Source organism: Bos indicus, chromosome 16 (assembly GCF_029378745.1).
Source record: "Bos indicus isolate NIAB-ARS_2022 breed Sahiwal x Tharparkar chromosome 16, NIAB-ARS_B.indTharparkar_mat_pri_1.0, whole genome shotgun sequence".
Lineage (NCBI taxonomy): Eukaryota > Metazoa > Chordata > Mammalia > Artiodactyla > Bovidae > Bos > Bos indicus.
In genome coordinates, this window is record NC_091775.1 from 45,144,806 (window position 1) to 45,271,739 (window position 126,934).

The 126,934-nt window shown below is 47.8% G+C and overlaps 2 protein-coding genes, 4 long non-coding RNA genes and 1 other non-coding gene across 10 annotated transcripts; 5 read left to right on the top strand and 2 right to left on the bottom strand.

The window, feature by feature from the left end:
- The first annotated feature begins 231 nt into the window (after nt 1–231).
- LOC139176399 (uncharacterized) lies at nt 232–9,822 on the top strand. The gene is made up of 2 exons (XR_011560824.1): nt 232–6,358; nt 7,171–9,822. It is a non-coding gene; the product is annotated as an uncharacterized lncRNA (long non-coding RNA).
- A 3,422-nt stretch (nt 9,823–13,244) lies between these two features.
- On the bottom strand, nt 13,245–30,016 carry LOC109570536 (uncharacterized). Of its 2 annotated transcripts, XR_011560825.1 has the most exons (4): nt 29,053–30,016; nt 19,741–19,863; nt 14,519–14,710; nt 13,245–13,950 (listed from the first exon to the last, which is right to left on the bottom strand). It is a non-coding gene; the product is annotated as an uncharacterized lncRNA (long non-coding RNA). The 2 variants fall into 2 exon arrangements; XR_002182486.2 differs by lacking the exon at nt 19,741–19,863 and having other exon boundaries at nt 29,053–30,001.
- On the top strand, nt 19,939–20,101 carry LOC139176572 (U1 spliceosomal RNA). The gene has a single exon (XR_011561033.1). It is a non-coding gene; the product is annotated as a U1 spliceosomal RNA (small nuclear RNA).
- Nucleotides 27,822–52,436, top strand: GPR157 (G protein-coupled receptor 157). Its single transcript, XM_019976565.2, has 4 exons — nt 27,822–28,290; nt 45,274–45,487; nt 49,083–49,277; nt 49,718–52,436. Exons 1-4 carry the CDS (start codon nt 27,908–27,910, stop codon nt 49,907–49,909), a joined length of 984 nt encoding a protein of 327 aa, XP_019832124.1. The 5' UTR covers nt 27,822–27,907; the 3' UTR covers nt 49,910–52,436.
- A 4,115-nt stretch (nt 52,437–56,551) lies between these two features.
- LOC139176400 (uncharacterized) lies at nt 56,552–62,927 on the top strand. Its single transcript, XR_011560826.1, has 3 exons — nt 56,552–56,647; nt 59,484–59,736; nt 62,314–62,927. It is a non-coding gene; the product is annotated as an uncharacterized lncRNA (long non-coding RNA).
- LOC109570232 (uncharacterized) lies at nt 60,880–64,817 on the bottom strand. The gene is made up of 3 exons (XR_002182431.2): nt 64,644–64,817; nt 64,108–64,417; nt 60,880–61,385 (listed from the first exon to the last, which is right to left on the bottom strand). It is a non-coding gene; the product is annotated as an uncharacterized lncRNA (long non-coding RNA).
- Nucleotides 64,818–75,484: 10,667 nt separating this feature from the next.
- LOC109570752 (solute carrier family 2, facilitated glucose transporter member 5) lies at nt 75,485–104,317 on the top strand. Of its 3 annotated transcripts, none has more exons than XM_019976930.2 (13): nt 75,485–75,540; nt 77,008–77,098; nt 85,411–85,509; nt 86,150–86,310; nt 93,286–93,410; nt 97,836–97,988; nt 101,129–101,254; nt 101,367–101,554; nt 101,671–101,781; nt 102,413–102,514; nt 102,801–102,876; nt 103,342–103,469; nt 103,561–104,317. In XM_019976930.2, the coding sequence occupies exons 2-13, from the start codon at nt 77,066–77,068 to the stop codon at nt 103,762–103,764; spliced, it is 1,506 nt and encodes a 501-aa protein (XP_019832489.2). In that variant the 5' UTR covers nt 75,485–75,540; nt 77,008–77,065; the 3' UTR covers nt 103,765–104,317. The 3 variants fall into 3 exon arrangements, with proteins under 3 accessions (XP_019832489.2, XP_070624369.1, XP_070624370.1); XM_070768268.1 differs by lacking the exon at nt 75,485–75,540 and adding an exon at nt 75,624–75,642; XM_070768269.1 differs by lacking the exon at nt 75,485–75,540 and having other exon boundaries at nt 76,863–77,098; nt 86,110–86,310.
- The last annotated feature ends 22,617 nt before the right edge of the window (nt 104,318–126,934 follow it).

The window sequence follows — 126,934 nt, forward strand, 5'->3', positions numbered from 1 at the left end:
CTGGTCCCACCTGGCTCCACCTCTACCCATCACCGGGGCACTGTTGGCGGGTGTGGGGGCTGGGTTTTTCCTCTCTCCTCCTCCCTTCTTCCTCTCCCCTTTTGTCTTTTTCTCCACCAGCTGTAGATTTAGGATCCAGGTGACTCAGGAGGGATGTTCCAGTGCTTGAGAGACTGGGCGGGTGGAGGGGGTAGGTCACACGGTGGGGGCAGAGAGGGGAGGGGACCCCGGGTGCCAGCACCTCTCCTCAGGTGAATGCACACCTAAGGCAGGGCCTGGGCACTGGCAGTGAGCCCAGGCCCAGAGGTGGAGGCGAGCCCGGCAGGTCGGACAGGTGGAGCAAGTCCAGTGGCTTCGGGGCCACAGCTGAGGGTCCCATCCCTGGTCCTCCCTCAGCCCACAAACCAGGTAATCCATCTTTTTATCTTTTCTGCTGGTTTAGTTCACTGTCAACTTCAGGCAACACTTATGCCTTGGGGGAAAAGAAAGCCTTTGAGATTTTCAAGGGAAATCATAAGTTTCTTTGGAGAGTACTTGCCGTGTTCGTATGTAGGAAACTTGGCCTTGGCCTCAGAAAAGCACATCTGATTGTCTGGTCCTTGGTTCTGAAAAGCAGGTTTCTTACGGAGCCTAGATTGTTGTTGTTGCTGTTGTTCAGTCGCTCAGTCATGTCTGACTCTGCAACCCCATGGACTATTCTGTCCATGAGATTTCCCGACCCAGGGATAGAATCCGTGGTGGATTATTTACCTCTTAGCCACCACAGGAGCCCTTAAATCCTCCTTATGGAAAAGGAAAACAGCCCACCTAACCACAACAAAGCCTTCCTTCCACAGGCTCCTCATTCACAGTTACAAAAACAATCTCTCGTTTGTGGACCTTGCCCTCCTGATTTGCCATTCCGCATCCAGGCTCCTTGGGCGTCCCAGGTGGCTCACAGTAAAGAATCCGCCTGCCAATGCAGGATATGTGGGTTCAGTCCTTGGATTGGGAAGATCCCCTAGAGAAGGAAATGGCAACCCACTCCAGTATTCTTGCTTGGGAAATCTCGTGGACAGAGGAGCCTGGCGGGCTATAGTTCATGGGGTCACAAAGAGTTGGACACAGTTACTGACTAAACAACAACAAGTGGATTTGGGCTGAGCTGCCTCACGCCGAGTCTCAGCTCAGAAGCATGAAGGGTGCTGGGCTCCTTCCAAAACTCAAACTTACATTACAGCCCTTGGGCAGAGTTTTATTTTGAAATTGTTTGAAGTTTCACGTCACCCTCTCCTGCTAAGGTGGAGTAGACTTGTGAGAGCCAGTGTCCAGGTTTTCACCCACATTTTATTTAGCCCGGAAGTTGTCCCCTTAGTCTTTGGGGTGGGAGCGGGGAGTGGTTCTGGCTTGAGGGCAGGCAGGGAAAAGCACAGATCTGAAGAACAAAGCCAGGACTCTCAGCCGGAAATGGGGACTGATTTTGTCCTGTCTGGCATCATTAAACTTACACATTGCTTCCTCTCTGCGGTCCATGCCCTCCTCTATCTGCCAACATCCGGGAACATCACCCAGGTGCTCAGAGCAGATGCCACGTTTGTCTCAAATTGCCCTTGCACTTTGCAGGGAGAGGACACAGAAGCTGCTTCTGCTGTTGAACCTTTTGTAACATACACATTTTTTGTGAAGTGGTTTGCCCTTTTTTTTTTTCATTTTTAATTCCAAGGTAATTTGTGGTGTTCAAATTGCTTAGATTATGGGATATATCAGTTAGGATTCCTTCTTCTGTAAGTAGGAGAAAACACTACTCAAAATAACAAATGATCAGAACATTAAAATTTTTATAAAACCTAAGTGCAGAGATAGAGGAGTTTTGTGATGGGTTATGTATCCAGGACTCAACAAGGTCAAGGAGTTAAGACTTTGTCCCTATTTCTGCTCTGCCATCCTCCACATACTGACTTGTGTCCCACCAGCTCACCTCCTGCCTAACTCTTCCTGGGGTCTCTTATTGTAAGTGAGGAAACTTTTCCCAATGCCCCGTCCAGCCCCAGCCAATCAGTGGCAAGGAGGAGGGGGTTACTGTGATGGAGTTCTTGAGGCCCATGTGACCAGGAGAGGAGGGTAGATAAACTGCATCAAACCAGTCTATGAGTAGGTGGAGAGAGGGTGTGAATTTGGGGCCGTATTGCCACATCAAAAATTTATGTTTATTCAGATCTGTGACTGATTTGGGGGCAGTAACTCTTGCTCCTAAAACACATGTATTTTTTTCAATACGCAGTTCTTAATGCAAGAGCAATTTAGGTAATCATGGTATCCACGCTTAGCCTTTCACTTCCTAGGAGGCCCTCTTCCTTAAACATCTGGGCCAGTGGTTTTTAAGAGTTCGAGCTTTTCTCCTTTTAAAATATATATATATATATTTATTTATTTTTGACTGTGCTAGGTCTCCGTGGCTGCTTGGGCTCTTCTATAGCTGTGAGCAGGGGCTATTCTCTAGCTGCGGTATGTGGACTTCTCACTGTGGTAGCTTCTCTCGTTGTGGGGCACAGGCTCTGGGGCACAGGCTCAGTAGTTGTGGTGTGCAGGCCTAGTTGCTCCAAGGCATGTGGAATCTTCCCTGACCAGGGATCAAATCTGTCTCCTGCATTGGCAGGGCGATTCTTAACCACTGGACCACTAGGGAAATCCTTCCTCCCACTTTTGACATCACTTTGAAATGCAAGAGGACACTTATGGTTGGTATGAAATGTCTTGGATTCCTTGCAAAGCTTTGCAGAGGCGCGCATGATGCAAAGCCGTGACTCTTTGAGTACCTTGCTTGTGCCACCAGGCCGGGCTCTTACAAAGCACTTGTTCCTGTGGTTCAGCACTGCTCACAGTTATGATTTTGCACATCTGTGATTTCCTCCCCATATCTCTCTCTCTTACCAGGAGTCTCCCAAGACCTAGGACATCCTCCCCATTGAGTCTTCAGCACCCAGTGAAAGTTAATATGTTATGGGTTCATGAAGGGGACATTCATGCTTTCTGAAAGATGCACTGTGGAATTAGGAAGGTTTCCTGAGTGAATTTCCACATCTCCGTGGATGGAGAACAGGTCTTGCTTTCCCAGGAATGGTGACATTCAAGAGCCTTGTTCTCAGAATCCACTTTTTCTTTAATGCTTAAAATTTAAGTGCCAGGAACTTAAAACGCCCCTGGTGAAGATGACTTCTGGTTTTCTTGTATTCTGGTTCCCTGTATTTTCTTGTATTCCTGGTTCCCTGGGCCGGCAGCTCTAGCTCTATAGCGAGATGTATCGGGCTTGGGGCTCAAAAGGGCCCCTGTAAGAAAAGCAGGGCTTCCCAGGTGGCACTAGTGGCGAAGAACCCGCCTGCCAAGGCAGGAGATGTGGATTTGATCCTGGGGTTGGGAAGACCCCCTGGAGGAGGGGATGGCAACCCACTCCAGTATTCTTGCCTGGAGAATCCCATGGACAGAGGAGAGGAGCCTGGTGGGCTACAGTCCATAGGGGTCACAAAGAGCAGGATACGACTGAAGCGACTTAGCACACACGCAAGGAAAAGAGTAGCATCATCACAGCTCTGAGCGGAACTCCGGGCCTTTTGAACATCTTGTGTTAATGCAGCAGAAGCTTGCCTGGCAAGTGGACCAAAGCGTTTCAGTAGAAAGGAAAGTACATTGAAAAAGTATGTTCACATGGGTCGTGACTTTCCAGTAAAGTCTGATTCCATGAAAGACTGCTAACTTGGTGTGTTTTGTAAATATCATGGAATGCAGTCAGATTTGAGGCACTGACTGATTATTCACGCTAGCCTCCTGTCTCTGATGGGAAAGATTGTTCCTCAGGTCCTGGCCTCCTCTGTCTGGAAGATTGTCCTCTCCATCTGAAAGCCCTGACTGATCAGCTGTGGTGCCTGGGGTGGGGACGGAAGGAGGGGAGTGAGGCAGCCTCCCTAGGTAGACCTCTTCATCAAAGTTGCTGCCTAGATTCAGAAAATGGGGTTCCGCATGGAAATTAGGGGGCGGGGCTGGCTTGGATACCCCCAGCCCCCCATCTTGCTTTTTGGAGCCATCTTTCTTTTGGAGGGTTTTTGCCCTGAGCTGCTTGTAGGGTCTTAGTGCCCCTCCAACGAGGAATCTAACCCAGACCTGAAATCTCTAAGTCCCAACTACAGGACCACCACGGAAGTCATTGAGGCATCTTTTCTTCCAGACTGTTTCTGAGCCTGAGAGTGGGCTGGACCCGGATCTGACAGGCCCCTCGTCTCCATCCTTCCCACACCCTGTGACACCTGCTCTAGACCTGTGCCAGAGATGAAGACATGCCCTGTCCCCGTGAAATGCACAGCCCTCCCACCCTCGGTAATGGCAGAGCCACACTCGGGACTGCAGCCAGAGAGTGCCCACACTGGCCAGGCGTGCCACTGCCCCTTGGTCTGCACGTAGTCATCTTCACAGTGGGAAGCCTGCCTCTGCTTCCAGTTTCCAGGGTCCTCTGCCTGGGCCGGCCTAGGCTGGGGGTCCAGGGAGTGGGAGACTCAGACCCCTCTTGTCCCTGTGCTCACGGGAGGGTATGGTCGCTGCAGGAAGTGCTTTTGGCCCCTTCCCAGACCTGCTGGATCAGAAGCTCCACTGTGGGGCTGGGAATCTGCCCCTTTCCAAGCTCCCAGGCAACTCAGGAAAACCGATGCTTAAACACAGGAAAACTGGTGCTCTAACCTGATGAATGTGTTCTGCCAGGACTTACTTTTGGGGTAAAACTGGACACATTTGGGGCATTTTCCCGCACTAAAAGATAACGCCTGGCTTGCTTTTATTTTACTGTTTTTAAATCTTCATTTCTTTGGCTGCACTGGGTCTTAGTTGTGGCACGCGGGGTCTTTGATCTTCACTGTAGCACGTGGCATCTTTGGTTGTGGCATGTGGGGTCTAATTCCCTGACCAGGGATCAAACCTGGGCCCCCTGCATCGGGAGCAAAGAGTCTTAGCCAGTGGACCACCAGAAGTCCCCTGCCTTGCTTTGTTAGAATACAGACGTGTTCACCTGTTTGGGGGCAGAAGACTGAGGTAAGCAGTCATTCCCTCAGCCCCACTGGACATTTTGTAGCCAAGAAAGGATAAGCCTGTGTGCCCTCCTCCTGCAGCGTGTGTGTAGGACACCCTCCCAGGGGCTTTCTCCTCTCGGGCAGAGAGATTCCTCTGGCTGGGGAGCTGCCTTCCTCTGTACCCCCTTGCCTGGAACACAGGTTTCTGGGACTTCCCTTGCTGGGGTAGAGAACACCCGCTGCTTGTCCCCCCACACGCACCTTGGGTGGTCTGCATCCAAAGCCGTGAGTCACGCTATCTTCAGGCTGCCTCTCTGTGATGGTCAGTTTGAGGCGTCTGCGTGAGCAGGCTGTGGGACCCAGGAACCCAGCCAGACCCTAGGTGCTGCTGTGACGTTTTGCAGGTGGGTCGTCATCCACCATCAGTTGACTCTGAGTGAAGATCATCCAGGAGAGTTGGTGGGCCTCATCTAGTCAGTTGAAGGCCTTAAGAGTCCAGCTGGGACCCAAGAGGAAGAAATTCTGTGGTTGGATGGCAGTGTCTGCTCTGGCCCAGGAGTCTCCAGCTTGCTAGGCTGCCCTGCAGACTTCAGCCTGGCCTAACAGCCCCTGTGAGCACATGAGCCCACTCCTTGACATAAATCTTCATCTGTATCTCCTTTGTCAGAACTCTGATGGATCCACTCTAGACTGTGCCTGGGATCTGGGAGCAGTCACTGCTGCTTTATTTTGTTGCTTGCTTTTTTTTTTTTTTTTGGCTGCCCTGGGTCTTTGTTGCAGGACAAGGACTTCTCTTATTGGAGCGTTTGGGCTTAGCTGCCCCCCAAGTCATGTGGGATCTTAGTTCCCTGCCCCCGCGAATCAAACCCACATCCCCTGGGATGCAAGGTGGAGTCTCAACCACTGGGCCACCAGGAAAGTCCCCATGAATTTTAAACTACTGTCATTTTCTAACTTCTCATCCAGGGAAGCGCTGGCTTGTTTTTCCTTCTGATCAGTGTGGGTCGTGGGCCAGCCCTGCTGGGATCTTTGCGATCTCAGCTTTCTCCTCCATCCTCTTTCCTCCCCTCCCCATTTCTTTCTCCGCAGGTTTCAAGCAGAAGCAGGACAGGCCTGCCCTCTGTCATCGGCGGGGCCAGCTGTGAGTGTTTCTTTGGCAGTGTCTTAGCTGGTTGTTGTGAGTAATAATGCAGGAAGCAATCAGCAAGTATACTGCCCTAGAAGTGCTGCACGTTGTGGGCCCAGGAGGGAAGAAAGGGGCAAGACACTCGAACCATCATGGGATGCTGGGACAGGATGTTGGAGGCTTTGCCCTGCCGTGGCAGCTGGTAAGGGCTGCTGGGGAAGCAAGCTCTTGGGCCCCTGGAGCTGCCTGCTTATAACTGTTGCGGGGAAAAGGTGCACAGGCTGGGCCATGGATGGTTCCTGGCTGGGAGGAATTTGCACATAGGAATGATAATTGCCAATGTTTATGGAGCACTTACTATGTATGAAGCCCTGCATCCTAGGGCTTAGGTATTATCTCAGGAGCAAGAATCTGTTGTTACCCTGCCTTTCAGAGAAGAAACAGAAGTACCAAGAGCAAAAGTAACACAGGATGGGACTTCCCTGGTGGTACAGTGGTTAGGGCTCTGTGATTCCACTGCAGGGGGCACAGGTTTAATCCCTGGCTGGGCAACTAAGATCCCACAAGCCACATAGTGTAGCTGAAAGCAACAATAATAATAAATTTTAAAAGTAACAAAGGATGCAGTTGATAGAAATGGGAGCCAAGCAATCTGGCTCTGAACTCTGTACTCCTAACTGCAGGCTCGTGTCCTTAGAGATGAGCCTGGGATGGTGTCACTGACCTGTGGGGACCCCCTTTGCCGAGTGATTTGAATGTGAACACCCTCTACTCTCTCTCTCTCCCTGCATGAAGCAAATTTCAAATGCAATCATATGCTTTGGAGAAGGTACCTGTGTGGGCATTAGGAGATGTGTCTGCCTTGGGGAGAGTTTTTCTTTTCATCTGAAGCCAGGCCCAGGAAGTTGATGGGGAGGAGAAGCTGGTGGTGTTTTCTGCGCTAGTGGCTGATAAGAAGGGTTGCTCCAAGGGAGCTCAGCTGAGATGAGAGTGTGGTTCTCTGGGTCCCACCAGTTCCACCTACCGATGCCAGCTTTGGGTCCAGCGAGCTGTGAGGCCTGCCAGATTACCATGGCAACAGGAACTGGATCCAAGCCACCAAAGGATGGAGAGCCAAGACAGCAGTGGCTTTTCCAAGTCTTGGATCACCAGGCACACCCCATGGCCTCCAGCAAGCCTGGGATAACCCAACAGCAATACAGGCCCTGTGTGTCCCCAGAGCCTGCCAAACCAGCTTGGGGTCCTTGCCTTCCTGCCGTTGGTATCTACTTGCTGACACTGAGTGGTGAGTTCCCCAGTTCACTGTCCCGCTGATTTTCCCCATTGTTCTCCAATATAGTGCTTATAGGTATTCACCCGAATCCCAGAGGCAAAGCCATGTGCCAGTGGCTGACTCCTCTGACCCCAGTGACTAAAGTAAGACAAGCTTCCAGGGTCTATGAAGCGATGGGTACTGTTGATGCAGTCTGAGGACAGCACCTACTGTGACCGGCCCTCCTGCAACCTCTGCGTGTCATCTGCTGCTCCCCTTCCAGCCACTGCCCAGGGCCCCTCCCCTGCTCATGCCCACCCAACTGGATCCCATCTCTTAGCTCCGTCTTGTCTTTGTGCTTCTAAACTCTGGAAGGGAGAGGAGACTATTTCCATTCTGACCACTTTGTAAGAGTCAGAAGAGCCTTAGGGTTTTCTGGGATTTGAAATTGAACCTTGGCCTTGACTCACTCTGCCTGATAGCCCCTCCTCCAGGCTAAGCCAGTCCCCTTTTTCTGATTGCTGGAAAGCAAAGCAGGCAGCCAGATCTGTTCCCGTGGGAATGGTCCGGTCCTCCTCTGCTCAGCGGGCTGGCTTCAGAGAGGATCCCTTTGTCATGCACACTGCACTGGCCATGCCTGTGGCCGCCTGGCCGCAGTTCCTCTCTGCTCCCCAGAGCCTGTGTGGGCTGCAGCAGGGTCACTGCGTGCCTGGGATGCTGGCTGCAGTGACAGAGCCAGCCCAGAGCCCTCACGGGAGTTCTGACCAAGACAGCATTTGGGATCGATTATAAGCCGAAGTCTTTACATTTTTTCCCCCAGTTTTAGGCTGAAGTAAAGAATGCCTCTGCCTTCTCCAACCACCAACTGATTTGGGGGCTTGAACTTCTCAAATAAAGGGACCAGACTCCTCTGTCCATGGAATTCTCCAGGCACGATTACTGGAGTGGGTTGCATTCCCTTCTCCAGGGGATCTTCCCGACCTAAGGATCGAACCAAGGTCTCCTGCGTTGCAGATGGATTCTTACCGTGTGAGCCACCAAGGAAGCCCAAAGGGACCACAGGTTTGGATTATGATTTAACTAGACTGTTAATTTGAGTTCAGGTAAAATCATTTGCAAAGTAGCCTTTTCCTGTCTAGCTTTGCTTTTAGTTATGCCGGCAAGGAGCATCCTTGGTGGCCCAATGGTAATGAATCCGCAGAAAGTATAGGATACCTGGGTTTGATCCCTGGGTCGGGAAGATCCCCTGGAGAAGGGAATCAGGCAACCTACTCCAGTATTCTTGCCTGAAGAATTCCACAGACAGGGGAGCTTGGCGGGCTACAGTCCATGGGGTCACAAAGAGTCAGTCGGACACGACTTAGCGACTAAAACATGCACAGTTATGTCAGCACAGAAACATGATCTGTTTCTCACATAGAGGTCACTTATCTGTGACCTGTCTCAGATAGAGGTCACCTGTAGACATCCCTGGATGATCATTCAGGAAACAAAGATCAGGTTGTCTCTGGTTCCGTTTGGGTCTCGGATAAAACTGATATCTTCATGGCAGTTGAATTTACTCCTGCAGTCTTTAGAACGGATGGATAGAATATTTCTGTCATCTTTATATCTGATGGTGACAGAAGACATGTACTTGGATATTCATCTAGCTCTTTATCTCCTCTCCTGTGGAGACGTGAGGGGGTGGTGTTGGCTTCACAGGAGTGAGTTTAAAATAGACTGGTAAAGAGGGCTACTTCCCTGTCTCTGTCTGTCTCTCTCACCCATACTAACATACCTGCGTGCACGCACACACACATGCACGCATGCACATTGGCCTTGAATTTGGGGAGTTCAGGGTCCTTAAGTTGAGCATGTCCGGCCCTGGGGCAGAGTGCACTTCTTCTTTGGGAATGAATGGGCAAATCCTAGTTTGTAGCTGGTGGGTTGGAGAGAGGGACCAAGAACTTCATGACTGGACTTAAGTTTGGAGGCAGGTAGAGTTAAATGCAAGTTTTATGTTTTTTGGGGAAAGTATCTGTTCTTCTTGACTGAGGCAAAGTAGAGGTTAAAACATATATTTGGTTAAAATGTATAGGCAGGTATTTCTCTGGTGGTCCAGTGGCTAAGACTCCGTGCTTCTAAGGCTGGAGGTGCAGGTTTGATCATGGTCAGGGAACTCGGATCCCGCGTGACATGACGTGAGGCCAAAAAAACAAAAAACCAAAAAAATCACTTAAAAAAAAAAATATATGTCAGCCTGTATATTTAATAAGCTCTGTGGATCAGTGATATCCATTTCCTAGTTTCAGTATTGTCCTACAGTTACTGAGAGAAACTGACTCAAAAGTACATAGGATGTCTCTGTATTTTTTTTTTTTTGCAATATTCTGTAAATCTATGGTTATTTCAAAATAAAAAGTTACAACATATATTTGACTAAATGCTGTGTGGTGTCCTCGATTGGATCCTGGAATAGAAGAAAGACATGAGTACAGAAACTGGTGAAACCCTAGAAAGATCTTTTAACATTTACCAATGTTAATTTCTAAGTTTTGATAATGGTTGTGTAAAATGTTAACATTTAGAGGAAACTGAGTGAAGGGTATGAGGGAATTCTCTTTGCAACTTTTCAGTAAATCTAAAATTATTCCAAAATTTAAAGTTTATTGAAAACAAAAACGTGTGTATGTATATATATATATGTATGCATGCACACATATGTATTACATTTATATTTAAACACATCCACAAAACCAGTGCCCTTAAAAATACACTTTCTTTAGGTGAAGCATCAGATGGTGCCTCTGAGGTGAGGCAATAATTAAGGGTCCTTTCAACAAATGAACTGCAAGGTCATTTTGTTCCCTAATTTGTCTGTATGACCACAGGGACCCTACACAGCTCTTAAAACCCAATAGGAACCTGAATTGTCCCCTCTCTGAATCATATGTTAGGGAAAGTTCATTGTAGTACAATCTCATTTTCCAGATCAGAAACTGAGGCCCAGATAAGAACTGATGTAATTATGTAATTCCAGATTTCCTGGAATATTTAAAACTGAATTTCTTACTTTTTCTGTCTGACCAGCCTGCACTTGGACATGTACAAAATAATCTATAAACTGTAGCCTTTATACATTTAAGGGAGGGGGGCAGGTGGGAGGGAAATAATCTTTGCCACTCTTTTCTGGGGCTCTCTCCCCCCAGGATCAGTGGTTAAAATTGGTGGGTGTGGTGAGGAATCTGGTCAAAATGAAAGCTTTAATTCAGCACCTAGTCCATGCCCTACACCAGACAGGGTGCTAGTAGGGATGCCCAAGGACTAGGGGGGATTGGGGGAGTTTTGCTCCCCAGAGGCCTTTTCTAGCAGCAGCTGCTGGATCCTTGGGAAAACCTCTCACCCCACTAGATGCAGTCAGGGGCTCCCCTGATCAGTGTGAGTCGTGCGCTCAGGGTGCAGATGAGATGCACTTGCAGTTTGCTGGTCCCAGTACACACAAAGGGGGATGCTGTGACTCTGGCCCCCTGGATCCCCCAGCTCCCTGGTCCCATCCTGCCTAAGTGCCTGCCATCCTAGGAGCTGCCTTGTTTTCATTAGACATGAGTTCGCCAGAGCCCCATTTATTGTTTGAAACACACAAATAAATGATATGCCTACACAGAGGAAGGAGGGGTTCCCTCACTCTTCATCTCCTGCATGTCTCTCTGGACATTACCTGGAGCCACTATGGACAAATCCATCCTTTGCTGGAACTGGAATTGCCAAAGTAAACAGCCAAATACATAGGCCCTTGGACTCTTTAACTAAGAGGTGCCCTGTGCCCCTTTGGTGTTTCTGTAGTAATTGTTCAGGCTGGTACCTCCTCACTCCATCCCCAGGATCCCGAGGCATCATTCCAGAACAGAGCACCAGGCCTTAGTCTAATTTCCATAATGCACAGATATCACAGATTATCCTGTCTCTAAATGACAAACTTTAAGGATTGTCTTTTTCCATTTGAAGTCACTGCTAAAACATGGAATCCAGATAGGAGAGAAGAGATGAAACTATTAACTTTTAATATAGAAGCCATCTCCCCCAGGTCATGGTCTGGAAGCTTCCACGAGGCTCAGATCTGAAGGGGCAGGTGGCTGATTCTTGGTGCTGGTGACAAGCAGTGACTCCTGGTGAGGTTGCAGTGCCCTGGACGCTGGCCTCGCTCCTCCCTTTGCTGTTCCCTAAGAGCCAAGGTGGCTTGAGGGGATGCAGTCTGTGCAGGCATCACAGGACCCTGTGCTTAGCAGGACCTGCCCCTGGGCTGTCACCAGTGGAACTTGGTAACGACTTTGGAACAAGGACCTGCAATTTCACTGTGCACCTGGCCCATGAATTGTGTAGCCACTTTTGTCTAACACCTGCCATAAGCCTTCAGGCTGGAGGTCATGAGGACTCTGTTGTCCCAGGTCAAACTCATGACCCGGTTTGGGATCAGGACTTGGTGACCACTTCCTGAGACAGCCTGGCACAGAGCAGGTGCTGCAGCAAAAGATGGTGACCGACCCACCCAGAGAGTCGGGGCGAGGGAGACTGGGTGGAACCAGAATTCTCCTTCTGGCTGAACCCAGGGCCTCTCAGGGGATACACACAAATACAGAACCTGGGTCCGGTGCTTGGGGCTGCCTCTGACAGTCATAAGAAACTGGTTCATCAGAACTCAGGAATGTTTCTTGTTTTGTGACTTGTTTCTGCTTGGGGGTTGTGTTACTCTGCTAGGGCTGCACTAACAAAGAACCACAGAAAATATGTCTTCTCACAGTTGCAGAGGCTGGAAGTCCAAGATCAAGGTGTCGGCAGGGCTGGTCCCATCTGAGGCCTGTCTCCTTGGTTCATGGATGGCCCTCCTCTCCCTGTGTTTTCACATGATCTGTGCCTGTCTGTGACCACACCTCCCCTTTTTATGAGAATGCCCGTCATACTGGATTACAACCCACCCTGATGACCTCTAACCTGATTACCTCATTAAAGAAACTATATCCAGGGACTTACCTGGTGGTGCAGTGGGGTCCCAAGTTCAGTCCCTAGTTAGGAAACTAGATCCCACATGTCACAACTAAGATCGAAGATGCTGGTGCCACAGCTAAGACCCAGTGCAGTCACAGATAAATGGGGGGGGGGGGGGGGCCTGGAAACCCAGTCTCCAAATTCAGTCACATTCTGAAATCCTGAGGGTCAGGACTTCAACTATGGGTTTGCAGAGTGGGGGCGGGGTGGTGGTGACACAGTTCAGCTCATCACTGAGATTTTACTGAACACTTCACAGTCAAGTTTTAATAGCTTAGCAGTATCTTTCCAGTCTAGAAATGGTGGACTCGGGGGCCTGTTCTCTGTCCATAGGAAGAGGCAGCGAAAGACCCAGGAGCCAACAGAACGTAGCTGCCAGAGATTGCTCAAGGGTGTGAGGTGTGGTCACTTAGTACTGGCTCTCAGATAGATGCAGAAGAGCGACCATACAAAGGGCAGGGACCAGCTGTGCCGGAGTCCTGTGGGGCCTGAGCGAGAGGGGTGATGGGAGCCACAGGACTTGGGTCAGAGATGGGAGAAGGCCCGCAAGCTCGGGCTGGGGGCTGGGGGGCAGAGCCGGCATCCCAGAGGCGGGGCCAAGTTTGTGAAAGTGGTTCCCAAAGGGCGGCCTGGGAGCTTCCTAAGCCCTAAGACTCTGACTCCCCCATCTTGGGTGGGACCTGGGTATCTACATACTTAGAAAGTTCCCCAGGTAGGAGGTAGGTGAAACAAGATTGGTCATGAGGCGATAATTGTTGAAGTTGACTCATGGCATCCGGGGGGTTCGCATATACTTTTGTACATTTTGAAATTTTCCGTTATAGAAAGTTTTATTTTAAGAGAGAGTGGATGGGGGAGAGAAAGAGAAGGGCGTGGGGGAGCGGAGAATGAGAACAGGAAAAAAGTTGCCAGGAGGTTCCGTTAACCAGCCCTGATTAGGACAAAGATGGAGGGAGGAAGCCCTGTATCTGCCCCTGGGCTTCCTCTGACACGGAGGAAGCAGCGCCTCCTGGTGGCGAGAGGTGCCCTCACAGCCGGGTCAGGACGTGGAGTCTGGGTGTGAATCTGGATCCAGTACCCGTGTGTCCCAGGGATGAAGGCAGAGGGGGAATGGAGACAAGCCCTGGGAGCAGCCTTTTGACTGTGGTTATATCGTGACCCCTTTGCTCATCTACCAGTGCCTATAGACCCAAAGATGGAAAAAATACATGGATTATATAGCAAATATAGTGTAACATGGGCTTCCCTGGTAGCTCAGCTGGTAAGGAATCCGCCTGCAATGCAGGAGACCCGGTTCAATTCCTGGGTCAGGAAGTTGCCCTGGAGAAGGGATAGGTTACCCACGCCAGTATTCTTGGGCTTCCCAGGTGGCTCAGATGATGAAGAATCCGCCTGCAATGCGGGAGACCTGGTTCGATCCTGGGTTGAGAAGATCCCCTGGAGGAGGGCATGGCAACCCACTCCAGTATTCTTGCCTGGAGAATCCTCATGGGCAGGGGAGCCTGGCGGGCTACAGTCTATAGGGTCGCAAAGAGACACGACTGAGCGACTAAACACAGCACATGGTGTAACATAATTATCAAAATAGTTGATAAAACCAAATTTGTTAGAGTAATACATGTGCCCCTGGGCTTCCCTTGTGGCTGAGACAGTAAAGAATCTGCCTGAAATGTAGGAGACCCGGGTTTGATCCCTGGGTCTGGAAGATCCCCTAGAGAAGGGAATGGTTACCCACACCGGTATTCTTGCCTGGAGAACTCCATGGACAGAGGGTCCTGAAAGGCTACAGCCCATGGGGTCCCAAAAGGTTGGATATGACTGAGTGACTAATACACAAACATATGTGCCTCTATTAGCACATTAAATATGATCCAGCAGCAGCTGGCCAAGTAATGACCATAATTTAAAAGCAGTGATGAGCATGAGTGGTATTTTGAGAAACCTGCAACATGATAGGACATCTGTGATTTCTGTTGTTGGCGCTGCTCAAACAAACAAAACACCGAACTCCTGGGCCTTGTCTTCCACGGTGGTAAGGAAAGGATTTGCTCGATTCCTGTGGGAAGTTGATGAAAACAGACTTACCTGGTCCCCTTCCAGGTTACTGCCCACAGGTAAGATCCTTGTCCCTTGCCAAGGGGCCACTGTGTGTCCCTTGCGACTCCAGCAACTGTCATCTGGCTGCTCCGTTTGTCCCACAGACATTGACTGAGGACCTGTTGTGTGACAGACACCACGCACAAGGCCAGCCAGGTCCCTCTTTATCGAGTGTGTGTTCTGTGGAGAAACAGGTGTTGAACAAGACATAGCATAGCTTGTACATGCTCCACATTTAGGTCCCATGTTCCTATTGAGTATATGTGTAATATATTTCCTGTCTAATTGAGATTTAATGCGTATGGATAATTTTCTTTTAATCCCATTTGTTTTAAAGCTGTTTTCAATCAGTTTAGCCCATAGTCCTCTTTTATAGAGCCAAATAAAACCCCTGGAAGACTGTGAAGGGCTTCTGGGAAGGAGACATGCTCATAGCTTTTATTTCTTCCCCAAGCCCACATTAAGAGTCACTGCTTATTCACAGCAGCATTATTCACAGTAGCCAAGAGGCAGAAACAACCCAGGTGTTCATCAACAAGTGAATGGATAAGCATCATTCATCCAATGGGATACTACTTGGCATAAAAGGAAATAAAGTGCCATTACGTGATACAACATGAGTAAACCTTGAAGACATTATAGTAAATGAAAGAAACATATAGAAATAACCACATGTTGTCTGAGCCCATTGATGTGAAAGGTCCAGAAATGGGAACTCCTTAGAGACAGAAAGTAGATATTGCCAGGGCTGGAGGGAAGAGACAATGGGGAGTTATTGCTTAAGGGGTACAAAGTTTCTGTTTTGGGTGATGAAAAAGTTTTGGAAATAGTGGTGATGGTTACAGAGTCCTATGAAGGTCATCAATGCCACTGAATCACATACTTCAACATAGTGAAAATTATAATTTTTATGACATATCAAAAAAATTTTAATTTTGCCACAATAAAACAATCACAGCTGAAAGACATCTTTCTGGTTCCACTGACTCATCCTCCCACTTCTAGTTTGTAGTGCCCAGGGCTCCCTCTGCAGATGTTGGTCTCATGGCTTAAACACCGTCTTTATGCTGACTGCCTCCAGATTTCTGTTTCCAAGTAGGACCTTCCCCAAGTAGGACTGCTTGGCTTGTCCAGTAGGAATCAAAGGCATCCAGAACTGAGCTCCTTCTGTTGCCTCCCCATACCTGCCCCTCTAGGCAAGAGCAACTCTGCCCTTTCATCTTGGAACTCTAGAATCTTCCTTGACTCCTCATTTGCTCACACTCACACCCGACCCCTCCACATATCCTATCATCTCTGCATCTGGAACTACGCATCCTTGATTTCTGCCTCCATCACCCCTCACCTCAATGACACAGTAGCCCCTAAGCCAGGCTTTACTCTGTACATGGAGTTCAGAGCACCCCACTGCTCAGCTCTCCAATTGCTCCTCCTGTTCTTAGTCTAGACTTAGTCTTTCCCAGCATCAGGATCTTTTCCAATGAGTTGCTTCTTTTCATCAGGTGGCCAAAGTATTGGAGCTTCAGCATCAGTCCTTCCAGGGAATATTCAAGGTTGATTTCCTTTATGATTGAGTGGTTTGATCTCCTTGCAGTCCAAGAGACTCTCAGAGTCTTCTCCAGCATCAATTTGGTGGCTTATAAAACAGCCAGTTATTATCTCATAGACCTTTCAGGTCAGAAGTCTGTCATGGTTCAACTGGGTATTCCATTCAGGGTCCCACAGTCCAGCGTTAATGGCTGTATTCTCAGCTTGTTCAAGGATTGGCTGAGTTCAGGTCTCTTTCATCCCTAGTAGCATTTCACAGGCCCTCTCATAAGAGAAGACTCTTGAGAGTCCCTTGGACAGCAAGGAGATTCAACCAGTCAATCCTAAAGGATATCAACCCTGAATATGCATTGGAAGGACTGATGCTTAAGCTCCAATACTTTGGCCACCTGATGGGAAGAGCTGACTCATTGGAAAAGACTGTGATGCTGTGGAAAGATTGAAGGCAGGAGAAGGGGGTGACAGAGAATGAGATGGTTGAATGGCATCATCCACTCAATGGATATGAGTTTGAGCAAGCACTGGGAGATAGTGAAGGACAGAGCCTGGCGTGCTGCAGTCCATGGGGTCACAAAGAGTTGGACACGACTGAGTGACTGAACAGCAACTCACACCATCACTGCTGGCAGCTGGGTCCTCACGCCAAATCTCCCTCTGATGGAATCTCCCTCACTCTTCAATGCTCTCTGACTTCTTCCTCTACTCCTGGCCAAAGAAAACTTTCTGCCTGTAAAGGGTTCAGGCCAACCTGGATCATCTTTGTATCTTAAGGGGCCACCTGACTTAGCTCAGGCGGCTATAACAAGATGCTGCAGACTGAGTGGCTTAAACAGTAGACATTTGTTTTTCAGGGTTCTAGAGGCTGGGAGTCCAAGATCAAGCTGCCAACAGATTCGGTTCCTGGGGAAAACCTGCTTCTTGGCTTGTAGACAGCTGCTTTCTTGCTATATCCTCACACAGCGGACAGAGGAAGCTCTGGTGTTTCTTCCTCTTCTTCCAGAGACACCAGTCCCATCATAGGGGCTCCATCCTCACGTTACATCTAAAACTAATCACCTCCCAAAGGCCCCGCCTTCTAATATCACAGTCAGGTTTAGGGTTTCAGTATATAAATTTGGTGAGGCGTGGAAGTGCGAGGGAGTGTAAACACTCAGATCATAACAAACCTTTAATTCCATCTTCAAAATCTCCTCAGAGGAATACGTAGATTGGTGTTTTATGAGATGACCAGGGCTCAGGAATCAAGTGGGAGCATTTTTAGAATTCTGCCCACCAACATGGCCAGGACCGAGCAGCAGGACTAGAACCTGGGTCTTCCACTAGGAGAGAGAGACCTCACTCCTGGTGCCAGCAATGTACTTTCAGCCACTCCCACCTGCAAAGTGAGTCCCCAGGCAGAGGTATAAAGGAAAGTGGGCTTTCCCTTTAGTGATTTATCTATTGTTTTAAGGTGTTTTTTTTTTTTTTGTAGACCATTTTAAAAGTCTTAACTGAATTTATTACACTATTGTTTCTGCTTTATGTTCTGGCTTTTTGACTGCAAGGCATGTGGGATCTTAGCTTCCCGACCAGGGATTGAACCTGCAGCCCCTGCAATGGAAGGCAAAGTCTTAACCACTGGGCCGCCAGGGAAGTGCCCCCACTATTCTTTAATTTGGCCCAGGCAGCTGGGAACCACAGTAGTGGTCACCCTGGGAGCTGCTGCAGTATAAGAGCTTGGCAGAGGCAGGGTCTTCAGGGCTTCCACAGGCAGGAGGGCCTGGTGCACGGCAAGCTGGCAGCAACAGCTTTTAGACTTTGGGGTAAGGAGAGGAAGGTTCAAGGTAATGGGGACGGAGGGGTGAGGGTTTAAACACATCTTCCTGAGCCCTGAGGGTCTCTCTGGTAGGAAAATACACCCACCAGCCATGCTCCTTGAAGAAGAGGCCCCTGACTGTGAGACAGGCTGGGACCTGGGAGACTTCGCTGCAGTGTTTGCACCTGGACAAACTTTTCCTCCAACAACAAAATACAAGGAAACTATAAGAGACTAAAAATAACTATGCATCCAGTTATAAACAAGAAGATATAAAAACTCAACTGCCAAGTCTGAAGAGCCAGGGAGCAAAAGCAGGCTGGTGTACTGTACATGCCCCCTGCATGTAACACCACCAAAGGGGTGGGAAAACCACCTAAGCCACCCCTTTGGCCTCCGTCGCCCCATATAAGGAACACACCCTCCCCTCACCCCATATAAGGAACCCTCCCTTCACCCCATATAAGGAACCAGCTTGCCTCTTCTGTACCCCGCACAGAGAGCGAGCAAGCAAGGGAAACTGTTGCTTGTTATCCATCCCTCCTGCTACACCAGACACTCCAATAAAGTTTTGCCTGAATTTCTTGTCTGGCCTCTTAACAACTTCTATTGATCAAGGAGGCCAAGAACCCTGGTCAGTTACAACTGCACAACTGTGGCTGGTCAGCTTGCCCTGGTTTTCCATCTGTGTGGCTCAGTGGTCACGTGAGCATGTCAGGGTTTGCACTACCTCCTTTGAGGATGCCGGGAGGGGGAGAGTAGGGAGAGGAACCCACGTGAACCAGGTTTCTCTTCCACAACTGTTGCTTACCATGTTACCTACATAGAAAAGGGCAAAATGAGCCATATTCACCTTCAAAGAGGGAAATGAGAATGCTAGCCAGCCCATATTTCTACCAACAGCATGACGAAAAGTCCCTCTTCTGTTCTAGTGTTAAAAATCAAATACATAGATTACTGCTTAGGTTGGAGTTGAGCTCAGAAAATCATTTAGGGTTCCTTCATTTGAGAGACTTCAGATTGCCATCCCCTTTGCGGTTGACAGGGGAGAAGAACCTTGTGCCATTTCTGGGGTGGGAGGACAAGGGAGAAGCAAACCCAAGCCAATCTGTTCCTGGGCTGCTGGCCATGGCTGTGGGGCCTTTCGGGGTCTGGGCCCCTAGTTCTGCAGCCAGACAACTGCAGGGCAAGGAGGGCTGTCATGATGTGCCAGGACCTTTAGACATGACCCCTTTGGACATGGGCGCAGCAGACAACTGCCAGCTGGCTTGGCGGAGATGCTAGAGAGATGACGCAGGGTCAAATGAAGATTCCATCTGGATTTTTACCAATTCTTCTAAGGAGGGAGAGGGAGGGGGAGGACTGAGAGGACAGGCCTCTTAAAACATGGCTGATGGGACCCTGCATTCCATGTGGGTAGGAGCTGTCAGCAGAAGCTTGGAGCCAGGAGTTTCTCTGGGTTTGCTGTCTGGGTCACACCTCCTTGGAGGACCACCATTTCCTGGGATGGAGATGGGAGAAGCAGAACCCAGCACCTGTGTTGAGAGGCAAGGTGTCCAGAGTCCTTGGCTCCTTTTCGCAGAGACCACATTAGGCAGCTTAAGATCACCCAGCAACTTGGGAGTCATGATTCCCACACTTCTGCTTAGTCCCCGGACCCATCTGGGCAATATCAGTGCCATCAGACTGGAAAATTGGCCTCAAGCTTAAATCTAAGTGATTTGAAGCTATTTCATTACATGTCTTCCCCATTTTTTTACCCCTGTAATGAGAAGTATGAATGTTGTTTGAATGTCTTCCAGTGCAGAGAATGCCAAGGGTTCTCTTGCTCAAAACTGCATGTAAAATAACCAACCGCTATACTTACCTGAAGGGCTTCCCAGGTGGTGCAGCGGTAAAGAATCTGCCTGCAATACAGGAGACCTGGGTTCCATCTGGCCTGGGAAGATCCCGTGGAGAAGGGGATGGCAACCCACTCCAGTCTTCTTGCCTGGAAAATCCATGGACAGAGGAACCTGGCAAGCTATAGTCCATGGCGTTGCAAAGACTTGGACAGACTGAGCACATGCTTACCTGGCTGGAGAAATACCATGATCTCAAAAATGGTTTTCCCAGGACAAGGTTTATCCATTGCACTTCAGATGTGCTGACCCCTGCAATTTCCCCAAATGAAGGAAACTTTACTGCAAATTGTGGTAGTGGGGGAGGGGCACTTGTGCTTTTCCCTAAAAACATGAAGTATAATAAAAGCCTGGGGAGGTGGGTGAAGGGTTTTCATGTCAATAAATGGGGAAAGGTCTAGTCGATTTGATCTGTGACAGAGATGCTCGCCAGAAGATGTCTTCTGTCCTCCCTTGTCCTTCAAAGACCTTCTGAAGGATTAAATGACTATGATCCGGGGAGAGTCCATTCCGGGCTCTTGCGTGGCCATGTGCCAAAGCCAAGGCTGGTTGCACAATCCAAGCTTAGAACTATTCACACCAGTAAAAAGCCGAGCAGCTTCATTGACAGCCTGGGGTTGTTCATGATCTTGGGCCCTCTCAGAAGGAGGTCAAGGCCTTCCTAAGTGACTCAGAAGGAAAGCAGCTGCTCTTTGACCTCTGCAGAGCAAAGTTCATGAATATGCTGTTCCAGCTGCTGAGAATTGTTCTTAGTAAACTTTTTTCCTGATTAAAAAAAGAATGTATGCTTATTCCAGCATTGCTTATCCAACAATCCAACATGTCCCAAAACAGTAGATGGGATAGATATTTTATTTATACGATGGAATACTGTATGGCAGGCAATGAAATTGAAAGAATTGCGGCTTCACTGAGAACATAGATGAATCTCACAAAAATAAATTCAGCAAAAAAACAAGAGAAAATGACACAAGTGAACTTATTTACAAAACAGAAATAGACTCACAGACACAGAAAACAAACTTATGGTTACCAAAGGGGATCGGGGTGGGAGGGGTAAGATAGGTATTTGGGATTAAAATATATACACTCCTATATATAAAAGAATCACGATGGTGTGATCACTCACCTAGAGCCAGGCATCCTGGAATGTGAAGTCAAGTGGGCCTTAGAAAGCATCACTACGAACAAAGCTAGTGGAGGTGATGGAATTCCAGTTGAGCTATTTCAAATCCTGAAAGATGATGCTGTGAAAGTGCTACACTCAATATGCCAGCAAATTTGGAAAACTCAGCAGTGGCCACAGGACTGGAAAAGGTCAGATTTCATTCCAATCCCAAAGAAAGGCAATGCCAAAGAATGCTCAAACTACTGCACAATTACACCCATCTCACACGCTAGTAAAGTAATGCTCAAAATTCTCCAAGCCAGGCTTCAACAATACATGAACCGCGAACTTCCAGATGGTCAAGCTGGTTTTAGAAGAGGCAGAGGAACCAGAGATCACATTGGCAACATCTGCTGAATCATGGAAAAAGCAAGAGAGTTCCAGAAAAACATCTATTTCTGCTTTATTGACTATGCCAAAGCCTTTGACTATGAGGATCACAATCAACTGGAAAATTCTTCAAGAGATGGGAATACCAGACCACCTGCCCTGCCTCTTAAGAAACCTATATGCAGGTCAGGAAGCAACAGTTAGAACTGGACATGGAACAACAGACTGGTTCCAAAGAGGAAAAGGAGTACGTCAAGGCTGTATATTGTTACCCTACTTATTTAACTTATATGCAGAGTACATCATGAGAAACGCTGGGCTGGAAGAAGCACAAGCTGGAATCAAGATTGCTGGCAGAAATATAAAAAACCTCAGCTATGCAGATGACACCACCCTTATGGCAGAAAGTGAAGAGGAACTAAAAAGCCTCTTGATGAAGGTGAAAGGGGAGAGTGAAAAAGTTGGCTTAAAGCTCAACATTCAGTAAACTAAGATCATAGCATCTGGTCCCATCACTTCATGGGAAATGGATGGGGAAACAGTGGAAACAGTGGCTGACTTTATTTTGGGGGGCTCCAAAATCACTGCAGATGGTGATTGCAGCCATGAAATTAAAAGACGCTTACTCCTTGGAAGGAAAGTTATGACTAACCTAGATAGCATATTCAAAAGCAGAGACATTACTTTGCCAACAAAGGTCCGTCTAGTCAAGGCTATGGTTTTTCCTGTGGTCATGTATGGATGTGAGAGTTGGACTGTGAAGAAAGCTGAGCGCCAAAGAATTGATGCTTTTGAACTGTGGTATTGGAGAAGACTCTTGAGAGTCCCTTGGACTGCAAGGAGATCCAACCAGTCCATCCTAAAGGAGATCAGTCCTGGGTGTTCATTGGAAGGACTGATGCTGAAGCTGAAACTCCAGTACTTTGGTCACCTCATGCGAAGAGTTGACTCATTGGAAAACCCTGATGCTGGGAGGGATTGGGGGCAGGAGAAGGGGACGACAGAGGATGAGATGGCTGGATGGCATCACTGACTCGATGGACATGAGTTTGAGTGAACTCTGGGAGTTGGTGATGGACAGGGAGGCCTGGCGTGCTGTGATTCATGGGGTCACAAAGAGTCGGACACAAGTGAGCGATTGAACTGAACTAAACTGATATATAAAATAGATAACTAACAAGGACCTACTGTATAGCACAGAAAGTCAAAGTGAAAGTCATAGTCGCTCAGTCATGTCCGACTCTGCGACCTCATGGACTGTAGCCCACCAGGCTCCTCTGTCCGTGGGATTTTCCAGGCAAGAATATTGGAGTGGGTTGCCCTTCCCTTCTCCAGGGGATCTTCCTGACCCAGGGATCAAACCTGAGTCTCCTGTACTGCAGGCAGATTCTTTACCATCTGAGCCTATTCTCGATATCTTAACAATAAACTGTAGTGGAAGAGAATGTAAATAAAGAATATATATGTGTATGTGAATCACTTTGCAGTACACCTTAAACTAACACAACATTGTAAATCAACTCTATTTCAATTAAAATTTTAAAAACACTTTAAAAAATAGAAGACACAAAAAGGATCATAGGGTGTGATTCCACTTATATAAAGTTCAGGGAGGTCCCTGAAGGTTCAACACTTTCACTGCTGAGGGCCTGTGTTCAACCCCTGGACAGAGAACTGAGAATCCACAAGCCACATGGTGTGGCCAAAAAAAAAAAAAATTAGATGACAGGCAAACTATACTACTATGTTTAGGGACGTATACTTGAACAGTTTTTAAAAAGCAAGAAAATGACCAAGGAGGAAGAAATAGGCCTGGGAGCTTTCTGGTGTGCTGATAATGTATTTCTTGGTGGGTATTTGCTTTATAATTATTTATCAGATTGTATATCTGTGTTGTAACTGCTTGTCAGTATGCATAGTTCATAACACAATGTTTTTAAAAGTTAGATGCAAAAAAGATAATCTATCCAGATGATAATCTCCTTTTATGAGTTACTTGCAAAATCAAATCTAATGTAAACTGAAAACTATAAAACATCATTGATGGAAATTAAAGATGACCTAAATAAAAGGAAAGACGTCCCCTGGTCATAGATAAGAACATTTAATATTATTAAGACGGCATCAGTCCCCTGAAATTTTCATACAGATTCAATGCAATCCCTATTTTTTTTCCAGAAATGGAAAAACTAATTCTCAAATTGATACTGAATTGCAAGGGACACCAAAGAGCTAAAATAATAGTGAAAAGGAAAACACTGTGGCAGGACTCACACTTCCTCATTTCAAAACTTACTGCAAAGCTACAGTAACCAATGCTGTGTTACACTGGGAAGAAGAGAGCATAGGTGTAAATCTTTCTGAACTTGGATTAGGCACTGGCTTCTTAAATATGACACCAAAGATGGTAAACCAAAAGCATAACAGCCAGAGGGAGAAAAAAGAGGTAAACTGGACATTGTCAAAATAAAAACTTTTGTATTTCCTTGTATACTATCAAGAGATTGAAAAGACAACCCACAGAATGGGAGAAAATTTTTGTAAATCATGTATCTGATAGGTCTAATATCCAGAACATATAAAGAACTCTTACCACTCAATAACAAAAACACAACTTATTTAAAAAAAGCAAGGGATTTGAACAGACATTTCCCCAAAGAGGAAATGCAGGTGGTCAATAAGCATAGGAAAAGATGCTCCATATAATTATTAATTAGAGAAATGTAAATCAAAACTCTGGGAGATGGTGAGGGACAGGGAGGCCTGGCGTGCTGCAGTCCATGGGGTCACAAAGAGTTGAACACTGAGCAACAACAAATCAAAACCACAATGAAACACCAACCATTCTAGGATGGCTAGAATCAAAGAGTTAGGAGACTGTGGAGAAATTAGAGCCTTCATACATTGCTACTGCTGCTGTTAAGTCACTTCAGTCGTGTCCAACTCTGTGCGACCCCATAGACGGAAGCCCACCAGGCTCCCCCATCCCTGGGATTCTCCAGGCAAGAACACTGGAGTGGGTTGCCATTTCCTTCTCCAATGCATGAAAGTGAAAAGTGAAAGTGAAGTCGCTCAGTCGTGTCCGACTCTTCGAGACCCCACGGACTGCAGCCTACCAGGCTCCTCCATCCATGGGATTTTCCAGGCAGGAGTACTGGAGTGGGGTGCCATTGCCTTCTCCTCATACATTGCTGCAGGAATATAAAATGGTGCCACTTTGGGGAAAAGTCTAATAGTTCCTCAAAAAGTTAAAAAGGTAGTAACCATATGACCCAGAGAAGACAGAGGAACCAGAGATCAAATTGTCAACATCTGTTGGATCATAGAAAAAGCAAAAGAATTCCAGAAAAATATCTACTTTTGCTTCATTGACTACACTGAAGCCTTTGACTATGTGGATCACAACAAACTGTGCAAAATTCTTCAAGAGATGAGACTTTACCTTAGGAAAGACCAGCTTACCTGCCTCCTGAGAAATTTGTATGCAGGTCAAGAAGCAACAGTTAGAACCGGACATGGAACAACAGACTGGTTTCAAATTGGGAGAGGAGTATGTCAAGGCTGTATATTGTCACCCTGCTTATTTAACTTATATGCAGAGTACATCATACGAAATGCCAGATTGGATGAAACACAAGCTGGAATCAAGATTGCAGGGAGAAATATCAATAACCTCAGATATGCAGATGACACCACCTTTATGGCAGAAAGTGAAGAGGAACTGAAGAGCCTCTTGATGAAAGTGAAATAGGAGAGTGAAAAAGCTGGCTTAAAACTCAACATTCAAAAAGCAAAGATCATGGCATCTGGTCCCATCACTTCATGGCAAATAGATGGAGAAACAATAGAAACAATGAGAGACTTATTCTCTTGGGCTCCAAAATCACGGCAGATAGTGACTGCAGCCATGAAATTAAAATACGCTTGCTCCTGGGAAGAAAAGCTATGACCAACCTAGGCAGCATATTAAAAAGAAGAGACATTACTGTGCCAACAAAGGTCTATCTAGTCAAAGCTATGGTTTTTCCAGTAGTCATGTATGAATGGAAGAGTTGGACTAGGATGCTTTTGAACTGTGGTGTTGGACTCTTGAAATTTCCTTGGACTGCAAGGAGATCAAACCAGTCAATCCTAAAGGAAATCAACCCTGAGTACGCATTGGAAGGACTGATGCTAAAGCTGAAGCTCCAATACCTTGGCCACCTGATTCAAAGAACTGACTCATTGGAAAAGACCCTGATGCTGGGAAAGATTGAAGGCAGGAGAAGGGAATGACAGAGGATGAGATGGTTGGATGGTATCACCGACTTGATGGACATAAGTTTGAGCAAGCTCCGGTAGTTGGTGATGGACAGGGAAGCCTGGTGTGCTGAAGTCCATGGGGTCACAAAGAGTCGGATGCAACTGATCTGTACTGAATTGAACTGAAATGACCCAGGAATTCCACTCCTGGGTATATACCCAAAAAACTGAAAATAAACGTTCACACACAAACTTGTAAATAAATGTTGACAGCAGCATTGTTTATAATAGCCTATTGATAAAATAGAAAAACAAATAAGGGACACCCATACAATGGAATATTATTCAGCCATAAATGAAATACTGATATATGCCACAATGTGGATGAATTTTGAAAATAAGCTAAGTGAAAGAAGCCAGTCACAAAAAACCACCTACTATTTGATTCCATCTCTGTGAAATGTCCAGAATAGGCAAACCCATAGACACAGAAGGTGGATTAATAGTTGCCAGGAGCTGGGGAGAGCGAGAAAACGGGGAGTGACTACTGTTATAAAACACAGTTCCATTGAGTAAGTGGTAAAGATCTTCCTGGCTTTATTCACTCATGAATCATGTAGCAGCCCGTCTAGCAAACAGAAAGGAGCTCTGAAGAACCGGACAAAATAGAAGACTTTTACAGGCAGAAAGAGGTGGGACAAGGAAATTAGTCAGCAAAGAGCTGATTATGTCAGCTGAGGTGGCCTTCCTTTGGGGGATTGCAGGGGTCTATCAATGAATTACTTCACTACTGCAGAGCAGGAAATTCCAGACTGACTGATTAAGACTGCATTCCTATAATACAATTATGTAAAGTTTAAAAAAAAAAAAAAAAAAAGACTGCATTCCTAGAAGAGGTTGAAACCACAGTCAGGTTAGGTATGAAGTCCTGTTTTTGTCCCTTGAGCTTAGCATGTGATCCCATTTGGGACTTCTTACCTCTCTTTTGACCCTGTGGGATATGCTCAGTCGTGTCTGACTCTCTGCAGCCCTATGGACTGCAGCTGGCCAGGCTCCCCTGTCCATCAAGTTTCTCAGGCAGGAGTACTGGAGTGGGTTGCCATTTCCTTCTCCAGGGATCTTCCCTACCCAGGGATCAAACCTGCATCTCCTGTATCTCCCGCACTGCAGGTGGATTCTTTACCTGCTGAACCATCGGTGTTTCTTTTTGAGGTGATGAAAATGTTGTGGAATTTGACAGGGAGGATGCTTGCACAAACTTGTGTATACACTATAAATCACTGTACATGTGTTTAGGTGTCAAGTTGTGACTGCGTGGACTATAGTCCGCCAAGCTGCTCTGTCCATGGTATTCTCCAGGCAAGAATACTGGAGTGGTTGCCATTTCCTTCTCCAGGGGCTCCTTCCAGCCCACGGATTGAACCTGCCTCTCCTGCATTGGCAAGTGGGTTCTTTTAACACTGAGCCACCAGGCAAGCCAACTGTACGCTTACAAGGGCCAATTTTATGGTACACGAATGGTACCCCAATTTTTTAATGGAATTTTCAGGGGAAAAAACACTAATAAATTAGAAATTGTTTCCTTTCTGTAAGACTTCACCCACTAAACTTAATTAAAAAAAAAAACCATATCAGTGATCGTGCTCATTGTAAGAAAAATTGGAAGCATTCCCCTCGGGAACCACCACCCACTTCCAAACTCCCACCTCTGTTATCATTGCTTAAAGAACGAATCACTTCGAGTGTTGCTTTTGTTACCAGTGGAAAGAATGCCTCCACCCCTCCCTCCAGCATACCACTGCCCCCTCACCAACCCCCCTCCCCCATACACAGGCTGGCAGTAAAAAAAGGAAGGAAATATTAGCCCTAAAAAAATTGCCGATACATCCCTCCCCAGGACGTCCCGCAGACCTGCGGCCTGCAGGATGGATCATGCAGGGTACCATGAGTGTGGTGTGAGCAGAGCGGCGGGGACTTGGGGAGCGTGCCGCGGAGCTGTTGGGCAGCCTTAGGGGCACGCGCGCCGGGGCCAGGGTGGGGCTCGTGAGACAGTCTAGGCGCCGACGCGGGTCCGCCGTCCGGACTTGGGGGCCATGGGGCGGGGCTTGAGGACGAAGGGGTGTGGCGTCAGGACGGGGGCGGGGCGCACCCGCTGTCTGGACCTGGGGGCTAAGGAGCGGAGCGTGGAGGGCGGGGGGGCGTGGTAGGGGAGGGGCGTGGCCTGGGGCAGGGGCGGGGCGTGGGCCGCGGGCCCCGAGGGCTCTGGAGGGCTGGACGCGGGCGGGGCGGGTTCTGGGACGCTAGCAGCTCGCGGGTCTGTGCCCAGACAGCTGCGGCGGCGGCGGCGGCGGCCACACGCGGATCCCCGATCCCAACCCTCTCCGCGCTGGGCCATGCCACTTCCCGTGCCGCCCACCGAGCTGGTGCCGTCGGAGCGCGCCGTGGTGCTTCTGTCGTGCGTGCTCTCCGCGCTGGGCTCGGGCCTGCTGATGGCCACGCACGCCCTGTGGCCCGACCTGCGCAGCCAGGCGCGGCGCCTGCTGCTCTTCCTGTCTCTGGCCGACCTGCTCTCGGCCGCCTCTTACTTCTACGGGGTCCTACAGGACTTCAAGGACTCCTCGTGGGACTGCGTGCTGCAGGGCGCGCTCTCCACTTTCGCCAACACCAGCTCCTTCTTCTGGACGGTGGCCATCGCCCTCTACCTGTATCTCAGCATCGTGCGCACGGCGCATGGGTCCGAGACTGGCCGCCTGCTCTGGGCTTTCCATGTTATCAGGTGGGTGACGGCGACGCCGCTTTCCTTCAGGTTCCCTGATCCCTGCCCGGATCCAGTGTGCTGTCCCTGTGGCCCTCGCCACTCTCAGGGCCACGCGTCTTGGTCGGACCTTTGGCCGGTCACCCAGCCGGCAGTGTCTGCTCATGTCCCGGGATAGCCCTGGGCCAGCGGAATGATGGTCTTGATGAACTAGTTCTATATATTGCCGCAGGGGTCGTCCCTTTGAGGTGGCCCCAGCTCGAAGCTCCCAGGGAGGTGGGCGCCTCAGCGAAGGCCCTGGAGCGTGGGGGACTAGAGCTCACCCTCAGAGCCAGACCCTAGTAACTTGGAAGCACCTGGAGAACTGGTGAGGCCACTCTGGACCTTTGGCCACCTGTTTCACTGCCTTCTGGCCATTCTGCTGCCCTTGGGCATAGGGACAGGCACCTGAGAGATGAGTTAGGTGCCCCAGGATGGAAAAGTACATGTAATTCATCTGGCCACTCTCAGGCTGCCCTTCACCCAACCCTCTGCCTCAACGCTAAAATTTAGGAAGGACAGTCTTGTTTATTTTATCTTTACTCATCTCTAAACCTCAGGCACCAATCTCTTGTTATCTATGTTCTAAATAATCTTTCTTTCCAGAGTTCAGCAGCTCTGAAATTGAGGTCAGAGGCAGAGGCTGGTCTGGAAGACAGCTGCCAGCTGCCTGGAGTCTCTGGGTAGCGAGAACCAAGGCCTTGTCCTGCCCTGGCATTGTAGTGTCTCATCCAGGTAACTCACCTGTGAACCAAGGTTGGCCCCTTCCCAGTGTAATCTCAGGATGCAAACATCTGGTGAGGTCCTGTGCTGAACCCAAGGCAGGAATTTTATAGAGCTTCTTTCCTCTTCTCCCTCCTCCAAATAAGAGCACCAAATGCTGCCCTAATTATAGGTCCTCTCTGTTAAATACTTGAGTTCTTTCCAAGGGACAGAGGATGGTCAGCACTTTTGTAGAGACAAGTCACCTGGGTGTCACAACAGTAAGGTCACAAGCCTGCAAGAGTCACTTGACCTCAAGGTCTCACGGCTGTTGGAGGGAGGCCAGCTGGTCCCTGGGAAATTAAATGGTCTGCTTCTCAGCTGTTCAAGTCAAAATGTTTGCAGTGAGCCATTCAGACAGGGTCAGGTGCTACAGAGACCCACAGAGAAGGGGCAGCCTTTCCTTTCTCTCTGTCCCACTGGATCTCTGCATCCATTTCTGGGACCCTGTTCTTGGGAGCCTGGTTGGGTGTGGGCAGCGTAAAGCTCACGTGTACCTGGGAAGGAGCCCAAGACTTCCTTTGCAAAGTTCTCTTCTCTTTTCCCCCCTCTTTTGAAAAGTACTGAATGCAATGTATTTTTTAAGTGATAAAGAGAACCTGTGCAGCTTCTATAGAAAAGACACATTTCCTAAGAACCTTTCTTTTCACTTCTAGGGACGTTTTCTGTGATGCTTAGGGAAAGCCTTCTAAGAAAGCCCGTGTGTCCTTCTCTGGCTGTAAGGAACCAGATGGTTCCTCTTGTCTGTTGTATGTGATCCACCTACTTTATATATATATGGCTACATTGGGTCTAAAGTTGCAGCGCACAGGCTCAATAGTTGTGGTAGTTTAGTTACCTCACCAGGGTTCAAACCCAAGTCTCCTGCATTGGAAGACAGATTCTTAACTACTGGACCACCAGAGATGTCCCTATCCACTTGCTTCTTAAAAGAAAAAAGACATTTTTCCTGTCAAAGGGACTTTGACAATTTTTTCTCTTCCAGAAATTAGCACTCCCTTTGCTAGTCTAAAACTTGGTAAAAACCTGTCCAGCAGGTTCATATATTGACCTGGATCCTCCCAGATGATATTGCTAAGGATTCTTCATTGTCTTTCTTTGAAGGATTAGTTTATGGCTGCTGAATGACCTCTTCAGTTCAGTTCAGTTCAGTCACTCAGTCATGTCCAACTCTTTGCAACCCATGGACTGCAGCATGCCAGGCTTCTTTGTCCATCACCAACTCCCGGAGCTCACTCAAACTCATGTCCATGGAGTCAGTGATGCCATCCAACCATCTCATCCTCTGTCGTCCCCTCTCCTCCTGCCTTCAATCTTTCCCAGCATCAGGGTATTTTCCAGTGAGTTAGTTCTTAGCCTCAGGTGGCCAAAGTATTGGAATTTCAGCTTCAGCATCAGTCCTTCCAGTGAATATTCAGGACTGATTTCCTTTAGGATGGACTGGTTTGATCTCCTTGCTGTCCAAGGGACTCTTTAGAGTCTTCTCCAGTACCACACTTCAAAAGCATCAATTCTTTGGCGCTCAGCTTTCTTTATAGTCCAACTCTCCCATCCATACATGACTACTTGAAAAACCATATCTTTGATTATATGGACCTTTGTAGGCAAAGTAATGTCTCTGCTTTTTAATATGCTGCCCAGGTTAGTCATAGCTTTTTTTCCCAGGAGCAAGCGTATTTTAATTTCATGGCTGCAGTCACTATCTGCCGTGATTTTGGAACCCAATAAAATAAAGTCTGTCACTGTTTCCATTGTTTCTCCATCTATTTGTCATGAAGTGATGGGACCGGATGCCATGATCTTTGTTTTTTGAATGCTGAGTTTTAAGCCAGCTTTTTTACTCTCCTATTTCACTTTCATCAAGAGGCTCTTCAGTTCCTCTTCGCTTTCTGCCATAAAGGTGGTGTCATCTGCATATCTGAGGTTATTGATATTTCTCCCGGCAATCTTGATTCCAGCTTGTGCTTCATCCAGTCTGGCATTTTGTATGATGTACTCTGCATATAAGTTAAATAAGCAGGGTGACAATATACAGCCTTGACGTACTCCTCTCCCAGTCTGTTGTTCCATGTCCAGTTCTAACTGTTGCTTCTTGACCTGCACACAGATTTCTCAGCAGGCAGGTAAGGTGGTCTGGCATTCCCATCTCTTGAAGAATTTTGCACAGTTTGTTGTGATCCACATAGTCAAAGGCTTCAGTGTAGCCAATGAAGCAGAAGTAGATATTTTTCTGGAATTCTCTTGCTTTTTCGATGATCCAGTGTATGTTGGCAATTTGATTTCTGGTTCTTCTGTGTTTTCTAAATCCAGCTTGAACATCTGGAAGTTCTTGGTTCACATACTGTTGAAGCCTCGCTTGGAGAATTTTGAGCATTGCTTTGCTAGTGTGTGAGATGAGTACAATTGTGTGGTAGTTTAAAGAGTCTTTGGCGTTGCCTTTCTTTGGGATTGGAATGAACACTGACCTTTTCTAGTTCTGTTGCCACTGCTGAGTTTTCCAAATTTGCTGGCATATTGAGTGCAGCACTTTCACAGCATCATCTTTAGGATTTGAAATAGCTCAACATGAATTCCATTACCTCCACTAGCAAGGACCTCTTGGCAGTGGGAAGTCTCATCTTCAGACTCAGGCTACACAGTGACCCAGTCATTAACCATGTCAAATGACTGGAAATCAGTGCTCTTCTTCAGACCTTCCAGTCTCCAAAAATATTTTAAAATATGAATACACAAAAGGTCAATCTCTATTCTCTAAAGAGTTCTTATGAGTTGATTTTTTTTTTAAAGAAAACTGACAAATATCTTCAGAAATGGACAGAGGACATTCTGACAAAGTAGTAAAAGCATGAATACTCAAACAAGCAATAGCAAAGAAGTATCATTTTCTCTTTAAATTAGAAGGAAAAAAGTAGTAAGGCAGGATATTAATGTGATATGCAGATGACACTGGTGTTTTCCTAATTATTTTTGGCCATGTAAATTGGAATAATCCATGTAGAAAGTATTTGGTTCATACCTCTTGATCCCAGAAATCCTATTATAGGGATCTAGTCTAAGGAGATCAACCAAATGACATGCAAAGCTGGATGTACAAAGGAGTTTGCATGGCACTGTTAGCCAGTGATGACAATTTGAATGTCCAAAAAATAGGGGATCAGTAAGTTATAGACTATAACCTACCTGGAAGTGTTATGCTGCCATTAAATACTGGCCATGAAGTCTACAAGTAATATATATATTTTTAAGTGGTAGGACATGATAAGTAGGAAAAGCCATCTATAGAGCTGAATGCAGCCATACACCGCAGGAGGCTGGAGAGACTAGTACCCATGAAGTCCCTGCATGCCCCCTGGGGCTCTATCATAATGCCTGACATAGTTTCCTTTACTGAAAGACTTAAAAAAAAATCTCATTGGGGAAGGAGGGCAGCTTAAACTTTATCCTCAGAGGTCAGGCTCCTGAGGTCTTGCAAAGTGCTGTCTTGATTCCTTAGCGCCTTGATCCTCCATAACCCAGGGGACTCACCCAGGGTTGATCACCCTCCAGCCACAGCTGATGAGACTTGCCTGAGCCACAGAGCTGTGAGCAGGAGGCTCCGAGTTAGAACTTCAAGGTCAGTGCCCCTTTAGGATTCCGTCTTGTCTCTTGGCCTTGACAATAATTTTTTAAACTGAGAGGTAATTCGGCAGTCATTTATTTTTAGCATTCTGGATTTCCCCCACTATTAATGTGCAATTAAATACATTAGCTTTATTTATCTTTTCCATTAATTTTTTTCTGGAATCATTTAAGAATAAGTTGCAGACCTGATGCCCCCTGCTCCTAATCCTTCAGGGTGTATTTCCAAAAGGCAAGGGCAGTCTCTTGCATGACCATGTTGTTAGTGTTGTTCAGTCGATAAGTCATGTCCGACTCTTTGCGACCCCATGGACTGTAGCCCACCAGGCTCCTCTGTCCATGGAGTTTCCCAAGCAAGAATAATGGAGCGGGTTGCCATTTCCTTCTCCAGGGAACCTTCCCAACCCAGGCATTGAATCCACATCTCCTGCATTGGCAGGCAGATTCTTTACCACTGAGACACTTGGGACTAGTACAGGCACCCTATTTTGTAGGATATCTCTCTCATCCAGGTTACCTGATGCTTCCTGGTGAGTGGAATTGTTGCAGAAAGGCGGACCCCCTTTAGGGCCCAAGAGTGGATGCTTGTCTAACATCTGGAAATGAATTGTCCAAAGAGGCACACGTGCTGACAAAGCAAGAGACTTTGTTGGGAAGGGGTGTCCACAGGGAAAGCAGTAGGTAAAGGAACCCAGGAGGACTGCTCTGCCACGTGGCTTGCAGCCTTGGGTTTTATGATGAGGTAATTCATTTCCAGGTAGTCTCTGGCCAATTGCTGTGACTCAAGGCCCTTCCTGGTGGTGTGAGTATTGCTCGGCCAAGATGGATTCCAGTGAGGAGGATTATGGGAGGATATATGGACTGGAGTCTCCTGTCTCCTTTTGACCTTTCCCAAATTCTTCTGGTTGGTGGTGGCTTGTTAGTTCTGTGTCCCCTACCAGAATCACCTGGTGAAAAATTACTCATGCAGATGGTTACTGGGGTGGGTGGGTTCAGTCAGTGTGTCCCTGAACAGATTCAGAATCGGCACTTTGGGCTGAAATCTCACAGAAACCGGTTCTCGCTTGCTACCTGGGGGTGGCTGGCAACTGTGACTTGTACGTTTCCTGGTGATGTTCACTTTGATCACTTGGTCGAGGTGTTATCTACCAGTCTCCACTGCAGTTACTCTTTTTCCTTTTGTAGTTAATAAGGATTTTGTCTAGATAAACCTCCTGGAAGTCTCAAGCTCTCCCTCAAGGGTTTCATATCCATTGATTCCTATAGCATTCCAAGGTGAATCTTCTGGTTGTTACTTCATTTTTAAGTGAAGTGAAAGTTGTTCAGTTGTGTCCAACTCTTTGCGACCCCATGGACTGTACAGTCCATGGAATTCTCTAGGCCAGAATACTGAAGTGGGTAACCTGTCCTTTCTCCAGTGGATCTTCCCAACCCAGGAATCGAACTGGGGTCTCCTGCATTGCAGGTGGATTCTTTACCAACTGAACTATCAGGGAAGCCAAGGTGTGAGAATGTTCCACGTTCAAGGGCAAGTCCTGCATCAGGTCCCTTCGTACTGTGTCTTAGCAGTGGCAGCGGCATCATACCGACACCACATGACTGATCGATTGACTGAAACATAGTTGACTTACAATGTTGTGTTAGTTTCAGACTCAGTTATATATTTATATTCTTTTCTAGGTTCATTTTCCTTATAGATTATTAGAAAATACTGAGTAGAGTTTCCTGTACTTTGTAGTAGGTCCTTGTTGTTTATCTATTTTATATATAATTGTGTGTATGTGTTAATCCCAAACACATAGGATCTTAAATTATCCACCCACTCTCTCCCTTTGGTAACCATAAGTTTGTTTGTGGTCATGTTGTACATGCATGTGGATAAGCATCTGTGACCATCTGTTTGCAGTTCTCACCTATGAAAGTGCTGGGCAGCTCAGTGGCCACGGGTGGGGTCATTTCCCTTTTGATAACATAAGCCTGAAACCATCTCTCTCGCCCTGCAGAAAGCAATTTGCCTTTCAAAACAGCCCCTCTTCCCCCGCAAGGTGGGGTGGGCTCCTTCTGAACCAAGATGGCAGGGTCCTTAACTGTCTCCAACCTGCGTACCCCAGGGCCACCTGTTCCAGGCATCCACTGGTGTGTCCTGTGATTGCGGGGGGAGGTTGGGCCAGGGGTGCCACATCTCACCATGGGCCCGGGCCAAGCTGGCTGCCTGCAGCAGCCTTAGGATTTCTTTGGGCTCCACTGAAGTGGGAATAGATGTGGGCATGACCCCTGGCCCACGTGCCCACCCACCCTCTGGCAGTGGCTGGGAGTTCTGGAGGAAGAGAGAAATCTAGGGCACCGCAGAGTCACCATAAAACCCCCTGCTGTGGGGACGGGGAAGTTCCCGTGCAGAGAAAAGGTGAACCGTGGGCCCTGAAGGGGAGAGCCTGTGAGCTCTCTAAGCAGACACCGGCTTGCTCACCGAGGGCCCAGTGACAAGGCCCCAGGCGACCGTGCCTGAATGGGGATAGATGCAATGGCCGCGTGAACAGCACCCCACGCCAGGTGGTGCTCCCCAAAGTGACAAGAGCTGAACTGACTTTGTTTTCTGAGAGCCCTGCTACAGTGAGGTCTCTGCACTGCATTTGCATGTTCGTGGGGGCACCAGGGGCTGCCCCTCGACCCTGCTGGGGCACATGCAGATGCCGCAGGCCTTACCTGGGCCCAGGTGGGCAGAAAAGCATCCCTGTGTGCTACAGAGCGCTCCTTGATCCCCCAGAACCAGGACTGCAGAGCCCGGCTCTGGCAGGGAGTGTTTCGCCTCTGCAGCCAGGGCCACAGAGCAACCTCATGGTGGCCTGGCCAGTGGCTGACGCCCTGAACTCCCACGTCCTGCCTCTCTGCCCAGCGCTTCACACTAAGAGCCCATTGTCCGGGCAGAAACCTCCAGGCCTCCTCAGGCCTGGATTCCTTTCCCCAGGCCCTGCTCCCTGCAGCTGCCTCCCTCTGGGCCGGCTCTGTCCTTCTCCCAAGATCTTTCTAAATCGGCACATTGTTGCCTGGTGGTTTCGTCCTCAGAGCATCTCAGGGTCACGTTCACAGTCATGGCTTTCCGTAGGGCACAGGCACAGGGACCAGGCTCTGCTGTTTGGGGAGAAGACCCTCCTGTGGCCTCCCAGCAAGGGCCACCCATGTAGCAGAGATCTGTAGGAAGGGTGAGGTCTGGTGAGGGGCAAGTGCAGGAATCCACAGTGGACTGAGGAGATCTGGAGCCCGTGGGGCAGAGCGGGAAGGGTCTTTCCACCCCTGAGTCACCCCAGGCATTCCCCACCCTGACTGGTGGGACAGGTTTCAGAAGATCCCCAACTGGGCAAACTGGGAACTCTGAGGGAAATCCAGAGTGTTGCTCTTGTGGGCACCGGCCGCCTCTCGTGGGACTCTAACAAATGCCAGGGAATTCAGGTGTGGGAGGTAGCCTGCTCACTGCCCAGCTGATCCCTCGTTGGTTCAGCTTCTCACTGGGCAACCAAAGAACAAAGTGAATGCCGAGTTCCACAAGCCAAGCTCGTGTCCAGGCTGCAGGACTTTTGTCAGTTTACACCTCCCCCAAGCTTACTGAGGGCCCCCAGCTCTGCTGGTCTGGGTGTGATGAGAGGGGAGGTCCCCAGGGCTGGGCTGCGGTCCCCTGCCCCTGCATGTCTCTCCCCTACAGTTGGTAAGACAGCCTCTGCCTTAGTCTGCTCCAGCTGCCCTAACAAAGCCCACAGACTGGGTGGGGCACTTACTTAAACAACAGACATCCTTCCCTCCGGGTTCCAGAGGCTGGAAGTCTGAGATCCAGGTGTGGGCAGGGCCTCCCCTCCTGGCTTGCAGAGAGCCGTCTGCACCCCGTGTGCTCACATGGTCGTCCCTCAGTGAGTGTTTGCATCCAGATCTCTTCTTACAAAGCCATTTCTTGTTCAGTCTCTTAGTAGTGTCTGACTCTTTGTGACGCCCAGGAGTGCAGCATATCAGGCTTCCCTGTCCATCACCATCTCCCAGAACTTCCTCAAACTCATGTCCATTGTGTCAGGGATGTCCTCATCTCCTCCGGTCCTCAATCTTGCCCAGCATCAGGGTCTTTTCCAATGAGTTGGCTCTTCCCATCAGGTGACCAAAGTATTGGAGCTTCAGCCCCCATCTCCTTCTACCCTCAATCTTGCCCTGCATCAGGGTCTTTTCAGTGAGAGGGCTCTTAATATCAGGTGGCCAAAGTATTGGAGCTTCAACATCAGTCCTTCCAAAGAATATTCAGGGTTGATTTCCTTTAGGATTGACTATTTTGATCTCCTTGCAGTCCAAGGGACTCTCGAGTCTTCTTGCATGGACACCTGTCCTATTGGATTAGGACGACCCAATGACTTCATTTTGACCTCATCACCTCTTTAAAGACCTTATCCCCAGATACAGTCCCATCCCAAGGTTCTAGGGGTTCAGACTTAAACACAGGAATCTGGGGGAGATGGGGAGACATACTCACCCCATAACTGCCTCTGAAGGGGGAGGTAGCCAGCTTGGAGTGTGGCCTTGGTTTCCAGGCAAACACAGGTGAGAGCTGGGGCTGGATGCCTCTGGGAGAAGCCCTTGGTGCCCTTCCAAGTAGGGGATTCTGCTCACAGATGGGCTTCTGTTGTTGTTCAGTTGCTCAGTCCTGTCTTTGCAACCCCATGGACTGCAGCACACCAGGTTTCCCTGTCCTTCACCATCTCCTGGAGTTTGCTCAAACTCATATCCATTGAGTCAGTGATGCCATCCAACCATCTCATCCTCTGCCATCCCTTTTTTTGGTGTAGTCTTCAGGCGCCTTCCATCTAAGTGACCCCAGCCCTGCTTCTCCTCGGCCTATATCACAGGTTTGGAGAGAAGGGGTCACCTGCGCTAACCATGTCCCTCCTCAGGCCTTTTCACAGCATCCCCTGCATGTGGTCACATGACTTCCTTCCCTTGGTGGGAGCAGGGAGGGGAGAAAGCTGCCAGTTCAGCCCCCTGCTTTGGGACTTGAGCAGCATGCCTGCCTTTTCTTTCCTCTGTCCGCGTGATGGCTATTGCACTCACCGGCCCTCCTCAGAAGTCTTTCAGCACTCAAGGCCCAGTGCCTCCTCACATGCCTGCTCTGGTGCCAGCGTCACAGGCTCAGGTTTAGAATATGGGTCCCAGGTGTCCACATGGAGGCAGGACAGTTTGCTGGCCACTCTCCATCACCCACATCTGAGCATCAGGGAGACCTCTCCGACCACGTGACCTTCTGGGCCACGATCAACTGCAACCCTTGGTCTGTTTCATGTGTGCTGTTGTTAAGCCATATCTTACTTCTTCTGGTTTTGTTTACTTTTTGATTGATGGTGTTTTTTTTTTACAGGGATAAAAAAGAAGCCTGTTACGTGGTATTGGGTAGGCCAAAAACTTCATTCGCATTTTTCTGTATCATCTTACAGAAAAACCCAACTGAATTTTTTGGCCAGCCCTATACTTGTCAGAAATTAGCAGTAGACATTTCTGGAAAGTGGCAATTAGGTCACACTTGTCTTTACAGAGTCCCTTCCAGGGTCGCATACCACCAACAGCTCAGGGTGATCGCTTGGCCAGAGAGCAACTTGGCTTATCTGAGGTTGCCAGCCTTTCACCTCGCTCTGTAGGTGAGAACCCAGTGCAGTTTCAGCCCCCCATCCCTTTCTTCCCTTGTCTAGTGGTGACCTGGAGCCAGTTTGTGGAACCCAACTGTTAAATTTCAGGGTATTTTTTGGGCTGGTTGTTAGCTAGAACTATCATTAAAAATTAAACTATTTAAACGTACAATTAAGTAAATTATATGAAAAACAAGAACCCCTTTGGTCCTAATTATAGTTTTGTTGATTTGTAAGCAGATGTCAGCAAACTTTTCCTGTAGAGGACTGGATAGTGATTATTTTCAGCTCTGCAGGCCATGTGACGTCCCATGCAATTGCTCAGCTCAGCTCTGGTAACTTGCAAGCAGCCATAGGTGACATGTAACCAGTGAGTGTGGCTGTGTGCCAATAAAACTTTATTTTAAAGAACATACAACAAATTGGGAGATTGGGACTGACATATATACCAGTATATATAAATATATATATTTATATATATATTTTAGTTGCTAAGTCATGTCTCACTCTTGCAACCCCATGGACTGTAGCCCACCAGGCTCCTCTGTCCATGGGATTTCCCAGGCAAGAATATTGGAGTGGGTTGCTACTTCCTCCTCCAGGGGATCTTCCTGACCCAGGGATCAAACCCAGGTCTCCTGCACTGCAGGCAGATTCTTTACCAACTGAGCCACCAGGGAGGAGATTGCTAATAAGGACCTACTGTGTAGCACAGGGAACTCTACTCAATGCTCTGTAGTTACCTACATGGGAAAAGAATCTAAAAAAAGAGTGGAAAATACTGTATATTAACACATGTATGGAATCTAGAAAGATGGTACTGACGAACCTATTTATAGGGCAGCAGTGGAGATGCAGAAATAAACAGACTCGTGGACACAGTGGGGGAGAGAGAAGGTGGATGATTTGAGATAGTGGCACTGAAACATACACATTACCATGTGTAAAGTAGGTAACCAGTGGGAATTTGCTGTGTGATGCAGGGAACACAAAGCCGGTGCTCTGTGACAGCCTAGAGGGGTGGGCTGGGGAGAGAAGTAGGGGGAGGTTTAAGAGAGAGGGACATATTTATACCTATGGCTGATTAATGTTGCTATATTGTGCTATATTGTGATGGCAGAAACCATCACAATATCATAAATTACCTATTCTCCAATTAAAAGACTGTAAGAATAAAAAGAGTGGCTATATGTATATGTATAACTGATTCACTTTGCTGTACAGCAGGAATGAACACATTTTAAATCAACTATACTCCAATTTAAAATAAATAAAATGGAAAAATAAATTTAAAAATCAGACTTTGGGCTGGATTTGGCCTGAGACCCCTAGTGTTGGACCCCTGATCTAAAGTTAAGAAAGTGATTAGGAAATGTCATGTCCAACTCTTTAAGATCCTATGGATTGTAGGCCGCCAGGCTCCTCTGTCCTCGGGATTCTCCAGGCGAGAATTTTGGAGTGGGTTTCCAGGCCCTCTTCCTGGGGATCTTCCCGACCCAGGGATAAAACGCATATCCTTATGTCTCCAGCAATGACAGGTGGATTCTTTACCACTAGTGCCACCTGGGAAGCCCAGGAAATGTAAGTAGTAAAGATAAAATGTAAAAGTGTTTCTTGTCTCTGAACCTAAGCCCAGGTAGCAGCCACATCAGGGCAGGTGGGAAGCTGGACATTCAGGGGAAGGTGATGAGAATGGGCCAGGTCCCAGAGCAGGGAAAAAGAAGAAATATCTTCTGGTGTTGGAAAAGTGTTACCTGAGTCACAGAGAGGTTGGTCATGTCAAACATCATATCAACTTCATATCAAGCCAGTAAAGTTCCCAGCACTTGTCTGGTGCCCCAGGTCTTCCTCATTTCACTTCCATCTTACTCGTTAAGGAAAATGAAAATAGCATCCACCTTCCTGTCAGGGAACTACTCTCATTGGCTAACTGCAACCACAGGTTGGCTGCGGATACCAGTTTGGAAAAAGTCAACAAGAGCATCCTGTGAGAATCAATTGGCTGTATGGAGTACACAATGAGTATTGTGTATTTTATTATTATTTACAGATTGTGTGCCTCGCCTCACATCGTTTTTTTTTTTTTTTTTTAAATAGTGAAGTATGGTTGCTTTACTGCAAGAAATAAAGAACTTTATTAAAGTGGTCCATTTTCAAGAATAGCTAGTTTTGAGTGACAGCTTGCTGATGCAATAGTTACAAAACTAGAAAGTCCAGGCAAACAGAGAGAGGGCGGGATGCCTAGGATTTTCATGCTGGCTCATTCCATTGGTGAATTCAAAACATAAGAACGGAAATAGGTGCGGAGGAAAGGAGGAAACAAGATGTCAGTGAGGGGCCAGCCCATAAAGAGAGAGGAAGTAAACCGAGGTGACACCCAGGAAGATTGTTTGCTCCACAGTGTTCAGCCAGTGAGGAACTGGAGGAGGGGCTTGCCTGCTAGGGATAGCTTGCGGATAACATGATCCATGTAGCGACCCTGGGTGAGCCTGCCCACCAGACACCCGATCTTGCAAGACCATCATTAAAGCCCCGCTTCCCGCTGCACCTTGTTTCTCCAAGACCGTTCATTTGAGTTTGGGCTGCTGAGCGTGTTTCTCACATTACGATTGATGTGTTAGTTTCTGCTGTACAGCAACATGAATCAGCTCTAAATACACATGTATTCCCTCTTTTTTGGATTTTCTTCCCGTAGGTCATCCCAGAGCACTGAGTAGAGTTCCCTGAGCTATACAGTAGGCTCTCATTAGTTATCTATTTAATGTGTTGTTGTTTAGTCACGAAGTCCTGTCTGACTCTTTTGCAACCCCATGGACTGTATGTTAGCCTGCCAGGCTCCTCTGGCCATGGGATTTCCCAAGCAAGACTACTGGAGCAGGTTGCCATTTTGCTCCAGGGGTTCGACCCAGGGATCAAACCCATGTCTCTGGTGTCTCTTGCATTGGTAGGTGGATTCTTTACTGACTGGGCCACCTGGGAAGCCCATCTATTTTATACATAGCATCAATTGTGTATATATGTAAATCCCAATCTCTCAATTCATTCCACTCTCCCTTGCCCACCTAGGTTTCCATACGTTTTACTTTATATTAGTAAAACTCATAATCAGTTTGTGTGTGTGTGTGTCTGTATGCAGACGTCTTTCTGATGTTAAAACATCACCAACACACCAGTGTCTTTACCTATAAATTACGCATCTGTTGGAGCCTGCTTGGCGGGGTTATTAGACCATCCCGCCCATTCTGTTCCCACGCTCCCTGAGGTTACTCCTCTGAGTGGGAGGTACACTCAGGTACCTCCCAGGCAGCTTCTGGCTCCAGTAAAGCTGCTGTCTGTGCTCAAGTTCAAACAGCGACTCTGATTGATCAACCCACAGTCTCAGCCCTTTTAAAACCTTTTGTCTATTTGGTCTTCCCTCTGGCTGTTTTCCAGCACAGACTCAGCTCCAGGCACACCCATCACACAGAGGAGAGACATCGCGTTGTAGCTTTTGTCCATCAGACCAAAAGTTGTAAAACCTGGACCACGGTTGTCACCCTGTGGTCCCTGGGTTTCCTTTGGGGGCCCTGAGGATGCTGAGGAGGGAAGGAGGCAGCTTCCTCCTGCCAAGCCTGTGCTCTGCCTTCCCCCCAGGATGGGAATCCCTGGCTCCCATCCTGCCAGCTGATGGTCTCTACTCACTGCTCTCCCACCTCTAACTTCAGATTTCTGGTTCAGCCCTTTAACAGGGGTCCCCACCCTCTGGGTTCTAATGCCTAATGATCTGATGTGGAGCTGCTGTAACCATAATAGAAATAAAGTGCACAATGCATCTAATGTGTTTTGTTGTTGTTCAGTCGCTAAGTTGTGTCTTGACTCTTTGCGACCCCCCATGAGCTGCAGCACTCCAGGCTTCTCCATCTTTCACTATCTTCTGGAACTTGCTCAAACTCTTGTCCATTGAGTCAGTGTTGCCATCCCACCATCTCATCCTCTGTCATCCCCTTCTCCTCCTGCCTTCAATCTTTCCCAGCATCAGGGTCCTTTCCGGTGAGTCAGTTCTTCGCATCAGGTGGCCAAAGTATTGGAGCTTCAGCTTCAGCATCAGTCCTTCCAATGAATATTCAGGGTTGATTTCCTGTAGGATTGACTGGTTTAATCTCCGTGCTGTCCAAGGGACTCTCAACAGTCTTATCCAACACCACATCCCCAAGCCATCCTCCCCCACCCCTCATTCTGTGGAAAAAATTGTCTTTCATGAAACCAGTGCCTGGTGCCAAAAAGGTTGGAGACTGCTGCTTTAAAAGCCTTTCACCTCCTTTCAGGAATGTCCTTGCAGTGAACATTTAATTGGGAAAAGCTGTCTTGGCCGCTGGGCTCATGCTTCATTCATTCAGTAGGTCCTAGTTTTGCCCCGCCACACGCCGGGCGCTGATGTGGATGCTGAGGTGGAGCAGTGAGCCCACATGGCCATCGCCTTCTGGAACTCATAGTGGACACATGTTGTCCTTTACTAGGATGGTGTGCGGTTGTTTTTTGAAAACTGGAGGATAATTGCTTTACAATGTTGTGTTGGTTTCTGCCATACACCAGCGTTCAATGCAGCGCTATTTACAATGGCTTGAGTTTTAAAGTGGGAAACTTTTATAAAGACAAAATAGTTTGACAATAATATATATTAACTTAATAGATCAATAATTCTTCACAGGACAAGCATTTGGCTTCCCTGGTGGTCCAGTGATTAAGAATCCTCCTGCCAATGCAGGAGACATGGTTTGATCCCTGGTCCAGGAAGATCCCACGTGCCACGGAGCAACTAAGCCCGTGCACCACGACCACTGAGCCTGCACTCTGGAGCCTGCACTCTGGGGCCCTTCTCCACAAGAGAAGCCACTGCAATGAGAAGCCTGTGCACCACAACTAGAGAGTAGCCCCCGCTAATCACAACTGAGAAATCCCTCTCCCAGCAACCGAGACCCAGTGCAGCCACAGATAAAGTTGAAAAAAAATAGCACACTCCATTGTAAGTGTAACATAATAATCCCATAGTCCTTTCATTTGGGTGGAGTTTTGGCCCCTCCTGTGCCTCTGTGCCTTCAAGGGGGACATGTCGCTTCCGCCTCCGGACAGCCGGAGCTGCAGGGCTGTGGGGCCCTCCTGCAGCGGTCAGTGGAGGATGGACACCAAGCCTTCCCCAGGCCCAGGGAGCTTTCTCCTATGCATCACCATGCCTGCCCTGCCTCCTCCCCCATCCTGCAGCCTTTGGAGACCCAGATAGAAACACCGCTCTTCTAGCCTCCTTTTGGTAACAGACCAAGTGCAACTGGGACCACATGTTCTATGACTTTCAGAAAGAGCTGGCATCCCTTACACAGAGCCCTTGAGGTAGAACCGCTTTCCCGCTTTCCGCACTAAGTGTTTTCCTAATGACACTGTCCTGGTCACTTACTACTTGTTCTCTGGGCAGCTGACCTGGGACATAGGCTCGTGTGTCCTCCTGGGGTCACAGGCCTCACACCTCCCTGGCGCCTGCACCGCAGGCCTGGATCCTGGATCCTGGGACCTAGGGATGAGCCTGCCTGACATAAACACGGACACACCCTGTCCTGTGTGCGGACCTCACGCTGATCAGTTCATTCTGGTAATGACTGACTGCAATGCTCTGCTCCAGGCACCGTGATCATCCCCATTTTGTGCAGAAAAACACTGATGTGTTGCAGCCATGCGGGGCAGGCCCGAGACTTGGACCCAGCCTGTTGCATCGCTGTCCAAGCTCTTAACCACCCTGAGGGCCTCCACATTAGCTTGTTTGTGTCCCTCTCACCAACTTGAAAGGTTTTGGGGGGAGACTGGTGTGGGGACTACCAGGGAAGGGCCCTGGGGCTCGGCCCTAATCTTGGCTGTGTTGCCATTGTGCTAAACTCTAGAAAAGTCCATCCAGCACTGCCTTGAGAGGGGGCCCTACCCCGGCTCTATGCTTTAAAGTGTCCCCTTGGGTTCTCTGGTGGCTTAGATGGTAAAGAATCTGCTTGCAATGCAGGAGACTTGGGTTCAACCCCTAGGTTAGGAGGATTCCCTGGAGAAGGGAATGGCTACCCACTCCAGTATTCTTACCTGGAGAATTCCATGGACAGAGTAGCATGGGTCGCAAAGAGTCAGACAGGACTGAGTGACTAACACATTTGGATCCTTGCCAGGGCCCAAGAAGACATGTCTGCCTAGAGCCTACCCCCTCTTCTAGTTCCTGCTGCAGCTGCACGGGACCCTGACAGCCGCCAGTGTATGTATGCACTCCCGGACCCAGGCTGGTCACGGGGGCCTGTCTGCTAGTGGGGTGTCTGGATGATGTTTGGCCACATGGGCCGATGTTTGCAGGTTGGTGCCCAGGCCTCCCGAAGCAGGAAGGAGTTGGCTGTTCCGGTGCTATGGTGTGTGATTTTAGTCACTCATTCGTGTCTGACTCTTTGAGACCCCATGGACGGTAGACTACCAGGCTCCTCCATCCACGGGATTCTCCAGGCAAGAGTACAGGAGTGGGTTACCATTCCCTTCTCCAGAGGATCTTCCCAACCCAGGGATCGAACCCGGGTCTTCCACATTGTAGGCAGATGCTTTACCGTCTGAGCCACCAGGGAAGTGAGAATGCTATGGCATCCTAGTCTCCGAGGAGCCTGGCAATTCTGAGTTAGAACCCAGCCTCCGAGCGCTTGGGAGGATGTGTGTGTCCAGGTGGGAGGCCAGGACAGCCCCTGTGTCCCCTTTCCTGGGCTTAGGCAGAGCAGAGCTGGGTTGGGGGCTTTGAGGACTCCAGCCCCCCTGTTCTCCAGGGACACTGTCTGCTGTGGGCTTGGGAGAGCACTGACCTTGTCTGCACAGCATCCCGGTCGCTTCACCCTTGCTGGCTTTGCTGGGAGCTGGGTCTGACCTCACCGCGGTCTGTTTGCTCCTTACTCCTCAGCTGGGGGGTTCCGCTGGCCATCACCGTGGCAGCTGTGGCTCTGAAGAAGATCGGCTACGACGCCTCGGACGTGTCGGTGGGCTGGTGCTGGATCAACCTGGAGGCGGAGGACCGGGTGCTGTGGATGCTGCTGACCGGGAAGCTGTGGGAGCTGCTGGCCTACGTCACTCTGCCCGTGCTCTACCTCCTCATCCGGAAGCACATCCACCGGGCGGTAGGTGCCCCGGGGGGCCCGCCCAGAGCTCTGTGTGGCCAGTGTGTCCCCGCAACAGGGTCGGCCATCTCAGGGGAAGGACGAGTGGCCGGCCAGAGTGAGGGAGGGCTTGCTCTGCATCACTCACCGTGATGCATGCCGAATTTTATAAGCACTGTGGGTTGTCTGGTTTGATAATTACACAGCCCCGTCGGGGCGGGTCCTTTCATTCCTTCATTTGTGGATGAGGAAACAAGGCTCACCAAGGTTAAGGGGCTCCGCAGACTCCCAGTGAGTGGAATCAAGGAGGCATACGAGCTCAGCCTGCGGTCTGGGCCACAGCTCTCTACTGCCCCCTCCTGGACAGATCCATGCAGTTGTTTAACCTTGAAAGGAACCTGGATGAAAGATGCTTACGTGCAGATCAGCACTAGCCAAATAAGAATTGACCTGGCAGCCCCACCCCCACCCCCCGAGTTGGGGAGGGAAGGCCACAGACTTCCCTAATCAGTGGTACAAATAATTCACTTCTTATTCTTGGTGATTAAAATATCCTAAGTGGTAGGTTTTTCGGGCTCTCAGGAATTCAATAGACTGGGCTGATCAGAAGTCTGCTAGACTTCTGGCCAGAAACTCTCAGAAAGAATGCTTTTCCTCTGATCATCTGACCGAATTGTTCCTTGTGCTGGACTACCGGTTCGTTTCTGCAGATGTGAAGTACGGGCTTTCTCCTAGCCATGTACAAGTCGTTGCTGTGATTGTTTAGTCACTAAGTTGTGTCTGACTCTTTGGCAACTGTAGCCCGCCAGGCTCCTCTGTCCATGGGATTTCCCAGGCAAGACTCTTGGAGTGGGTTGCCATTCCTTTCTCAAGAGGATCTCCCCAACCCAGGGATCAAAACCACATCTGCATTGGCAGATGGGTTCTTTATTGCTGACCCACCAAGGAAGCCAGCCATGTGCAAAGGGCTACCCCAGAAATGCTCAGATTAGCCCATCCATTGATCTGCTCAAGCATTTGTTCAGTGCATTTTTATTGAGCATCTACTATACATGAAAGTTCTGAGTGGCAGTGGGAGTTTCTAATGAGAATTCAAGCATGGTTCCTGCACTCCTAGGAGGAGGCAGAGGTGCAATTCCGATGGAAGGTAAAATATGGCACCTGGCTGGAGTGGTAACAGAGTGAAAGCTCTGGGGACAGGCTTCCTAGCTTATCCTGCTGATGTGGTGTGTGTCCTTCTGCTCTGCGTTTTCAAGGCTGAAATTGTAGGAGAGAATGCCCCCATCTTTCGAGTGTGCTGCAGGCTCAGCAACAACTTCCAAGTGTGTAAAATTCTCCTTGCAGCTGTCTGAGACCTGATCCCCACCCTGTGCTCCTGTCTGTCTCCTGAAACACACACTTCGGGTTTTCTTTTTACTTGGAAATCTACCTGATTCTCACTCCTCCCTGCCGCCCTCTTGTGGCTTAACTTTGAGTCACTGACAGAGATGCTGGCAGGAGTACCAATGGGTCTGAGATCCTCTCTGTCTTTGAAGGGCTTTTTAGTTGGTCTTCTGTCTGGGCTGGGGGTGCCCTTCTCACCTCCTCTTTCCTCCTGCCCTAGGAAGATTCCAGGGCTCCCAGATGGAAGTTCCCAAGGGCCCCACCAGGCTCTGCCCAGGACTACCCCCGTCCCCCCGCCCCGCCGCCCAGCTGCAGCTCTTGCCTGTGTCTTTTTTTTTTTTGGCTGTTTGTCTACCTGATGCAAAGAGCTGACTCATTTGAAAAGACTCTGATGTTGGGAAAGATTGAAGGCAGGAGGAGAAGGGGACAATAGAGGATGAGATGGTTAGATAGCATCACCGACTCAATGGACATGAGTCTGGGTAAACTCTGAGAGTTGGTGATGGACAGGGAGGCCTGATATGCTGCGGTTTATGGGGTCACAAAGAGTCGGACCTGACTGAGCGACTGAACTGAACTGAACTGATGGGGCACGTATGCGGGAGGGAGCTTGTGCAGAGACCCGGGCGTGGGGTGTGCCTGGCATGTTTGGAGGATTAGGAGGTCTGTGTGGCTGGAGCAGAATAAGCATGAGGAATGTGGCAGGAATGAAGTCAGAGAGAACTAGAGTTGGGGACTTTTTAAGGAACGGATGAAACGAGGAGTCACCAAGAGCTTGGAGTGGAAAACTGGCTTGATCTGACTTAGGTTTGTTGTTGTTTTAATTTTTACAATGTTGTGTTGTTTTCTGCCATACAACAATGTGAGTCGGACATAATTGTACATACATCCCCTCCCTCCATGGCCTCCATCCCTGCCCTCCCGTCCCCCTCCCACCCACCCCCCACCCCCCGCCCATCCCTCCAGGTCATCACAGAGCACCACACTGGGCTCCCTGTGATACAGCAACTGCTCAACAGCCATCCATCTTATGGGGGCTTCCCTGGAGGCTCAGATGGTAAAGAATCTGCCTGCCATGCAGGAGATCTGGACCCCTGGGTCAGGAGGATCCCCTGGAGAAGGGAATGGCTACCCACTCCAATATTCTTGCCTTGGGAAATCCCATGGACAGAGGAGCCTGGTGGGCCACAGTCCATGGGGTCCCAAAGAGTCAGATGTGGCTGAGTGACTGGCGCTCTTGTCTGCCTTACGCGTGATAGTGTACATATGCTGAGCTACTTTCTCCGTTTGTCCCACTCTCGCCTTCCCTCTCTGTGACCACAAGCCTCTTCTCTGTGTCTTTGTCTCCATTGCTGCCCTGCAAATGGGCTCATCAGTACCATTTTTCTAGATTCCATATACATGTGTTAATATATGATATTTGTTTTTCTCTTTCTGACTTACTTCAGTCTGTATAACAGGCTCTGGTTCATCCACCTCACTAGAACTGACTCAGATGTTTTTTTATGGCTGAGTAATATTCCACTGTGTATATGTACCACGTCTTCTTTATCCATTCATCTTCCAAAAGACATCTAGGTTGCTTCCGTGTCCTGGCTGTTGTAAATAGTGCTGTAACGAACACTGGTTTTCAAGGAACCATACTGCATTTGTGTTGAGAGTGACATTGCAGTGGAGAGGGGGTTGGGGTGATCAGGGCGATGGAGGGAGACCAGTGAAGAGGCAGTGGCAACCATCCAGCGAAGTGCTGGCGGTGCTTGGACCTGGCTGGTGGCAGTGACTGTGGACAGAGCTTCCAGGTCTGGGTCCGTTTTGAAGGCAGAACCTGCGGAGCTTGCCTATGGGGCAGATATGAGCTGTCGCACGGAGACAGGAACCAAAGACCACTCCCAAGCTTGGGGCCCGGGCAGCTGGAAGGACAGGGCTGAGATGGGGAAGCAGGCAGTAGGCTTGGGGGTGAGGTCAGCCATCTGTTTTGAACATGAAAAGCTTCCGACATGTTTTAGACATCCATGTGAGGATGTGGAACGGCCAGTGGATGGATAAGACGGGCCAGAGATGGAACCTGGGCTGCCAGTGTCAGGCACTGCACGCCTCACATCCTCCCACTCCAGCCAGTCTGTCCCCAGGAGGTGCGGGGAGACAGCAGCCCAAGGGCAAGGGAGGGAGTGGGGAGGAGGGCCCCCATCTCATGTCGCTCATCTCACGTCTGCTCTCTGCCTTCCCCGCACAGCACGAGGAGCTCTCGGAGTACCGGCCCATCCTCTCCGAGGCACACCAGCTCCAGCGCCGCACCTCCGTGGCCAATAAGAAGCTGGTCCTCATCCCGCTCATCTTCATCTGCCTGCGGGTCTGGAGCACCGTGCGCTTCGTCCTGACCCTCTGTGGCTCCCCGGCGGTGCGGATGCCGGTACTGGTGGTTCTGCACGTAGGTCTGCCGTCCCCTGCCTGGCCGGCTGCAGGGTCAGTGGGGCAGGCAGGCCCCAATGCTCCGGCCAGCGTGGGCATGTGGGGGACCTGCTCCTCTGTGCCCTCCTCCATGCCCTGCCTGACAGGGAGCCTTGAGGAGAAAAGGTTGAAAGTCAGCGTGGCTCCAGGGCAGCCCGTGGGTGTTGAGTTGCTGTCCCATGGCCTAGGAGGAACCCCAGGAAAGTGGACCGACCCTTAGCCCTTCCCAACCCAGAAGACTCGAGGCATGCCTTCAAGTTCAGGCCTGCCCGGTGCTGTCAGAGGTCCTGGTGGCCAGGGTCCCCATGGACCAGCCCCCAGGGGTGGAGGACAAGGTCCTGGGTCCCCTGCTCCTCCTTGCATGTGTTGCTCAGGCCCACTCAGCCCTGGCACTCACGCCTCTTCCTTTCTCCCCACCAGGGCATCGGGAACACCTTCCAGGGAGGTGCCAACTGCATCATGTTCGTCTTCTGCACGCGCGTGGTCAGGACCCGGCTCCTCTCCCTCTGCTGCTGCTGCTGCTCCCCTCAGCCTCCCGAGGCCCCTGCGCCCTCCAAGAGGGGCGAGTCTCAGAGGCCCAGGCGGACCCCAAACGAACTTCCCAGCACCTGAGCTGCTGCCCTCCGGTTCCAGGCGTGGTGCGGCCGACCTGGGGCAGACGACTCTGAGTCCCCAGTGGGCATGCCAGGTGCCCTATCAGCCTCCTGCCGTTGCAGCTCCTGACCCCCGTGGGGAGCAGCGCAAACTCAGCTTGTCTACCTCCTTGACCCTCAGGCACATCCCTCTCACGCCGTGTCCTTCTGCACTGGGGGGGATTCTGTCAGCACGAGGGCTGCACTGAGATTCAGGGAAACCAGTGGTTCGTGAGCACTGCCAGGTCACCTTGGGGTCCAGGAGTCTGGGGCTCCTGACTACACGGCACTATTTACAGTCAGAGGGACCCACACTGGTGGGAAAGGCACCAAAAGATACATGTACAACCGTGCACCCATCCTCAATAAACTGCCGGGGTGCCAAAGACGGGGCCCCCACCAAGATACACACAGCAGATTCCTGGTTTGTCAGGGCGTTGGAATTCCCCTGAGAGCCTGGCTTTTCCTGGATGGCTTTGCTGGTCAATGCAAGGGTCAGTTACCTTGAACCAGGAGGTTCCCTAGTGACCAGCATGGGCACAGCTGCACACAGCTGCTCAGGATGGCCGGTCTCCAGGGGCCTCCTGAATTGTGTCTATGGGCTCCCTGCCCTTGATGGAGATGGTGTGGCCAGGATCCAGACTCCTGCCTCTATGAGACACTTAACATTGGGGAAGGATTGGGCTTCCCTGGTGGCTCAGATGGTAAAGAATCTGCCTGCTTTTATGCAGGAGACCCAGGGATGGAGCCCTGGAGAATGGAAGGGCTACCCACTCCAGTAATCCTTGCCTGGAGATTGCTGATTTATTCACTTCCTAGGTTAATTTTTTACAGGAAAGGCAACCAAAGAGTTAGGAAATCACCCAAATACTGATTCCTCCCTGAAAGGGAAAGTTAGGGGGATTGATTGGGAGGCATGACACTTGCATCCTGGGGTGATATGAAAGAAAAAGGATTTAAGAGAAGCATCCATGTCTCTATTGTCTATGACTCGTCCACCAACCCTTTCCTCTATAGGTCAGAAAACAGTTTCTCTGTTAAGTCACAGAAGCCACTGGCTAAGAAGGGAGGTGTACCTGTCACTGGGATGGGGTGGGGGGGGCTTGAGGAGGAGGAGTTGAACTCAACAGGTGCTGCCCCTCCTGTGGGTCCCACAAGCACTCTGTAACTGCAGTGATGTTCTGAACCCGTAAAATGGTTCTGGATTAAAACCAAAGCCACAGCTACTGTTGATCCCTCTTTTACTCTCAAAAGCAAAATCTGTAACAGGAAGAGACTGAAAGGAAGAGTCCTCTACAGAACTAGGTCGAAAACGCTCTTGTTGGGTTTCCTTTTTAAAAAAGATTTTATGAAAATCAGCAAGGGGATGAACATCCCTTTAGGATTCAGAGAAAGTTCTGGGCTGCTTGGCAGGAGGGCAGTCTGCTTACAGAAATGGCCTATGTCGGGGGAGTTGGGGTTCCTCAAAGAATGTTACAGCACACCTTGGGCGCACAGATGGTAACGAGCCTCACATTAGCTTCTAGAATGGAGCAGAAATTCAGGAAGTTGCTGCTGCAAAGGAGAAAATCAGTCACGGCTGAGTATGGGCCCCAGGGAGAATGATGCTAGACTACATCTGTTCTCAAGGGGGCCCCAGAGGCCTTGGATCAGATGGTGCAACACTGCTGCCTGACCTGGATTTCCCCAGACCAGATGCAGCCGGGAAACACCTGCAGAGGGAGTCAGGGCACAGAGGAGAGCACCTCTGCTGTGCTGTGCCTCTTCTGAAAACCACCCCAAAGATGCACCTATTTCCATTCTCTCCCTCTGCTCCCCACCCCATCTCTGTAGACAGGTGAAAATGTTCCTGTGAGTGGGGAACAGGTGTGGGCAGGGGAGGGACTCGTCCTTGTACTGGCAAACAGCAGCATCTCCTCTTTCTCACTCAGGTCAGTCTAGCTGGGCGGGTGGAGTTCAGAGCAGTAGAACGAGTGGAATAAAGCCCCTTTCTGAACTCTAGGAGGGTTCCTGCCTCATATCAGAGCAAGACAGAAGTGCATTCTTCCTGTGGGTTCTCTCTGTGTGTCAGTGTACTCAAAGATTATCCACCCTCATTCCCTGGGCCCCACCGTATGACCTCAGCCTGCACAGGGGCTGCAGGCTCAGCCCCGAGCCCCTCTCTTCTCAGGCACTTTTTGAACCTTGGTCTTTTTCTCAGGTTTACTAAGCACTTTCTGCCGCTCTGTACTTCTGAGCTTCTGAATTGTGTCTGTTTTTGTTTTGTGTGTGTGTGTATGTGTTTGTTTTTTAATAAAGATTATGACTTTAGTCTCGGTCGAGGGTGCAGACAGAGCTCTGCATGCATCCATGACAAGAGAAAGAACATTTTTGCAGACTTCCTGTAATGGAATAATGACATTGAGAGAGGTTTTTTGGCATGTGCAAAGTTGTCATGAAAACCCTGACTGGTCAAGGCCAAAGTGGCTATTTTAAATAAAATATTTTTCTTTTGTGTCTTTGGTAAACTGATTGCCATTGATGTGGGTGGAGCTGGGCAGGGTGGGTCAGACTGATCTGTGCTGTTCAGCACTTTCCACACTGTTGGGCCCTGGAAACAATGTCTGGGTCCTGTCTGTGGGCAAAAGCAGTCAAGTGGGAGGCCACTCGGTTGGCACAGCCAGCTGCTCCTGAGTTTGCCTGATAGAGAGACTGGTGTCGGTGGTGGTTGGGGGACAGGGGTAGTGGTGTTTAGAATACAGATTCCCAGGCCCCATCCCATCTGAGGATCAACAGATCCAAGTTTCAAGGGCTCACAGCTTGAGGCTAAACTCTCCTGAGTGACACACTGCAGACACTGAGCCACCAACCCTGTCTCCCTGCATGATTTTATCATGATACCCAGTGACCCACTGCAGTGGCTGCTAAGGTTCCCTGGGGGCTGGGGACTGCTGGAGCACAAGGGCTCTCAGCCTTCCAAAAGCAACCATCAGAGCCCACTGTCTTGCTCTGTGCAGACCCTCACAGCCCATGCAGCCCTGCCTTCAAGTCTTTTTTTTTTTTAACTGCTGTATCTTGGGGAATTTTGCTTCCCAAAGTGCTGCTTGTCTATTTGTTTGATTTCCTGGATTTTGTCAGCCTAAAAATACATTAACTATCAAGAGGATGAAAAGACAAGCCACAGACTGAAAGAAAATGTATGCAAAAGACACAATGGATGTTAGCTTATTGTCATCATTTCACAATACTGGTGAATCAGCATCACACTATACACTTTGATACAACTTAGGGATATGTGTCAACTATTTCTCAGTGAAACTGGGAGGAGGGGGAGTCACGTCTGTACCTTCGCAACATACACAGTGGGCTGTCTAACACTCAGGAAGAAGAAAACAACCTGATTAAGAAATGGGCCAAAGACCTTAACAGGTGCCGGCCAAATAGTAATAAGATACATGGGTGGCAAATATGCACTTGAAAAGATGCTCCACATCTCGTGTCACCAGGTAACACACATTAGAACAAGGAGACACTACTACACACCTAGGAGAATGGCCAAGATCCGGAACACCGACACCACCAAACGCTGGCAAGTACGTGAAGCAGCAGGAGCTCTCATTCACTGCTTGTGGGAATGCAACATGGTGCAGCCACGTTGGGAGAGAGTTGTGTGGTTTCTTAATGAAACTAAACATGCTGTTACCATATAATCCAGCCATTGTGCTCCTTGCTATTTACCCAAGCAAGTGGAAAACTTATGTCCTCACAAAAACCTATATATGAATGTTTGTAGCAGCTTTATCCATAACTCCCCCAAACTTGGAAGCAATTAAGATACCCTTCAGTAGGTGAATGGATAAATAAACTGTGGTGCACCCACAGTGGGGCTTCCCTGGTGGCTCAGTGGTAAGGAATCTGAATGCCAATGCAGGAGACGAGGGTTCGATCCCTGGGTCAGGAAGATTCCCTTGAGCAGGAAATGGCAACCCACTCCAGTGTTCTTGCCTGTGAAATCCCATGGACAGAGGAACCTGGAAGGCTACAGTCCATGGGGTCACAAAAGTGTCAGACACGACTTAGCAATTAAACAACAATCCAGACAGTGGAACATTACTCAGCACTAAATGGAAAAGAGCTATCAAGTCATAAAAAGACATAGGAAACGTAAATGCATTCCTAAGTGAAAGAAGCCAGTCTGCAAAGGCTATATCCTGTATGGTTCCAACATAAGACATCCTGGAAAAGGCAAGAACTATGGAAACAGTAAAGACTAGTGGTTGCCAGGGGCTGAGGAAGAGAGGTGGAGCACAGGGAGTTTTTAGGGCAGTGAAACCACTCTGTATGACCCTGGTTCAGGAAGAGCCCCTGGAGGAGGAGGGCATGGCAACCCACTCCAGTATTCTTACCTGGAGTATCCCATGGACAGAGGAGCCTAGTGGACCATAGCCTATAAGGGTTGCAAAGAGTCAGACACAACTGAAGCGACTTGCCACAACATGGACCCTATGATGATGGATACTTGTCAACCCAGATTTATCTAAACACACAGGTGTCCAACACCAAGAGTGAGCCCTGATGTAAACTGTGGACTCTGGGTGATAATGACGTGTTAGTGCATTTTCATCCCAAGTAACAAGTGAACCATTGGTGGGAGGTGTTGATGATGGAGAGGGTTGTGCAAGAGTGGGAGCAAGGGTCACATTGAAAATCTGTATCTTCCCTTCGATTTTGCTATAAACCTAAAACTGCTCTAAAAATAAAGTCTTAATATAATTATGTAATTGAAAAATACATAAAGTAGCCCCTAGAAATGGCTTGCATCTTTTTTATATTAATTTTGTTATTAAGATGCAACATGGGGGGAAGGATAGATTGGGAGTTTGGGAAGATAACAAGGACCTATGGTATAGCACAGGGACTCTGGTGAATATTCTGTTAATAACCTAAATGGGAAAGAATTTGAAAAAGAATAGATCCATGTATATGTATAACTAAATCGCTTTACTGTAGACTTGAAACTAACAACATTGTTAATCAGCTATGCTCCAATATAAAATAAAAAATTTTTTAATTAAAAAAAAATAAAATTGTTAGGGGAAGCACACTGATTGAAACCACCCACCCTGGCCAGGCACCATAGTAACCATTTGCATGAGTTGTTTTATGACAGGAGATCCTGATAAGGAATAGGGAACTAATAAGCCACCACCAACCCGAAGAGTTCGGGAAAGGAGACACCGCGTGTCCGTCCACTTCCCAGAATCCCTCTCGCTAGCATCCATCTTGGCTGAGTGATGCGTGCACCACCAGGAAAGACTCTGAATTAGAATGCTTGGCCAAAGACCACCCGGAAACTAATCCCATCACCATAAAACCCGAGACTGCGAGGCACGTGGCAGAGCAGTTCTCCTGGGTTCTCTTACCCTACTGCTCTCCACCTGGGTGCCCTTTCCCAATAAAATCTCTTGCTTTGTCAGCAGATGTGTCTCCTCGGACAATTCATTTCCGAGTGTTAGACAAGAGCCCAGTTTCAGGCCCTGGAAGGGGTCCCCCTTTCTGCAACAAAATTATCAAAAACAGATGCAACACACACAAACTTCAACAATACAGAATTAGCAATGTCCTGCTTCTTCCAGGCAACCACTTGGGAGAGTTTTTTAGCTACTTTCTCTTGCCTTGGTCCCCACATCTTGAACCAGACACTAATGCGCTTACCTTCGAGAAAATGGAAAAGCCTTTCCCAACTGGTGCTGAGAAACCTTTCAGAGACCCTCTGCTCCTTATTAGGTGCTGTGTGCCTCTCTCCGTCCATCCCGCCTCCTCTTGATGACCCTTCATCACCCTTCTCTGATCTTCCCACCAGCCCCCTCATCTGGCTCAGGGAGGCTCTGAGCACCACCTGAGGCACAGTCTGGCCAGGCAGCCCAGCCTGAAGCACTCCAGTGGCTGGGAACAGTCCAAACTCTCAGGCCTCCTCCAAGCTGCACCTATCGCCTCTTCAGGTTTCCCTCCATTCTTCTCACCCCAGCGACAGCACACCCTTTCATGCTAGTGATGCTTGCAGTTTTTCCCAACTCCAACAAGCAATTCTGTGACCCTAGCTGTAGGACCAGCTGGGTGTTCCACCATTCAGCTCTACCTGGAGAGCATCACATCCACAGGTGAAGGGCTCAGTCCCAAAGATTGCCTCCCCGCTTCAGACACCAGCTCAAAGTCCAGGTTGTCAGCTATGCTTCTGATCAACCATCTGTAGATGGGAGGTTCCAAGATCCCTTCTTTGGGTCTGATCCATTTGCTCAATTAACTCACAAAAGTCAGAGAAACATTTTACTTATCAGATCACTGCTTATTACCAAGGATACAATTCAAGAGCAGCCCGAAGGCAGGTGTGCACAAGGCCAGGTGTGAAAGGACACAGGTCTTTCTTGCCTCTAGTCCTACTTTCCCCAAACCTCTGTGTTCTCCTGTCCTTTGTGTTTTAAATGGAGGCATCATGCATGATTGATTAAATCATTGCCTACCAGTGGTCGATTCAACCTCCGGCCCCTTCCTCCTCCAGAAGATTGAGGAGGGGGGCCTGAAAGTTCCAATCCCCTATCTTGGAGCTGGTTCCCTTGGCAACCAGCCCCATTCTTTGTTTACACAGCGCTTTTTCAAAAGTCACCTCATTGACATAACAAAGACACCCTCAATGCTGAGGAAATTCCAAGTATCTTAGCATCTCCAGGAACAGATGAAGGTGAAATACAGATTTCTGATTATAAATCATGATATCATAATGCTGTTCCCTCTCCCTGGAAAGCCCTCCTTTTCCCTCTTGACTCCCTACTTCTGGCAAGTATTCTTGCCCTCAAGCAGCAGACACCCTGAAGAGCACCTCCCTCTGCTCCATAGCCTTCTAAGCAGACCTCTGAGATGCCATGGTGTCTGTAGAGACCAGAAGTTCCATGGACCACTTTGTTGGGCCTGTTCCCCCAAAACCAGTGGGGTTCTGGGCACAGAGTGAGACCCTGGCACCAGCCCAGCATGTACATGGGGCCTAAAGCTTTCACATCTGAAAAGTTAGAAGTTTGGGGGGAAGAGACGAATGACTTTCTGAATGAAGCATGTGGGATCCCCCCTACCCCACAAAAAAAAAAAAAAAAAAACCCTCAAACTCAGAATCACTTATTAGAACGGAATCCAGGTTCCATGAAGAAAAAGTTTTCCTGGTGTTATGGGGTCAGGACATTGATATGAGTTAGCTAGTGTTTAGTGAAAGTGAAGTGAAGTTGCTCAGTCGTGTCCGACTCTTTGTGACCCCATGGACTGTAGCCTACCAGGCTCCTCCCTCCATGGAATTCTCCAGGCAAGAGTACTAGAGTGGGTTGCCATTTCCTTCTCCAGGGGATCTTCCCGACCCAGGGATCGAACCCAGGTCTCCCGCATCCCAGGCAGATGCTTTAACCTCTGAGCCACCAGGAAAGCTAGTGTTTACTGAGATCTTATTACAGTAGGGCCAAATGAGATTGCCTTTCTCACAGAGTCGCTAGTGACTGCATGGGTTGCAGGTCTGCCATTGAGCCAGCCCTGCCTATTGATAAGACAAAGCCATGCATTGCTGGCAGGATAAGGAAAAGCATTCTCAACAGGGCCTTAGTAGGTCTCAGCTGGTAAAGAATCCGCCTGCAATGCGGGAGACTTGGGCTCGATCCCTGGGTTGGGAAGATCCCCGGATAAGGGAACGGCTACCCACTCAAGTATTATGGCCTGGAAAATTCCATGGACTGTACAGTCCATGGGGTCGCCAAGGGTTGGACATAACTGAGTGACTTTCACCTCACTTTACAGAGTGGGAGGGACATTTAGTGGAATATTTAGTGACATTTTTGTTTTTTGGCTGCACAGCCCAGCTTATGAGATCTTAGTTCCCTCACCAGGAATCAAACCTGTGCCCCCTGACCTGGAAGCATGGAACCTTAACCACTGGACAACCAGTGGCACTTTTTAAAAATTCTGGTTGGACGCAGGGGCATTTGAGACCTTAGTTCCCTGACCAGGAATCAAACCCACCATCCCTACATTGAAAGGCGGAGTCTTAACCTCTGGACTGTCTTAACCTCTGGAAGTTGCACATATTTGAAGTGTGATTTGAAGCGGGTCTTTTAATATGCTTGGGATTGGGCAAGGATTATGATATCACAGTTTGGAATTAGAGGGTATAGTGAGGTAAGGCTCTGAAGGTAAAGAATTCTCTGGGTGTAAACTGTCACGATGCTTTCTGTTAAAGAATGTTTAGTGTTTCTTGAAAGTTCTTGGAGGGAACTAGATGTTATTTGTGGAAATGAAAAAATGTTGCCCTTTCTTCCAGTTCTACAAGTCATTAGCCTCTGCCTGACAGCACACCCTGAAAGGAATTCAGGATGAAGCACCCTGTGTTCTGGGTACATGGGCCTCTAGACAGTTAAGATGCATATCTAAGGAAGAATTTCCATGACCCCAGATTCTCTGCACTTGCCATGTAGAACAAAGCACTAAAATCATTAACTGGAGATATCTGGTTTTTGTGATTGGCAGTCATCTTTTACTAAGACGTAGGCTTCCCTGGTGGCTCAGTGGTAAAAGAATTTTCCTGCCAATATGGGAGATGTGGGTTCAGTCCCTAGGTTGGGAAGATCCCCTGGAGAAGGAAATAGCCACCCACTCAAGTATTCTTGCCTGGGGAATCTCATGGACAGAGGAGCCTGGCAGGCTACAGTTCAAGGGGTTGCAAAAGAGTCAGGCGTGATTTAGCAACCAAACAACAACAGCAAGGCTTGACTACATGTATTTCCCAGTCAAAAAATTTCATATACATTCTCCTCCAACTCCCAACTCTGGCAGTTTCTCAGAGCTAGCTGAGAGACTGTCTCCCAGGCTATAGTCCTCAGTATGATAACTGAGTAAAATTCAACTTACAGCTCTTATGTTGAGCTTCCCTCCCCCCCACCCCCCACCCGGTTGACTCTTGCAACTTACGTCTTTCTGGGCCAGTCTCCTGGGCGTAGTAAACCACTACTGATGAGGTCAGTCAAGTCTTCACCCAGCCACATCTTGGCAGGCAAGCCTTGGTCCAAGGAATGTGGCCAGGAGAGAGACAGGTGTGAAAAATGAAGAACCGAAAGGAGAGAAACTGTCAAACAAGACTCTGCCATTCCTAATCATGTGACTCTAGGCAAATAATCATTACCTCTCTGCATTTCAGTTTCATCAAAAAAGGAGGGAATCACGAAATTAATGCGAGACCCAGTGCTTAGTACAATGACTGAGCCCAAGGAATGCTCTGCAAGCCCCCTCCCTCCCATCACTGTGATCAGTTAGCTTGTCTGTGTTCCTTAAGTCCCTAAGTGCCACAGAAGATCCTACTATTTTCTGCCCCACCCCCACAGCTGGATCCTCCCCTCCTTCCAGTGCCTCAGGCCCAGCTAGCTCCAGATGCAACAATCTCACACTCACTCCTGCTGAGCAGTCCCTATTTAACAAGTGTTTGGGGAATTTCTCAAGACCATTATGTGGGAGATGAGAGCAGACTCTCCCTTCTTCTAATCTTTCTGCAGCTTTTCTTCTCCCTGGAACACAGCAAATCCCTGGATTTGCCTGGACCTGTTGCACCCGGGAGAGCTCCTTAAATACCAGCGGCCAGCCTTTGTCTTGTCCCTGTCTTCATCCCCACCACCCCGGCAGGAAAAGCAGGCTGAAAGCATCGTGGAGAGTCGGAGGGCAGGTGCCATCTGAAGTGAACCAACCATCACTGAGATGAGAGACATGAGTGACGACGAGAGCACTGGGGATACTGTGTCAGCCCTGGGGGTAAGCCTGCCCTGGCCGGGCACAGAGCCTGGAGGACTCTGGGCTGGGTGTCTGGGGAGAGTCGCTGATGCCACATTTGCTTTCGGGCACAGCACGGAGGGGTGCTTCTGACCTTCCTGAGAGCCAGGACCACCTGGGCTTCTGGTTAAAATGCAGGTTCTGATTTGAGCAGGTCTGGGAACTTCTCACAAGCTCTCAGGTGAGATGGCTCCTGCCAGTCCACAGACCTGGGAGACCTAGAGAAACTCTGGTTGCAGGGTCTTCAAGACAGTGGTCAGATGCTTGCAGAGTTTGGCTTCCAGGGGGACTTAAGCAGCTAGGCAGCACCCACTAGGCTGCTGGCTTCCATAATATGCTCCTCAAGATCCTAGTTGTGTTGCTGGACAAAATCTTGGCTTTCTCTGCCCCCTGAAGCCGAATAAAAAACATGGAGACAGAGTTTGGAAGAAATAGAAAGGTGGCTTTAATTCTCAGCCAGCAGAGAGGAGAACACAGTAGGTTCATGCCTCAAAAACTGTGCCCCCTGCTTGAGAAGTCTAGAGGTTTATATAAGATGAGGGCTTGCAGTCAGGAGTCTGTGACGAGGAACAAAGGTGTTAGGACCTTGATTTCTTTCTCTTGCATTGTTTCCAAGACAGTCGTAGGCTGGCGCCAGTAACCCAGTAATTGAGTCTGGCAGTTTGGTGGCTCTGCGGCCTTCTTTTTGATGTGTAACTACCAGGGGAAGGGTGTTTTAAGGGTAAACATCAGGATTTAAGGATAAATACAGGATGTATTTAGCATAGAGTCAAAGGATAATAGGTGCGAAATGTAACTCCTGCAGAGTTAGGGAGCAGAAAAGCAAACTTAGTTACAGACATACAGTTAAGAGCAGTTAAAGTAAAAAAACTAGGAATGTTCTGGCCTGCTTACCATTGTCTTGACCTTCTTTGTTCTCAGGAATGGGAAAGAAAAAAACTCATTCCTCTTTTATCCTTTTCACTGCAACGGTTAGAAATGTAAAACGTGTTATCTTGTCCTGGGACATCAGTGGCACCAGATTCTGGGGGATGCTGTAACTGCCCAGCCACAGACCAACTGGAGGCGAGGGTGGCACTGATTTAGAGACTTTGCTGATGTCGAGTAAAAACTACACTCACAACCTGAAAGTAGAGTTATTCTATTTGGTGAAAATGTTTAGGACTCCGAGCCTGGGAGACAGCATCTCAGTAGCTCTGAGAAAACTGCTCCAAGGAGGCAGGAGGGGAAGTCAGGCTACAAACAAGTTTGTAACAAAGGGAGCAGGCAATCTGAACATCGAAGATCAGATATTAAGTTAAGGAGTTTAGCGTTCTATACACGGGAAGCTGCAAGCCTCTGGGCTCACTGAATTCATTCCTTTCGTATGCACCTCAGCTATCTGGGGCTAAATCCTATTTCCTTGTTCACCTTAAGGAGTGAGGATGTGGCAGATGGCTGCTTCTTGCATTCCCCCAGCTCCTCAGCAATCACCGTGGGGGGTGCGGGGCAGCATCCATGGAGCCCTCATTCACGTTTGGAGGCCAGTAATCGCTGATGGCTGGGACATTTCTTGTTTGTTGATATGGCTGGAGATATCTTCACTTCACACTGTTATCTGTGATGCTCCCACCAAGGTTGATTTCAAACCACTGTAGGAAAAACCACGTGCTTCAGTGTAAAGTCGTGCGTTGCTCAGCGTGGACTTCCTGTTGGCACAAGGCTCTACCCCTATACTACTTTGAGCTTACAGTTCTGCGAGTTGTAGGTGCCTGATGCTGGAACTCACACAATTCAACATCCAAAAAAAAAAAAATTCCAATACCAAATTTTCAAATGGGCAGAGGATCTGAATAGACATTTTATTTCCAAGACATACAGATGGCCAACAGACACATGAAAAGATACTCAAGGTTGCTGATCATCAAGGAAATTCAAGTCAGAGCCACCAGGAGATATCACCTTATACCTCTCAGAGCAGCTATTAGCAAAAAGACAACAAAGAAGTGTTGATGTGCATGTAGGGAGACGGGAACCCTTGCACTGTTGGGGGGATGTAAATTGGTACAACAGTTATTGTTGCTGGCTGAAATCTTGGCTTTCTCTGCCGATCGAAGCTGAATAAAAAAAATACAGAGTGTGGGGGAAATAAAAAGGTGATTTTCATTCTCAGTTGGCAGAGAGGGGAACACAGTGGGCTCATGCCTCAAGAACTGTGCCCCCCACCATGGGGCACCTAGGGGCTTATATCAGATAAGGGCTCACAGTCAGGGGTCGGTGATGAGGAACAAAGGTTTTAAGATCTTGTCTCCTTCCTCTTCCATTGTTTAAAAAGCAGTCTTAGGCTGTCAGTAACCCAGTAATTAAGTTTGGCAGTTTGGTGGCTCTGGAGCCTTCTTTATGGTATGTAGAAAAGAAGAACTACAAAGGGAGGAGATAATAGCTGTGAAATGTAGCTCCTACAGAGGAGGCAGAAAAAGCAAACTCAGTTACAGACATGCAGAGCTTGGAGCAGTTAAAGTAAAAAAACTAGAAATGTTCAGGCCTGCTCACTGTTCTCTTTATCTTCTTTGTTCTCAGGGAAGAGAAAGAAAAAAACTCATCCCTCTTTTTCATTTTCACTGCAACGTTACGGAAAACAGTATAGAGGTTCCTTGAAAAATTAAAAACAGCACTACCGTATGATCCAGCAATTCTACTCCTGGGTATTTATCCAACAAAAATGAAAACACTAATTTGAAAAGATGTATGAATCTTTTCATATGTGTATATGTGTATATATGTGTTTATTATGGGATTTCCTGGTGGCTTGGTGGTAAGGAATCTACCTGCCAATACAGGAGACGGGAGTTCAATCTCTGGTCCAGGAAGATCCCCTGGAGATGGAAATGGCCACCCACTCCAGTATTCCTGCCTTGGAAAATCGCATGGACAGAGAGGAGCCTGGCAGGCTATAGTACACAGGGTCACAAAAGAGTCAGACACAACTTAGCAACTAAATAGCAACAACATGTTCACTGCAGCATTATTTACAACAGCCAATATACGGAAGCAACCCAAGTGTCCACTGATAGATGAATAGATGAAGAAGCGGTAGGAATTCGCTGGTGTTGCAGTGGTTAAGACTCCGCACTTTTACTGCCAAGGGCTTGGGTTCAATTCTTGACCAGGAAACTAAGATCCTGCAAGCCTTACAGCATGGCCAAAAAGAAGAAGTGGTATACACACACACACACACACACACACACAATGGAATACTTCTTAGCCATAAAAAAGAATGGAATCTTGGAACTAGACAATAATACTGTAAAATTAAATTTCACTTAACGCTAAGTGAAACAAGTCAGACAGAGAAAGACAAATCCTCTTATGATTTCACTTACATGTGGAATCTAAAAGGTGAAACAAATGAAGAAACATAAGAAAAGAGAATCAGAGTCATAGATACAGAGAACAAACAGGCAGTTGCCAGAGGAGGTAAAAGGTGGGAGGAAGAGAGGAACAGGTGAGGGAGAGTAAGAGTTAAAAAATGAATGACTCACTGGCATGGAAGGTACAATGTGGAGAGCAGAGTCTACAACTATGTAATGTCTTTGTAGGGTGACATACTGTAAGTAGATCATTTTGAAAAGTATAGAGATAGTCACTGGGTTGTACACCAGGAACAAACACAATGCCGTAGTTCAATTATGCTTCAAAAACAAACAAACTCATGGGGAAAGAGATGAGATGAGTGGCTGCCAGAGGCTGGAGAAAGAGGAATTGGATGAAAGTGACCAAAAGGTACAAACTTCCAGTTTCAAGAGAAATAAGTGCTAGGGGTGTAAAGTACAGCAAGGTAAATAAAATTAACAACACTGTATGTTACACATGAAGGTTGTTAATTGAGTAAATCCTAAGCGTTCTTATCATAAGGAAAATATTTTTTTTCTTTTTCTTTCATTTTGCATCTGTATGAGATGATGGATGCTCACTAAACTTATTGTGATAATTGTTTCATGATGTATGTAAGCCAACTCGTTATGCTGTACACTTTAAGCAGTGCTGTCTGTATGTCAACTCCATCTCAATAAAACTGGAAGGAAAAAAGTCATAATTTTCACTTTTTTTGAAAAGTTTCTTTTTTTTTTTTTTGGCTGCACAGCATGCAGGATCTTTGTTCCCCACCGAGGGATCAAACCCTTGACCCCTGCAGTGAAAGCGCAGAATCTTAACCACTGTACTGCCAGGGAAATCCCTGAAAATTATCCTTTAACACTATTAATATGAGGTCAAAACCATAGAGTCAGAGATGGGCAGTGGCATACCAAGGAATTTCAGCATTTATTCCCTTGCTTTTCATTTTATTTTAAAAAATTTTGTATATTTACTCACTTTTGTCTGTGCTGGGTCTTTGTCGCTCCGAGGGCTTTTCTCTAGTTGTGGTGAGCAGCGGTTACTCTCCAGTTGTGATGTGCAGGATTCTCATTGCAGTGGTTTCTCTTGCTGCAGAGCATGGGCTGTAGGGCGTCCGGGCTTCAGTAGCTGTGGCTCCTGGGCTCTAGAGCACAGGCTCAATAGTTGTGGCACGTGGGCTCAGTTGCCCCGAAGCATGTGGGATCTTCTCGGATCAGGGAAAGAACCCTTGTCTCCTGCACTGGCAAGTGGATTCTTTACCACTGAACCACCAGGGAAGTCCTATTCCCTTTTTTTTTAAAGGAGAAATTCACATAAAATTAACCTTTTTAAAGTGTACAATTTAGTTGCGTTTAGTACCTTCACAATGTTGTATAATCACCACTCTATCTGGTTCCAAAGCATTTTCATCACTCTCAAAGGAAAATTCACACCCATTAAGCAATCATTCCCCCTTCTTCTCTCCCCTCAGCCCCTGGCAACCACCCATCTGCTCTCTGTCTCTACGGATTTACCTTTTCTGAATTTCCAGTATAAGTAGAATCCTACAACATGTGACATTTTTGTGCCTGGCTTCTTTCACGTAGCATAATGTTTTCAAGGCTAATGTGGCTTGTGTCGGTACTTCATTTCTTTTTATAGCTACATAATCCATTGTGTGTATATATCACAATCTGTTTATTCATTCATCCATTGGTGGAAGTGTGGGCTGTTTCCACCTTCTGGTTATAGTAAATAGGGTTATTATGAATATGCATATTCATATCTCTGCTTGAATGCCAACTTTTTTTTATTCTTTTGGAATTAAAATATATTTAGGAGTAGAATTGCTGAGTCCTAAGGTAATTCATTTTTAACTTCTTAGGAAACCACCAAACTGTTTTCCAACAGCAGTTGCCCCATTTTACATTCCCGCGGGCAGCCTACAATGGTTCCAATTTCTCTGCATCCTTGCCCACACACAAATGAACCCTGAAGACAGTGTGCTAAGTGAAATAAGACAGTCCAAAAGACAAATCCTCCAAGATTCCACTTACATGAAACAACTAAAGCAGTCAGGTTCACAGAAACAAAAAGTAGAATGGAGGTTGCCAGAGCTGGGGAATGTTAGTGTTTGTTGGATACAGAGCTTTAGTTTGCAAGATCAGAAAGTGCTGGAAGTTGGTTGTACAACAGTGAATATACTTAGCACGACTGAACTGTACACCTAAAAATGGTCAATTTTATTATATGTTTGCTGTTTTGTTTTTATTTTTAACATGATGTGGGAAAAAAAGAGTTGTTTACCCAGGGTAATGTGTAACCAACAGAAGCCACTCATGTCCCTGAGAAGCCTCGTGATCCCCTGGCTTTCACCCATCTCCGTGATTCCCAAGGGTCACTCCCTTTAGAGCATGGGCACCCTAATAGGTGAGGTCAAATTCTGTTCTTGGAAAGAAAACTTAGGAACCTTGTAAGGTCTCTGAAGCTTACTCACCAGGTGAGTCAGCATGATTGGCAGCCTTTTGCCTTGCAGGCATCTGATAAAATCTTGGGCCTGATTCAATGACGGCAGAATCTGGCCTGAGGAGAGAGAAAGCTTGGATCGGGCATGTTCTCTCCTTCCTCCTTCCACCCACGTTGCAGAGTTGGGTTCCAATGGCCAGAACCCAGCAGGCCTGGGCAAGGTGTAGTTGACCCCACTGCGCACCAGGCTTGGGAAGTCTTGTGTCAACCTCTCAGACCCCTGCACCAGGAGTGCTGCCTGTGTGGAGGGCTGGGTGCAAGCCGGGACCTGTTAATTACTCCTTCCTTACCTAATCCTGGAATGGGGATGACCCAGAGCTGTCTCCTGCCTTCCTGCCCCTCCTTCCAATCAAACAGTGCACACACCCCTTGGTAGCAGCCTCGCTTTGTGTCCTCCAAGACATGTGCAGGTACTCTAATGCGATACACATGTTTCTAAGGAAACCCACCTTCTATAACATAGCATATAAATAAAGTACGGAGCTTAAGAGGAAAACAGGGTTGAGGCGGACCACCAGGCAATTTTAACATCTGAACACAAACAAAAGCAAATGCAGTCTAAAAGACAACAGCCTGAGTAAATCTCCACTGTTGTTTGTACCCAGCAGGCCACAGGGTTCTTGCTCGGTCCTTTAAAATGAGGGTCCTTAGGTGGTTTGCTTCTAGTAGAGAGCTGTTTCATCACAATTTAAAATCTGATTGAGAATCCACGGTGGTCCACTGGTTAGGACTCAATGCTTTCACTACCTGGGGCCTGTGTTCAACCCCCTAGTTGGAGAACTAAAATCCCACAAGCTGCACAGCTCAGTCAAAAAATCAAACAAACCTGATTTTGACTGTAATCAATTAAAGCAAACAAATATATCAGTTCAGTTCAGTCACTCAGTCGTATCCGACTCTGCAACCCCATGGACTCCAGCAAGCCAGGCTTCCCTGTCCATCACCAACTCCCGGAGCTTGCTCAAACTCATGTCCATCAAATTGGTGATGCCATCCAACCATCTCATCCTCTGTCATCCCCTTCTCCTCCTGCCTTCTATCTTTCCCAGCATTAGGGTCTTTTCCAGTGAGTCAGTCCTTCATATGAGGTGGCCAAAGTATTGGAGTTTCAGCTTCAGCATCAGTTCTTCCAATGAATGTTTAGGACTGATTTCCTTTAGGATTGACTGGTTTGATCTCCTTGCAGTCCCAGGGACTCTCAAGAGTCTTCTCCAACACCACAGTTCAAAAGCATCAATTCTTTGGCACTCAGCTTTCTTCATAGTCCAACTCACATCCATACATGACTACTGGAAAAACGATAGCTTTGACTATATGGACCTTTGTTGGCAGAGTAATGTCTCTGCATTTTAATATGCTGTCTAGGTTGGTCATAGCTTTTCTTCCAAGGAGTAAGCGTCTTTTAGTTTCATGGCTGCAGTCACCATCTGCAGGGATTTTGGAGCCCCCCAAAATAAAGTCTCTCACTGTTTCCATTGTTTCCTCATCTATTTGCCATGAAGTGATGGGACCGGATGCCATGATTTTCATTTTTGAACGTTGAGTTTTAAACCAGCTTTTTCACTCTCCTCTTTCACTTTCATTAGGAGTCTTTTTAGTTCCTCTTCACTTTCTACCATAAGGGTGCTGTCATCTGCATATCTGAAGTTATTGATATTTCTCCCAGCCATCTTGATTCCAGCCTGTGTTTCATCCAGCCTTCATCCAGCCAGTACATCCATTTTGCATGATGTACTCTGCATATAAGGTAAATAAGCAGGGTGACAATATACAGCCTTGATGTACTTTTTTCCCAATTTGGAACCAGTCTGCTGTTTGGAACCATGTTTGGAACTATGTCCAATTCTAATTGTTGCTTTTTGACCTGCATACAGATTTCTCAGGAGGCAGGTCAGGTGGTCTGGTATTCCCATCTCTTGAAGAATTTTCCAGTTTGTTGTGATCCACACAGGTCAAAGGCTTTGGTGTAGTCATTGAAGAAGTAGATGCTTTTCTAGAAATCGCTTATGTTTTCTATGATCCAATGGATGTTGGCAGTTTGATCTCTGGTTTCTCTGCCTGTTCTAAATCCAGCATGAACATCTGGAAGTTCATGGTTCATTTACTGTTGAAGCCTGGCTTGGAGAATTTTGAGCATTACTTTGCTAGTGTGTGAGATGAGTGCAATTGTGCAGTAGTTTGAACGTTCTTTGGTATTGCCTTTCTTTGGGATTGGAATGAACACTGACCTTTTCCAGTCCTATTGCCACTGCTGAGTTTTCCAAATTTGCTGGCATATTGAGTGCAACACTTTAACAGCATCATCTTTTAGGGTTTGCAATAGCTCAACTGGAATTCCATCACCTCCACTAGCTTTGTATGTAGTGATGCTTCCTAAGACCCACTTGACTTCAGGATATCTGGCTCTAGGTCATTGATCACACACCATAGTGGTTATCTGGGTCATGAAGATATTTTTTCTATAGTTCTTCTGTGTATTCTTGCCACCTCTTCTTAATATCTTCTGCAGCTGTTAGGTCCATACCATTTCTGTCCTTTATTGTGCCCATCTTTGCATGAAATGTTCCCTTGGTATCTCTAATTTTCTTGAAGAGATCTCCCATCTTTCCCATTCTACTGTTTTCCTCTATTTCTTTGCATTGATCACTAAGGAAGGCTTTCTTATCTCTCCTTGCTATTCTTTGGAACTCTGCATTCAAATGGGTATATCTCCTTTTCTCCTTTGCCTTTAGCTTCTCTTCTTTCTCAGCTATTTTTAAGGCCTCTGCAGACAACCATTTTACCTTTTTCCATTTCTTTTTCTTGGGGATGGTCTTGATCACTGCCTCCTGTACAATGTCACAAACCTCTGTCCATAGTTCTTCAGACACTCTATCAGATCTAATCCTTTGAATATATGTGTCACTTCCACTGTATAATCGTGAGGGATTTGATTTAGGTCATACCTGAATGGTCTGGTAGTTTTCCCTAGTTTCTTCAATTTAAGTCTGAATTTTGCAATAAGGGGTTCATGATCTGAGCCACAGTCTGCTCCCAGTCTTATTTTTGCTGACTGTATAGAGATTCTCCATCTTCAGCTGCAAAGAATATATTCAATCTGATTTTGGTGTTGACCAACTGGTGATGTCCATGTGTAGATTAGTCTCTTGTGTTGTTGGAAGAGAATGTTTGCTATGATCATGCATTCTCTTTGCAAAACTCTGTTAGACTTTGCCATGCTTCATTTTGTACTCCAAGGCCAAACTTGCCTGTTACTCCAGGTGTCTCTTGACTTCCTACTTTTGCATTTCAGTCCCCTTATAATGAAAAGGACATCTTTTTGGGTGTTAGTTCTAGAAGGGCTTGTAGGTCTGCATAGAACTGTTCAACTTCATCTTCTTCAGCATTACTAGTTGGGGCATAGACTTGGATTACTGTGATATTGGGTGGTTTGCCTTGGAAAAAACAGAGATCATTCTGTCGTTTTTGAGATTGCACCCAAGTACTGCACTTCAGACTCTTTTGTTGACTATGAGGGCTACTCCATTTCTTCTTAAGGGATTCTTGCCCACAGTATATTCAGATATAATGAATAATTATAATTCAGATATAATGGTTATCTGAATCAAATTCACCCTTTCCAGTCCATTTTAGTTCACTGATTCCTAAAATGTCGATGTTTACTCTTGCCATCTCCTGTTTGACCACTTCCAATTTGCCTTGATTCATGAACATAACATTCCAGGTTCCTATGCAATATTGTTCTTTATAGCATCGGACTTTATTTCCATCACCAGTCACATACACAACCGAGAGTTGTTTATGCTTTGGCTCTGTTTCTTCATTCTTTCTGGAGTTATTTCTTCACTCTTCTCCAGTAACATATTGGGCACCTACCGACCTGAGAAGTTCATCTTTCAGAGCATATCTTTTGCCTTTTCATACTGTTCATGGGGGTTCTCAAGGCAAGAATACTAAAGTGGTTTTCCATTGCCTTCTCCAGTCGACCAAGTTTTGTCAGAACTCTCCACCTTGACCCATCAGTCTTGGGTGGGCCAGTGAGTTAGACAAGGTTGTGGTCCATGTGATCGGTTTGATTAGTTTTCTGTTATTGTGGTTTACATTCTCTCTGCCCTCTGACAGATAAGGATAAGAGGCTTATGGAAGCTTCCTGATAGGAGAGACTTGACTGTAGGGGAAACTGGGTCTTGTTCTGATGGGCGAGGCTGTGCTCAGTAAATCTTTAATTCAACTTTCTGTTGGTGGGTGGGGCTGTGTTCCCTCCCTGTTGTTTGATCTGAGACCAAACTATGGTGGAGATGAAGATATCGGTGACCTCAGTCAAAAGGTCCCATGCACTCACTGCTACACTCAGAGCCCCTGATCCTGCAGCAGGCCACTGCCAACCCATGGCTTCGTCGAAGACTCCTGGACACTCACAGGCAAGTCTGGGTCGGTCTTTTGTGGGGTCACTGCTCCTTTCTCCTGGGTCCTGGTGCGCACGAGACACAAGAGTCTGTTTCCCTGCTGCTGCTAAGTCACGTCAATCGTGTCCAACTCTGTGCGACTCCACAGACGGCAGCCCACCAGGCTCCTCCGTCCGTCCCTGGGATTCTCCAGGCAAGAACACTGGAGTGGGTTGCCATTTCCTTCTCCAGGACTTACACAGGACTCCCTGTGAAAGTTCGTCTGCTCAGCGGCTCTATGATGGGGTTAATGGCAACCTCCTCCAAGAGGACTTATTCCACACTGAGCTCTGCTGCACCCAGAGCCCCTGCCCCTGTGGCAGGCCACTGCAGACCCATACTTCCACAGGAGACCCTCAAACACTCAAAGGCAGGTCTGGCTCAGTCTTGGTGGGGTGTCTGGGCCCTGGTGCACACAAGGTTTTGTTTGAGCCCTCCTAGCATCTGAGCTTCCCTCATAGTTCAGTTGGTAAAGAATCCACCTGCAATGCAGGAGACATCGTTTCGATTTCTGGGTTGGGAAGATCCACTGGAGAAGGGATAGGCTACCCACTCCAGTATTCTTGAGCTTCCCTGGTGGCTCAGCTGGTAATGAATCTGCCTGCAACGTGGGAGACCTGGGTTCGATTCCAGAGTTGGAATCCCCTGGAGAAGGGAAAGGCTACCCACTCCAGTATTCTGACCTGGAGCATTCCATGGACCATATAGACCATGGGGTCGAAAAGAGTCAGACACGACTGAGCAACTTTCACTTTCAGAGTATCTCTGCAGGGTATGGAATTTGATTCTAAATGTGATTTCACCCCTCCTACTGTCTTGCTGGGGCTTCTCCTTTGCCCTTGGACATGGGGTATCTTTTTTTCATGGGATCCAACATTCTCCTGTTGATGATTGTTCAGTAGCAAGTTGTAATTTTGGAGTTCTCACAGGAGAAGATGAGCGCATGTCCTTCTACTTTGCCATCTTGAAAGCAAAACCCCATTTGTTTATACACACACACACATATATATACATGCTGCTGCTGCTAAGTCGCTTCAGTCGTGTCCGACTGTGTGACCCCATAGACAGCAGCCCACAAGGCTCCTCTGTCCCTGGGATTCTCCAGGCAAGAATACTGGAGTAGGTTGCCATTTCCTTCTCCAATGCATGAAAGTGAAGAGTAAAAGTGAAGTTGCTCAGTCGTGCCCGACTCTTAGCGACCCCATGGACTGGAGCCTACCAGGCCCCTCCGTCCATGGGATTTTCTAGGCAAGAGTACTGGAGTGGGGTGCCATTGCCTTCTCTGATATATATACATAGGCTTATATATATATATGTATACATAGGCATATATATATATATATACACACACACACACACACACATATATATATATAGGCTTATATATGTAGCAACCCACTCCAGTACTCTTGCCTGGAGAATCCCTTGGGCAGAGGAGCCTGGTGGGCTACAGTCCATAGGGTTGCAGTCAGTCACAACTGAGCGATTGACACATACCCACACACATATATATAGGCTTCCCAGGTGGCACTAGTAGTAAAGAATCCACTTGCCAATGCAGGAAACCTAAGAGACACAGGCTCGATTTCTGGATCGGGAAGATCCTTTGGAGGAAGGTGTTGCAACCTACTCAAATATTCTTGCCTGAAGAATCCTATGGACAAAGGAGCCTGGCAGGCTACAGTCCATACCTCGCAAAGAGTCAGACACGACTGAGTGTTCTCTTTTCACTAGGGCACCTACAGCAGTCTCTGCAATAAAGGCCCACAACAAAACTTTAAACACTCCAGAACATTCCTAGTAGAGATGACATCAGCACTGTTCTGAAGCCCTGGTATCATTGTCTGATCTCAGAATGATACCTAAAACTCAGCCTCTGCACTAGTGCTGAATCTCAGAGACAGAGTTTTGAGTCAAGTAGAAAACAATAGCTTTATTGCTTTGCCAGGCAAAGAGGGAGAGAGAGGACTCATGCCCTTCACAAACTGTGTCCCAACCCAGGAGCATTAGATGATGAGTTTTACAGCAATAGTTCAAGGAGGGGATTGCTGATAAGATTAGAGTGTGTGCCTAAACTCCTTTAAACTAGTCTCTGGTAATCTGATGGGTTTCTGTGGTTCCTTTAATCTAGAGAGCTTCTCTGGAATGAAGAATGCTGACATCTTCCATTTGTTGTGGAGTTTTGGTTCTACAAAGAGTTTAAAGATATTATTATGTGTATCCCTTGAGGCAGAACCAGGACCCCACCCCAAGGCTGCATTGTTATTTGTTGGCTGTTTCTTAAGGACTTTCTTTAAATCCCTTGTGGCTCAGAGGTTAAAGCCTGCAATGTGGGAGACCTGGGTTCGATCCTTGGGTCAGGAAGATCCCCTGAGAGGAAAATGGCAACCCACTCCAGTATTCTTGCCTGGAGAATCCCATGGATGGAGGAGCCTAGTGGACTACAGTCCATGGGGTTGCAAAGAGTCAGACACGACTGAGCGACTTAACTTTCACTAACTAACTTTCTCTTGTCTCTACTTTCCCTCCCTTCCCAGATTAGTAACAGCCCAATTCTACCCTTTGGGACTCAGGGAAAGTCATGGAGGTTGGAGTCTGTTCCCTACAAACAAGAAATGGGGTACACAGAAAGGCTTCTGTGCCTAGGAGCTGCACAGGGTCCTGTTCAGTTTCAAGAACAGCCCAGGGATTTGCCACTCTGCTGCGTGATGCTAATTCAACATCTCACATCTTGGTTACATTTTCCCATATAAACTTTTTCTTTTCAATTTCTGAAAATCTTAATTTTCAGAAAGACCATTTTTATTTTTTGTTTGTATTACAACAGTAATACAAAGATCCTCTTAATTCCCTTTGGTGTCAATCATCAAGTTTTGTCAATTTCCATCCTAAATATCTCTCAAATGCATGTATTTCTCTAACCTCTGCCACCATACAGTTCAGGCAACTGGTATCTTTGCCTGTGTCTGTGCTCAGTCACTTCATTCATGTCTGACTCTTTGCAGATCTATGGACTGTAGCCTGCCAGACTTCTCTGTCCATGGAATTCTCCAGGCAAGAACACCAGAGTGGGTTGTCATTTCCTCCTCCAGGGGATCTTCCTGACCTAGGGATTGAAGCTGAGTCGCTTGTGTCTCCTGCATTGGCAGGTGGATTCTTGATCACTGGTGCCACCCAGGAAGCCCATCTTTTGCCTGTTCAACAGCAAAAAATGAATCTCTCTTCTCTTCCCCAAATCCACTGGTCTCTTGTCTCCACATCACTTCTCTTCTAGGCGGCCACAGTGAACTTTTAAAAACACAGCTCTGATCACCCTCCATCCTCTAATGCCTTGTCTCTTCTCCTAGAACAAAAATCAAGCTCTCTCACCCGGGCTATAAGTCTGGCCCTACCCACTTCCCCAGGCTCCTTCTTCATTTACTCTTCCTGTCTGGTGCTCTTCAGCTATACTGACCTTGCAATTTCTCTTCTGCCACAGGCCTTGGCATTTACTGTTCCTTATCTGGAAGGATGTCTCCACCACCCCATCTCTATCTCATCCCCTTTTGCTTTGCTGTCGTTCAGCTGTTGTGTCCGACTCTTTGTGACCTCATGGACTGCAGCACACCAGGCTTTCCTGTCCTCCATTATTTCCCAGAGTCTGCTCAAACTCACATCCATTGAGTCGGTGATGCCATCCATCCAATCATCTCATCCTCTGTCACCCCTTCTTTTCCTGCTCTCAATCTTTCCCAGCATCAGGGTCTTTTCCAATGTGTCAGCTCTTCACATCAGGTGGCCAAATATTGGTGCTTCAGCTTCAGCACTGGTCTATTCATCTTTCTTTCCCATTTCAGCTCAAGGTCACTTTTTTAGGGAAGACTTCCCTGACCAGCTCCCCAACCCTTCTTTAGAACTCTTTTATAGTTACAAATTCATCAAGTGTTTTACCAGACGAAATTCTGCCTTCCCCGCTAGATTCTTAGCCACATGATATAGTTACACTTTATATTAATGATGCTTAATAATAATAATATATGGTAATGATTTGGGAATGAGATCTGGGACCCAAATTCTCTTGTCAGAATTCTTGGCAAACAAGTATTCTTAGCAAACACTTTCTCCATTGTGAGAGATTAGAGAGTACCTAATCTAGAGAAAAGGACCCCAAAATTAGTTTTGGGGTCCTTTTCTGGATAAAATCCTAATATAATTTCCCTGTAATGAATCAAACTGTATGGAAGGTGGAGAAGAGAAAATCAGGAAAGTCCTGGCAGAACCTGAGTCTGGCCACTTTTCTCTTTTATTTATTTTTTAAATTAATTTTTATTGGAGTGTGATTGATTTACAATGTTGTCTTAGTTTCTGCTGAAAAGTAAAGTGAATCACTTATACATATATCCATCTTTTTTAGATTGTTTTCCCATATAGGTCATTACAGAGTGCTGCAAGTTTCCTGTGCTATACGATAGGTTCTTTTAGTTATCTCCTCTTTGCTTTAAAAATGATTCTTTGGCTCTCATCAGAGGTAGTTTCAAGCACAGGTCAGTTTCTTGGAAACATTAGTACGTGTTCCCAGGACACGCCTTGGTCTGCTATGTGCTATTGGGCAAAATGTCCTTAGGTTAATCAGTGGTGTTTATTATTGTCGTTTTAAACCCCAAGACAAAATCGGATTTCAATCGGTAGTTTCCCTCCCTAGTTCAGAAGGAGGGGAGAGCAGGGCGGGAGAGCAAGGGCCAGAGATGTAAAGAAGACACTCCCCTCCTCCCAGCTCCCCGACACCCACACCCTCCCCTACCCCCCACCCTGCGCCTCCATCTCCTCCTCCCAATCCCCGTTTTCAGCTCTCGAGGGTAATAAATAAACATGGAAAGTTCAGTAAACCACAGACACTTGTAGAGGGCCATCCCAGGCCACACAGCAGGGACAGTCCCCGCTTCGGACCAGGGTGCCAGTCCGCGTTCTGATTCCGCATTATCCGTGGACGCCCAAAGGCCCGCCCTCCTCCCACGGGCCTAAAGGGTCCTGAGGACCCCAGGCTGCTGGGCCCGGGGCGGGGGGTGGGAAGGACCTGACAGGGGACAGACACAGACGACCTGAGCGGGGACAAGTCTGTTCCAGGCCCTCCGGGGTCCTCAGGTGCCCTCGAGGGTCCTGGGCTGAAGAGGCTTCAGACGGGTGGGGGAATCCCTGGGCAAGGGTAAGGAGGCGTTCTGCGCGCAGCATACCCGCGGCCTCCCCTCGGCGGCCTCCCCTCGGCGGCCTCCCCTCGGCGGCCTCCCCTCGGCGGCCTCCCCTCGGCGGCCTCCCCTCGGCGGCCTCCCCTCGGCGGCCTCCCCTCGGCGGCCTCCCCTCGGCGGCCTCCCCTCGGCGGCCTCCCCTCGGCGGCCTCCCAGCGCGTTCTCCCGCTCGCGCTGCGCTCCCGCCGCTGAGGCGTTGGTGACGCCGCGGCGGTGCCTGCCTGAGGCCTACGGAGCAGGTACTACCGCACCCCCAACCCCACCCCATCCTGGGCCTGTACCGCCGTCTCCTCCCCCACCCCCACTCCAGGTGGGAGGTGAAGGCTGCAGGAAGAGGAGAGGTCTGTGTCCCCCTCTCTCAGTTGTCAGCTCCCCGCGGGCCCGCAGGGGGCCAAGTGGAAGCTTTGGGCCAAGAAGTGGTTCTCTTGATTTCCTCTGGGCCTGGCAATGACCCATGATGGCAAACTTCTGACACTGCTTTTGTTTTCCCCAACCTGTCCCCTTTCTTCACTCTCCCCTCCCTGCCCCCCCCCAACTAAAGTGCATTTTCTGTGGAGAATTTTTCAAAACTCTTTTGAAATAATTGGAAACCTCTGGTCTTGCCAAACCTTAGTTGGAAATCATTGTATTAGGGCTGTGACCCAGAAGGGAAAAAACAATAAGTGAGGTTAGAGAGAGAAAATGGTCAATGCCCACCTCCCCACTGCCCCCCAGTACACCCCAGACACATGTTAATGGGGAAGCAGGGACCACATACACACACACACACACACACACACACACACACACACACACACACACACACACACGGTCACCTTCGTCTGCAGCCTCCTACACAGAGGCACCAATTCCCCAGCTTGCCACTGATGCCAAGAACGGTGCCTGACACACAGTGGGCCCCCAATTAACTGTTACTTGAAAGTAAACCAGGTCATGTGCCTATATTAACTGTGGGGTTTGTGCCACAGCAAATAAAACAGTAAGGGTGAAAACCTTGTGAGGCTTTGCTCTGGATTTTGGCTGCTTGACCTGGTGTGCCCTCATGACGGCTGAACACGTGCTGAGCGCAGGGGGCCAACAATGGCCTGGCCGTGAGTGAGGACCCAGACGAGCAGCTGTGACTCACTTTCCCTGCCCTGCAGATAAAGGGATTTGAAATATTTACTGCTTTTGCAATAGTGATGATTACACAGAAAATCGCATCCCTTGGCCACTCTGAGTTCCTTAAAAAGAAAAATAAGAAACTTTCCGAGAAAAGTGTTGCATGGTAATTTGGGCAAAAGCCGAGTCTCCTGCAGAGGGACTTGGCTGCAGGATTTCTGGCAGGGTTCTCTTCTGAGAAGCCACTAATGAGCCCGTCTCTTGCCCCTCTGTTACCTGGAGTATTGCAGGGTCAGTGGCACCTGTTGCTTTCCACGTTTTGTGACAGAAATAACCCTTCCAGTCACCCATCATGAGGCTGACTTTCGCAGTAAGAAAATACCGCAGACTGTCCCAATCAGGAAGGCACGGTGCCTACAGTCCCTGGGGGGTGCCCACTTGCTGAGCTAGACCCCAGACAGCTCCTTTCAAAAGAAGAAGTGAAAACAAGGCAAACGTCTGGGTTCCCGAAAGGGTTATTCTGCCTTAGACTGCCCATAAAAATGCTATTGGCTGTTACCTGGCTCGGCCAAAGTACATCCAGAATGTCTTCTCTCGCCATTCAGTGCATTTGGTATTTTGGCTGAAAGGAAACAAGCAGAACTCTGCACTTCCAGAGCAAAGATGGAGCCGCAGGATCCAGTCAAGAGGGAAGGGGTAAGTGTACTGTCAGGGAGGCAGTGAGGAGCAGCCCCATCAGGACCTGTTCAGCATTGCTGGGGGATGCTCTTCAAAGTCGTGTGCACGGGGGGCCGCCCCCTCAGAGTTCACCCGCAGCTGGACTTTACAGGGACTAGAGAGAGGAGAGATTTAGAGACTTTTAGGTTTAAAGGTTCTTTGGGACGCATTCTTCTGGAACAGCTTTTCAAAGTAGTTAGAACAGAATTGATGGGACTCAAAGGCATTGATTTATCACAACTTCCTTAAGAACTTTAGATGAAGGGCTTCTGAAATCAGCAACAATATCCTTACCCATGGCCCCTGAGAGATTTTTTTGATTTTATTTGATTTTGGCTTCTGGACATTTTCATTAACCTTTTCAGCAGGTAAATCCAGCTAAGCCAGTATGCAAAGAAGATAGAAAGGATGTTGCAGGATTTGAATGTAACTCAGCTCGGTAGCAGAGATTTCCTACCTTTTAGATAATGAGACTCCTTTTTTTTTAGAGACAAAAGATTTTTCTGGACTTCTTTCGAAGTGTGCTGCTGTATAATTGCTGTTGTTATTTTTGATTGTCTCTTGCTGTACTTTTGATTATCTTTTGATTGAGGAAAATGCATAGGGACAGAAAGGTAACATAAAAGTACTGACACTTTTAAGAAGTTTGCATTTTATTCACTGCAACAGCATCTGCTTATATTGATGGGAGTAGATACATATCTGTGCAAATTACTATTTATTCATAGATATGAGACCCTTGCCATGGTCAAGTTGGACACATGTTCTGGAGTTAATAGATTAAAGTGGGTTTGGAAGGCAGAAATGCCTGGGATTCATTTCTGCTCCAGCCTATTCTAGCTGTGGGAACTTGGGCAAGTTATTTAACTACTCTGTGCCTCCGTTTTCTCATCTATAAAATGGGAATGATAGCCTTGCCATTCACAGAGGGCTGCTGGAACAACTAAATGAGATAATGCATGTAAATTACCTAGCACAGAGTAGATCCGCCATACATATTATTCTTTAAATTAATTTATTTTTGGCTGTACTGGGTCTTCGTTGCTGCACACAGACCCTCTCTAGTTGCAGTGAGCAGGGGCTACTCTTCGTTGAGGTGCACAGGCTTCTCCTTGAAGCGGCTTCTCTTGTGAAGCACGGGTTCTAGGCACACAGGCTTCAGGAACTGTGGTGTGTGGGCTTAGTAGTTGCATCACATAGGCTTAGCTGCTCCTCAGCATGGGGGATCTCCCCGGATCAGGGATCGAATCTGTGTCCTCTGCATTGACAGGCCGTTTCCCACCCACTGTCCCACCAGGGAGGTCCCCATATTATTATTTTTTGATCATCCTTTAGAGCAGGGCGCTACTGACATTCGGAGCTGTGGGGCCAGGGAGGGGGATGGTGGTGGCTGGCCTGGCTGTTGTAGGTTGTTTGGCATCATCTCTGGTGTCTGCTCACCAGATGCCAGTCTCACCCTCGCCCATGAGATTTCCTGCTTTGGAATCAGTGTGTCACGCCACAGGGCTTGTCTTGTGGACCTCATGGTAATAAGACCGTGCTAGGTCAAACGTTATCTCCTCTATTTTACAGAGAAGAGACTGTGAGATAACAAGAGCTTGGAGATTAGGGGATCAGGGGAAGCCCTGGTCCTTTCTGTGCCGCCTCTTCAGAGAGTAATGCGCCGCCCAACTGTGTCCCCAAGTGCGGCTGCAAAATAACAGAAATGCCCCACGTGGTGGTCCCTGAAAATGAACGATGCATTTTGAAAGGACGTGATTAAACGGTTACATACAAAACATAATCATAGTCACTTGCTTCTGCGATCCCCCCCAGGAGGGAGGCCTCCTCCAGGGATCCATCCCAGGGAATGCATGCTGCCCCCCTTCCAGGCTCCTGAGGGCAGACCTAGTCCTTTGGTAAATACGTGCCGGGGGACATCAAAACAGAACTAAGCCAGTGGTGGCTGTGAAAAAGAACCTGCAAGTCACACAGCAAAGCTGAAGGGGGCATTTAGGAGCTGAGGAGAAGTGGGGACAGTGAGTGAGGCCATAGAGTCTGGGCGACCACCGGGGGTGGGGGTGGGGCCGCTGCTCAGGCTGGTGGGAAGGGCCCAGCTCTCTTTCCCTCTGGTGGCTGTGTGTGTGACCGCAACCTCACCGGCCTTTGGGTTCCTCATCTGTAAAGAGAAAAGACACAAATTTGGTGTGCCCGAAGACTTCCCACGGGGAAAAAAAGATTCTTGGGCTGAAAGACAAAATAAAATGGATTATAAAAAGAAAATGCCAGAATGCTTTGGAAGATGAAAGCAGAGGTTTTTTTGTGGCATGCCGCCACCAACTAGTTGAGTGTCATTGAGCAAGTAACTTCCCTCTGATTTGCATCGTTAATAATTAATATTGATAACAAACCTCTGATGTAATGTGTAACGCTTGTAGTGTGTACCACAAGTCAGCTGTGGGTCTGAGCGTTTCACATGTATGAACTCATTTATTCCCCACATCCATCCTGTGAGGAAAGCAGTATCATCATCCCCATTTTACAGATGAAAGACAGAGAAGTTTAGGAGCTGGCCCAAGGCCACACAGCCAGCAGCAAGAAAGGCAGCTGCGGACTCCCACAGAGACAGGGCACTTCCAGTTTGTCTATCTTTCCTCTCCTCAGCACTCAGACCTCAAGGAACGTTTGTGAGACTTTGGATTCATTCCATAGTGTGATAAAGTGACTTACTGTGTTAATAATTCATAGGAACTCTTATTTTCCCAGGATATTTTTGTTCTGACTGGAGATGCATGACAGGCAAAAGTCTTAGGCTGAGAGTGTCTCTCTGACGGTAGAAAAGAAATTGGAGCCAAATTCCTGAGAGATGGTTTGGGTGGGGCCTTCTTCCCAGAGACCTGGAATCACACCCTGTCAGAAATGTTCTCACCGTCTTGAAAAACAGGAAGCCAGCTTACTGTGGGCACGAGGGAAGTGACCCCTAGCTTTTCTCCAAACCACAAATCACAGCTCTCCCTGGTCTCGGACAACAGCCCCGTCTCGCGTCTCGAGGCCGCGGAGCCACTTGTCATTTTTTTTTTGGCTGTGCTGGGTCTTCATGGCTGTGTGGAGCTTTTCTCTAGTTGCAGCGAGTGAGGCTGTTCTTTGCTGCAATGCACAGGCTTCTCTTTGTAGGGGCTTCTCGTTGCCGAGCACAGTCTCTAGGGCACACGGGCTTCAGTAGCAGCTCCCAGGCTCTAGAGCACAGGCTCAATAGTTGTGGTGCATGGGCGTAGTTGCTCCGTAGCACGTGGGATATTCCTGACCAAGGATCGAAACCGTGTCTCCTGTACTGGCAGGCAGATTCTTTACCTCTGAGCCACCAAGGAAGCCCCTCTTGTCATTTTTAACAAGCTTGTGGGAGACCTGCACATCCTGTCTGGCCCCTTCCTCTCTTTCTCATGCCCTAATCCAACCCTGTACCAAATTCTTCCTTTTGTCCTCCTCACAAGTATTAAAAAAAAGAAGAAGAGAAGAGAGACAAAAAGGAAAGCTTAAATCTGAATTTCTTTTACACCCCTCTTTTATATAGTGTAATAACTTTATTGGGAATATAACTCCCAGACCATTTCACCCCTTTAAACTTATACAATTCAATATACATTCACAGAATTGAATAACTATCACCATAATCAATTAAAACTTTTTTAAATATATTTTTTTAAATTTATTTTTGGCTGCACTGGGTTTCTGTTGCTGTGCATAGGCTTTCTCTAGGTGTAGTGAGCCAGAACTGCTCTAGTTGCGAGACACAGGGCTTCTCACTGTGGTGGTTTTTCTTGTTGCAGAGCATGAGCTCTAGGGCACGCAGGCTTCAGCAGCTGTGGCACATGGGTTCAGTTGCCCTGCAGCATGTGAAATCTTCCCGGACCAGGGATCGAACCTGTGTCCCCTGCATTGACAGGCAGACTCTTAACCACTGGACAACCAGGGAAGTCCACCACAATCAATTTTACAAGATTTTCATCACCTTTAAAAGAAACTCTGTAGCTATGGACAGTCACTCTGCATTTCCCCCATCTCCTCCTCTTCTCCCCCAACCCTGGGCAGTCACCGATTGATCTCTGTCTCCATGGATCTGTCTATTCCGGACATTTCACACAGATGGAACCAGGTGATCTGTGACTGGCTTCTTTCACGTAGCCCGTTTTCAAGGTCTGTTCACTTTGTAGGCCGTAACAGGGCTCCATTCTTTTTCACGGCCATGTAATATTTCACTGAATGACTATTCCACGTTTTGCTTATCAGTTCATCAGTTCATGAACATTTGGGTTGTTTCCACTTTTGAGTATGGTAAAAATGCTGCTATGAACATTTGTGATCAAGTTTGTGTAAACTCAAGTTTATGTTTTCATTCTCTTGGGTATAAACCTAGGAGTGGATTTGCTGGGTCATATACTTACTCTACATTTAACTTTTTGAAGAACTGTTGGACTGTTTTCCAAAGTGGCTGCACCATTTTGCATTCCTCCAGCAATGTGAGAGGGTTCACAACGTCCTTATCAACACGTATTATGTTTTTTTGGCTTTAATCATCCTAATGAGTGAGCAGTAGCATCAAACTGTGGGTTTGATTTTCATTTTTCTGACAGAATACCAGTTCCTTTAATTTTGCTCCCTACAATAATCCTCAAAGCTGGCACCTCTTGCCCCTGCCTTAGTCACTCCGCTACCCAAGCCCCCACCCTCTCTCAGTCACTTTCCTGACTTCCCTTTTTAACCACTTTTGTGGATTTTCTTCATAAAACTTGCTACAGTTCTAGTTTAATTATTAAGTACTTTAAAAAAAAGTCTTCCCCATTGGACCACAGTCTTCTTGGGGGCAGGCATTTTGTTCAACAGACTGTAGGGTGGTATCTGGCTCATAGGTGGCTGTCAGTAAATACTTGTTTAATGCATTGTCCATGAAAAATTAACCAACAGTCAATCTAAGAAAGACATGGAAATTTTTATTCATGCCAGCTTGAGGATTATAACCTGGGAAACAGCCTTTCAGAGAGCTCTGGGGACTCTTCTTCCTGTTAGAAGTCAAAGCACAGTTATGTAATTTCTGAGACAGAGGGTTATATACATCAAAGTAACGTATTGATGGTTTACGTAGTCTAGAAAAGCAAGTAAAGAGCTATTGTGACCTCTTATAGGACTGAAGAAGGAATGTTGTCTCCTAAGGTTTTATCTTGCTGGAGCCGGGAGGAAATTGCTTTTTTTTATTATTTATTTATCTATTTAGGAGTAGGCATTCCTGTGTTTTCTAAGGGGACCTAGTTAATGTGTAACACAGATGCACAATGCACCCTAAAGGGGAGGAGATAATGATCCAAGCAGCGAAGAAGATTTTACCTTAAATTTTTCTTTTCCTGCCTTAAGAATAATTCTGTTTCATCCAAAGGAAGGAGTTTGGACCAGCAAGGTTAGTGAAGACTTACCAAAATGTCCTTGCATTTTCCACAACGGGTGAGCTCTGATTCCCAAGGGTCCCTAGAATGTGCCTGTGGCTTGAATTCAAGGAAGAAGCCAGGGACTAGAAGTTGAATCATGTGCTCTAGGCTTAAAGAATTGACAGCCTGAGATCCTTCTGATGAGTTTTGCTAGGATCCTGTAAAAGCAGTCAAGGAGCTGTCTAGTCATGTGCCTGGCAAGATCCTCCCAGTTTAGGGTATGAGCTCAGGGCATCACTCAGCTCCCTGGCTGAGCTTTGCTAAGGACTTTAAATCCTAGGACTCATCAAAGCAGAATGCCGGAGTTGCCCCTGCAGAATGAATGAAACTGGGTGCATTTATAGTTTATCACTTACTGAGAAGAGAATTGGAAGAGGAGACATTTTAATTAACATTTTTTCTTCCTTCATTTCTTCCTTCCTTCCTTCCTCCCTTCCATCAAATCAAGCAATAGGACAGCTATGAAGTGAAGTGAAATTCACTCAGTTGTGTCCAACTCTTTGTGACCCCATGGACTATACAGTCCGTGGAATTCTCCAGGCCAGAATACTGGAGTGGGTAGCCTTTCCCTTCTCCAAGGGATCTTCCCAACCCAGGGATCGAACCCAGGTCTCCCACATTGCAGGTGGATTCTTTACCAGCTGAGCCACCAGGGAAGCCCAAGAATACTGGAGTGGGTAGCCTGTCCCTTCTCCAGCTACAGGGGAGGGATCTTTGCTTTGTTCTCTACTATCTCCGTATTACATAGGACCAGAATGCCTGACGCACAGTGGGTGCTCAATCTGTTGAATGAATGAATGAATGAATGAGTGAATGATTACCCGGAGCACTTCAGGAGATGAGCTCCCTATTACATAGGACCAGAATGCCTGACGCACAGTGGGTGCTCAATCTGTTGAATGAATGAATGAGTGAATGATTACCCAGAGCACTTCAGGAGATGAGCTCAGTTGGCCCTATGCTACCTACTGGGTGGGGTTTTGGGGGTGGTGGTGGGTGTGCCTACCTGTGTACCCCCGTCTTTAGAAAACACCATGCAGCAAGTGCCCTGGAACCCTTCTTCCCTCCTGGGCCCCATTGCCTGCTCCCCGACTTCCATCACCCACTGCCTCTACTGGCCCCAGGGAGTGGTGGGGCCTGAGCCTACTGCTCCTTTTCGGTGGCTCTTCTCATCCTCACCAGAAACTTCCTGTGAACAAAGTGTTTGTTAATTCATTTGGTGGAGGGAGGGTTCGGCTCTTAACCAGGGCCTTTGCGGGTCCTACACTTGCTCTGTGGGGTAGGGGAGGGGTGTCACTAGCTCGCACGTCCCCTTCCGGGCACAAGGCAAGGCCCGGGTGACCACTGTTTCTCAGCCTGTCCTATTCCTACTTGCCTCTCTCAAAAGGTCCTCCTTAGATCAGCAGGGATGTTGTTCAAGGAGATGTGAGGACCACAGCTCGGCACAGGAGGTACTGGGTCCCATGTGCCAGGGACCTCAGTAGGAACACAGGATGAAGTGCATCAACAGTGGGTTCTGAGAGCCATACCCAGACTCACCCCCAGTCAGTGGATTCACCTTCAGGACTAGACGCTTCCATAAAATTAATCCTCGCAATAACTCCAAGGGTTGTCATTATCCTAATGCTAAAGATGAGGAAATTGAAGATCAAAGAAATTAAGCCAGAAAGTGGCAATGAACAAATTCAGACTGAGATCCATAGGGTCTAACAGCAAAGCTCCTTCCACTTAATGAGTGTTCAAAGTTTCCCAAGGGTCAAAGGGGATATCACGGAATGTGTGTGTTTAAAGAGTCCCCCGAAATCTATATTTAAATTTTTTTCACTGTGCCTTCTGCTTCTTACAGCAAAGTCTAGAGGTTAAAGGAAATGAATCAGTGACCCTAAATAATTAAAAATTTTCACATTTCTTCTCTTTGATTTTTAAGGGAGTTTGTGTCGGAGGCAACCCTTTGGACTACAGCCCACCAGGCACCTCTGTCCTTGGGATTTTTCAGACAAGAATACTGGAGTGGGTTGTCATTTCCTCCTCCAGGGGATCTTCCTGAGCCAAGGATCAAACCCACATCTCTTGCATCTCCTGCATTGCAGCGAATTCTGAACTTGCTGAGCCATCAGGGAAGCCCCGGTGGCATAGTGGTAAAGAAACCACCTGCCAATCCAGGAGACATAAGAGATGTGGGTTCAGTCCCGGAGTCAGGAAGATCTCCTAGAAGAGGAAATGGCAACCCCTTCCAGTATTTTTGCTTGGAGAATCTCATGGACAGAGGAGCCTGACAGGCTACAGTCCTTGGGATGGCAAAGAGTTGGACACGACTGAGCGACTAAACACACAAACACACGACTGAGCGACTAAACACACAAGTGCTGTTGGAGGCAGTGCTTGAGTGCATTTGCTGCAGTAGGCCAAGGCAGCTCCACAGCAGAAATGTCATAGAAGCACTCAGACATTGGATGGAGTGCTGGAACAGGTGACCCTTTAGTTCTGTTCTGACCCAGTGATTCTCAACCAGGGGCAAGTCCCCACCCACTCTGGGGACATCTAGCTATGTCTGGAGACATTTAGGTTGCCACACATGGGGGGAGGGCTGTCCCTACCATGCACATAGGACAGCCCAGGACAACACAGGATTGTCCAAGCCTAAGCGCTACTGTTAAGGAAACCTGTGCCACACAGGTGAGTGGAGGGTAGGTTTCCAGACACGGAGTGGTTGAAAGACCGTGGGTCTTCAGGTCCCATTACATCCATCTTTCTACAAGACTCTGAGTAAATCCTGAGTTCCATGGAAGCCCGGGGATGCTTCCTGACCTGAAGCTGTGATCTCGTCTCCCGCAGAGGCTGACACCCGTGATTGTTCTGGCGACACTGATAGCTGCCTTTGGGTCGTCCTTCCAGTATGGGTACAACGTGGCTGCTATTAACTCCCCTTCAGAGGTAGGTCGCTGTGGTGGGCAAGGCACAGCCCCCCAGGGAACAGGGAGGTGGGTTTGGAGCAGCTGGTGTCTGGGTGGCTGCTAGGGTGGACCACATACGTGTTGGGGGCACACGGTGGGGCCTCGAGTGAAGGGAGGGGTCACACCCAGGAGACAACAGCACAGACTCAAGGAACCTGCAGGCACAGGGCCGTGGGGCTGCACCAGGTCCCCGGGCCTCAGATTCTTGTGGAGAGCCAGGCCTGGCTGGACACAAGGCGGGCTGGCCTCAGGGGTGGTCGGGGGGGAGGTTTGAGAGGGCTCTAATCTTCTACAGACAGGTAATCCACGGCAGGGTCTGGATGGGGAAGGGATCATCTGACATTGATTCTGTGATTGGAAGGGTGGAGTCATTCCTTTCTGGGGTTAGAAACATCCTGAGTGGTTTGCCTATCAGAGGCCTTGCAGCCCCCTACATTCTGCCCCCGGCCTGTGGGTGCCCCCTGCTAATTGCTTTTAATCCTCAGTCCCTCTCCTGCACTTCATCATGTTGATGTCCACATGCCCAGCTCATCCCATCGGGTGGCCTAACAGCTTCCATTCTTCTTTCTGCACAAACCAGCTCGAATGACTCTGGTGTTCTGCTTTGCTCTGCTCTCCAGTTCATGAAAGACTTCTACAACTATACCTACTATGACAGAGTCGGTGAATACATGAACGAGTTCTACTTGACCTTGCTGTGGTCGGTTACCGTGTCCATGTTTCCCTTCGGAGGCTTCCTCGGCTCTCTCATGGTTGGCCCCTTGGTAAATAACTTAGGCAGGTAAGAGACAGTGAAACTCATAGACTCCATCAGAGTTTAAAACCCAGACCAAAAAAAAAAAAGTCTCACAGACAAATAAACTTATGGTTTCCAGTAGGGAAGGATCCGGGCAAGGGATAGTTAGGGAGTCTGGGATGGATATGTACACACTGCTGTATTTAAAAGGGACGCACGGTGTAGCACAGCGAGCTTTGCTCTGCCGCATAGCATGGCAGCCTGGATAGGCGGGGACTTTGGTAGAGAATGGATACATGGATATGTATGGCTCAGTCTCTTTGCTGTCCACCTGAAACTGTCATGACATTGTTAATCGGCTATACTCCAATATAAAAGAAAAAGTTTCAGAAAAAGAAAAAAAAAAATTTTTAAAGCCAAGCTTAAAGCAGAAATCATTATTGTAAAACTAGGTAATGACCACTGTGATGATTTTTCTTTCTTAATGGAGTAAGAAGAAGACCAGACCTTGACCAAGTGTCTGGGGACTTAGGCAATGAAGGTCTCAAGGGTGGAGGTGGGTGGGGGTGACGGTTCTCGGGCTCTGGGGTGGGCTTGGACAGAACACAGAGTGCTTCAGAGATCAGGATTCACTCCCACTCTTGCCCTCTCTTGTCTTAAAATCTTACCACAACTTCTTTCTGGCCTTTGGAAGAGTCAAGGGTAGGACAGCATGGCCAAGACATGGGGCACAGTGTAGACTGTAGCCTAATGCTCCTAAACTCTGCCTCCTAAGTGAAGATAAGCTAACCTGCTCTGTTCTTTTATACTGGGGCCCAGTAATATGCAAAATGTAGCCCAAGTTAAATTCCTGCAAAACTCTGAAATGGCTAAGATCAGTGTCCAGCCCTTCCGGGTGAAACCATGATCCCAGGGCGACCTTCATTGTGAGGGTCATGAACGCCAAGAGCAGAGCTTAAATCTTGCCTCTAACTCTAGACACATGAGAGGTTCTGTATTTGATTCTCCCACTCCCCGGGTAAAAATCCACAGGCATGAGATAGCAGCCTTGTTATGAGCAACATTTAAGAGTTCCTCCCCTCCAACCTCCTCCCTCTGAGGATGAGCACACAGAGGCAGGTTGAGGTCAGGGCTCCGTTCTCAGCCACAGATCTAGTGAGCTCAAGACTCAAGGCCCGACTTTACAACTTGATTCCTTCCCCAGTCTTTTTCAAAAAGAATCTAAGGACTTCCCTGGTGGCTCAGAGGTAAAGACTCTGCCTGCCAACTCAGGAGACACAGGCTCAACCCCTGATCTGAGAAGATTCCATAGGCTGAGGAACAACTAAGCCCATGTGACACAGCTATTGAGCCTGTGCTCCCCAACAAAAGAAGCCTCTGCAATGAGAAGCCACAAGCGGGGAGTAGTCCCCTCGCTGCAACTAGAGAAAAAGGCTCGCAGCAATGAAGATTCAGCACAGCCAAAAATAAACAAATAAGTCAAATTATTTATATATATATATATATATATAAAACACACACACACAAAAATAGAATCTGAGAATAGACACATACAAGCTGTGAATCGGAATCTAAGATCCTGAAGTCTTTCGGACAGTCTGGTGTTGGATGCACAGTTCTCCTTGTGGACCACCAGGGGGCAGGACATCAATCAGGTCACAGGTCTGCAGGGTGCTTCTCGAGTGAAGGACTAGCCGTCTGGTCTGCAGATGGAGCTGACAGTTACAAGTCCAACTGAAGAAGTGATAAATACTGTTCAGTTGTTTGTGGTTTTCTTAAAGATTTGTCAGCATTCCTTAAATGTCAGTAGCAAGCTAACAATTTATTGATTTGTTCGTCTGTGCCAGGCTCTATCCCAAGTGCTTTTAGGGGATATTCAGTTCACTTCAGTTCAGTCGCTCAGTCGTATCCGACTCTGCAATCCCATGGGCTGCTGCATGCCAGGCTTCCCTGTCCATAACCAACCCCGAGACTTTACTCAAACTCATGTCCATAGAGTCGGTGATGCCGTCCAATCATCTCATCTTCTGTCTTCCCCTTCTCCTGCCTTCCCAGCAACAAGGTCTTTTCCAGTGAGTCAGTTCTTCACATCAGTTGGTCAAAGTATTGGAGCTTCAGCTTCAGCATCAGTCCTTCCAATAAATATTCAGGACTGATTTCCTTTAGGATTGACTGGTTTGATCTCCTTGCAGTCCAAGGGACTCTCAAAGAGTCTTCTCCAAACACCACAGTTCAAGACTATCAGTTCTTTGGCTTAGGGGATATTAATTCCACCAATTCTTACAAAAGCCCCTTCCTCTTTTCACACTTGGGAAAAACAGGCAAAGAGGGGTGCTGTAACTTAGCCAGAATTACACAGCTGGGAGGAAATTGCATCTCTAAGCATGTGCAAGTAATGTCCACACTGGACTCTGTTATTTCAGCCACAGATATCTTCTCAATCTGTTGCTTTATTTTTAATTGTACATATAGTATGTTTAAAGCTTACTTTTGTCATGTGTTTAATGAATTAATTTATTCATTTGCCTGTTCTGGGTCTTAGTTGCAGCTTGGGGGATCTTCAGACTCCATTGTGGCATGCAGGATCTTTTTTTTTTAAATTTTTTTATTTTTAAACTTTACAATATTGTATCGGTTCCGCCATAATGCAGGATCTTTAGTTGCAGCATATGGGATCTAGTTCCCTGACTAGGGATCGAACCTGGGCCCCTAAATTGGGAGCTTGGAGCCTTAGCCACTGGACCACCAGGGAAGTCCCCATATAGAAAAAATTCAAAATCTTTAAATGTTCAAGTGGTCACATTTAACTAATTCATGATTTTTGCTTTTTGTGTCTTAAATAGTCTTTCTTACCAGAGGTCTAGGAGGGCATGGCAACTCCCATGGACAGAGGAGCCTGGTGGGCTACCGTCCATCGGGTTGGAAAGGGTTGGACACACTGAAGCAACTTAGCACGCATGCATGCACCAGATGTCATTCGGATGGTCTTCTATAATTTAAAAAATAATTTTACAACTTTGTCTTCCCCATATAGATCTGGAATTTTGATTTGTATTTGATGGGTGAGTGCTGAGGGAAAGCCAGTTTTATTTTTTTCATGTAAAAAAATAAATTGAAATCCCTGAAAAAGGATTCTACTTGGAATTACTTTGGATTTATTTAATTGGAGGAAAACTGACATCCTTACACTACTGAATCTTCTCTTTCACAAGCAGTCTATGGCTCATTTATTTACCCCAGAAGTTACTCCAGTTGCTTGTCTGAGGTTTCATGTCTTCTGTTCTGGCAAGTTTTCAGCCATCATTTCTGTGAATATTTTTTCTCCTCCATTTTCTATATTCTTTCTTCAGGAAACTCCTCAGTGTCTTTGTTGTTGTTGTTGCCTTTTTGACTTCTTTAAAAAATTATTTTAAAAAAGTTATGGTGGGAATTCTCGGTGGTTCAGTGGTTAGGACTGGGTGTTTTCACTGCTGGGGTCGGGGTTTGATCCTTGGTCAGGAAACTAAGATCTTGCAGGAAAAAAAAAAGTGGTAAAATGTATATATAACATTTTAATCAAATTTTAATTGTGTAGGTATCAGCATTAAGTGCATTCACATTGTTATGTAACCATGACCACCGTCTATCGCCATAACTTCTCATCTTGCAAAAATGGACACTATGTACCCATTAAACAATAACTCCCCTTTCTCCTCTTCCCCTGAGTCACCAATGGACTTTGTATCTCTATGCATTTGACTACTCTAGGGACCTCATATGAATGGAATCATGTAAGATTTGTCTTTGTGTGACTGGGTCATCTCACTTTAGCCTAATGCCCTCAAAGTACAATATTATTGTAGCACATGTTGGGATTTCTTTCATTTTAAGGCTGAATAATACTCTGATGTATGAACATACCACATTCAGTTTATTCTTTCATTCATTGATGGATGTCTGGGTTGCTTCCACTCTCTGGCTGCTGTGACTAATGATATTATGAAAGCGAAAGTGTTAGTCGCTCAGTCATGTCCAACCCTTTGTGACCCCATGGACTGTAGCCTGCCAGACTCCTCTGTCTGTGGAATTCTCCAGACAAGAATACTGGAGTGGATAGCCATTCCCTTTTGCAGGGTATCTTCCCAACCCATGGATCGAAGCTAGGTCTCCTGCATTGCAGGTGAATTCTTTACTGTTTGAGCCACCAGGGAAGCCCAATGATATTATAATCCTCCTTACCTTAATCTGTCGTACTTCCCTCCTCTTCCTCCTGCTCCTTCTTCTTTCTCTCTTTCTTGCTTTCTATGTAACTTCCCCAGATTTGCCTTTCTATTCATTAATTCTCTCCTCCGCTGAAGTTATCTTCTGTGTTTTTGTTTCAATGACTATATTTTTCATTTCTATAATTTTTATTCATTTGTTTTTAAAATCTATCTCTTTTTTGCTATTATTTTGGGTAGTTTTGTTTTAAATACTTTCTTGTTCTTTGTATACTATGCTTTGACTCCTTATTTTTTTTAATTAATTTATGTTTAATGGAAGGATAATTGCTTTACAGAATCTTGTTTTCTGTCAAACCTCAGCATGAATCAGCCATAGGTGTACATGTATGCCCTATGACACAACTCATTTAATACATATTTTGTAACTTCTATCTAATCCTGTTGTCTGAAGCTGTACTGTCTGTGTGTGATGTGGTGGATCGTTTTGTGTATCCGGTAACTGTACTGCTCCTTCCTGGGGGGTAATGGGAGTGGTGGCTAGGGGAGTCCCGGGAGCCTGATGTGAGGGGACACCCAAGACAAGCTTTCACTTTGCCGTTGGCTCTCCAGGGCCCAAGTCCATGTCCAGTCTTGACTTAAATGGGAATGCTTTGTAAGTTTCACTAAGTTGGGTTTGTTTTTTTCTTATAGGTTTTTAAGGGATGGGCTTCCCTCATAGCTCATTTGGTAAAGAATCAGCCTGCAATGCAGGAGACCCCAGTTCGATTCGGGGTTGGGAAGATCCGCTGGAGAAGGAATAGGCTACCCACTCCAAAATTCTGGCCTGGAGATTCCATGGACTGTAAAGTCCATGGGGCCGAAAAGAGTCAGACACAAGAGAGCAACTTTCACTCACTCACTCACTCTTTTAAGGGATACCCTTTATTAGCGCACATAAGTTCCTTCATTTTTATGTAGGTGAAAGTGTTAATCACTCAATTGTGTCCAACTCTTTAAGATCCCATGGACTGTAGCCTACCAGGCTTTTCTGTCCCTGGAATTCTCCAGGCAAGAATACTGGAGTGGGGTGCCATTGCCTTCCCCCGCCAGGGATCGAATCCAGGTCTCCTGCATTACAGGCAGATTCTTTACCGTCTGAACCATCAGGGAACCCCAGCCCTTATTTTTATGCAAGGCTTTTAAAAAAATCATAATGGGTATCAAATTTTGTTGACTTCTTTTACTACTTCACTTGATAATCCTATATTTTCCCTAGTATACTGTTTAATATGGTGTTTTTAACCTTGAAAAGGGAAAATGAAAGTTGCTCTGTCGTGTCTGACTCTTTGCGACCCCATGGACTATACAGTCCATGGAATTCTCCAGGCCAGAATACTGGAGTGGGTAGCCATTCCCTTCTCCAGGGGATCTTCCCAACCCAGGGATTGAACCCAGGCCTCCTGCATTGCAGGCAGATTCTTTACCAGCTGAGCCACAAGGGAAAATACTCCTTTTATTTACTTATTTTTGGTCACACTGGGTCTTTGTTGGTTTTGCCTAGGCTTTCTCTAGTTGCAGTGAGCAGGCACTGTTCTTCATTGTGGTGCGAGGGTTTCTCATTGCAGTGGTTTCTCTGTTGCAGAGCATGGGCTCTGGGCACTTGGGCTTCAGTAGCTGCAGCATGCAGGCTCAGCAGTTGTGGCACATGGGCTTAGTTGCGCCTTAGCATTGGAGTGTGTCTGGACCAAGGATCAAGTCCCCTGCACTGGCAGGCAGGCTCTTATCCATTGCACCAAGGAAGTCCTGAAAGATTCTTAACTGTACTGTTGAATTCGATCAGCTAATAATTCACTTAGGATTTTCACATCTATGTTGATAAGTGAGGTTGGCCTAAACTTTTCCTCTAAGGTCCTTATCCGGTTTGGATTTCAAGATTACACTAAAAGCACAGTAGTTTATGGTTTCAAAACCCTTTGTTGTTGTTCAGTCACCCAGTTGTGTCCGACTCTTTGTGACCCCATGGACTGCAGCACACCAGGCCTCCCTGTCCCTTACCATTTCCCAGAGTTTGCCCAAGTTCATGTTCATTGCATCAGTGATGCTGTCCAACCATCTCATCCTCTGAGGCCCTCTTTTCCTTCTGCCCTCAATCTTTAGCAGCATCAGCGACTTTTCCAATGAGTCAGCTATTTGCATCAGATGACAAAGATACTGGACCTTCAGCTTCAGCATCAGTCCTTCCAACAAGTATTTGGGGTTGATTTCTCTTAAGATTGACTGGTTTACTCTCCTTGCTGTCCAAGGGGCTTTCAGGAATCTTCTCCAGCACAACAGTTTGAAGGCATCAATTCTTTGGTATTCTGCCTTCTTTATGGTCCAGCTCTCACAACCAAACATGACTGCTGAGAACACCACAGCCTTGGCTATATGGACCTTTGTCAGCAGAGTAACGTCTGTTTTTCAACACACTGTCTAGGTTTGTCATAGCTTTCCTGCCGAGAAGCAATCGTCTTCCAATTTCATGGCTGCAGTCACCATCTGCAGTGATTTTAGAGCCCAAGAAGAGGAAACTTGTCAGTACTTCCACCTTTTCCCCTTTACTGTATTGTAATATTCAAGTCTTTGCCTGTGTGCCCCACTGATGTCCTCCCCCTGGGAGTCATTTACATTTCCTCCCACTGAGAATCAGGCCATCCACTTGACCTGCATCTGTCTTAGGTCAACAACAAAGCGTGTAACACAACAGCAACTGCTGTAATGGAGTAGGGGCCCAGCAAACACTTGTCAAAGGAGTGAGCGAAAACTTAAACCAAACTAACTGGTATTTTGTCCTCTGCAGAAAAGGAACCTTGCTGTTCAACAACATCTTCTCCATTGTGCCTGCACTCTTAATGGGATTCAGTGAGCTCGCCAAGTCATTTGAGATGATAATTGTGGCCAGGGTTTTGGTGGGAATATGTGCAGGTAAACCTTTCTGTGACTTGGGATAGTCAAGGGGAGGGAGAACAGACCTCTGGGACCTGAACCTATCTGGGGTCTCCAAAGCATGTAGGTTCAAGCTATTGCTACACCTCTGCTGTGGCTAGACACATAAGCCCCTGTGTTATGGGGATGTGTGTTACACGCAGGAAAGGTAAGGACTGTCTTTTGAAACTTTGTTTCAATTCTTTACATATATGTGAGAACCAAGTTGGACGTAACATGTATTTCTATATTGTGCACTATGGGTTATGGTCAAAAAACTTGAGAAACAATCTAATGTAGAATCCCTCTATCAGAAAAGAGTTGATGACTGTAAATGCTTCAAAGTCATTCTGCCCAGGCCAGGCTGCCCTGGTTATAGGAAAGTCCCTCATCCATGATGCCTCAGACTGAAGACACATGGTGTTGGCTGTGCCATGGCCTCCCTTCACATTGGCATCTTCTGTAGGCAGAAGGGGCAGGGTCATCAAAGAGAGAGAGGTGCCCACTCTCAGAGCCATACATTGCAGAGTGGGAACCCAAGGGTGGTGGTTGTTGTTCAGTCACTAAGTCATGTCCAACTCTTTGCGACCCCATGGACTGCAGCACTCCAGGCTTCCCTGTCCATCACCAACTCTGGGAGCTTGCTCAAACTCATGTCCATTGAGTCAGTGATACCATCCAATCATCTCATCCTGTATCCCCCACCTTCTCCTGCCCTCAATCTTTCCCAGCATCATGGTCTTTTCCAGTGAGTTGGCTCTTCACATCAGGTGGCCCAAGTATTGGAGCTTCAGTTTCAGTCCTTCCAATGAATATTCAGGGTTGATTTCCTTTTCTCATCTCCTTGCTGTCCAAAGGACTCTCAACAGGTGGGCACCCCTGGAAATGCTGCACTCTGGGCACTCACCGCTGCCCTCTCCCCACAACCCCAGGTTCTGGCATCATCAAGTGACTCATTCTCCTTCCAAACACGGGGATTGGGATGAAGGGATAAATTTCCCGGACATTAGCAAACCCCTTCCCTGGAGTTTACTGACAGTAGAGGAGATGAGGAGGAGCCTAGTATTGAAGAAAGTGGCAAGGGATTGCAGACCTGGGAGAATAAAGAGGAAAACAAGTTTCCCAAAAAGAGAACAAGTCACTTCAAAGAGGGGATAATGGGTCCCCTGGCAAACTGCCCTCATTCTGGCTATGCCTGAGAGTGCCTGGACATTTATCTGCCATCTGGGCAGGAGCAGCAAGACACCCAGCCCCGCTCCTGTGGGTTTTTCCTGCAGCCGGGCTCAGCTTTATGAAACACAGACGATTCCTAGAAGTCGTTGGCAGTGGGTAGGTGCTGTTAACATTACTATTGACAGCCAACAATTCAGAGTTGATTAAAAAAAAAAAAATTAGGCTCTACAAATCACAGTTTGATATTTCAACCTTTGCTTTTATTTTTGGCTGCCACTGCATGACATATGAGAGCTAGTTTCCCAAACCAGCGATTGAACCCTGGCCCTTGGTGGTGAAAGCCCAGAGTCCTAGCCACTGGACCTCCAGGGAATTCCCAACCAACCTTTGCTTTTAAATGAGTATGACTTCAAGTTGGCAGTTCTGAAACTTTTTGGCCTCAGCATCTCTCTACACTCATAAAATTATTGAGGGTTCTAAGGAGTTTTTTCTCATATGTGTTATTTTGATCAATATTTACCACATTAGAAATTGCAACTAAGAATTTAAATTAATTCATTTTAAAATAGCAATAATTAAGGCCATTACATGTCTTTATGAAAATAATTCTATTTTCTAAGGCCAAAAAAATTTAGTGGTATTGCTTTACATTTTTACAAATCTCTTCAATGTCTGGCTAAATAGAAGATAGCCAGTCTCTCAGACCTACTTCTGTGTCCTCTTGGTGTGATGTCAGCAGGTGTGTGATTGCTGAAAAACTTATCAGAGAAGGAGAGTGAAAAGGACATATAATATCTTAGGATGGTTCTGAAGATAGTTTTGATCTCACAGAACCCCAGGTGTCAGGAACTCCCTGTGTCCTTAGGTCATACTTGGAGAACTCTAGTGGAAGCCTAATCCATTTGCCATTCATTTCTTAACGTTTTTCCTGAAAAGTCCAGAAAGGGTGTCATCAAACTCTGTGGTACTTTGACACCCCTAAAAATGAAGTAAGTGGCCACTCTGACCAAGGGGTACAGGGTTAGTGCAGCTCAGAATCCCAGATGCTCAGTTAGCTGGTTTGCTGTTAGTCAAGGTCTTTGGTAAAAGCACTGCAGACTTTCACTAGCGGAATTTAAACTTTAAAAGTCACTTCTCTATCAACATTCGGGGAACCCGATCTCTTCACAGCCTCCAGTGTTTGTCTCTCCAGTGTTGCTCTTAATTAAGTTCAGAAGCACTTGGCCTTGAGATGCAGTCACTAGGGCCTGAATGATGAGTGGGCATTTCCAGGGCCTCACTTCCTCCACAGCCCTTTGGGCACTGGGCCTGCAGAGTCCCTCCCCACCCACCCACAAGACATCTAAGAGCTGCTCTAAAGACTGTCCCTCTTTGCTCTGAAAATCAGAAAGAATTGGTATTAATTAATGAAAGATGATGTCCTTTTAAAATACTGAGCAGAGATATCCTTGGGCAGAATGCAAAGCTTGAAAACTTGGCCATCAGTGTCCTATCTCAGGGCTATCAGACACCCTCTTGTCACCAGCAGCTCCAGCCTCCCCTTGCCCCACATGGTTTCCCTTGGTCTCCCTGTGGTCAGAGCCTCCCTCCCAGACCCCAGGTCTTGCTGAGCATCAGCTTGCCTCTGGCTCTGTGTGCGGTACTTGGAACAGTGACAACCCATCAAGGAGATCAAACCAGTCAATCCTAAAGGAAATCAACCTTGAATTATCATTGGAAGGACTGATGCTCAAGCTGAAGCTCCAATACTTTGGCCACCTGATGTGAAGAGCTGACTCTTTGGAAAAGACCCAGGTGCTGGGAAAGATTGAGGGCAGGAGGAGAAGAGGGCAACAGAGGATGAGATGGTTGGATGGCATCACTAACTCAATGGACATGAGCTTGAGTAGACTCTGGGAGATAGTGAAGGACCAGGAAGCCTGGAGTGCTGCAGGAGTCAGACATGAATTAGTGATTGAACAACAACAACCCATCTGATCTTCCCAGATCCTCAACCTCTCACTGGGCTTCTCTGAGAATTAAATGAGATAATACATGTGAAAATACTCTGGAGTCTATAGAATTAAATTCCACCTATTCATAAGGGGATCAGACTGTAGTAAGACAGGAAAACTGGCAAGTTCAAATACTGAGGGTTCAAAAACAGTTCAGACCTTACACAAATCCCAGAATACAGTTGGTATTGGGTATTAGTCACTCTCGGGTCCAACTCTTTGCAACCTCATGGACTGTGTAGCCCACCAGGCTCCTCCGTCCATGGGATTTTCCCGGCAAGAATACTGGAGTGAGTTGCCATTGCCTTCTCCAGGGGATCTTCCCCACCCAGGGATCAAACTCGGGTCTCCTGCATTGCAGGCAGATTCTTTACGTTGAACCACCAAGAAAGCCACAATAAATACTGGTCCACAATAAATATTGAAGTTTTTTTTTTTTTAATGCTTGATGGAGTATTATGCTCAAGTCATGTCTGACTCTTTGCGACCCCATGGAGTGGTTTGCTATTCCCTTCTCCAGGGGATCTTCCCAACCCAGGGATCAAACCTAGGTCTCCTGCATTGACAGGAAGATTCTTTACCACCATCACCCCTTATTGAAAAATAAAGCTTGTGCTTCAGTGTCTATGCATCAGCTTATTGTATAAATAAGAAAGCAAAGCTGGCGGGCAGGCCTTTTATTAATAGGCTTTCCCCCGCAAGGAGCAAGAGAGGAGAGAGTGTCCAGAACACACGTGGGCTTTTCCTCTCTGAAACCACACCAGTAGGGAGGGAATTCCTGAGGTCCTGCTGGCCTGTATCCCCAGGTGACACCAGTCTGGAAGCAACAACACTGAACTTTTTCTATCAGGCCATTTTTTCTTAATGTCTAAAGGACTAAGAATTGCAAAAGGTGATGTTTGCTTACTTTTGTAGTTTTGAGAAAGTTTCAGCCCAGCTAGTATGATTGCTAAGGGCTTCCCAGTGGCACAGTGGTAGAGAATCCACCTGCAATGTAGGAGGCATGGGTTTGATCCCTGGGTGGGGAAGGTCCCCTGGAGGAGGAAATGGCAACCCACTCCAGTATTGTTGAAAATCCCATGGACAGAGATGCTTGGCCGGCTACAGTCCATGGGGTTGCAAAGAGTCGAACGTGACTTAGCGACTGAGCACAACAACGATGTGATTGCTAAGGAAAATAAATGTATTTGAAGACACAGCTTGTCCCTGCCAGACTACTGTTTCCAGATTGTGTCTTTACTTCCACCCCGTCTCCCAGGTCTGTCTTCCAATGTCGTCCCCATGTACTTAGGGGAGCTGGCCCCTAAGAACTGGAGGGGGGCCCTGGGGGTGGTGCCCCAGCTCTTCATCACCATCGGAATCCTTGTGGCCCAGATCTTTGGTCTTCGGAGTCTCCTGGCAAACGAAGAAGGTGAGTTCGGGATGCCTCCAGACCATTAGCCCGCTCCTATGAGCTGGTCTTTTCTGCAGAGCCCTGACCCCACAGTGCGGAGGTGGTGGTTGTGCTGAGCAGGCCTGAACAAGTTGGTGGGGACATACAGACCGGTGTTCTCTGGTCCCTCTTTGGACACGTAGGAGGGGGCTTCGAGGGAGCAGGATAAACTGCTGTCTGAGTGGCTGCTAGACCCGGGGCTAGGTAATGAAGGCAGCCAGGGGGCCAGACTCTATGTTTAAGGCTTCCAGCACCCCTGCACTGGGGCCTCCCAGCAGCTCAGCTGCCCAGGGACTTGTGGTCATCCCACTGCAGACCAGGAAAGAGGGTCACAAGACCCAGCCCCCGTGGAGGTGGTGGTGAGTCTCAGGGCCAGCATCCACCCCAGACCTGGACTCCAGAGCCACACTCCCTGCCCCACGAGCCTGGCGCCTGGCACATAGTAGGTGCACAGTAGCTCATGACTGTCACTGTGTTTGCATGGCTTCCCCTTTCTTTGTCTTAGGTCTCAAAACTCTGAAGGGAAATCACCACTAATAAAGCACCAGTCAAAACATATAAAGTCTCGTCATGGGCCAGACACAAAGCCTTTTATATTAATTCATTTAATCTTCCAAACAACCTATGAGCATGTACTGTTACTGTACCCATTTTACAGCTGTAGACCCTGAGGCCGGGAGAGGTTGTATTACATGTCCAAGGTGTCGTTAGGACACAAATGCAGGCAGTGCAGGCCTGGGCCGGAGTTTTAAGTACCCTCTCTCCCACCTTACAATCACCCTTGTAAGGATCTGGGACCAGGAGTGAAGCAGCTAGGTTCCTGTCTCCCGGTGATGGCACATAACCAGCCAGCAGGACCCAGAAAACCCCTGGCACCTTTCAAGTACTCTGTGGTATGTGGGGAAAGAGCCGTAGGTCCACCCAGGGAGAGGGGCTCAGAGAGGGCCTGGGCTGGGAGAAGCAGGACCAGCATTCCAGTGTGAGCAGAGAGGCCAGGAGTGTGAAGCTCTTTGTGCGAACAGGGAGCTGCAGACATCCTGCTGACCTCGCACTTTGTCCCTCCATCCTTCACGGTGACTGTTCAGCCACTGGCACCTCCCCTAGGCAGAGGTGGAGGGCAGAGCCTGGCCTGACTCATCTTAGAATCTCCAGCACAATTCATGGCACATAATAGGTGCTCAGTGAAGAAGGAAGGAAGGAGGGAAGGCCAGAAGAGAAAGAGTGTCAGAGTTTATGGAAGCGAGGGGCATAGGAGGTGAGCAGCCATAGCACAAAGGCTGCAAAGAAGTCCGGGGCAGGTCAAGAACCAGGTGTCTGGATGTGGCAGGGACACTGAGACCTTGTGAGAAGACTTTCACATAGTGGGTGGGAGGGGGGCCAGAGGGCAGACAGCAGCAGCCTGAATGGCAGGCGCTTCCACGCTTGCTGTAGTCTATGCAAGGGTGATGGAAGCGGAACTCAGATCAGCTAGGCCCCGGATTCGGAGCCAAGAGGTGGGAGGAGCTTGGGAGGATGGTGATTCAGGTTTCAACGTGCCTGAGTTCCTATCTCAGCTTTTCTCCCAAATAACTGACCTCGGGGTGAGGGAGCTGCACCTTCCATGCCTCAGTGTCGGCAGGTGTAAAATGGGGTTGACTCTGGTACCTGCCTCCTGACGTCGCTGTGACAGGGAGTGGGCTACAGGTGAAAAGCCATCAGAATAGTGCCTGGCACACAGATGTCCAAGGTTACACCTTCTGCAAATCCTAGGAGAAGAGGGAGTGAGTCGGGCATTCACAGCTCCTAGAAGGAGCCTGAACCACTCATTCACTTACTTGAAATAGTTTTATTTATATATTTTTGGCTGTGCTGGGTCTTCATTGCAGCCCGGGCTTTTCTCTAGTTGCAGTGAGCAGAGACTCTCTTGTTGCGATGTGCTGGCTTCTCATTGCGGTGGCTTCTCTTGTTGCGGACCACGGGCTATAGGGTGCGTGGGCTTCGGTAGTTGCAGCTCCTGGGCTCTAGAGCACAGGCTCAGCAGTTGTGACCCACGGGCTTAGCTGCTGCACAGCATGTGGAATCCTCCCACCCAGGGAGGAAACCCGTGTCTTCTGCATTGTCAGGCAGACTCTCCACCACTAAGCCACCAGGGAAGCCCTGAAAGTGAAGTCGCTCAGTCATGTCTGACTCTTTGCAACCCCATGGACTGTAGCCCACCAGGCTCCTCAGTCCATGGAATTTTCCAGGCAAGAATACTGGAGTGGGTTGCCGTTTCCTTCTCCAGGGGATCTTCCCGACCCAGGGATCGAACCCGTGTCTCCCGCGTTGCAGGCAGACGCTTTACCATCTTGAGCCACCAGGGATGCCCTATTTAACCATTTTTATTGTGAGATATAACATATACGTGGATCCAGAACTACAGTGGAACCACATGGTGTGGAACCACGCTGCACCAAACACCGTGTTGGTGTGACAGGCTCCTGTCCTGACCTGCTTCATTTTCAGCACCGTATAAAATTCCACCTGATGAGTGAACCATCGTTTATGGATGATGGTTTGCCTTGTTTCTGGGTTTCCCTTCTATAATCAGTGCTGCTTGGCCCATTCTCCTTCCACCCCAGGCACACTCCTGAACACGACTGCTGGGTTAGAGCCTGTGTGGTGTCCAGCATCACTAGCTCCTTTTAGACCATCTCCTAAAGATGCCACATGTCCACACAGCATGTGGAGACTTCCCATCTGCCCACATTCTCACCAGCACTTGGTATCATCTGAATTTTTCACTTTGTTCAGCTGGTAGGTGTGCTCTGTGCTCATTTGCTCAGGTCGTGTCTGACTCTTTGCAGCCCCAGGGTAGGTGGGCAGTAGTTATTCATCATTATCCATTCTCTAAGTGTTTAGAGTGCCCACTCATCATTAGGTACCAAGGGTTGGCAGACACAGGGATGAAAAAGACAAAGATCTTGTCCCCATCCCCACCCCTTCTGCCCGCTGTGTTCCAGACCCAAAGATAACCAATCAGGATAAAAGGCCAGAGCGGCCAATAGGGCTCCACCTGGCTGGAGGCAGAGGCAAGCTGGAGCCAAGGCTGAGTCTGGGGCACTGGGATCAGCTCTCTGGTCACACTGGTTTCCTTGCAGGCTGGCCCATCCTCCTTGGATTGACTGGGATCCCCGCTGTGCTGCAGCTCCTCTTCCTGCCCTTCTTCCCTGAGAGTCCCAGGTACCTGCTGATTCAGAAGAAAGATGAAGCAGCTGCCAAAAGTGGTGAGGCTTTCCCTTGAGACGAGGCGAAGGGACTGAGATTCTGGCATCTTTTCAGGAGTGGGGGGGTGCACCGTGGTCCAGCCCGCAACTCGCCCTCTGCTCGCTCCCCCAGCTCTGAGGAGGCTGCGTGGCTGGCATGATGTGGATGCAGAGATAGAGGAGATCCTGGAGGAGGACAGGGCTGAGAAGGCTGTGGGCTTCATCTCCGTGCTGAAGCTGTTCAAGATGAGGTCCCTGCGGTGGCAGGTCATCTCCATCATCGTCCTCATGGCGGGCCAGCAGCTCTCTGGAGTGAATGCGGTAGGGAGCAGGTGTTGGGGGTGGGCGTGGAGCTCGGCCTGGACAACGGCGGGTGCAGGGACACCCCGAGAGGTCCAGGTGGTGGCCTGGCAGGCCTCACCTTGGTTTCCTTCTAGATCTACTACTACGCAGACCAGATTTACCTGAGCGCTGGAGTGAATGAGGACGATGTCCAATATGTGACGGCGGGCACAGGTGCTGTCAACGTGCTGATAACTGTCTGCGCCGTGAGTATCCCGGGAGCCAAGTCCCCGTCTGACACCAGGGATGGAGGGCACCTTGGAGGGGCAGGTGGTCTCAGCCCAGGAAGGAGCCGAGATCTAGGTGGCAATGTGCCTCTTGGTCCCTTCATCTCTAACTTCTGGGCTATCCTCAGATGACAGCCTGTCTCTCCTCATGGGCAGCCTATGACTCCCAAAGATGGAGACCCCACCCACTACTCTGGAAGCTACCACCATGAGAGATGGCTCTTCTCCAGTCTTATACATTGGGGGTCACTACCTGTGCCAGGGCCGCTGTGTGATAAACAGGGCCCCTGGACTGGCCATTCAAGGACACACACACACACACATACATACACGAGAAGGTGGGTGCACAACCCACCCAGCTCTCATTGTGCTGTGCTCACTCACTCAGTCATGTCTGGCTCTTCGTGACCCCATGGGCTGTAGCCCACCAGGCTCTTCTGTCCATGGGATTCTCCAGGCAAGAATACTGGAGTGTAGCTGCCCCTTTAGAAAGGTGTTGTGTGGAACATGGAAGTGGGGCTGCCCAGGAAGGCGGGTCCGGGCAGGTATGTGGTGGGGGGTGGGGCACGGCCTGCTGAGCCTCCCACTTTTCCTCGCCCTTTCCCTCCAGATTTTCGTGGTGGAACTAATGGGGAGGAGATTCCTGCTCCTCCTGGGCTTCTCTGTCTGTTTCACCGCCTGCTGCGTGCTGACGGGTGCCTTGGCTCTGCAGGTGAGGAAGGCGGAGCCTGGGGTGCAGCCATCCACCTGGGCCCTCCTGTGCATGCTTATCATCATGATGAGTCAGCTGCTTGGGTCAGCCCTCCACCTGCCCCAGCAACCCACTGTTCATTTACAGTGGATATTCCAGGGGTATGCAGGTGGTGCTGCCTGTTGAAAAAGGCCCTCCTTCCCAACTCAGGCAGAGCAACTAGCCCTCTGGGAGACAAGAGTCCTGATGGTCCCAACCCAGATTGTCTCTGCTTTGGGTGTGATTCAACTCTGTTTCCTTTCCACAGGACGTGATATCCTGGATGCCCTACATCAGCATCGCCTGTGTCATCTCCTACGTCATAGGGCATGCCCTTGGGCCCAGTATGTACCCCAGAACTGATTCAATGGTTTCACTGCCCCTCTTCTATACCACCAGCCTAGAAACTTCTGGTCTGAGCTTCTTAGAGAGGCTCCAGGGAGGGCTAGATTTGGCCCTGAATGGCTTCTGTGCTACGCTCTTGTGGCTGAGGTGTTTGGGCAGAGCATGACAAGAAGGAGGACGGTAAAGCAGCCTGTGTAGGCTGGACACAGTGCCCATGTGGTGGGCAGAGATCTTTATAGATGGTCATGGACCCCTTTTGGGGACATCACAGGATGTCACCTGTTGTGCCTGACTTTTGGTAGATGCCTTCTCACGCTGCTTCTCCACACAATCAGGAGGTCCTGGAGACATACTTGCTCCGCCTTGAGCCCGCTGCCTCTGGAACCTTACATGGGCAGGGCTCCAGGACCTGTGGTGGGCTTGCTTGGCCAACAGAGAAGTCAGCTATCCTTGTTCCTCCCCAGGTCCCATCCCCGCACTGCTCGTCACCGAGATCTTCCTGCAGTCCTCCCGGCCAGCTGCCTACATGGTGGCGGGTACTGTTCACTGGCTCTCCAACTTCACTGTGGGCTTGGTCTTCCCATTCATCCAAGTAAGTGTGACCCAGGGCCCCAGAGGCACAAGATACTCAAGCAGTAAATTGAGAACCTTTTCAAAAATGTGGACCCTCTCCCCTCCCACAGGTGGGCCTCGGAGCTTACAGCTTCGTCATTTTTGCGGTGATATGTCTTCTCACCACCGTCTACATCTTCCTGATCATCCCTGAAACCAAGTCCAAGACCTTCATAGAAATCAATCGGATCTTCATCAAGATGAACAAAGTGCCAGGGGTGCACCCAGAAAAGGAGGAGCTAAAGGAGTTTCCACCGTCGACTGCAAGGCAGTAACTTGAGAGGAGGAGCCCATCAATAGGATCTGTGTAGAACTTCTCTCCTACGCTATGAATCCAGAATAAGGACAAGTTCGGTGTGGAATGCAGGCACTGCTGGGACTGTCCAAAGGGCTTCTGTGCAGTTCTTAAAGCCAGGCTGTCTCTTCCCGGATTGACCTACCACCAACCCTGAAGCATGGTGGGCAGCTGTCCCTCAACCGTGCTGGTTCAGCCATTGTGTGGCTCCTGGTAAGACCAGCGCCTATCACAAAAATCATTACCATGATGTCAAGACAGAAGGAATCAAATGTGGCCAAAGAAGCTATCTCTCCTCCAATCCCATTGTCTTCTGGTAGCCACAGGCATGTGTTCAGAGTGGAATCCCTCCTCTCGTCAGATCCATCTCCAGAAATGGAAAGTGTGATGTCATAAATAATGTCTAGGAATCTGGGAAGCAGGTCCCCATGGAGACTTTAACCAAGTCAGAGATTACTGATCCCAAATTATATTATTACAGGACCATGGCATTGCTTCTGTATACTCAATAAAACAAATATAATCACTTTTCACCAAGATGTTCTGTGTTTCTGTGAGCAGGTAGAAGGTGGGGGCATTCCATGCTCCTCCAAGTAGCTTGGTTGCACTGGAATGTCAGCCCCTTGAGGGCAGGGGTTTGACCAGTTTTGTTTATCCTGGAATCCCCACTGTCTTGAAGAGCCTGGCATGGAAAAGGCCCTCGAACAATACTTGCTGAAAGAAGGGGAGAAGTGAGAGATGAGGTGGTTACAAAGTTGTGATTTTTAAAATTTAAGATTGAGGAAACCTCTGCATGTCTTCAGGTGCATAGCGAGCACTGAGGGGTCCTGAAGATGAGATGAGAAGAGTGAAGGGAGAAGGAGGGAGTGCCCCCAAACACACAGCAGAGCTGAAGGCTTTTCTTACAGGTGTGCATGTGTGAAGAGGGTGTATACAAAAAGGTGGATAAATCCAAGGCATGGGAAAGGAAAGTGGAGGGACCACCTACTGAAAGGCCTCTGTCAGGATGTGAAATCTCCCGGGAGTTGGGAGGTAGAGACCAGGGGCAGGGTGGGACAGAGGTGGAGTTGGGAGCACCTTTCTTGGGGGGTGAAATGGGGATTCCCCAGGTGGTGCATTCCATGACTTAAAAAAGTAGTGAGGACCCAAATGAATTAAAAAGCACAATGCTGTGATTGAACCATCCTTCCCTTCTGCTGCAGGGACCTACAGTGTGAGGGGGGACAGAAAACAATGGCAGATAGCGGCTATCAACACTGAGGAGCAGTAAGGCTGGAATGTCAGAAGCTAAGGAGCTATGATATCATTAACTCAGCTCATGCTACCTGGAGGACCCCTAACGCAGGAGAGGCTCTGGAGTTCATGATTCTGTGGATCTATTCTCTGGAGTCAACCTTCAGTTCAGTCGCTCAGTAGTGTCCAACTCTTTACGACCCCATGAATCACAGCACGCCAGGTCTCCCTGTCCATCACCAACTCCCGGAGTTCACCCAGACTCACGTCCATCGAGTCAGTGATGCCATTCAGCCATCTCATCCTCTGTCATCCCCTTCTCCTCCTGCCCCCAATCCCTCCCAGCATCAGAGTCTTTTCCAATGAGTCAACTCTTCACATGAGGTGGCCAAAGTACTGGAGTTTCAGCTTTAGCATCATTCCTTCCAAAGAAATCCCAGGGCTCATCTCCTTCAGAATGGACTGGTTGGATCTCCTTGCAGTCCAAGGGACTCTCAAGAGTCTTCTCCAACACCACAGCTCAAAGGCATCAATTCTTCAGCACTCAGCCTTCTTCACAGTTCAACTCTCACATCCATACATGACCACAGGAAAAACCATAGCCTTGACTAGACGGACCTTTGTTGGCAAAGTAATGTCTCTGCTTTTGAATATGCTATCTAGGTTGGTCATAACTTTCTGTCCAAGTAGTAAGGGTCTTTTAATTTCATGGCTTCAGTCACCATCTGCAATGATTTTGGAGCCCCAAAAAATAAAGTCTGACACTGTTTCCACTGTTTCCCCATCTATTTCCCATGAAGTGATGGGACCAGATGCCATGATCTTCGTTCCCTGAATGTTGAGCTTTAAGCCAACTTTTTCACTCTCCACTTTCACTTTCATCAAGAGGCTTTTGAGTTCCTCTTCACTTTCTGCCATAAGGGTGGTGTCATCTGCATATCTGAGGTTATTGATATTTCTCCCGGCAATCTTGATTCCAGCTTGTGTTTCTTCCAGTCCAGCGTTTCTCATGATGTACTCTGCATATAAGTTAAATAAACAGGGTGACAATATACAGCCTTGACGAACTCCTTTTCCTATTTGGAACCAGTCTGTTGTTCCATGTTCAGTTCTAACTGTTGCTTCCTGACCTGCATACAAATTTCTCAAGAGGCAGATCAGGTGATCTGGTATTCCCATCTCTTTCAGAATTTTCCACAGTTTATTGTGATCCACACAGTCAAAGGCTTTGGCATAGTCAATAAAGCAGAAATAGATGTTTTTCTGGAACTCTTTTGCTTTTTCCATGATCCAGCGGATGTTGGCAATTTAATCTCTGGTTCCTCTGCCTTTTCTAAAACCAGCTTGAACATCAGGAAGTTCACGGTTCACATATTGCTGAAGCCTGGCTTGGAGAATTTTGAGCATTACTTTACTAGCGTGTGAGATGAGTGCAATTGTGTGGTAGTTTGAGCATTCTTTGGCATTGCCTTTCTTTGGGATTGGAATGAAAACTGACCTTTTCCAGTCCTGTGGCCACTGCTGAGTTTTCCAAATTTGCTGGCATATTGAGTGCAGCACTTTCACAGCATCATCTTTCAGGAGTTGAAATAGCTCAACTGGAATTCCATCACCTCCACTAGCTTTTTTCATAGCGATGCTTCCTAAGGCCCACTTGACTTCATGCTCCAGGATGTCTGGCTCTAAGTTAGTGATCACACCATCGTGATTATCTGGGTCATGAAGATCTTTTTTGTACAGTTCTTCTGTGTATTCTTGCCATCTCTTCTTAATATCTTCTGCTTCTGTTAGGTCCATACCATTTCTGTCCTTTATTGTGCCCATCTTTGCATGAAATGTTCCCTTGGTATCTCTAATTTTCTTGAAGAGATCTCTAGTCTTTCCCATTCTGTTGTTTTCCTCTATTTCTTTGCATTTATCACTGAAGAAGGCTTTCTTATCTCTTCTTGCTATTCTTTGGAACTCTGCATTCAGATGCTTATATCTTTCCTTTTCTCCTTTGCTTTTCGCTTCTCTTCTTTTCACAGCTATTTATAAGCCCTCCCTAGAGAGCCATTTTGCTTTTTTGCATTTCTGTTCCATGGGGATGGTCTTGATCCCTGTCTCCTATACAGTGTCACGAACCTCATTCCATAGTTCATCAGGCACTCTATCTGTCAGATCTAGGCCCTTAAATCTATTTCTCACTTCCACTGTATAATCATAAGGGATTTGATTTAGGTCATACCTGTATGGTCTAGTGGTTTTCCCTACTTTCTTCAATTTAAATCTGAATTTGGCAATAAGGAGTTCATGATCTGAGCCACAGTCAGCTCCTAGTCTTGTTTTTGCTGACTGTATAGAGCTTCTCCATCTTTGGCTGCAAAGAATATAATCAATCTGATTTCGGTGTTGACCATCTGGTGATGTCCATGTGTGGAGTCTTCTCTTGTGTTGTTGGAAGAGGGTGTTTGTTATGATCAAACTTTGGTTCTGCCATCTAGTAATCGTGCACCTTGGGTGACCACCTTGGATTTTCTGTACCTCGATTTTCTCTTCTCTTGCATGCTAAGTCACTTCAGTCATGTCCAACACCCGGTGACCCTATGGACTGTAGCCTGCCAGTCTCCTCTGTCCATGAGATGCTCTAGGCAAGAATACTGGAGTGGGTTGTCATTTCCTTCTCCAGGGAGCTTCCCAACCCAGGGATTGAACCGGAGTCTCTTGTGTTTCCTGCACTGGCAGGTGGGTTCATTACCAATAGTGCCAACCTGGGAAATCCTGGTGGCTCAGACGGTAAGGAATATGTCTAACGCAGGAGACCTGGGTTTCATCTCTGGGTCTGGAAGATCCACTGGAGAAGGAAATGGTTACCTATTCCAGTATTCTTTCTGGAGAATCCCATGGACAGAGGAGCCTGGTGAGCTACAATCCATGGGGTCTCAAAGAGTGAGACACGACTGAGCAACTAACACTTTCTTCTGTTGAGCTAATCATAAATGTCTCATATGGTTGGTTGTGAGAAGTAAATAATATGCTTGTAGTGTTTAAATCAGTTGTAGTTTAGTCACTAAATCATGTCCAACTCTTTTGCAACCTCCTGGATCATAGCCCACCAGGTTCCTCTTCCATGGGATTTTCCAGACAAGAGTACTGGAGTGTGTTGCCCTTTCCTTTTCCAGGGGATCTTCCCAACTCAGGGATTGAATACATGTCTCCTACCTTGCAGACATATTCTTTACTGCTGAGCCACTAGGGAAGCCAGTGCCTGACTTGTGCTAAGCATTTAGTTATTTTTCAGTGCTTGGGAATAAGCATTGATCCAGAAGACAAATAAATCCATAGACAAAATACAGTGAGATATCACTATACACGTAAATGGATTTAACAAGTAAGTGGATGGCAGGTGCTGGGAACTATCTCACTGTTGCAGTGGGAAATGACAGATAAGCCAAGAGAGAGGGTTTAGGATGATCCACATGGTAATAGACTAGAGTTGGAGATGTGGTTTAGCTGAATATAGACACAGATGGCTACACACAGGAATATTTAGAGATCCGTGGATTTCTATGGGTTAGTAAAATACTACAGAAGAAAGGTATGGGCCTGATGCTATGGCTGCACAGAAGGAAGACGGGGACTTAAGAAAGACAAAAAGGATTTCTCCAGGTGGAGAAGATGCCATAGGAGAGAGGATGGTTGTGCCAGGTGAGGAAAGGCACAAAGAGATGCGGAGGGGTTGAGGGGAAGGCTGGATCACTTAGTGTGAAGGTGAAGGTAGAGAGCCTGAACGAGATTCTGTGGGTCCCTGTGAGCCACACTGGGTCTGAACCTTGTCCTCAAGATAAATCTGGCTTTAGGTGACCGCTGAGTTTCAGGGAGGTCCACGGCAGTAACAAGACTGGGTGGGACTTGGGGAGGGAGGCTTACTGGAGAAAAATAATGAGGGCTTTGCAAAGCCAGCAGAGCAGGGGGGTGGCGGTGGGGCAGATGTGAGTAAGAACTCAGCGGACTTGGTGGGATTCGCCACCGTAGGTCTGATGTCCTTGCCAGGTTTCTAACTGGGGATGATAGGGAGTGGCTTGAGGAAGTGAGTGGCAGCCTTGGGGAGAAGACAGTTAACATTCTTGGACCTGTTGAGATGGGGAGCTCATCTCACACGAAAGATGCCTAGAAGGAAGACCTCCCCTCTCCTGATATTTTCAATGTAATGACTCTTTAAATTGCAAATTAGTCCTGGGCAGTCTGACTCACGTCAGCCAATGACTTCCAGTTAGGTTCAGAATAAAACCCCCAGTGCTCTCAGCCTGCTCAGTATCTGTGTGCCTGCTACCTCCTTCCTCTCCCTTTCTGCTCCAACTCCACCAACCTCTCGTCACTCCCCAAACCATGGCCAGCCCTCTCTCACTTCAGGATGTTTGCATCACGCTGGTGCTTGTGCAGGCTCTCTCATGGCTGGCCACCTCCATCAATCAAGGAGGCCTTCTACCTCCCCGGATGTGCACACACATCCCCACCCAAGGTGTGAGGTGTACAGGCATTCCTCAGCCAAGACGTATCTTAAACTGAAGGCTTCTGGGAGGAGCAAGACTCATCATGGCCTGGCATTATCAGCTGACTTTTTGACCCCTAAGGAGCCTTTCTGCACATGTGTAGTGTCCCCAGAAAGTAGGGGGTGGGGGAGTGGGAGCAAGGGAGTGAAGATCACTTAATCCTTTACCCAAACAGGATTTTCCCCCTCTTTGTTCCTGCCATGGCTGTTATCTTAAGGTGTTTACAAGAGATAAAGCCTGGCTGCTTACCATGTTTCTGTCTATTTAAGAAGGCGAACAGGAGGCTGATTGTAAATGCCTTACCTGGAGCCCACCCATCTCCTGTCTCAGGTAATGCAAACAGGAGACTAACTGTTAAGTAACCACCCTGAAGCCCACTTCTTCCTACACCATGAAATGCAACAGGAGGCCAGTTGTGAATGCCTAATCTGGAACCCATCTATCTCCTGCCCTAAGCTGAGCCTCCAAGAATGGGTGAGATTTTTCCTAGATTCCACATGTATGTGTTAATATAAAATATATATATTTTTTCTCTTTCTGACTTCTTTTTCTCTGTATAACAGGTTCTGGTTTCACTCACCTCAGTTCAACCTGACTCAAATTCATTCCTTTTTATGGCTGAGTAATACTGCATTGTATAAATGTACCATGGGGGGAGAAAGGGTGGGGCAAATTGAGAGAGCAGCATTGACTTATATACACCACCATGTGTGAAATAGATACTAGTGGGAAGCTGCTGCATAACACGGGGAGCTCAGCCTGGTTCTCTGTGATGATCTAGAGGGGTGGAATGGGGGGTGGGGGTGGGAGGGAGGCTCAGAGGGAAGGGATATACATATAGTTATGGCTGATTCACATTGCTGTATGGCAGAAACCAGCACAAAGCTATAAAGCAACTATCCTCCAATTAGAAATAATTTTTAAAAAATGCTTGATTGATACAGCCGTTATTGAGAATGGTATGGAGATTCCTTTAAAAACTAGGAATAAAGCTACCATATGACCCAACAATCCCACTACTGGGTATATACCCTGAAGAAACCAAAATGGAAAAAGATACATGTGCCCCAATGTTCATCACAGCACTATTTACAATAGCTAGGACATGGAGGCAACCTAGATGTCCATCAACGGATGAATGGAGAAAGAAATTGTAGTACATATACACATTGGAATATTACTCAGCTATAAGAAGGAGCACATTTGACCCAGTTCTAATGAGGTGGATAAATCTAGAGTCTATTAGACAGAGTGAAGTAAGTCAGAAAGAGAAAGACAAATATCGTATACTAACACACGTATATGGAATCTAGAGGGCTGCCAGGTGGTGCTAGTAGTAAAGAACATGCCTGCCAATGCAGGAGATGTAAGAGATGCAGACCCAGTCCCCAAGTTGGGAAGATCCCCTGGAGGAGGGCATGGCAACCCACTCCAGTATTCTTGCCTGGAGAATCCCATGGACAAAAGAGCCTGGCGGGCTACACACAGTATATGGGATCACACAAAGTCAGATATGACTGAAGCAACTTAGCACACACGCATGGACTCTGGAAAGATGGTACTAGGCTTGTCCCAAGAGTTAACACTCTGCTAGGGAGGCCTGAGAACGGATGAAGGGCACAGCAGACAAACATTTAAATTTAATAGCACTTGGGAGAATACCTAAACTGTCATGAGGAGACATTTAAGAGAAATAAGGACCCCACATTCCCCTCTCCTATGGCCATCACGCTACTGTCCACGTGCCAACATGTTTTCACCCAGGCATACGGGTGTATTTTGCTTTAGTCACCTAACATGACTTTCATAACATGTCTCCATGTCCCTACGTAATTTTCAAATTATCCCTTGAAACGGCAGCCTGGCATTCCAATCAGCCTATTTGTCGTAAGTTATTCAGTTATTCCCTAATTATTTTGCTAATAGAGATATTTCTGAATTGAGCAACTTTGTTCAATATTTTAGTGACTTATTTAGTACTAATAAGTATGCATACTAAGTCGCTTTTGTCCTGTCCAGCTCTTTGCAACCGTAGGGACTATAGTCCTCCAGGCTCTTCTGTCCATGGGATTCTCCAGGCAAGAATACTAGAGTGGGTTGCCATGCCCTCCTCCAGGGGATCTTCCTGACCCAGGGATTGAACTTGAGTCTCTTACATCTCCTGCATTGGTAGGCAGGTTCTTTACCACTGGTGCCACCTGGGAAGCCCCATCTGGGAAGCCCTAATAAGTTTAAGTAGAAATAATTAAATTGTATCTCTTTAAAAATATTTAGCGCCCTCCTTCCCCAAAATGAACAATTGTCCAAATTCCTAAGAGAAAGCACATATGGAGAGATAACGCAAGAGACCATAAAAGATCCAGACAATCAGGCCTGACTTGGTTTCCAAGATGCCTCGTCTCGTTTCAAGGGACCCAGGGCAGGTGGTGTTTTTCTTCTTGGTGCAAGGGAGAGTTTCTACTTTGAGGCTTGGTGGAGGCAAAGACAAAATTCACACTGTGACCCTTTATCTTATCAACAAGTCCAAGGAAAATGTTCTCCTGGGGAAAGTCAGCAGAGTTCAGAGACCAAAGGAGTAATAAAACCCCACAGGCTCCAGGCGGTCAGCACAGAGCAGGACCTGGGTGTCACTAAGGAGGCGGAGTGCACCTGTTTTTCTGCTGAACAAGCATGGAGAAAAAAAGAGGCAGGGACTCCTCTGCCCACCCCACCCAGGGAAGGGGTTAGTGCCAAGTCTAGGAAACCATCACTCACTGTCCCCTTTGCCACCAGGTGAGGGGACTGTGGAGGGAAGATGAGGACAGCACTGGCCGTGTCTTTCCTGGGGAGCCATCAGCCCTGGGGGAGCAGTGGGGAGATGCAGCTTCCTGACTCAGAAACAAGATGACATGGGGTGGAGGGTGAGTCCAGCTGTTGGGAAGTGTGTCCTGATCCTGTCCCCCCAGCTTCTGAAGTTGCCCGAATTCTGTTTGTGGGCTGCCAGGGTTGAGGACTGTCGCAGTCAGGCAGCTGATGGTGGGGGTGGGGGGTCAGAGGCAGCAGGCAAGCAGTGGCATGGGGAGATGGTCTGGGGATGCTTCTCGGAGTGCTGGGCGGCGCTGATTCAGGCAGCCACAGACCCTGCCCCCATCTCTGCCACCTGCTGAAACTTTGGCCCTGGGACCAGGTCCCGGGAGCTGCCCTGGGTGTTGGGGAAGCCATGGAAATGTGACTGCCTTGGCTTTCCCGACAAGCCATGTACCTCCTTCAGGGGCTCTGTTTGCTGAATACCCTTTCCCCAGATGCTCACAGGCCCGTATCATTCATTCAGATCTCAGTTCAATGGCACCTCCTCAGAGAGCTGTCTCTCTCCCCTCAGCCCTGTCCCCTGTTTTATTGTCTTCACAGCATTATGGTTATTTGGAAGTCTCCTATTTGTTTGTGGTTTGAGGGCCGGGGGGAGGGGGGTTGGGGTGAAGGTTAGTCTTTTGTGTTTTTCTTGCCCCCCCTCCCCGGGCCCCCTTCTAGAATGTAAGCTCCACACGGGCAGAGCAGGGTGGACCTTTTTCCTGAAGCTTCCGCCTCTCCACTTCCAGAAGTTCCCAGGACTAACCCCAGAGTCCCCGACCATAAACCTCCTCTCTGGCAGTGCTGCAACCCATGCTGGTGCTGGACACACTGGAAGCAGGCTTTGGTTCCGCCTTGCAGTACAGCTACAACATTGAGTGGTCAACAGGCCACACAAGGTAGGCAGGAGAAAGCAGCCATCTTGCTCTGTGGAAGCTGCCATCTTCCTTCCAGAAGTCACCCTCTTCTTTCCAGAAGCGGCTGTCTCCCTCTGATACTCCCTGGAGGCTGGCCTCTGAAGACCAGGGGATGACTAGAGTTGTCCCCCTCAACCCACCTCCACTTTTCCCTCCGACCCCCCATCACAGGAATGTCATCCTTTACAGACACATTAGGAAGGGGGTGGAAGGGGATGGGCATGGATTCCCTGCCCAGTCGCTTTGGACTTTAGTCCCCCTGCTCTTCCTCCTGGGAAGGCCACTTGCAGATGACAAAGAGAATGGAGTAAAAGACTAAACCCTTAAGGGTTGGGGTTGTGGTGAGAAGAAGCAGAGAAAAGTGTCTCCAAGGCCTGGTAAAGCATGTGAGTCAGGAGAGAGGGACAGGGCCTGAAGAGGAGTCAAGATAAGCACCAAAAGTTGACCACTAGCTTTGACCTCATGGAGGGCATGGCTGACTTTGACAAGAGCAGCTAAGGGGAGACCTGGAGACAAAAGCTTGACTGGAGTGGATTCAGGAAGAATGAGCAGGGTGAAGGATACACAGCCTTTTGAAAGTGTTTTGCTGTACAAGGGAGCAAAAAATGAAGCTTAGTAAAGAGACGAGTGGGTTATGTTGGCTTTTTATAGGGCAAGAGTCATGTATGTATTGTGGTGTGTGTGTGTGTGCGTGTGTGTGCTCGCACGCTCAGTTGCTAAGTCATGGCCAACTCTTTGGACTGTAGACCACCAGGCTCCTCTGTCCTTGGAATTTTCCAGGCCAGAATCCTGGATTGGGTTGCCATTTCCTCCTCCAGGGGAGCTTCCCAATCCAGGGATCAAATCCACATTTCCTGAGTGTCTTGCGTTGGCAGGCAGATTCTTTACCACTGAGCCACCTGGGACGCCCTCATTGTGATGAGGAGGATGCAGTAAAGACGGACCAGTGAACATGTCCCTGAAAGGGCAAGAACAGGAACCAGCGTCTGTTCCCATTCATTTGGGTATATGAGTCCTGAAAGAAAGTGAAGTCGCTCAGTTGTGTCTGATTCTTTGCGACCCCATGGACTGTAGCCCACCAGGCTCCTCCCTCCATGGGATTCTCCAGGCAAGAGTACTGGAGTGGGTTGCCATTTCCTTCTCCAGGGGATCTTCCTGACCCAGGGATCGAACCCAGGTCTCCCGCATTCCAGGCAGACGCTTTAACCTCTGAGCCACCAGGGAAGCTTTAAACATCACTGTCATTACAGGAATTCCTTGGTGGTCCAGTGGTTAGGACCCTATCCTTCCACTGCCGGGGGCATGAGTTCTATCCCTTGTTGAGGAACTAGGATCTCATAAGCCACTCATATGGCAAAAAAAAAAAAAAAAATTACTGTTATTCATTTTTAGCTACACTTTATTCTGCTTTATAGGAGCTACTGCAATAGTTGGTCATGGATTATATATTTTATATTAATATAATTATTACCATTGAAGGAACACTTTTTCTCAGTCAAGCAACGTACCATCACTATATATATCACAGTGATTGCTCACAAATTCTCTATTAAATACATATTATTTCTATAATTGATGAGGAAACTAAGGCTTATAAAGATAGAGCTCACACAGTCATATTATTAGTAACAATACTTCATATGTTGCCCCTTGTACAGTAAGGCTCTATGAAATGAAGTTTAACAGTAAATTTGTTTTAAAAAAAAAACTCTACACCAAGACATATCATTGTATTTTATTTTTATTTTTTTGACAATACTGTACAGCTCGCAGGATCTTAGTTCCCCAAGCAGGGATTGAATCCAGGTCCCCTGCGGTGGAAGAGTGGAGTCCTAACCACTGGACCACCAGGGAAGTTGCAATAGTGACTCTTTAACTGCATTTTGTGCAGTCTGGTTCCTCGTCTCACCCCATTGTACAGTAGGGTTTTTTAATCTCCAGCAAACAACAGAGAATCAACTGTGTCCTAAAAGCACTGGCAGAAACATTCTTTAGTACAATGACTGGAGGCAATTAAGAATATTACCTCTTGGTCTCTCATGAGGTGCCCAGTATTCTTGGCTGTGGATGGGGCCATGTCTTCCAGGTCTTCAAGTCCTTTTATAATGAAACCTAGTTCAAGCAACATGGCCCCTCCATGGACAGGAAAGTCATGCCACTGGAGGGGTTCTGCACCGTGTCTGTTTCCTCTGGGAGGCTTGGTGGGGTCAGCACTAGTTTTTGGCCTGCTGGTTGACAAATGTGGTAGGTTGAGGGGGGGGCTGCTGTCACTCAAAATTCACATCCGTAAACCATGATGTTCTGGTGATCGCACATGTGGTGGGGAGCTGTGTGACCTTAAAAATCAGGAGGCCTGAAGTGCACCCCCAACTTTGCCATAGATACCATAACCTTAAAGGAAGTCCTTGAATTTCTTGGGATTTCTCCCCCTTGTCAGCTGCACAGGAACAGCAGCCCCTCTGTCATCCACCTCGTGGAGGTGGTTCAGCCTTTGAGAGCAAAGTCTGGATGGTACTCAGCAGAGGGGCCTCATCAGCACTTCTAGCGGGTGTTCAATAAATGCTTGTTGATTGGGTTTAATTCGAGGTCAGCTGACCCATGGCTCCAAGTTGTAATAGCTGCAGCTCTCCCTGTGCAGCCTCAATCATGTTGTTCTCTGAGGTGTGGGATTCAGATTAGGTCACTCTGCATGCCCCTGACTCATGTCTTGTTTGAGGATGAAGCCTAGTTCTTATACTTGGCTTGGTTTACAGGGACTCACAGATCTTTACGCCTAAGCCCAGTTGCTGCAAAGATGTGACTCTGCAGATAAGGTTCCCTTATCTGGGTCAAGGTTCCCAGGAAGGAAGTGAGCCAAGGTTTCAGGGTTAGGTCTCATGGAATTCCATTTGACCAGGTCTCACTCTTTGGAATTCACAGTTACACTTGGAGTTGACATGTTGGCATTTTGAAGGGAAGGGTGGGAAGTCCTCTAAAGAAAACTAGATTTTAAAGAACCATACCAATTCAGTTTTCATGCATGAAAGAAAATATTGGGCAATTCCCTCGCAGTCCAGTGGTTAGGACTCCTTCCTCTCACTGCTGGGTGACCAGGGTTCAATCCCTGGTTAGGGAACTAAGACCCCACAAGCGACAAGGCATGGCAAAAAACAAAAAAGATAAATTACTAGCAATTGAAAGTCATTTATTGAAACAGGACTCATATCACCTCTTCTTATAGTTACTTGATTAACAATTAATTTTCGGGACTTCCCTAATGGTCCAGTGGTTAAGACTCCTCACTTCCATTGCAGGGGGCATGGGTTCAATCCCTGGAAGGGGAATGAAGATCCCACATGCCACGTGATACAGCCAAAACAACAAACAAAATGGCAAAAAACCAAAACAAAACCTGACCAATTTGCAATTTGTTGTATACATAAATGCAGGAAACATTCACTATATTGCAATTATGCCATAATCCAGACTTTTTGGAATTCAGAATGTGCTGTTCTCAGCTATACCAGGAGTGACTGGATTGTTCTAGAAGCTTGGCCCCCTCCTCCTTGTCTGAACCCAGTGTCACAGAACTTGGGACTTCAGAGATGGCTTTATCATTGCCCTCGTTTTGCAAATGACAACCCTGAGACCAGCTGGTGTGATGGAGCTGGCCTTGTCCTAGCGGGGTGTGGACAAGCCCCGAGCTAAGCTAAGCCTTCCTGTCATCAGGAAGGGGCTCAAGTGGGCTCTTTTTTTTTCTCTCTGGGCCTCAGGTCTCTGGGCCAGCTGATCCTCTGCCTTGAATTAGAGCTCTAGTGGCAGCTGTCTCAGGGGTACAGCCACCCCAAGATGAGAAAAGTGGCCTGAGAAAACCATCTGTGTATCTGATGAGTCATCAGTGTTGCCTGGTGGGGGACTTTGGTAGAACTCTTAGGACTAACCCTACCACCACCCCAGAAGGGGTGTCTGGGGCTCTGTTTAGAGATCTCTGCTCCCCTACTCCTGGCATCAGAGCCCCACTCCCCTGGGTGATGCACCTGTGTCAGTCAGGGTCCTGACTCTAGAGCTTGGGAGCCACAGCTATTGAGCCCACGTGCCACAACCACTGAAGCCCACACCCTAGAGCCCATGCTCCAAAACAAGAGAAACCATCACAAGAAACCCACCCACAGCAAATAGAGAGTAGCCCCTGCTCACCACTAGAGAAAAGCCCAAGCAAAGCAATGAAGACCCAGCACTGCCAAAAATAAAAAATAAATAAATAAATAAAAACTTAAAAACCTTCTTAAAAACTGTGCACAGATGGAGTGAGTTTGTTTTTTGTTTTTTAAAACTATATATAGTAACTCCTTGACTTACATTAGGGTTCCATCCCTATAAACCCATCATTTGTTGTTGTCCAGTTGCTAAGTTGGGATCCCATGGACTGCAGCGCACCAGGCTCCCCTGTCCTTCACTATCTCCTAGAGTCTGCTCAAATTCATGTCCACTGAGTCGGTGATGCCATCCAACCATCTCATCCTCTGCTGCCCTCTTCTCCTGCCCTCAATCTTTCCCAGCATCAGGGTCTTTTCTAATGAGCTGGCTCTTCACATCAGGTGGCCAAAGTATTGGAGAAACCCATCATAAGTTGATAATACTGTAAGTCAAAAGTACATTTAACACCCTGACCTACTAAACATCATTGCTTAGTCCAACCTACTTTTAATGTGGTCAGAAAACACATTCATCTACAGTTGGGCAAAATCACTTAACATAAAGCCCATTTTATACTGAAGTGTTGACTGTCCCATGTAAGGTATTGCATATTGTCTGTCAAGTGAAAAATAGAGTGATTGTCACTGACCCTGGTGAGCACGTGGCTGCCAGGAGCTGCCTAGTATCACAAGAGAGGATCGTACTGCTAGTCGATAGACCAGGGAAAAGATCAAGATTCAAAGTACAGTTTCTAGTGAATGTGTATCATTTCACATCATTGTAAAGTTGAAAAATTGTAAGTCGAACCTGCTCAAGTCAGGGACTGTATTTGAAAACACAATCATATTGAGAGAGTCAATTCTTAGGTAGGTTGATAAGTCTGGGGTCCCCCAGGAGGAGAAAGGGGTATGGGGCTCTTCAGGAGGAGAAAAGGACAAACTTTTTTTCTACATTCCTTCATTTTAGTCACATAAAATGTTTTTTTCTTTAAGCCCTGAGCTAAACAAGTCATCTTGCTCAAGGATATGTTTTTCCTTAAGCTCTGTATCAATGACCATATAACAACAACATATCCTGCCTGAGGACATGTTTCTCCTTAAGAATCTTCTGATTAATCTGGTCATCTTAAAGTGTATGTTGTGAGAGTGGGTGTGGTAAGACTTTTACAACCTTGAGACATTCTTTTGATTTACTGTAATAGTCAATTACCTTGCTAAGACTAGTGAGTGGAAGCATTCTCTGTCCCCCTTCTGATGTCTATGTCAGAAGCTTTCTCTGTCCCTTTTTATACTTTTTTTTTTTTTGCCTTTCCACCATATTTTATTCTTTTTTTAAAAAATTTTAATTGGAGGCTAATTACTTTACCATATTGTAGTGGTTTTTGCCATACATTGACATGAATCAGCCATGGGTGTACATGTGTTCCCCATCCTGAACCCCTCTCCCCTCTCCCTCCCTATCCCATCCCTCAGGGTCATCCCAGTGCACCAGCCCTGAACACCCTGTCTCATGCATCGAACCTGGACTGGCGATCTGTTTCACATATAATAATATACACGTTTCAATGCTATTCTCTAAAATCATCCCACCCTCTCCTTCTCCCACAGAGTCCAAAAGTCTGTTCTGTAAATCTCTGTCTCTTTTGCTGTCTCGCATATAGGGTCATCATTACCATCATTGGTGTTTTTCTTTCTGACTTACTTCACTCTGTAAAATAGGCTCCAGTTTCATACACCTCATTAGAACTGATTCAAATGCATTCTTTTTAATACCTCAGTAATATTCCATTGTGTATATGTACCACAGCTTTCTTATCCATTCATCTGCTGATGGACATCTATGTTGCTTCCATGTCCTGGCTATTATAAACAGTGCTGAGATGAACACTGGGGTACACGTGTCTCTTTCAATTCTGGTTTCCTCCGTGTGTATGCCCAGCAGTGGGATTGCTGGGTCATATGGCAGTTCTATTTCCAGTTTTTTAAGGAATCTCCACAGTGTTCTCCATAGCGGCTGTACTAGTGACCACATGTGTCGGATCCTTTTTATACTTTAATAAAACTCTGCTAGGCAAAAGCTCTTGAGTGATCAAGCCTGGTCCCTGGTCCCGAAGCTAAATCTTTCTCTTCGGCGATCATGAATCTGACACCGTTCACCATAAACTATCAACATGTAAAGATGAGAATGTGTCAAGAGATTATTCTTGTATTTCAGAGAGACAATGTCTTCATGTTTTGCCTTTTTTGCCAAGCCATCCTTCCATCATGATTTCCTCCTTGATTCCTGGGTGCGTGCAAAGACCTTCAGGTGGACGAAGCCTGGTTGTGTTCACCAAACAGCAGGGCCTGTGGAGGAACAGGTGAAGTGGAAGGTGATGATGAAGCTGGCAAAGAAAATGCCAGTTACAGTCCTGCTTCGGTTTAATCAATGTTTCCCTCTTGTGGGGGGTGGAGACATCATGTGGCATGTGGGACATTCCCCCCCCAGGGACCGAACCTGTGACCCCTGCACTGGAAGTTAGGAGTCCTCACCACTGGACCAGCAGGGAAGTCCCAAAGCATCCTTTTTAAAGACTTTATTTTCTCATTTTAAAACCAATCTAAGTTCCTAGTAAAACATTAAGGGACTTTAGATAAGGGAAAAGAAGTAAATAAAACGGGACATTATCTACAGAGATAACTGCCAGCTGCTTTTGGAACCCTCGGTGGCGTCCCCTGAGTCTTCTTTTCTCTCACTCTCTCCAACTCATCGTCCAGTCCTGTTGGCTCTGCCTGAAAACATATCCAGCAGCTGCCCAGATGGCACCAGACCCAGGATGGTCCCTCCAGTCTCAGCCAACTCCTCTTTTGCTTCAAGTCTTGAAATGGACCGCATCCTGCCCGCCTGCTTTCTCCCTCTTCTGCCCAAGAGTTGTGTCTGTTGAATCAGAGCCTCTGCTCAGCAGCCCTGCTGGCTCTTCATCCCCAGGTCATCCATTCCAGGAGGCTGCCCCTCCCTCAGCTCATCCCCCACCTTGCAGCTCAAAGACAGCTTCATGGAAGGAGCTGTTCCCAGGCCACCTCCACTGCCATCTCTGTGCCAACCCCACCCTTGCAGTCTTTTTCATAATTGTAGTGAAAGAGTTACCTACTTGGTTAGTTGGGTTGCAGTCTATTCACCCTGAGTTAGGGCCATCTGTTGCCCTAGTAGTGGGGAGCTGGAAGAGATGGGGGTCTCTCTCCTGGTCCAATGGCTTCTAGAAGGATCCTGTCAGATAGGGCCGAGTCCCGGTCCCAGCTCCATGCCTGCTGATCGTCTGACTTGAGCCATTGCTTGACCCCCTGTGGGACCCAGTGCCCTCTTGGTCTGTGTTTGGGCTCTCTGTGCTCTGATTCTACGACTGCAGAATTGAAACAATAATACCCTCACTCAGAGGGGGTCGAGAATATGTTGATGTTTGTGTGCTTAGTCACACAGTCATGTCTGATTCTTTGCGACCGTGTAAGGAGGTAGGCCTGGATGGTAGCCCCTCAGGTCTTCTGTCCATGGGATTCCCCAGGCAAGAATACTGGAGCAGGTGCTACTTCCTGCTCCAGGGGATCTTCCCCACCCAGGGATCGAACCCACGTCTCTTGCATCTCCTTCATTTGCAGGCAGATTCTTTACTACGAGTGCCACCTAGGCAGCCCTGATGTTTGTGAAGGGCAGAGAATAGATAAGTGGTTGGCATTCCCCCTGTTCTCTCAAACAGATATGGCTCATGGAGGTCCCTGTTGACTAGAATGCTAGGTATCACTCACACTGTTGCCCTCAGAGTCCTGGAGGCCCATGCAGGTGCTCAGAAATCCAGGTGTGGCTCCTTCCTGAAGCAGGAAGGTGGGGCCCGCAAGTGGGCTCTTCTGAACACAGGGCTCTTAGCCTCAAGCTCTCAGAGGTCCCAGGCCTGTGCCTCTCAGGCACAGACAGCCCTTCCTCTCCCCACAGGGCTGTCTTATCTCGGTGTCAGCTGCATCTTCGCCTACACCTGGGCATTGCATCGGGCATTGGGTCCAGTGAGGACCTGCTGCCCCGCAGCCCTCCAGGGCCCCACACAGAGGAGGTGTCTGGTATTTGCTGAGTGAAAGAATGCTCATGACTGGCGATACTGTCATATCCTCTCCACCTTCACCCCTGTTCCTATACGAGCCCCACCCTCACAGGAATTCTCAGTTCCATTTACCTTTTTCTTGAAAGGACATTCCAGCTCACATTCACTCATTCAACAAACATTTCCTAAGTGTCAGCCAGTACCATGACCAGGCTGGGGCTCCCCATCTCCTGTGACTCCCAGAGGTGCCCAGCTTCAAGTCCGGTGCCCAAAAAGGAGATGAACCTCTGCAAAGAGGGAGCTTGTGCCAGCCAGATGCCACTTGGGGACCCTCGGTTCACATCCAAACACTCTACACGTTCATATTAGCCTCTGCCCACACAAGGCTCAGTTGTCTTTGGCCCCCTGGCCTCCAGTTACAGTTCCTCGTGATTCAGCCCTGGGTCCATATGCTGGCAGCCTTGGGCCTTCACCTCCACCTACCTTGTGGGCAGACTCTAGAACCCTGCTCCTCTCTGTGTGTCCTGCTGAGAATCAGATACAGTTCTCGCTGCCTGGGGAAAGACCCCTCTGATTCCTAAGACTAAAATATTCCCTGCAGAATCTTGGTTTCAAAAGAGCTGTCCATAAACCAAAATCAAGGTACTGATCCACAGAACGCTCAGATGGAACACCTGCTTAGTCTGCACTGCGCCAGGCAGCTGTGACCCAGACTGACAGAGTCGAGTTCAAGGATATTTAAGTGGGATTCTGAGTTTCCCTAGTGGCTCAGAAGGTAAAGAATCTGCCTGCGATACAGGAGATCTGGGTTCAATCACTGGGTTGGGAAGGTCCTCTGGAGAAGGGAATGGCAACTCACTACAGTGTTCTGGCCTGGAGAATTTCATGGACTGTATAAGTCCATGGGGTTGCAGAGTCGGACACGACTGTGAGACTTTGACTTTCACATTCCTGCTTCCATGTTGGCGAATTTCAAAATGATTCCAACATGGGAGAGAATAGCATTGGTGTGACCTTGATGCCCTCAGAGGCTCAGTTTGGAGCTCAGTGGTGAGTGTGCTCAGAAGCTGGGGGCAGTGGGGCGGGGAGGGGAGAGCGGATAGAAGCAGGGGGCTGAGAGACAGGAACTCCCTCCCTTGGCCATCCAGAACATTGTGCACCCCTCAAGGGCCCTCTGCACCCCTCTGCTCCACTGGTCCAGCTCTCTGCCCTGAGGTCCTGCCCTTTCTGAGCTCTTCCTGTAGCCCTTGCCAGCCACCTACCTTCATGGTGGACAGGGGGGTGCACGGGCTCAGCACCTTTGTGTTCCAGTCCGTCCAGGTAAGTGGAGGCATCCTGCGGGGAGCACAGGGGTGGGGGGCACAGCCCCTTGCCCTGACTTCCTGCTCCACCTGGCCCCCACCTCTAGGCAGATGGGACTCCAGGAAATAGGCAGGGGTCCCCCTTCTACTAAGAACATCTGTTAATTTGACAAGAGAGGGGGTGGCTTTCCAAGGTCCATAAAACAAAGGTGGTGCCATCTTAGTCTAAACCTACTCCAGTTTCCCACCTACTGAAGGGAGCTCGGGCACTCAGACCGTGAAGGGTTAAATATGTAGGGGCTCTGGTCTGCCAAGTTCAAGCAAGCTAGAACCAGGGGAGATCCCCCACCTCCCCACCCCCACCCCCCATTCTGAGGGTGTGCGGTCAGATCTAGAGGTCATACTGTTCATACTGTCCCCGTTGTCACAAGGCTGAGTCCCTTCTGACATGAGGCAGGATCTAATTTTCTAGCTATTTCACTCCTGGGGAGTAAAGTTAAACCGGCCACCGAGAGACTCCTGTGTGACTCACATAGGCCTCACCTGGCGCTGGCCCTGGAATGTCTTCCTCCAGCCCCTCCTGTTTTCTTGTCTCTTGGCCCGGGAAGTCACTGGTGCCTACAGTCTCATTATCTCTGCCGAAATCTGCCTCCTCACTGCTGTTTACATCTACGTGGTCATTCCTGAGACCAAGGGCCTAACATTTGTGGAGATAAACAGAATTTTTGCCAAGAGAAACAGAGCGGAGATTCCAGAGGAGAAAGAAGAAATCGCAGATGCTGAGCCTCATGTACTATCCCTGTCGGCCACAGAGACTTCCTTTTGTGGCTGTGCACATTCCCAGGTGCTAAGTTCAAGACTTCCTTCTTTGAGGAAGGGACTCCCTGCCCCAGGCCTCGAGGGAGGGGAACCACTGAGGAATTTCTGAGCCCCTAGTGGTGGCTAGAAGATTTTGGAAAATTTGGTCCCTGATTTAGTTGAGAAGCACTTAGCTTCCAATGCTCGCCTGGGGAGGAATGACCTGGAAGGACAGGCAGGTATGTGAATATTAATTAGCAAGAACAGACTCAAGGATTCTACATCAGCATCAAAACTCAAATGATGGAGGTCCGGGTTCAAACCCTGGACAGGGAACTAGATCCCACATACCACAGCTAAGAGTTTGCATGCCTCACCTAAAGATCCCAAATGTTGAAACTAAGATCCAGTGCAGCCAAATAAATAAATATTAACAAAGAAATTAAAAAAAAAATAAGTGATAGATGGATGAATTTTCTTTTTTTTTTCTTTTTGGCTGCACTGGGTCTTTATCACTTTGTGCAGTTTTTTGTGTGTGTGGTGGTGGTGGTGGTGGTGGTGGTGGTGAGTGGGGGCTACTCTTCGTTACTGTGAGTGGGCTTCTCGTTGTGGTGGCTTCTCATGTTTCAGAGCACAGGCTCTAGAGCTCAGGCTCCGTAATTGTGGTGCATGGTTTTAGTCATTCCTGCAACGTGTGGAATCCTGCTGGACCAGGGATTGAACTCCTGTCCTCACTGGCAGGCAGATTCCCATCCACTGAGCCGAGAAGGGAAGTCCTGGACACACCTTTTTAAAGTATAACTTTTCAAGTTCAGTGTTTGATATGGAGGCCTAAATCCTGATCAAAGTTTTAAAAATTTTGAGAATTTAGAGAATTCAGTCAGAATTTAGGGAATTCCTCCGAATTCAGTCAGTTAGAGAATCGAGGAACCAGATGCAAGGCCCTGGATTCCATTGCCTTTCTTGGGTGGCTTCCTCTCTCTGGGTGGCTGTGGGTCATACAGCTAATCCGGGTCAGCATTACATGCTGCGGGATTCGTTCACTTGCATTCCTGATGGTTGATGCTGGCTGAAACTGATGCATGATCTTGGGTTCCTCATATTTGGTAACTGGATTCCTGTGGGTGGGAGAAGGGGAGAAACAAAATTGCAGGCACACTCACACCCTTGGGTTCCGATGTAGATAGCATCAGTTCTGCCACATTCTGTTCTTTAGAAACTCATCACTAATTCAGCCCACCTGAGGGTGGGTGGACTCAGACTGCAACTTTTGAACACAGGCATGCCAAAAAATGTGCTGAAATCATTTAAAATCACCTTAGGACCTTTTAGTGGGGGGGCCAACATTTTTACCTATTCTGGTCCTTAATCAGGTACGTTAATCTTGTTTGGCTTCAGTCTGTGCACCTCTGATCATTCTTGCCTCATATAAAGCAGGTGGAAATGATAGGTAAGTTAAGAAGCATTTTACCAATGTCAGGGGCTATTTTTTTTTAAAGCATAAGTAATTTTTAAAACTTTTATTTATTTATTTATTGGCTGTGCTGGGTCTTCGTGGCTGCTCAAGGGCTTTCTCTAGTTGCTAAGAGCAGGGGCTACTCTCCAGTTGAGGTGTGCAGGCTTCTCACTGCGGTGGCTTCTCTTGTTGCAGAGCACCGGCTCTGGGTGAGCAAGCTCAGCAGCCGTGGCGCACATGCCTAGGTGCTCTGAGGCATGTGGGATCTTCCCGGACCAGGGATCAAACCAGTGTGCCCTGAAATGGAAGGCAGACTCTCAACCACTGGACCACCAGGGAAGCCCAGAGGTTATATTTATGGTTACTATTATAGCCTATCTGCTAGCTGAGTCCCCCAGCATGCTCATCATAGAACACCTCCCCCTCTACCTCCCCAGGCCTCATTCTCTTTACAAGGATGTGTTCAATGCCCTGTGGCAGTGATGGAATGTTCAGGATGTTCAAAATGTGGCCCCAGCTGGTGCTATGTCTCGTCCAGCCCAAGTACTCCATGCAGGAATTCCAGGAGCTCACCAGGACTCCTCCACACCCCAAATGATGATCCCTCCCTCCTAGATCACATACCCACATCTAGAGGTTTTCTCCACCAGCCTTTCCCACAACCCACAGATAAGCCCGTCCTGAAAGGGAAGCCCAGGTTTTATGGTGTTGGGCCCAGTTAGTGGTGCAAGAACAAAACCATAAAAGAGACACCTATCACAACGTTGGTGAACGATCCCAGGGTTGTCCAACACTGTAGCTGCCTCTGGAGTAAAACGGAAGACAGTCTGATACAGTCGTCATTGGAGTGCGAATATAGTCTGAGCCTGAACAAAGCTGACTCACTGCTAGCCAATAGAATACAGCAAGGAGACAGGATAAGAAGGGAATATTATGAACAGTTCTGTGGTAGTAATTTGGTAACTGAGAAGAACTGTGATGTTGGAGAAGACTCTTGAGAGTCCTTTGGACTGCAAGGAGATAAAACTAGTCAATCCTAAAGGAAATCAGTCTTGAATATTCATTGGAAGGACTAATGCTGAAGCTGAAACTCCAATACTTTGGCCACTTGATGCGAGGAACTGACTCATTGGAAAAGACCCTGATGCTGGGAAAAATTGAAGGCAGGAGAAGGGGACAACAGAGGATGAGATGGTTGGATGGCATCACTGACTCGATGGACAAGACTTTAAGCAAGCTCTGGGAGTTGGTGATGGAGAGGGAGGCCTGATGTGTTGCAGTCCATGGGTTCGCAAAGAGTCAGACACAACTGAGTGACTGAATTGAACTGAACTAGATGAAATAGGCACCTTAAAAGATACTAAGTACTAAAGGTTTCTCAATCTGAAATAGATTATCTGTATCTCCATCAACTAAAGAAATTGAACTTGTAGTTAAAATCCTTCCCTCAGGACATTTCTGGTGGTGTAGTGGATAAGAATCCACTTGCCAATGCATGTAGATTCTATCCCTGTTCCAGGGACATGGGTTCGATTCTTGGTCCCCGAAGATTCAACATGCTATGGACAACTAAATCTCTGCACCACAACTGCTGAGCCCTCACTCTAGAGCCTGTGAGCCATAGTTACTGAGCCTGTGTGTTGCAACTACTGATGCCCAAGCATCCTAGAGCCTGTGCTCCACAACAAGAGAAGCCATCGCAATGTGAAGCCCAAGCTTCACAATGGAGAGTAGCTCCCGCTTGCTGCAGCTAGAGAATAGCCCGCACGAAGTAGTGAAGACCCAGCACAGCAAAAAATAAATAAATAAAATTAAAAACAAAAAAACACCTTCTCACAAAGGAAA

Bases quoted from the DNA above. Each gene is read 5' to 3' on its own strand.
- GPR157 (XM_019976565.2), top strand. From the start codon at position 27,908: ATGCCACTTCCCGTGCCGCCCACCGAGCTGGTGCCGTCGGAGCGCGCC. The intron at 28,291-45,273 runs GTGGGTGACGGC...CTTACTCCTCAG, and splicing joins TGGGCTTTCCATGTTATCAG to CTGGGGGGTTCCGCTGGCCA. The intron at 49,278-49,717 runs GTAGGTCTGCCG...TCTCCCCACCAG, and splicing joins CGGTACTGGTGGTTCTGCAC to GGCATCGGGAACACCTTCCA.
- LOC109570752 (XM_019976930.2), top strand. From the start codon at position 77,066: ATGGAGCCGCAGGATCCAGTCAAGAGGGAAGGG. The intron at 97,989-101,128 runs GTGAGTTCGGGA...GTTTCCTTGCAG, and splicing joins TCTCCTGGCAAACGAAGAAG to GCTGGCCCATCCTCCTTGGA. The intron at 101,255-101,366 runs GTGAGGCTTTCC...TCGCTCCCCCAG, and splicing joins TGAAGCAGCTGCCAAAAGTG to CTCTGAGGAGGCTGCGTGGC.